The sequence below is a fragment of the Staurois parvus genome, unplaced genomic scaffold (assembly GCF_062004578.1).
Source record: "Staurois parvus isolate SC_StPar_1 unplaced genomic scaffold, SC_StPar_1.0 ptg000879l, whole genome shotgun sequence".
In the NCBI taxonomy this organism is placed as follows: Eukaryota; Metazoa; Chordata; class Amphibia; order Anura; family Ranidae; genus Staurois; species Staurois parvus.
The window spans coordinates 2896348-3040526 of NW_028318675.1; the positions used below are offsets into that span (position 1 = coordinate 2896348).

The 144179-nt window shown below is 48.2% G+C and overlaps 1 protein-coding gene and 1 long non-coding RNA gene across 2 annotated transcripts; both read right to left on the reverse strand.

Annotated features, from left to right (window-relative positions):
* Positions 1-21269: 21269 nt before the first annotated feature.
* LOC149443056 (uncharacterized) lies at positions 21270-68375 on the reverse strand. The gene is made up of 3 exons (XM_089655981.1): positions 68273-68375; positions 62315-63537; positions 21270-22491 (listed from the first exon to the last, which is right to left on the reverse strand). Exons 1-3 carry the CDS (start codon positions 68373-68375, stop codon positions 21397-21399), a joined length of 2421 nt encoding a protein of 806 aa, XP_089512107.1. The 3' UTR covers positions 21270-21396.
* Positions 68376-77525: 9150 nt separating this feature from the next.
* On the reverse strand, positions 77526-86288 carry LOC149443057 (uncharacterized). Its single transcript, XR_016306709.1, has 3 exons — positions 86207-86288; positions 77733-77819; positions 77526-77616 (listed from the first exon to the last, which is right to left on the reverse strand). It is a non-coding gene; the product is annotated as an uncharacterized LOC149443057 (long non-coding RNA).
* Positions 86289-144179: the final 57891 nt, after the last annotated feature.

The following is a 144179-nucleotide window of genomic DNA, read 5'->3' on the forward strand; positions in this document are numbered from 1 at the left end:
AAGGTTGGTGGGATGGAGGATCTAGAAGATCAAGATCTGGACTTGTAAAGATGATGTGTGGATATTTTATGTGACCTTATATTTTACAGATGATATTCTCTCTCATTTCCTTGATTTAGAGTGGAGATCCCATCGATATAGAATTTGAGGTGAAAGCAGAAGAAGAAGAGGCGTATGTGAGGGATGATCAGCAGTCTATGGAGGAGGATGGAATAATGGGGACATTTATAGAGGAGGACACTCCTACAGAGATCAGCACAGGTGGGTCATGAACACTAAATCCATTCCTCCACCCATACTGCTCACTGATTGGTCCAGAGTAGGGCGGGGACTGGGTGATATCAGCCTGTAATCCCCTGGTCACTTTCCTGAGCTGTGTTCCCCGTCCTGTATTCCTGGATTTCTCTCGGATAATCTTCCTTCTCTGTGCTGCAGACACAATTTATGTCTCTAGACTGGATTTATGGAGGTTCTGGGGTTCAGCTGGCAGCAAAATGTTGATTTTTCCTATAAGCATTGCATAATGTAGGCACCCAGGACATGTGACTGGGGTCTCCTGCCTTGTGCCTGACTCCTCCAGGGGACCTTCTCTGTTATCTGCTGGCTGTGCCGGGTGGAGGGATATGTCTGTAGTGTCTCAGACCCAAGTCACTGAGTGCAGTCTCAGGAGATGGGAGGCAGCGGTGTGGGATCTCTGCAACTTGTCTACAGTAAACATTTAATCTTCCACTGATTACTGAATACAATATTATGAGTCCTGACCATTACACTGTATACTCTATGTTGTGCATTACATACACAGAAAAAAAATGGCAGTTGACTAGTGCATGACCGCCTACAAAGTGGTTAATTAAATCCCATGCGGAGTAATATTCACTACAAAAGTTCAATGCAATGTTGTATTTATTAGATCACATGGATCATAGAAAGGTTGACATTAACATGGTGAACATGTTGCAATCATAATAAAATCAGAGAATTAAAATGAAAGAACCGTTCAGCGTCTTCACAAACGGCTGTATGGGCAAGAATAGGTCCATATGAGGCAATGGAGTTTCCTTTCTGTATTCATCAGCAATAAAGTTCCATATATATCATCCTAGTGAAGTAAAGTTCTTCTTGGACTGTTCCTTCGTAAAACACAATGAAACTGGATGAACTCCTAGAGAATAAATCATGGAAAAATGATGAATGCAGAGGAAACAAGGGATAGTCATTTTTCATTCACCTAAAAGGATGCACATGCTCAGATAGCCATGTATAGCTCTCCTTCACCTTCTTATTGGCTGTGCCATCATGAATATGTAATAGATGTGAAACCTTCCTGGATAACCAATAAATATTTAAACTAGTGTAGCGCTAAACATTCACTAAAACAAATCCTATATAATTTATGTGAATAATAGTGATAGAATCCTACATAATACGTACACTCTGTGATTAGTGCTATAAACCTCTCAGTGCTCTTGTGTGCCACTTAATTCATACAAGTATGTTATTATATCCCAGAAAACAACACTATTTTATATTTCATTATTATACATACATTTTGTGAGAGTGCCACTTCCAAATAAACCAATATCATGTGATGGTGCCACATCAACTTAATCCATAGTCCAATGTTCAAAATCCAAATCAATATGCTCCAAGTGATATCACATATACATGCAGTGTGTCTTTATATATACAGTGCCACTCATGTGAACACCCTGAAGAAGTCACGAGACCACGTGACGTAATGCGTAGGCACGCTAAGACGCAATTTCCGGTGTCCGGAGTGACGCACTTCCGGAACGGGACGCCATTTTCCAGGTTATCAGGAAGTAAAACACATGTGTGCAGTTTGCCCATACAGGGGAAAGGAAGATTGCTGTACACCAAATGTGAGTTACTCTTTGCTGTTTTTCAATTAAACTCTGGCATATTGGAAATATTACTCTATGGAGGATCTCTCTTTTTTGACTCACTAATATGTGAGTGAGAGTTTACAGAGAATCGCTGGTGAGGATCCTATAAGGCACCAAGGTGAAGGTGTGGAGGAGGCCAAATAGGAGGAGTATCAGAGAGGTACCAAACCAGGATTCTTGAGGATCCAGGGTGATCCTAAAGGCTTGTAGGCCCCTAGGGGTCACTGGAAGGAGGTGAGGAGGCATTGCAGCCGAAGTGGAAAGGAGGGTGTTCACACGAGTGGCACTGTATGTATAAAGACACACTGCATGTATATGTGATATATACATGAGTGATAGAGGGGGTGGGGACCCTCGTCCTATAATCCCCTCATCACTGTCCCTCCTATAAAAGACAGTTCTGGTTGTTTCCTCACTCTCTGACTAAGGTCCATGAATAAAGAAATGACCTGGTAGGAGATCAGAGGAGCCATTTCCTAGTTCCCTTGAGGGTGGAATTGTAAGCTCCTCAGAGACCAAGCTGCCTGATGTGGGCGGAGTCCTGGTTTGGGGGAACCAATCAGCTCCTGTTTAGTAATCCTCTTTGTCTTTCTATTTTAGTCCATGGCCGGGACATGAGGAAAACCTCCGAGGATTGTCTCACTTTGTCTCCAGACTGGAAAGTAGAAGATGAGGACATCACACAGTATAGTCCAGGAGAAAACCCGGCTCCCTCCAATGTCCATCCGGCACCACCCAGTGTAGATGGACCATCGGATTCCTCGTATCCTGAGGAACCTCAGACTGTGCGGGACCGGGCCGGTCTTCCAACAGAGAAGAGGTTTCCCTGTACTGAGTGTGGGAAGGATTTCTGTTCTAAATACCATCTTAATGTGCATAAAAGATCTCACACTGGGGAGAAGCCGTATTCCTGTCCTGAGTGCGGGAAATGTTTTTCAGTGAAGTTTCGTCTGCACAGACATCAGAGATCTCACACAGGGGAGAAGCCGTATTCCTGTCCTGAATGCGGGAAATGTTTTTCACATAAGACCCATCTTTGCAGACATCAGAGATCTCACATGGGGGAGAAGCCATATTCCTGTCCTGAGTGTGGGAAATGTTTTTCAGAGAAGTCCAGTTTTCACACACATCAGAGGTCTCACAAGAAGCCATATTCCTGTCCTGAGTGCGGGAAATGTTTTTCAGTGAAGTTTCGTCTGCACAGACATCAGAGATCTCACACAGGGGAGAAGCCATATTCCTGTCCTGAGTGCGGGAAAAGTTTTTCAAGGAAGTTCGATCTTTCCACACATCAGAAATCTCACATGGAGGAGAAGCCATATTCCTGTCCTGAGTGTGGGAAATGTTTTTCAGAGAAGTCCAGTTATCACAAACATCAGAGATCTCACAAGAAGCCATATTCCTGTCCTGAGTGTGGGAAATGTTTTTCAGTAAAGTTCCGTTTGTGCAGACATCAGAGATCTCATACAGGGGAGAAGCCGTATTCCTGTCCTGAGTGTGGGAAATGTTTTTTAATGAAGTCCCATCTTTCCACACATCAGAAATCTCACACAGGGGAGAAGCCATATTCCTGTCCTGAGTGCGGGAAATATTTTTCACGGAAGTTCAATCTTGTCAAACATCAGAGATCTCACACGGGGGAGAAGCCACTTTCCTGTCCTGAGTGAGGGAAATGATCCTCACTGAAGTCCTGTCTTCCTGTACATCAGGGGTCCCACACAACCCTGGAGGTGTATTAGTGCCTTGAGTGCGGGAAATGTCTTCTAGATGAATGTTGCTGGACATCCCAGCTCTCATGTGGGGAAGAAGCACCCCCTGATATACACCTCAGATATACTCCATGGCTGATCTTCATCATGGAAGAAACAGTTCATAAGGAGATCAGAGGTCCCCAAAGACATGGATGAAGTGTGGGACCGGCTTGGCCATTGATGGCAGGAGAAGAATAAAAATGGAGTCCTGACCTAGATCACTGGGCTGACTTCTGATTGGGGTGCAGCCTATAAGCTAGAGATGGTTTGCACCTAAATGGAAGGGGGTCTGCTGTGCTGGGGGAGGAGTTTATGGGAAGGCTGGAGGAGTATATAAACTAGGATGGAGGGGGAGGGAAAATTTGATTATAACGGGATAGACAGATCAGACAGGGGTCAGTACTTATTGGGGTGGAATAGGGAAAGATGGGGGAGGGCTATGGCAGATGATAAGAAGGTTCCCATATTACAAACAACCAGTGGAATTGGTACCATTTGGATGAAAATAAAAAATACAGAAAATCCGTGTGAACAAGGTGTCAGTGAATGAAAGTGTTTGTTCACCAATGCCAGAAGTCTGCCCAGCACAATAGGTGAGTTGGAAGGTTTGGTGCATGAAGAGAACTAGGATTGAATTGGTATTGCTGAATCTTGGCTTCATTCCTCACATGACTGGGCCATTCATATTCCTGACTAGGTTCTCTTTTGGAGAGATGGGGAAATAGGAAAGGTGGTGGTGTCTGTCTCTATGTGAGAAGTGATCTCAGAGCGAGTGTGAAAGAGGACCTAGTTGATGGAGAGTGTGATGAGGCTGAAGTATTATGGGGGGCGGTACTACAAAGGTCATCATTGGAGTTTGTTATAGGCCTCCTGGTGTTAATGAGAAGGTGAAGACTCAGCTCCTCCCACAGATGGAAAGTGCTGCAAGGGCTGGGACAGTGATAATAATGGGGGATGGTAACTACCCGGAAACTGACTGGTGTAATGATACTACAGGAACAGTTAAAGGACAAAAATGTATAAACCTACTACAGGACAATTTTATGGTACAGTCATAGAGGCCCCAACTAGGAATGATGCTCTGCTGGACCTGGTCATCTCCAACCATGCAGAGCTTATTACGAATGTCCATATAAAAGAACATCTGGGTAGCAGTGACCATAACATGATTTCATTTATTGTTAGCTGTAAACAGCAAGCACATACGGGAAAAATAAAAATGCTCAATTTTAAGAGAGCTAAATTTCCAAGGCTGAGATTGCTCTCCAAGACTTAGACTGGGAGGGAATATTGGCATCGATGAACACAACACAGAAATGGGAGTTCTTCACAAAGACTGTATGTGACCACACTGCAAAATATATTCCCATGGGCAACAAGTATAAAAGGCTACAAATCCAACCTATGTGGCTTACGGCCAAAGTTACAAAAGCTATAGATAATAAGAAAAGAGCTTTTATTAAATATAACAATGAAGGAACGCGATCATCGTTTACACATTACAAAGAATAGAACAGAATATGCAAAAAGGAAATAAAGGTGCAAAAATTGAAAACGAATGACAGAAAGATATCAGGACGACCCCGAAACATTCCTCCAATATATGAATAGTAGAAAGGTCCGGTCCCAGCATGTAGGCCCTTTACAGAACCATCTAGAGGGGGGGACAAAGAGAAGGACAATGTATGAAATCCCTTCTTCAGCTCTGTGTATACAAAGGAGCATGGGGGGGGCTCTTGTCCATAATGGGCGTGGTACTGACACCCCCCAGATGATCCACATTGGCTCACAATTGATATGATGCAGAAATATTTAGACAGAATAAAGGTGAATAAAGCCCCTGGACCGGATGGCATACACCCACGGGGGCCTTAAAGAATTCAGCTCTGTCATCTCACAGCCATTGTTTCTCATTGTTAGGGACTCTTTAATGACTGGCATAGTACCACTGGATTGGTGTAAGGCCAATGTGGGGCCAATATTTATAAAGGGGTCAAAATCTTTCCCAAGTAATTATAGAGCTGTTAGTGTAACTTCTATAGTTGGGAAGATACTGGAGAGTTTAATAAAAGACCACAGAGAGGAGTTCTTGCTGGAAACAAATATTGTAAGCCACAGACAGCATGGATTCATGAAAGACAGAAGTTGTCACACAAATCTGATTGAGCAAAACATTGGACAGAGGGGTGGATGTGGTATACTTGGACAGAGGGGTGGCGATGGACGTGGTATACTTGGACATAAGGGTGGTGGTGGACGTGGTATAGTTGTGCTAAAAAGTTTACATACCCTTGCAGAAATTGTGAAATTTTGGCATTGATATTGAAAATATGACGGATCGGCCAAAAAATGCTCTTTTAATGAAGGATGATGATCATATGAAGCCAATTATTATCCAATAGTTGTTTGGCTCCTTTTTTAAATCATAATGATAACAGAAATCCCCCAAATGGCCCGGATTAGAAGTCCCCATCCCCGTATCAGAAGTCTCCGCCCCCTGGAATGTTTGGCCTTGGTACAGACACACAAGGTGACAAACACGGGTTAAAATGCTAATTAGAGGTTAATGTCCCACATCTGTGGCTTTTTAAATTGCAATTAGTGTCAGTGTATAAATAGTCAATGAGTTTGTTAGCTCTTACGTGGAAGCACTGAGCAAGCTAGATACTGAGCCATGGGGAGCAGAAAAGAACTATCAAAAGTCCTGCGTAACAAGGTAATGGAACTTTATAAAGAAGGAAAAGGACATAAAAAGATATCCAAAGCCTTGAATATGGAAATCAGTGCTGTTCAATCACCTATTAAGAAGTGGAAAGTTCAGGGATCTCTTGATACCAAGCCAAGGTCAGGTAGACCAAGAAAGATTGCAGCCACAACTGCCAGAAGAATTGTTCAGGATACAAACGGAAACCCATGGACAACCTCAAAACAAATCCAGGCTGCTCTGGAAAAAGACAGTGCGGTTGTTTTGAAGGAGCACAATATAATGACACTTGAACAAAAATGATCTGCATGAGGGGCGTGTCCGAGCTGCACAGGAAGATGGCTGCCTGAGACAGGAGCTCCTCACACACCCTGCTGTAATAGCAACCTGAAATGACATCAGGCATCAGAGATCACCATGACATAAACAGCAACAGACCTCAGATCTGTAACGCTTACCACCCGCGATGACAAAGGGGAAGAAAATCACCAAGGGACCGAAGAATCTCACACAGTTCTCCCAGCCTCACACAGCAGGCAGGCAAGATGGCGCCGCCTCTAACACACAGGAACTGTCAGAGCTGCATCAGGAAGACACATCATTATCCTCATCAGCCTCTGACACAGACATAGCTGATCCTCTGTCACCAGTGAAGGAAAAGAGCAAGAGACCAGCTTCATCTCCTCTCCTATCACCGTGTACAAAGGCTCCTGGAAGTAAAAGAGCAAGAGACCAGCTTCATCTCCTCTCCTATCACCATGTACAAAGGCTCCTGGAAGTAAAAAGAAAAGAGCAAGAGACCAGCTTCATCTCCCCTCCTATCACCGTGTACAAAGGCTCCTGGAAGTAAAAGAGCAAGATACCGGCTTCATCTCCTCTCCTATCACTGTGTACAAAGGCTCCTGAAAGTAAAAAGAAAAGAGCAAGAGACCAGCTTCATCTCCTCTCCTATCACCGTGTACAAAGGCTCCTGGAAGTAAAAAGAAAGGAGCAAGAGACCAGCTTCATCTCCCCTCCTATCACCGTGTACAAAGGCTCCTGGAAGTAAAAGAAAACAATTCACACTTCTGCTGAAACAACAGATCTGACTGAAGCAATACATTTACTGGCAGAGCTGCCAGCTTCAGACTCCCCTGTCACAGCCATTACACTGAAACAGATGCTATTGTCCCTTCATAAAGACATACAATCTGATCTTCAAAAATCTGTACATTTTATTCAAAAACAAGTCACCCAAATTGAAAAACGTACAGATGCAGCAGAAAGGAAAATTCAGGAATGTGTTGTAGCATACAATTCCTTGATAGATGCTTATGAGACACAATCACAAGAAATCATAAAAATGAAAAAAAAAAATGGCTGACATGGAAGACCGCACAAGGAGGAATAACGTTAAAATGAGAGGGATCTCTGAATCAGTCACTCCGCCAGAGTTATCCATCTACCTGGGGAGACTACTGAAAACACTTCTACCAAACATGATAGAGCCCATAGACTGATGAAACCTAAACATCTGCCACATACCGTCCCTAGAGACGTTATTGCCAGAATACATTCTTTTCATGCTAAGGAAGCACTTATGATAGCTATGAGAAAACTTAAAACACTTCCAGCTCCATATGAAAAATGTGCTATATTTTCGGACATATCAGCCTATACCGCACAAAAACGCAAAGAATTCAAACGCATCAAATCAGCTCTAATAACCCATAAAATAAGATATCAGTGGGGATATCCCACAAAAATCTTAGCCAACTTTCAAGGGAAATGAATCCCAATTCTGACCCCTGATGATGGGATAAAAATTCTGGCATCATGGAATATTGCTATACCACCAGAGCCACAATATATGTGTAAAGAAATGCACACCAAATATCCGCAGACTGGGTTTCAATCCCGACAACCTGAACACTGGGACTTTTGGTCTCTTATCTTTTTCCTATTGGGATGTCTCAGTGCCTACTTCTGCATTAGCAGGGTAGAGTTAGCCCCGATACTTCTCAGGTGTACTACACACTCCACTAGATAATGGGTCTGCTATGGGCACTCATACAAGTTTTTGTTTTGTTGATGTTTTCTTATACTTCTTACTCTTTTATATTCTTACTATGCTTATTACATTCTCCTTATCTTCATATTCAGATAACATTTCTATTGATGAATACATCTCAAAAACCAGATACCCTTCAGAGCATGGGGAGGGATGATCAGTGCTGTGTTGGTACCTACAACTTATAACTACAATACTAGCTACTAGAGCAATTATATAAAACTCAAAAATGGTCATCATAACGTCCTTTAATGTTAAAGGACTTAATAGCCCTTACAAACGCACATCTCTATGGAGAGAATCTTTAAAAACCAGATGTGATATACTGTGTGTACAAGAAACACATTTTAAAAAAATTAACCCACCTACATGCAAACATAGGAAATTCACACAATACTTTTTTGCAAATGCTAATGAAAAAAACAAAGGAGTAATGATTGCAATAAAAAACACAATAGCTATACAAATTCAATCAATATTCTCAGACCCACAAGGTAGATATATTATCTTAGTTGCACATATCGACAATTTCTTAATGACACTGGTAAATGTATATGCACCAAACAAAGGACATAAAACCTTCTTCCAAAGCTTATCAAACAAAATTAAACTACTAAGACGAGGAGCTTTAATCATTTGCAGAGATTTTAATGAGGTAATAGATACAAACCTAGACTCCACTAACAAACTACGCAGACAATCACATACTCTAACATCATTTATAGAATCAGAAGATCTATAGGATACATGGAGATGTCTCCATGGTGACGAAAAAGAATATACATACTTTTCTCACTCCCAAAATTCACGGATTGATTTATTTTTAACAGATAAAAGATCTTTACAGCAAATATCTAGAACCGTAATTGGCTCCATCACATGGTCAGACCATGCCCCGCTCACATCAGAAATGTTTACAATACCATACCCCAACAACCTCTCTGTATGGAGACTAAACTCAGCCCTAATTACCAACCAACATTATAAATCTCAAATAGAGAAGGAATTACTCTCCTATTTCCATATCAATAATAATACAGAGGTCGATGATTTTTTTCAGGGGAATGCACACAAGGCATACATGAGAGGAATACTCATCAAATTAGGGGCTTACGAAAAAAAAAGGAAAGCTAAAACAATTACAGACATATCGCAAATTAAACTCCTGGAATCACAACACAAACAAAACCCAGACCAAATAATTTTATCTCAGCTAAGCTCTCTACGAGAGAAACTAAGGCTTCCACTCATGGAGCAATATGACTTTATCATAAAAATTGTTTAATTTATATCATACACACAAACTAATAAAGCAGGACCACATTTAGCAAAACAATTTAAGCGATATCAATCCAAATCAAAAATTGCATATCTAATAGACCCATCTAAGGGAAAACTTATAAATCCACTAGATATAGCGAATGCTTTTGGTAGATACTATGCAACAGTATATAACATAAAAAACTCTCAAGAATTTACACCTCCTACTGATAACCAAATCAATATGTTTCTGGAGTCACTACAACTTCCTAAGATCTCCACAGAACAACTAGACTCCTTATCACAACCCTTCACCACCTCTGAAATTAATAAAATAATTCATGAGCTCCCTTCTCACAAATCACCAGGACCTGACGGTTATACCAATGAATATTACAAAACCTTTGCTCCAACCCTTATCCAATATCTACATAAATTTGTTAATAAATTCACAACATCTGAAAATATCCCAAAAGAAACATTAGAAGCCCTTATTATCACACTGCCAAAACCAGGCAAACCTCCCACATCATCAGCCAACTTTAGACCTATATCACTTTTAAATACAGATACAAAAATTTATGCCAAACTACTAGCCAACCGACTTCAATCATTATTAGCAAAACTAATTAATTCAGATCAGGTTGGATTTTTCAACGGACGTCAAGCACCAGATGGCACACGTAGATTCATAAATTTAGCTGAATGGGCAAATTACACACAAACACCATCTCTGCTCATCTCGTTAGATGCAGAAAAGGCGTTTGACAGAATCTACTGGCCATACCTACAACCGGTACTAGAAAAATTTGGAATAACAGGTTTGTTCAAGAAAGCGATTATGGCTTTATATACATGCCCTAGTGCTAGAGTATGGTCATCTGGTATACTCTCTGACCCATTCCAGATATCGAATGGTACAAGGCAAGGGTGTCCCTTATCACCTTTAATCTTTCCTTTATGCATGGAACCATTGGCAGAAGCGATACGTATACAACCTGACATTGGAGGTATCAAAATAGGTCACGAAACACATAAAATAGGACTATACGCTGATGACATCATAATTGCTATGACTGACCCCATCATCTCAATAATTGCATTGCAAAAGGTTATCTCACAATTTAGCTTATTATCCATGTACAAAGTAAATGAAGCCAAATCCTCCATGTTGCTGATAGCAATCCTACCTAAACTATATAAACAAATTTCATCAATCTCCCCCTTCTCATTGGCCACATCATCACAAATTACATACTTATGAATAAAATTAACGTCTCCCCACGCAAACACATTTAAGATCAACTTTTCCAATCTACTCATTAAAATAACAGAACTATGTGAAGAGTTCTCCAACACCACTATTTCATGGGTTGGGCGAGTTGCTATTGTAAAAATGTTTATCTTACCACACATTTTATATTTCTTTTGAGCCATCCCAATACTATTACTATCTTCATCCATACAAAATACAATCACTATTAAACACTTACATCTGAGAACACATAAAGGCACGAGTCAACAAATTGCCACTATACACTTCTCGATCAAATTTAGGTATGGGAGCCCCCAATCTACAATTATACCATAAAGCAATAGTGTTGGATCAGACACAGCATTGGTGGACACCTCAAAGAGACAAATTATGGGTACAGATAGAACAGTCCCTTATCCATAGTGACACTCAAGCCACATTGGGAGCTCTTACTCTCACCCATAGAGCCCCAAGATACTGCCTAGACACAATCAATGTGACTCTCCACACCTGGGTGTCTATTCTACGAACCTCAAAGGGAAATCACCCTACAATTAATGGCTTCATTCCTCTACTCTCCATATCATCGATGACACCTGATCTAGAACTTAAATCCTGGTCAAAAGCAGGCCTTAAAAATCTTGCCCAACTATATGCCAATGGTACCCTACAAACATTTCAACAACTTTCTGAAACATACAAAATTACGCATAGGACTTTTTCAAATATCTAAGAATTCATCATGCATTACGCAACCTGGAATACCAAGAAGATTCTCTCCTCAGATCTTTGACCAACTTTTATGAAAGAATAGATTCTCACAAACGAAGTATCTCATTCATATATAATATCCTTCTTCAACATCGTCACCAAGGAAAATTACCAACGATGCATAAATGGGAACGAGACATTGGGAAACAATTCAAGATTCAACAATGGCAAACAGCAGGAAACTGGACTAGAAAAACTACCAGATGCATTAACCATTGGGAATCAGCCCAAAAGATATTACACAGATGGTACATAACTCCACAACATTTGGCAGCACGTTCATCCAACCGCTACTCATCATTATGCTGGAGGAACTGTAACCAACAAGGATCCTTGTACCATATATGGTGGGAATGTCCACAAATTACTCCATTCTGGTCAGATATCTTCACGTTTATAATATCAATTACAAACTCCTCTCCAATTCCTGATCCAGCCCTGGCACTTTTGGGAATAGTTATAGACTCCACGCCACCACAGTCCAGAGCTGTACTAATGCGTATTTTGATAGCGGCACGATTGAGTATTGTCAGGCTTTGGAAACAAAATACAATGCCATCCATTCACATAGTAACTGAAATCCTGAACAAAAACACAGCCTTTAAAAAAACCTTTGCTCAAATACACAACTCATCTGCTAAATTCCGGAAACACTGGGACTTATGGGGCAAAGATCATCGATGTACCGTTACATAAGGAACTACAAGATGTACCAATCAAACACCACTAGAGATACAGCTACTCCACTCTATTATTATCACCCTATTATCCAAAAAAGGAAATATGTAATAATTTCAAATCTCATTCTTTATTCTACTTCTCTCTAATCTCTAATCTCCACTTCTCACAACCTTCCTTTCTTCTCTAAACTAATGATTTGCTGAATATTTCAAACAAACAATGTATACTCATCAAAAAAAGAAATGTATTGATGACAGTAATGATTACAAATAGAGATGAGCAAATTTTTCAATTCCAGTATGAAATTCGATTCGATGCGAATTAATTCGCTACGAAGTTAACTTATAAAAAGGGTTTCTAGGCTTCAGAGAGCCTTTAAATTAGTGCAGAACACTGTACCTTTAATTTAAATGCCCTTGGAGATGAGGAAGGAGAAGGATGAGAAGAAGGAGAAGGAGAAGGATGAGAAGAAGGATGAGAAGAAGGATGAGAAGAAGGAGAAGGATGAGGAGAAGGAGAAGGAGGAGAAGAAGGAGAAGGAGGAGAAGAAGGATGAGAAGAAGGACAGTTCTGTGACAGTTTCTGTCTATTTCTGACAGTTCTGTGACATTCACTCCATACAGCGGTTTCAACCGCTGTATGGAGGGAATGTCCCAGAACTGTCAGAAATAGTCTATTTCTGACAGTTCTGGGACATGTATGGAGTGAATGTCCCAGAACTGTCAGAAATAGTCTATTTCTGACAGTTGTGGGACATTCCCTCCATACAGCGGTTTCAACCGCTGTATGGAGGGAATGTCCCAGAACTGTCATAAATAGTCTATTTCTGACAGTTCTGGGACATTCACTCCATACAGCGGTTTCAACCGCTGTATGGGGGGGAATGTCCCAGAACTGTCATAAATAGTCTATTTCTGTCAGGGCTCCCAGGTATGACCAGAGGTGTGTGACTGACGCAGGGAAACGCAGACTTCAGAAATGTGATAAACAATATAATTTATTAACACTAACCATACAAACATAAACGCAGGGCAATACTAAACATAATACAGTGCAAACAAACCCAACCAACCACCCACAGATAACAGTACATACAAGCAAGTGTCGTCAGGCAGGCCGGGTCAATATCAATTGGGCAGGTAGGTAGGTACAGGGGGAGCAAGCAGAGAATGGTCGGGGTCACAGGCCAGGTACAGCAGGTAGCAAGCAGCGAGGTACAGAGGGTCAGACAGAGGGATGGTCAGGAGCGAGCCGAGATCAGAGCAGGAGAAGTCAGCAGCGGTTCAGAAACAGGATGCAGGACAGAAACAGGCTACAGGGCCCAGGACAAACACAACACCAAGGCAGAGTCTGCAAGTCTGGCCATCCCTTAAATACCCCAGCATAATCAGTTCCAGGTGTTAGCTGGCTGCAAAGTTGAGTCTCTGATTGCTGGGAGCATCCGCTGGCCAGCCCTGGTACTGCAGATCAAAAGGCAGGTGAGTCCCACCATTGCTGGCCAGTCAATTCCTGACAGTACCCCCCCCCTCAAGGAGCGGCCTCAGGACGCTCCAAACAGTCCTAGCTGGGAAAAATGTTCCACCGCCCGGGTCTGGTAACTGGCGGGATATCAAAGACTGGCACACCGGGCAGGACTCCGGGCAGCGGTACACCGGGCAGAGGCACACCGGGCAGGACTCCGGGCAGAGGCACACCGGGCAGGACTCCGGGCAGAGGCACACCGGGCAGGACTCCGGGCAGAGGCACACCGGGCAGGACTCCGGGCAGAGGCACACCGGGCAGGACTCCGGGCAGAGGCACACCGGGCAGGACTCCGGGCAGAGGCACATCGGGCTACCAGGCGAAGCAGCAGGCAGCGGGCCACCAGGCGGAGCAGCAGGCACCGGGCCCCCAGGCGGGGCGACAGGCCTCGGGCCCCCAGGCGGGGCGACAGGCCTCAGGCCCCCAGGCGGGGCGACAGGCGCCGGACCCCCAGGCGGGGCGACAGGTCTCGGGCCCTCAGGCGGAGCGGCGGGCGCCGGACCCCCAGATGGAGCGACAGGTCTCGGGCCCTCAGGCGGAGCGGAGGGCGCCGGACCCCCAGATGGAGCGACAGGTCTCGGGCCCTCAGGCGGAGCGGCGGGCGCCGGACCCCCAGATGGAGCGACAGGTCTCGGGCCCTCAGGCGGAGCGGCGGGCGCCGGACCCCCAGATGGAGCGACAGGTCTCGGGCCCTCAGGCGGAGCGGAGGGCGCCGGACCCCCAGATGGAGCGACAGGTCTCGGGCCCTCAGGCGGAGCGGCGGGCGCCGGACCCCCAGATGGAGCGACAGGTCTCGGGCCCTCAGGCGGAGCGGCGGGCGCCGGACCCCCAGATGGAGCGACAGGTCTCGGGCCCTCAGGCGGAGCGGCGGGCGCCGGACCCCCAGATGGAGCGACAGGTCTCGGGCCCTCAGGCGGAGCAACAGGTCTCGGGCCCCCAGACGAAGCGGCGGGCACCGAGTCACCAGGCACGACAGTGGGCACCGAGTCGTCTGGCAAGACTGCGGGCACCGAGTCAACTGGCGGAACTGCGGGCATCGAGTCGTCTGGCAAGACTGCGGGCACCGAGTCGTCTGGCAAGACTGCGGGCACCGAGTCATCTGGCAAGACTGCGGGCACCGAGTCGTCTGGCAAGACTGCGGGCACCGAGTCGTCTGGCAAGACTGCGGGCACCGAGTCATCAGGTATCGGACTGTCTGGCTCGACAGCGGGCATCGGGTCACCAGGTATGACAGCGGGCACTGGGTCACCAGGCATCAGGTCATTTGGCTTGCCAGCGGGCACTGCGTCATCTGGCAAGGCAGTGGGCACCGGGTCACCAGGTATGACAGCGGGCTCTGAGTCAATTGGCACGACAGCGGGCACTGGATCAGGTACCGGATCATCTGGATCAACAGCGGGCATCGAGTCAACTGGCCTAATAGGACCGTCGGGCTGGATCAGTTCATCAGGCTGAGTAGAGGCTTCAGGCTGAGTAGAGGCTTCAGGCTGAGTAGAGGCATCCGGCTGAAGAGAGGCATCCGGCTGAAGAGAGGCATCCGGCTGAAGAGAGGCATCAGGCTGAAGAGAGGCATCAGGCTGAAGAGAGGCATCAGGCTGAAGAGAGGCATCAGGCCGAGTAGAGGCATCAGGCTGAAGAGAGGCTTCAGGCCGAGTAGAGGCTTCAGGCCGAGTACAGGCATCAGGCCGAGGAGAGGCATCAGGCCGAAGAGAGGCATCAGGCCGAAGAGAGGCATCAGGCCGAGTAGAGGCATCAGGCCGAGTAGAGGCATCAGGCCGAGTAGAGGCTTCAGGCCGAGTAGAGGCTTCAGGCTGAGTAGAGGCTTCAGGCTGAACCACGGAAGGCAGGCTCACCGGTTTGGATACTGGCAGGATGGTATTGGTTGGAAAGAATTTTCGCTTTTTTCTGGTTTTAACTACTGGAGCACTGCAAGTAAACGCAGGTCTGCAAACGAATGGAGCAGCTGGAGACAGAGAAGAACTGGAGGATGGAACAGGAGAGGGAGCAGTTGCTACAGAGGGCTTTTTTACAGGGTTAAAGGCAGGATAGGTGCAGCGAGTGGGAACAGGGTACTGACATGCGGTAGATAGCCAAGTATACTGGGCTGTAACTGGAGGAGCTGGTGGGAATACAGGAGAAGAGTTAGAAGCAGGACTGGGTCTTTGTAAGCTGACTGAGGCTGGGTGCAACAAATCTGTCCATGTCTGCAGTATGGGTTGAACAAAGCTGAGCTTACACAAAGCCTGTCTGGTCAATGACTGCACTGCGTTTATACAATCTCTTAGTGTCTGTGGTGAACATGTGGAATAACGCTCCAGAAAGTAACCCACATCATCCTCTAATAACCACACCAGGGACTCTACCTGGTCTGCACTAAATGGTGGCAAAAATTCATCCCTGCATTCGGGGGTACCAGATGAAACCAACTCAGCACAAACCTCAATCAAAGGCTGCACCTCAGAGAACTCTGTGCCCTGATCTACTAGAACATGAGCGATCCGTATACATTCTAGCAGTTCATCCCGGGGATACTCCTTCAGAGTCTGATAAGCATACTCCCTGTCATCAAACACTAGCAGATATAAATACTCAACCTCCTCAAGACCCATCCTTCCCAGCAACAAGCCAAGATGGCTTCCCTGTGCAGCCACTTCTGGTCAGGATTGGCCTTGGTGTAATGTCAGGGCTCCCAGGTATGACCAGAGGTGTGTGACTGAAGCAGGGAAACGCAGACCTCAGATATGTTATAAACAATATAATTTATTAACACTAACAATACAAACATAAACGCAGTGCAATACTAAAACACAATACAGTGCAACCAAACCAAACCAACCACCCACAGATAACAGTACATACAAGCAAGCGTCGTCAGGCAGGCCGGGTCAATATCAATTGGGCAGGTAGGTAGGTACAGGGGGAGCAAGCAGAGAATGGTCGGGGTCACAGGCCAGGTACAGCAGGTAGCAAGCAGCGAGGTACAGAGGGTCAGACAGAGGGATGGTCAGAAGCGAGCCGGGATCAGAGCAGGAGAAGTCAGCAGCGGTTCAGAAACAGGATGCAGGACAGAAACAGGCTACAGGGCCCAGGACAAACACAACACCAAGGCAGAGTCTGTGGGTCTGGCCATCCCTTAAATACCCCAGCATAATCAGTTCCAGGTGTTAGCTGGCTGCAAAGTTGAGTCTCTGATTGCTGGGAGCATCCGCTGGCCAGCCCTGGTACTGCAGATCAAAAGGCAGGTGAGTCCCACCATTGCTGGCCAGTCAATTCCTGACAATTTCTGACAGTTCTGGGACATTCACTCCATACAGCGGTTGAAACATTGTATCTATTTGTTTCCATAAATGACATTCTGCAGATACACTTAGAGGAGCTCTGCAGATACACTTAGAGGAGCTCTGCAGATACACTTTTTGCCGGCTTGGAATTATTCTTATTTTCATCCTACTTCTTCTTCTTCTTCTTCTTCATCCTCATCCTCTTCTTCTTCTGAGGATGAGTATGAAGAAGTAGAAGAAGAAGAAGTAGGATGAAAAGAAGAATAATTCCAAGCCGGCAAAAAGTGTATGTGCAGAGTTCCTCTATTTCTGACAGTTCTCTCACAGCTTCTTCACATGTACAGTGGTTGAAACATCTGTATCCTAAATGGAAACTAATAGATACAATGTTTCAACCGCTAAACATGTGTTCCTTCTGTCAGAGAACTGTCAGAAATAGCGGAGCTCTCTGCAGGGACACTTTTGCCGGCTGATCGGGAAATATTCGATTCGCGCACCCGAAGTAGGCAAAATTTCGGATTCGACGCGAATCGAATATTTCCTGAAATTCAACTCGAATTCCGGTTCGCCTGGTTCGATTCGCTCATCTCTAATTACAAAGTCACATTGTTTATTTTGTAAGATGTTTGAATTTTGTAAGATGTTGAATATGCTCATACTGTTATCTATATCCTTTACAAATCTGTAATACATTATTGCAACAATACTGTTAATTGTTGTAAACAATCAAATGACCAATAAAAAAACAATAGTTAAAAAAAACAAAAAACAAAGGGGCCGGGCTGCACAGTGACTTATCACTGTGATAGCCAGATTCTATCACAGCAATCATGTGACCCAGAATCAGGAGTCCCGGGTCCCGATCGTTAGAACGGGAGCTGGGGCTCTCAGAGACACCATGGTCTTTGTGCTGGGAGTGTGCAGTGCGGCGCGTTCCCAGCACAAAGACAGGTACTCAAATATGCAGCCCCACGGAAAAAGCCCAGGTCTGTGAGGTGTCAAGGGGTTAAGGAGGTCAGAGAAGTAAGCACAGGTGGGGTGGGAGGACCATCAGAGAGCAAGATCCCTTATGAGCCCTGAAGCCCCCTCTTATCTCTGGTCCTTGCAGCCTGACAACCCCCTTAGAGGCCCCCACAGTCCTTCTGCCCCATTAACCTCTCAGAGTTGTTCAGCCCTATTACTTCCAAAGAGGCTCCATACTCCTGACCCCGGCACTCCATCATTGTGTTGGCTGCATAGTGTAATGATTGCCCATTGGCTGCCTGTGTAGTGTCATCATTGCCCTTTGTAGGCCATGTATGGTCAGGATGGTCCTTGTCTTGTCTATTTATTGTCAGTGCTGTTTGTTTAGAGGACCATATTACTAGAATTTATCTCCACAATGAGGAGAATGTTCCGGCCCCGGAAGTGGGGGAATGTTCTGCCCCGGAAGGGGTTAATCTAGAAATAATAAATGTTGGGGCAATGCTTGCACTATGGACAAAATATCTGAATCCTCAACACGATGGTTCCAATAAAACCTTCTGATAACAAAGTGTCAGAAAACTCCTGGGGTAACCTGGCCGCACTTACTCAGAAAACCCCCCACTGTAGATGACTAGGTGTGCTAGGCTCTATAGTCCCACAGAGTTCATGGTGTCTGTGAAGCAATAGACACCTCTGTCTGCAGTCTCTGACCGTCTCCTGTACTATGTCTGCAGTCTCTGACCGTCTCCTGTACTATGTCTGCAGTCTCTGACCCTCTCCTGTACTATGTCTGCAGTCTCTGACCGTCTCCTGTACTATGTCTGCAGTCTTTGACCGTCTCCTGTACTATGTCTGCAGTCTCTGACCGTCTCCTGTACTATGTCTGCAGTCTCTGACCGTCTCCTGTACTATGTCTGCAGTCTTTGACCGTCTCCTGTACTATGTCTGCAGTCTCTGTCCATCTCCTGTAGTATGTCTGCAGTCTCTGACAGTCTCCTGTAGTATGTCTGCAGTCTCTGACCGTCTCCTGTAGTATGTCTGCAGTCTCTGACCATCTCCTGTAGTATGTCTGCAGTCTCTGACCATCTCCTGTAGTATGTCTGCAGTCTCTGACCATCTCCTGCAGTATATCTGCAGTCTCTGACCATCTCCTGTAGTATGTCTGCAGTCTCTGACCGTCTCCTGTAGTATGTCTGCAGTCTCTGACCGTCTCCTGTAGTATGTCTGCAGTCTCTGACCGTCTCCTGTAGTATATCTAGCACTAAATATAAAGCACAACCCTTTGGTGTGTTGGGGGGCAGTTGAGGCCCCCAGTGTCTCATCAGTTGGCCATCACTGGAGTACATGGGAGTCAGAACAAGTCCTTTGTGGATAAAGTGGATCCATCACTATGAAGGCCTCCTTCACCAGTCCTGCAGTCTCTTCCTCCATCTGTAAAGGGATCCATGGTGGCTCTGGGGTGTCTGGATTTCCAGCTGAATGGAGATTTTACATGGAAGTTCTGTGTCACAATGACAAGTCAGGTGATTGGTTGTGGCTGCGGCTCAGTCCCATTGACTTCAATAGACAGGTATGACAGGCGGTGCCACCTGTGAGACTCGGCATGTGAAGGTAACATTGCCGCACTGTGAAGCTAAGCATGGAGGTCACAGCAATGTGTACTCACCCAATCAGCTGCTTTCTTCATTTAGAGGTAGGTGATCAGGGGGCGGGTCTGTGACATCATCCTCTTCTAAGCCCCTCCCATCTGACCGTGCCCATTACTCTCCATGGCATGCCGAGCAGAACTTGGTTTTCATGTGTCTGCGTTGGGCTGATTTGTGGTCACCATGGATTGAATTATTAGGTGTAAACCAGGCAGATGGCTTGTTCTGGGGATTGTCAGTGATCACATGTCCTGTTATATGGATTCAATATCCATCGTCTGACATCCTAACAGGAGTTCTGTCATTTTTCAGGATGTCAGGAAAAACATGTCCTCCGTCAGTAAATGTTCATGTTGTGTCAGTAATAAAAGTCCCGGAGGGTTGGGAACCCTGCAAGGGGGGCAGAGATATGTGACTGCCTAGTCCAGCCTTTCTCAGCCAGGGTTCCTCCAAAGGGTTCTAGGGCTTCCTTGTCACTTCATTGGGCTGTATATGGAAGTGTCACCGACCAGCCGTTTCTGGATACACAGCTTTGTCATCATTGCACACACACACCATTTTGTTTTCATTCAATACATTTTTTATTATAATTTCACTTTTAACAAGATTGCAGAAAAAAAATCAGTAAACAGTAAAGGCAGAAATCTGATTGGTCAGGAAGATCCCTTGTCTGGAATGTGGGGGCGGAGTCATTATTATTGGTGTACAATACAATACACAACGTGTTCCATTATTATAACAAAGTATTGTAGAAAAGATCCCAACATGTGACATGGCTGAATGAATGCTGGTCATATTAGTTCATCTATTCTCTAAGTGGGGCGGTATCTATTGGGCCAATCCCTTTCACAAACCACACATAATATCGCCTTTCAAAGTGAAAACAGAAACGATTTGCACAAAATCAAAGAGTAGAAATATTTTCCGGTGGATCCCCTCTACCCAGACCCCATATGTAGACATAGAACAACAAGCTGTGTTCCCTCTCGTGCCGCACTCCTCCAACCACCCAAACCCACACAGAAGCCAAGGGAAATAATGAGAGGAAAGTTCCCCCCTAGTTTGGGGCGGAGTTCTCCTTCCCTCCTGTTGGGGGATGGGAGAAGGATGGACTGAAGACAGAGAGATGCTTCGGGGTCACCACTGTTCTGTAGAGCCTTGAAATGAAGGACATCAACTTCAGAAGTTCTTGTTGTCTGTGTAAAGTTCCCCGATAACGAGATCTGGGCTCTCCCGGCTTCTAGCTCTGTAACCCGCTACATCATTATCAGGAAACGCAACTCCGACACCCAAGAAGGGCTGAAGTTGTGTCCTTCATTTCCAGGATCTACTGACCACTCTGCACCCCGACATTTACTGCACTTCACCCATGTCTTTGGGGGCCTCTGATCTCCTTATCAACTGTTTCTTCCATGATGAAGATCAGCCATGGAGTATATCTGAGGTGTATATCAGGGGGTGCTTCTTCCCCACATGACAGCTGGGATGTCCAGCAACATTCATCTAGAAGACATTTCCCACACTCAAGGCACTAATACACCTCCAGGGTTGTGTGGGACCCCTGATGTACAGGAAGACAGGACTTCAGTGAGGAACACTTCCCTCACTCAGGACAGGAAAGTGGCTTCTCCCCCATGTGACATCTCTGATGTCTGGAAAGATGGGACTTCCGTGAAAAACATTTTCCACACTCAGGACAGGAATACGGCTTCTCCCCCTTATGAGATCGCTGATGCGCGTGAAGATTGGACTTTGCTGAAAAACATTTCCCACACTCAGGACAGGAATACGGCTTCTCCCCCGTATGAGATCTCTGATGTGTGTGAAGATGGGACTTCAATGAAAAACATTTCCCACACTCAGGACAGGAATACGGCTTCTCCCCTGTGTGAGATCTCTGATGTTTGGAAAGACTGGACTTCTGTGAAAAACATTTCCCACAATCAGAACAGGAATACGGCTTCTCCCCCGTGTGAGATCTCTGATGTGTGGAAAGATAGGACTTGTCTGAAAAACATTTCCAGCACTCAGGACAGGAATACGGCTTCTCCCCTGTGTGAGATCTCTGATGTGTGTAAAGACTGGTCTTACATGAAAAACATTTCCCGCATTCAGAACAGGAATACAGCTTCTCCCCCATGTGAGATCTCTGATGTTTGTATAGATGGGACTTGTCTGAAAAACATTTCCCACACTCTGGACAGGAAAGTGGCTTCTCCCCTGTGTGAGATCTCTGATGTGTGTAAAGATTGGACTTCCTTGAAAAACATTTCCCACACTCAAGACAGGAATACGGCTTCTCCCCCGTGTGAGATCTCTGATGTCTGTAAAGATGGGACTTCACTGAAAAACATTTTCCACACTCCGGACAGGAATATTGATTTTCCTTCCTGTGAGATCTCTGATGTATGTGAAGATTGGACTTTTCTGAAAAACATTTTGCACACTCGGGACAGGAATACAGATTCTTACCCGTGTGAGATCTTTCATGTCTGTAAAGACTGGACATATGTGAAAAACAGTTTCCACACTCAGGACAGGAATACGGCTTCTCCCCCGAGTGAGATCTTTGATGTGTGCAAAGACTGGACTTCACTGAAAAACATTTCCCGCACTCAGAACAGGAATACGGCTTCTCCCCCGTGTGAGATCTTTTATGCACATTAAGACCATGTTTAGAACGGAAACCCTTCCCGCACTCAGTACAGGAGAATCTCTTCCCTGTTGGAAGGCCAGCCTGGTCCCGCACTGTCTGAGCTTTCAACAGGATTACAAAAAAAAAAAATCAGGAAATAGTAAAGGCAGAAATCCGATTGGTCAGGAAGATCCCTTGTCTGGAATGTGGGGGCGGAGTGATTATTATTGGTGTACATTACAATAACATTGCTGGGAGGTCTCTTCATTTCTCTGCTCCATACTTCCCGTCTTTATAGAAACGTCTCCTGACATTTGGGGGTCTATTCATAAAGAATGTGGGGAACCATTCACCTGGTGAAAGTGCATGTCCATTCCTTAGCAGATCCGGAGAGGTAAGTGTGCATGGATGGGGTGTAGGTCAGTCCTTACCCTAGATGAAATCTCTCATACAGACACAATGGGACTCATGGGACTTTATAAAGAGGAACTCCAGAAAAACATCAATAAAGATCTTCCAATGTTTTCTTCCCAATCAGCGTAGAAATCATAAAACCCTCCCAGCAGGTGTACAAGGCCATGAAATCTCTCACAAAGTCCATCAATGGACAATTCCTGGACAACAATCACCGTGGGACAGAATTCTGAGCACCATAAGGAGGATCCAGCAGCGTCATCCATCTCCACGCGTTTCGTGGTGCAGCGCTCACTTCTTCAGGAGAAATGATTCCTGCTGATCAGAGTATACACCAATAATAAAACAAATGGCGGCAGGACCATCACTGGCTGGATGGAAAATGGAGCAGGAAAGTGGCATCAGGTACGTCTTCCCAGGAGTTCTGTGCTGGGCCAGCTCCCTTGTTTATGGCAGCTGGTGGACATGCTGGTGCTCGGGTCTATGACGCTTCCTGCCTACCATGGTAAGACAGCCCCCCTCTGTGTTCTCACTGTATGCCCCCGGGTCTGCCCCTCCCCCTATGTGTACGCAGATTGCACAGAAAACATCGGAAGATTTGATTGATGTGATTTTCTGGCGTTCCTCTTTATAAAGTCACATGACCATTCTGTCTGTATGAGAGATTGTATCTCCTGTCCATTCCTTCTCTGTGAATGGGGCTAAAACACCGATGTCATTAGGAGATTTGCTGAGCCGGGGGAATGTTCTCCATCATTACAGAGCATTTCACACTTCATTTATATTCTTCTCCTGATATCAATGGCCAACCCGGTCCCACACTTCATCCATGTCTTTGGGGACCTCTCATCTCCTTATGAACTGTTCCTTCCATGATGAAGATCAGCCATGGAGTATATCTGAGGTGTATATCAGGGTGTGCTTCTTCCCCACATGAGAGCTGGGATGTCCAGCAACATTCATCTAGAAGACATTTCCCGCACTCAAGGCACTAATACACCTCCAGGGTTGTGTGGGACCCCTGATGAACAGGAAGACAGGACTTCAGTGAGGAACATTTTCCTCACTCAGGACAGAAAAGTGGCTTCTCCCTGTGTGAGATCTCTGATGTCTGGAAATTGAGACTTCACTGTAAAACATTTCCCACACTCAGGACAGGAATATGGCTTCTCCCCCGTGTGAGATCTCTGATGTATAACAAGTCCTGATTTGTATACAAAACATTTACCGCACTCAGAACAGGAAAGTGGCTTTTCCCCAGTGTGAGATCTCTGATGTGCGTCAAGATGAGACTTCCGTGAAAAGCATTCCCCGCACTCAGGACATGAATAAGGTTTCTCTCCTGTGTGACATCTCTGATGTCTGTAAAGATTGGCATTTAATGAAAAACATTTCCCGCACTCAGGACAGGAATACGGCTTGTCCCTTGTGTGAGATTTCTGATGCGTATAAAGATTGCACTTCTGTGAAAAACATTTTCCGCACTCAGAACAGCAATATGGCTTTTCACCCATATGCAGTCTCTGATGTGTGTAAAGACTGGACCTTTCTGAAAAACATTTTCCACACTCAAGACAGGAATACAGCTTTTCCCCCGTGTGGGACCTTTCATGTCTGACAAGTTCAAATTTTTGTACAAAACATTTCCCGCACTCAGGACAGGAATATGGCTTCTCTCCTGTATGAGATCTTTTATGCGTATTAAGATTGTATTTATAACAGAAACCCTTCCCGCACTCAGTACAGGAGAAGCTCTTCTCTGTTGGAAGAACGGCCCGGTCCCGCACAGTCTGAGGTTCCTCAGGATACGAGGAATACGATGGTCCATCTACACTGGGTGGTGCCGGATGGACATTGGAGGGAGCCGGGTTTTCTCCTGGACTATACTGTGTGATGTCCTCATCTTCTACTTTCCAGTCTGGAGACAAAGTGAGACAATCCTCAGAGGTTTTCCTCATATAAAATGTCCAGCTGGTAGGAAATGGGTGTAACAAAAGAGAATCCATATTATGTGTATACAGTGAGGAACAGAAGTATTTGAACCCCCTGCAATTTTGCAAGTTCTCCCACTTAGAAACCATGGAGGGTCTGACATTCACATTGTAGGTGCATTCCCACTGTGAGAGACAGAGTTAAAAAAAAATTCAGGAAATCCCATTGTATGATTTGTAAAGAATGTATTTGTCTCGCACTGCTGAACAGAAGTATTTGAACCCCTGAGAAACAGCAAGAATTCTGGCTCTCAAAGACCTGTTACTGCGCCTTTAAAAAGTCCACCTCTACTCCACTCATTCATCTCACTTAGTAGCACCTGTCTGAGCTCTTTATAGACACCTGTCCACCCCACAGTCAGCCAGATGCCAACTACTACCATGGGCAAGACCAAAGAGCTGTCAAAAGACACCGGAGACAAAATTGTGGACCTCCACAAGGCTGGAAAGGGCTACGGGGCAATTGCCAAGCAGCTTGGTGAAAATAGATCAACTGTTGGAGCAATTGTTAGAAAATGGAAGAGGCTAAAGACGACTGTCAGTCTCCCTCGGACTGGGGCTCCATGCAAGATCTCACCTCGTGGGGTATCACTGATGATAAGAAAGGTGAGGAATCAGCCCAGAACTACAAGGGAGGAGCTGGTCAGTGACATGAAGAGAGCTGGGACCACAGTTTCAAAGGTCACTGTTGGTAGAACACTACGCCGTCATGGTTTCCAATCATGCATTGCACGGAAGGTTCCCCTGCTCCAGTCATCACATGTCCAGGCCCGTGTGAAGGTTGCCAATGACCATCTGGATGATTCAGAGGAGGCATGGGAGAAAGTCATGTGGTCAGATGAGACCAAAGGAGAACTTTTTGGTCTAAACTTCACTCGTGTTTGGAGGAAAAAGAAGGATGAGTTGCATCCCAAGAACACCATCCCTACTGTGAAGCATGGGGGTGGTAACATCATACTTTGGGGGTGCTTTTCTGCAAAGGGGACAGGATGACTGCACTGTATTAAGGAGAGGATGAATGGGGCCATTTATTGTGAGATTTTGAGCAACAACCTCCTTCCCTCAGTCAGAACATTGAAGATGGGTCTTGGCTGCGTCTTCCAACATGACAACGACCCGAAGCACACAGCCAGGAGAACCAAGGAGTGGCTCCGTAAGAAGCATATCAAGGTTCTGGAGTGGCCTAGCCAGTCTCCACACCTAAATCCAATAGAACATCTTTGGAGGGAGCTGAAACTCCGTGTTACTCAGCGACAGTCCTGAAACCTGACAGATCTAGAGGAGATCTGTGTGGAGGAGTCGGCCACAAGCCCTGTTGCAGTACAAACCTGGCCAAGGACTACAGGAAACGTCTGACCTCTGTAATTGCAGACAAAGGCTTCTGTACCAAATATTAACACGGATCTTCTCAGGGGTTCAAATACTTCTGTTCAGCCGTGCAAGACAAATACATTCTTTACAAATCATACAATGGGATTTCCTGAATTCTGTCTCTCAGAGTGGGAATGCACCTACAATGTGAATGTCAGACCCCTCCATGATGGAGAAGTGGGAGAACTTGCAAAATCGCAGCGTGTTCAAATACTTCTGTTCCTCACTGTATATAGCAGTGGGGGGAGGGGGAGAGCAGAAGTCAGGAGTATGTAATGTACAACATAGAGTATAGTGCAGGGGTCAGGAGTATGTAATGTACAACACAGAGTATATAGTGCAGGGGTCAGGAGTATGTAATGTACAACATAGAGTATAGTGCAGGGGTCAGGAGTATGTAATGTACAACACAGAGTATATAGTGCAGGGGTCAGGAGTATGTAATGTACAACACAGAGTATATAGTGCAGGGGTCAGGAGTATGTAATGTACAACACAGAGTATATAGTGCAGGGGTCAGGAGTATGTAATGTACAACATAGAGTATATAGTGCAGGGGTCAGGAGTATGTAATGTACAACATAGAGTATATAGTGCAGGGATCAGGAGTATGTAATGTACAACATAGAGTATATAGTGCAGGGGTCAGGAGTATGTAATGTACAACATGGAGTATATAGTGCAGGGGTCAGGAGGATGTAATGTACAACACAGAGTATATAGTGCAGAGGTCAGGAGTATGTACTGTACAACATAGAGTATATAGTGCAGGAGTCAGGAGTATGTAATGTACAACATAGAGTATATAGTGCAGGGGTCAGGAGTATGTAATGTACAACATAGAGTATATAGTGCAGGGGTCAGGAGTATGTAATGTACAACATAGAGTATATAGTGCAGGGGTCAGGAGGATGTAATGTACAATTTAAATAACACATTGGAAGGGTCAAGACTCATAATATCGGTATTCATTAATGAATGGAAACTTAAATGTTTACTGTAGACAAGTTGCAGAGGTCCCACACCGCTGCCTCCCATCTCCTGAGACTGCACTCAGTGACTTGGGTCTGAGACACTACAGACATATCCCTCCACCCGGCACAGCCAGCAGACCACAGAGCAAGGAACCCTGGGAGAAATGTTCTGTCAGAGATCTTACTATACCCGGGCATGGGGAAGGAGACCATAGACACTTATGTCAGGTGATAAGGTCTTGTAATGCCTGTGCTGAAAATGAACATTTTGCTGCCAGCTGAACCCCAGAACCTCCATAAATCCAGTCTAGATACATAAATTGTGTCTGCAGCACAGAGAAGGAAGATTATCCGAGAGAAATCCAGGAATACAGGACGGGGAACACAGCTCAGGAAAGTGACCAGGGGATTACAGGCTGATATCACCCAGTCCCCGCCCTACTCTGGACCAATCAGTGAGCAGTATGGGTGGAGGAATGGATTTAGTGTTCATGACCCACCTGTGCTGATCTCTGTAGGAGTGTCCTCCTCTATAAATGTCCCCGTTATTCCATCCTCCTCCATAGACTGCTGATCATCCCTCACATACGCCTCTTCTTCTTCTGCTTTCACCTCAAATTCTATATCGATTGGATCTCCACTCTAAATCAAGGAAATGAGAGAGAATATCACATAAAAATATCCAATTATCACCCCTACAAGTCCATGTTCTAGATTCCCCATCCCACCAACCTTGTAATAGTGAGGGATGGTGTGACCTTCCTGTGTAGAATCCCGGGAATACAGAGGACGGGGACATCTCTCTGGTGGGTTCCTGGTATTAGGTGGCTCCATCATATCCTTGTGTCCTTCTGAAAACTCCTCCATCACTCCATACTCCTCATCCTCCTCTTTATACTCTTCTTTAACATCAATATTATCATCCCCGAGGATTCCACTCTGAAAGATATAATAAAACATTCATTGTAACAAACATGCTGTGTATAAATCACAACTACCAATAATTGTCATCATCTACCTGATGATGGTGAGGGATGGTGTGACCTTCCTGTGTGGAATCCCGGGAATACAGAGGACGGGGACATCTCTCTGGTGGGTTCCTGTAGCTGGATGACTCCACCATGGTGTCCTGGTACAGATCTTTGTGTTCTCTTAGAAGCTCTGACTCCTCCATCCCCCCATCCTCATCCTCCTCCTCTTTTATCTCTTCTTTAACCTCAACTTTAGGATCTCTCAGGTTTCCACTCTGAATATATAATAAAAATGCCATCAATGGTAACAATGCAGATAATGTACAGATCCTAATGATACTATCAGTGATTGTTCCTCATCTACCTGATGATGGTGAGGGATGGTGTGACCTTCCTGTGTGGAATCCCGGGAATACAGAGGACGGGGACATCTCTCTGGTGGGTTCCCATGACTGGATCCATCTGTAGGAAACACACACACTGACTGAATCCATTGTTTCTATGTGTTTATCAGATGATGGGGGATCTAGGTGGATCCTCCGTACTGCTCTCTCCTTTACAATAAAGTCTCCTCTTACCCGGTGATGTGAGGGGCGGCTGATTGTCCATCATGACGTCCTTGTAGAGATCCTTGTGTCCTTCTAAATACTCCCACTCCTCCATGGAGAAATAGACAGTGACACCCTGACACCTTATAGGAACCTGACACACACAATGATACAGTCACCATCCAGACACATCCCTTGTCTGTTACTGGAGAATGTCCCAGAATTCCCGGCACCGCTCACCTCTCCTGTCAGCAGCTCAGTGATCTCTCTGGTGACTTCTAGAATCTTCTTCTTCTTTCTCTCTTCTATCAGGGAGGGAGGTGGAGGCAATGTGATGTCATATGATCTCCAGACTTCACAGGAGGAAAACTCTACATCTGAACACAAATAGTCACATCAAATGATATTCCCAGAATCCTCCTCACCTCTCCATTCAGGTCTCCATTTTATTAAAGCCCCACTTCAGGCTGAGGTATAATTCCCCCCCCAGGACCCCCACACTACGCAGGTTATAGGCTTGTTGCAGCATTCTGATGTCATTACATACAACGCAGGACCAACAGTCCCACTTTACATGTGAGGATACCAAGGGGCCCCACATCCTAAGAGCATCAGAAAAAAGTCAGATGGAGGGACATTGGGAGGAGGAGCTGTGAGGTCAGTGTGATGTCATAGGATTCTCTGACTCTGGATGGTGGGACATTGGGGGGAGGAGCTGTGAGGTCAGCGTGATGTCATAGGATTCTCTGACTCTGGATGGAGGGACATTGGGAGGAGGAGCTGTGAGGTCAGCGTGATGTCATAGGATTCTCTGACTCTAGATGGAGGGACATTGGGAGGAGGAGCTATGAGGTCAGTGTGATGTCATAGGATTCTTCATCCCCTGCAACTAACAAAAGTGGTATAATCCATTAGTATAGACTGATGAGGTGAGAAGGTGACACCTCTCCACAATGAGGAGAATGTTCCGGCCCCGGAAGTGGGGGGATGTTCTGCCCCTTATATTGTAAAGTGCTGAGCAAACTGTTGGCGTCATAAATCCTGTATAATAATAATAACAACATCTTATTACCTCCTCTGCTGCCACTTCCACCAATGTCTCCTCTGCTTCCTGCTGCCTCACCTCTCACCCAGAACTTCCTGTGTTTAAAAGTACATCACTTCCTGTCTATCCCAGACATCACTTCCTGTCTGTACATGACATCACTTCCTGTCTTCCATAGATACTTCCTTTCTGGGTAGAAGTGGTAGTGTGACCCCGGCCTTGTGCTGGGTGTGTATGGACTGTAGATCCTTATAGAGGGGTCACCTCCACTCCCACCAAGGGGGACAGAAATATATGACTCCTCGGGGGAGGGGTTTTGGCCCCTTTGATTTTGCAGTAACATTGATTGCAGATTTAGTCCTGTAGAACATCTGGTATATGGATACAAAGCCCCCCAGCTGGGAGTAAAGGGTGGAAATGGCTGGTGACCCCCAGATTTGGGCAATGATGTCATCACTATAAATGGATAAAACCCGCGCTATGTGTAACAACTCCAAACCTACAAAAACCTTCTAGCGGACTGCTGCTGTAACAAAGGGAAGGATTCCCTGTCATCTAGAAGAGCATTATGTGTCACAGCGCTGTCCTATTGTGTGTGCACAGAAATCATCACAAATACACTACAAATATGTGGAGACATTCAGAGATAAAGAGCTCGGGGCTCCAAATCCTATTCTCTGCACATCCACTGCTTCCACTTTACACCCACTTCATTGGTCTTATGGGGTTTATCAATAAATGAAGGAAACTGAACCGTGTGCAAATCCATCCACAACATAAAGTGCTTTGTGCTCAAGATGCTGCTCCCTGCACATCCACTGCTTCCACTTTACACCCACTTCATTCATCTCATCAGATTTGCTGCTATAGGAAATCATTTATAATGTTCATAAAAACAATTCTGCAGCTAATTGGCCACTAGGATTACTTTTACATGAAAGCCGACCTCCAGCTAATAAACCAGCACTAGAATGATGCCTGTAGCTGCAAGCATCCTCCCGGTATAACCACTCCAAGTCCAGCGACGTTCCAGTACATTGCTGGTCCATGTTGGACATATATATACCAGCAGAGAACACGGACATACGATGAATCGGGTCTGCGGACCAATATGACTGCAATTCATTCTTTTCTGTAATGTCCATGTTGGGGGTTCGGCCCAGAAAAGTTTTAATTTCATAAACGGTGATAGAGTTCCATGTGAATTGTGTGACAAGAGCTGAATTTGGGGGGCGGCCATGTATTGTGGTGTATAAATTGCCTTGGCCCACAATTGGTACAAATCTTCTGTGAAGAACAGTGGAGGGGCTGAACACTAGTGCTGGCAGTGACTGGGCCGATCCGGCTAACACTGAGTATTGGGGACACTATACAAAGCCGGCACTAGTATAGTTCTGTTCATGATCAATATATTGATCCGTACAAACACTATACTAGTAATGGCGGCGATCAGCGACCTATAGCGTGAGTGCGACAGTGTGCGGCCAATCTAACGCCAGCTGACCCTGGCTGGGAGGGGCTTACTGACCCTGACACTATGTGATGTCACTAGTGGCAGGAATACAATGATCAGTGAAACATTCTATATACTGACACTGTACTAATGGCACTGGCTGGGTGATAAGGTGTGGTCATGGTTCCCTACCTACACGGGATGGGTGATAAGGTGAGGTCATGGTTCCCTACCTACACGGGATGGGGGATAAGGTGTGGTCATGGTTCCCTACCTACACGGGATGGGTGATAAGGTGTGGTCATGGTTCCCTACCTACACGGGATGGGGAATAAGGTGTGGTCATGGTTCCCTACCTACACGGGATGGGGGATAAGGTGTGGTCATGGTTCCCTACCTACACGGGATGGGGGATAAGGTGTGGTCATGGTTCCCTACCTACACGGGATGGGGGATAAGGTGTGGTCATGGTTCCCTACCTACACGGGATGGGGGATAAGGTGTGGTCATGGTTCCCTACCTACACGGGATGGGGGATAAGGTGTGGTCATGGTTCCCTACCTACACGGGATGGGGGATAAGGTGTGGTCATGGTTCCCTACCTACACGGGATGGGGGATAAGGTGTGGTCATGGTTCCCTACCTACACGGGATGGGGGATAAGGTGTGGTCATGGTTCCCTACCTACACGGGATGGGGGATAAGGTGTGGTCATGGTTCCCTACCTACACGGGATGGGTGATAAGGTGTGGTCATGGTTCCCTACCTACAGGGGATGGGTGATAAGGTGTGGTCATGGCTCCCTACCTACACGGGATGGGTGATAAGGTTTGGTCATGGTTCCCTACCTACACGGGATGGGTGATAAGGTTTGGTCATGGTTCCCTACCTACACGGGATGGGTGATAAGGTGTGGTCATGGTTCCCTACCTACACGGGATGGGGAATAAGGTGTGGTCATGGTTCCCTACCTACACGGGATGGGGGATAAGGTGTGGTCATGGTTCCCTACCTACACGGGATGGGTAATAAGGTGTGGTCATGGTTCCCTACCTACACGGGATGGGTAATAAGGTGTGGTCATGGTTCCCTACCTACACGGGATGGGGAATAAGGTGTGGTCATGGTTCCCTACCTACACGGGATGGGGAATAAGGTGTGGTCATGGTTCCCTACCTACACGGGATGGGGAATAACACTCATGATAAATAATGACACAAACATTATTGATGATATACTGGAGAGAACTCTAAGGACATGGGGCTGCTAAATACTGAGACCAGAGCTATTAGAGAACAGCTGGAGATGCCAGAATTAGCTATGGAAAGCATGAGTGCTGCTCTGACAGGTCTGTGTGAGATGACAGAGGACATCTATCAGTCAGCGATACGCCAGTAGGAGGAGCTCGAGCGGCAGCGCAATGACGTCATACCTGGCGTTGACGCCATCTTGGTGCACCCGGATATATCCACACATGCAGTACACCCATGCTGTAGTGGAACTAATGCTGTGAAAACATCTACAGATGTGAGTAGATCCGTCTTTATATTTTAACAATAAAAGGTTTCACACTATATCGGATTTTCTTACTTCATTGGGGACGAGTTTGGAAGGTCATTGGCCCTGAGAAACAGGAGAGTTCAGGGGAGACCCCGGTACAGAGGAGGAGAGAGTCCCAACATTACTACTAACAAGGAAGCTTTCCTGTGGAACAGCAATACTGCAAGGCTCATTGGCCCTGTGGGGCCGGGGCAGGAAGGTGAGGGGGCACCCCAGCCACTGAGGATTGTCACTGATTGGTTGCACATCTGCATGAAGATCATAATTATTATCATGAATTGATTGTTTCCATTAAGGACACTTTATTATTGTGTTGTGCATGCCACACACTATGAAGGGGTTTATGCACCCATGTAGCATGTATTGAGGGACACAAGGACTATTGCACTTTATAGGCCATCTGGAATATTGGGGTTCTATTTACTTCTATACACTTATGTGTTTCTATCACATCCTTGTAAGAGTTTTCTATATGTGCTCACATCAGTTTATTTGTATTATTCCATTATATTTGTCTATGTGATATTATTGTCTAGCGCTGCACTACCTATATATTCATCTCAGCCCCCCTGACCACATTGTGACCCCTCTGGCTATCACACCTGAGCTGCTAAGCAGCTTCTGACCAACCATTAGGGTGTAGATCCCCCTGGCTGAACTAGGAGGGAGCTACAATGTATAATCTTCTACCTCAAAAGTCCAATTTTACTAGAAATACAAAAAGTATATGTGAGCTAGAAGGAATCACTCTCCTGTGGGAACACTTCAAACATTAGAGCTCCCCCTAGCTGCAGCCTGGTAATGACATTACTAGGAGGTCTGTTCATTTATCTGCTCCATACTTCCCGTCTTTATATAATTTAACATAACATAATACAATACAATAGAATATATTATATCTCCTGACATTTAGGGGTCTATTCATAAAAAACATTTGTATAGCAGTGCGCTCAGTGACAAAGCATGTACATTCCTTCTGTGTGAATGGGGAACAATTTAAAATGAATTTTGACTTAAAATAGAAAATGTTGCCTTTTGTTAGAATTTCTATGAGGAAGATCATATTTTCATCGTTTCCCCGGGGTGAACCATGGGAGTTATTATACCAAATAATAGACAAGGGTCATTTACAGGTCTCAAGACCCGCATGGGACACACTTTTCCCCAACTGAAGTATTTTGTTCTGTGTATAGAGAAGGAATGGAAGCCGGGACCCCTCAGTGCAGGAACAAGGGGGGGGGGGTGATTACAAACACCAAATAATCCCGTGGTGGTCCCCACATCCTCTAGTCTAGCTGAGATGTCATTGTTCTGCCAACGAGAAGGATGAACAAGATGAAGAGACGCGGTATATGGAAGTATTCTCTACGTTTCTGCACACACAGGGACCATTATTCCAAGCTGAGGGATTCTGGGAGAGCTCGGGAATAAATGTCACAATGGAAGAGTTTCTGTACTCCAATGTAATGAGGACAAGAGAAGTCCCACATCATGGATTATACACTGTGTCACGGATAAAATGCATGCCCATGACGACTAGCTAACCAAGGCGTGGTCCGCCCGTGACTTGGGGTAAAGAGGGAATGAGGGGGACTTTGAGCATATAAGACTGGCCAGGATACCCTTTCACAGCCCACACTACCTCTGGCCACCACTAGAGGGAGACTCCACTCCAGCTGGCTGACCACACACAGGCAGATATGAATCTTATATACAATCTGGTGCACGCTAAGGATTGAGGAGCAGTCTAGCAATTGGCACACCCTTCTAGGATTCCTCCAGCTATCCTACAAGCTAGAACCCTGGTGTTAATCACTCTTCCACTGTCCACAGACCCCCACATTAGACACACAACACATGGTAGCTTGCCACCACCCAACAGTTTGTCCACAGACTGTTCTACTGGGCCACCACACACACACAGATCTCCGTCTGGCAGATCTATGTTACAATCTGCAGGCAATCTGCCAACACACAGTACAATTGCATGCAGATTGGCAATGAACTTAGACCGAGCACATAGACTCTACAATACAACAATCTCTCCGGAGCTATGAGCCCGAGCTTAGTACACAGAAGTCACTTATTCATTTTATGATTTAATATCCCAAAAGTGGGCAATGCATTAAATATGTACAAAGAAAAAAAGTTGCCGAAAATACAAAAAGACACACAATTGGCTATTCACAATAAAATAAAAGGGAATAAAAACAGAAATAAAACTTTTACCAAGATTTATCCTGTGACTGGAGCAAGTCAGAGAAAGTCCACGATTCACCAGTCACATGGAACCGGCTCCGTACAAATCACCCCGTCCATATCTCAGGGTCCTCAATTTATTGAAATATGGATGTGGGCTGCACATTAGCCCTTGGCCAATCAACCCTGGGGGGTGTTCCTGTAGCAGCCCATTGGATGTTCTGGGTTCTGAAGTGCCCAGAGCTGAATGGGCCAGGAATAGTTTGGATCACTTGGTCAGCGATAGAATTTCCGACACCAGTGTGTTAGTCCGAACACAACAGAACCACTCGCTGTTCAGCTGTTGCAATCAGGCACCATATAACCATTTCCTGTGTTTCTCTGGAATTCCACAGGGGCTACAAATAGTTTTACATGCAGATGTAGCCTACAGTGTGTCCAAACAGAAGGAAGTATTTTCATCTCTCTGCAACAAATATTTTAGCTTTTATGAGAGATGAAATACATTCCTTTGATTTGTGGATATAAATCAAAGCTGACAGACACTTTCAGAGCCTTCTCCTGGTCTCCTGCTGACTCTTGTAGCCGAAATGACTAGGATTCTTCTTCTAGGTTCAAGAAGGTGGCAAACTCTGGCTACATAGGTGACAACATTGTATTGGCATCCAGGTGACACCTCTAGCCTAGAAGCTGCTCTGTCCTTTCAGATGCTAATTGGTGAACATATGTCTCTGACCGAATACTGAACACTTATCTGTAATAACATGGAATGAAACTAGATTCACAATTACATATTTCTACTGATCACCTCACATCTCAGCTACTCGACCCTTACATTTATGTTACGCACTGCTCCAAAAAATGAAAGGAACACTTTGAAAACCCATCAGATCTCAATGAGGAAAAATCTCCTGCTGGATCTCTATACTGACATGGGCTGGGTAATGTGTTAGGAATGTAAGGATGCCCCATTGTTTTATGGAAATGAAAATGATCGATCTACAGAGAACTGAATTCAAAGACACCCCAAAAATCAAGAAAAAATGATGCAGCAGGCGAGTCCATTTTACCGAAATTTAATTGCAGCAACTCAGAATGGTCCTCAGTAGTTTGTATAGCCCCCACATGCTTGCATGCATGCCTGACTATGTTGGAGTATGCTCCTAATGAGACCACGGATGGTGTCCTGGGGGATTTCATCCCAGATCTGGACCAGGGCATCACTGTGCTCCTGGACAGTCTAAAGTGCAACCTGGCAGCTTGGATGAATCTAAACATGACATCCCAGAGGTGTTCTATTGGATTTAGGTCAGGACAGCATGGGGGGCCATTCAGTGGTATTAATTCCTTCATCCTTCAGAAACTGCCTGCACACTTTTGCCACATGAGGCCGGGTATTGTCGTGCACCAGGAGGAACCAAGGACCCAATGCACCAGGAGGAACCCAGGACCCACTGCACCAGTGTAGGGTCTGAAAATGGGTCCAAAGATTTCATCCCAATACCTAATGGCAGTCAGGGTGCCATTGTCTAGCCCAGGGGTGGGCAAACTTTTTGACTTGAGGGCCGCAATGGGTTCATATATTGGACCCGGGGGCCGGACCAAGAGTAGATGAATGATGTGTATGTGTCATCCATAGTAAGTATAGTAATATTCCCCCATAGTAAGCATAGTAATTAATCCCCCATAGTAATTAATCCCCCATATAGTAATTCATCCCCCATAGTAATTCATCCCCCATATAGTAATTCATCCCCCATAGTAATTCATCCCCCATATAGTAATTCATCCCCCATATAGTAATTCGTCCCCCATATAGTAATTCGTCCCCCATATAGTAATTCATCCCCCATAGTAATTCATCCCCCATATAGTAATTCATCCCCCACATAGTAATTCATCCCCCATATTAATTCATCCCCCATATTAATTCATCCCCCATATAGTAATTCATCCCCCATATAGTAAGTCCCCCATATAGTAATTCATTCCCCATATAGTAAGTCCCCCATATAGTAATTCATTCCCCATATAGTAAGTCCCCCATATAGTAATTCATCCCCCATATAGTAAGTCCCCCATATAGTAATTCATTCCCCATATAGTAAGTCCTCCATATAGTAATTAATTCCCCATATAGTAAGTCCCCCATATAGTAATTCATTCCCCATATAGTAAGTCCTCCATATAGTAATTCATTCCCCATATAGTAAGTCCTCCATATAGTAATTAATTCCCCATATAGTAAGTCCCCCATATAGTAATTCATTCCCCATATAGTAAGTCCCCCATATAGTAATTCATTCCCCATATAGTAAGTCCTCCATATAGTAATTCATTCCCCATATAGTAAGTCCTCCATATAGTAATTAATTCCCCATATAGTAAGTCCTCCATATAGTAATTAATTCCCCATATAGTAAGTCCCCCATATAGTAATTCATCCCCCATATAGTAAGTCCCCCCTGTGTCAATTCACTTACCTTTGGTCCGCGCGTTCCTCTCGTATTCCCGCGCCGTTCTGGTCTTCAGGGAGGACTGTGAGAGGAGTTCGTCACGCTGCCCCGCCTACATCCTGGCTGCCCCGCCTACATCCTGACAGCTGCAGAGTCCTGACGTCCGAGAGGGGGGGCGGCCATCCGAGAGGAGAGGAGGGGAGAGGAGGAGAGGAGGGAGGGGAGAGGAGGAGAGGAGGGAGGGGAGCGGGCGCCCGGCACACAGGAGAGCCGCATCTAAATTTGTAAAGAGCCGCGGCTTGCCGACCACTGGCCTTGCGGGAGCCTAGCTCCGCGGGCCGGATTAAAAGGTCCGCCGGGCCGTATACGGCCCGCGGGCCGTAGTTTGCCCATTGCCGGTCTAGCCTGTAAAGGTCTGTGCGTCCCTGCATGAATATGCCTCCCAAGACCATCACTGACCCACCACCAAAACTTTCATGCTGAATGATGTTAAAAGCAGCAGAACGTTCTCCATGGCTTCTCCAGACCCTTTCATATCTGTCACATGTGCTCAGGGGGAACCTGCTCTCATCTGTGAAAAGCACAGGGCACCAGTGTTGGACCTGCCAATTCTGGGGTTCAATGGCAAATGCCAATCCAGCTCTATGGTGCCAGGTAGTGAGCACAGGGCCCACTAGAGGATGTTGGGTCCTCAGGACACCCTCATGAAGTTCCTCCTTGCACAAAGGAGTAGATACTGTTCTGCTGGTGGGTTAAGAAACTTCTATGACCCTTTCCAGCTCTCCTAGAGTAACTGCCTGTCTCCTGGAATCACCTCCATGCTCTTGTCTCCTGGAATCACCTCCATGCTCTTGTCTCCTGGAATCTCCTCCATGCTCTTGTCTCCTGGAATCTCCTCCATGCTCTTGAGACTGTGCTGGGAGACACAGCAAACCTTCTGGCAATGGCAGGTATTGATGGTCCATCCTGGAGGAGTTGGACTGCCTGTGCAACCTCTCTATGGTCCAGGTATGGCCTCATGCTACCAGTAGTGACACTGACCCTAGCCAAAAGGAAAACTAGTGAAGAACAGTCAGAAAAGATGAGTAGGGAAAAAAATGTCAGTGGCCTCCACCTGTAAATTCCTGTTTCGAGGGTTGACTAATTGTTGCCCATCTAGTGCACCTGATAATTTCATTAACACCAAAGCAGCTGAAACTGATTAACAACCCCCTCTGCGACTTCACTGACCAGATCAATATCTCAGGAGTCTCATTGACTTGATGCTAGACTCTGATTAATAAGTCTTTCTTTCATTTTTTGAGCCGTGTATTATGAATGCTAACTCTACAAAGCTGCAGATCTGTGAGAGTTCTTTTCTGGATTCTTCTGTTTATAGATTACTGAGACCTTTACAGTAAGATGTACATTTCCTCATGTATTGTTCTATTTGTGTGTTTTGTTTTTTATGTTTCCCTTCCCTCCACCCATCAACCAATAAGTTTGGAGACCACTGCTCTAGTGGGACCAGGGAAAAGAAAGAAGAGATGCAGCAGAGCACAGCACTGGATCAAGAATAAACTCAGAGTAAACGGATCCACCTTGCATTAGAGTGGAAAGCCAGCTGTGATGACATTTGCGTGCTGCTGCCCACAATCTCTGGCGAGAAGGGGGAGTACTTTAGTCCACAGACACACTCCCGGGATGGATTACTGCTACCCAGCCTAACCAGAGGGATACCACCTACCAGGAGCTCATAGGGGGACCCCTAGTGGAAGAGGACCATCAGCCTCATACCCAACAGAGGAAGGACCACCCACTATCAGATGACATCGGGATTATTTATACACAAAACCGCATTTATTATGCGCGTCCGGTGAGTGCGCATTGCCTTATCATTACCACACGGGTACCGGATCTCTAAGTCACCTGAGCACTTATATCTTTATATTGATTTGCTGGACTATCTTCTTCGGCTTTTGAACTTTTATTTATATATATTTACAATTTAATAAGGATTTATTTTCTTTTCTTTACACACATTGGTTTTAACATCAAGCGCTGCACTTTATATATACATTGCTATTTCCTAGGGTGATATTGGTACCTTTTTTGTGCATAGCAGCTTGTTACCTATATACTTAGGCGCTTTTACTACTTACTGCATACATTTTTGTTTTTTCTGTTGGTTGGACTGGATGGATTGGTGTCTTTTTTCCATCCAGATGAACTCTGTAACTATGTAACAAGGTGACTCCAGTAACACTGCTGAGACTCATTTAGTTTTGGTGAAAAGGTACAAAAAGAAACCTCCCTGTTTCCATATATTTCAGATTATACGAAAAGACATGATGGGGATAAAATACCAGATTGTCTCATAAGAATGTAGGATGTATATTATGGTATGTTTGCTGATTTGTAATCCCATGATATATATTTAGTGTGTTGGAGTTTATCGGTATTGTTAGGAATATTGTATGCATGCTACCAAAGCCGTAATCAATCAGTAGATCAGAATACAAATTATTCTTTTTATTATCTCTCCTCTGTGTGTACAACTATTATTCTAATTGCTTTATGTAATCCAACCTCCTGATAGTTACAATTCTCCATTTAATCACTGTTACACCAAAACGTAATGATTGTAAATGAGGAATAATATCTACTCTCCAAGGCATTCTATAGATTTCACAAGGGACAATCTGTTATAGTGAAATATTCATTCTTCCCGATCACAGATTAGTTACTTCCATCCCCAAATATACTCAGACCAGACAATTCTTATCCAAGGATGACACCCAGTGGCCATGGGAGGTAATGCTTGAGTAAACATGGGTTGGAGAATCAGATTCCCCAATCACAGAGAAGGTTCCACCTCCTGGCCAGGTTTATTCACATTTGATGAGTGTATAAGTCATAACTAGATAAAACCGGCAGGAACACTCACAGAGGGAGAAAAATCTACACAGCCATCTGGAAGGTAGACATCATCTCAGACTCAGATCATCTAAAGACACTCATCAACTGAAGAAGAGACACCATTTTGTGGAAGCTCAAATCCACCCATTGATCGGCAGCCATCTTTAAGGCTGATCATCAGTTCTCCAAAAAGATGACCTGATACTTGGAGGGTAATTACATATTTTCTGTTGATTTTGCTTGCTTAGACTAGTAAGCCAATTGTCACATTCCTTTGTGTAACCTAATAACTCTCCCCATGATAACATCACTTCAAGTTAAGTCATTTATAAAAATGTTCCTGTTCTTAGGCCATACTGGTGGACAATTCTGCATAGTTTATTCAATCTGCAGGAGACAGATTATTGTCCGTTTTCATTGGTTATGATGTTTACAGGGAGAAACTGATTATTGAATTTAATTCACTCTATTTTAGAGCTTTTACAGAAACATCTTAGTGTCAGTGTAAATCACAATCTGACTATTGTTTATGGTGTTTGTAAGTGACTTATGTAAATAAATATTGATTTTCATACTCTGCAGTCTATACCTACACAGATCTTGTTTGAGTTCTTAAAGAATTTTTCAGATTAAGTTATTTTTATAAATCATTTTTTGTATTGCAGACACTGTGATTAAAACCAAAAATACCTCATTTGGCCTTTAGATGACGCTAAGTATCCTAGCAATTAGCACCATCTAGTGTCCAAAGTGTCAGGGAACACCTGAACAATTGATTTAGTCAGCTAAATCAATTGTTCAGGTGTTCCCTGAGAATTTGGACACTAGATGTGCTAATTGCTAGGATACGTAGTATCATCTAAAGGCCAAATGAGGTATGTTTGGTTTTAAATCAATGGTTGGTTTAATTCTGTGGTTTTATGTAATTTATATCTTCAATGTTTGAAAATGTATGATCTCAGGTATTTGTATGAAATTACCCCTAACATAGTAAATAGAGATGAGCGAATCGAAGTATCCGAAGTGGAATTCGAGTCGAATATCGGAAAAATTTCGATTCGTGCCGAATCCGAAAAACAGCCTAATTCGGACGCGCGAATCGAAATTTTTCCGAAAATGGCGGCTGACATGTGCGGCGACGGAGCGGGGATGTCGGGGAAGGCGCGCAGACAAGGCGCGCTGCCCCATAATGCATTCCTCAACGACATGTGATCGCATCAGCCAATCAGCAGCCAGCCAGCCAGCACTGTGTAATGGTCGAGGTATATATAGCGGCCATTTTGGAAATCTTCATTTGCCTGCAGTCATTGAACAGAGGCAGACCGCTCTGTACTAGGGACAGGGACAGAGTTAGGGCCACAGAAACGAGAATTGGGGACAGAGAGAAGTTACTTAGGGACAGAGAACCATTACTCAGGGACACAGACTTGTTAATGAGGGCCACAGAATCGTTATTTAGGGACAAAGAAACGCTAGTTAGGGCCACAGAATTCATACTCAGGGACAGACAGAATTGTTACTCAGTGCCAGAGAATTGTTACTTAGGGCCACAGAAACGTTATTAGGGCCACAGAATTTTTACTCAGGGACAGACAGAATTGTTACTGAGTGCCAGAGAATTGTTACTCAGGGACAGACAGAATTGTTACTGAGTGCCAGAGAATTCTTACTCAGGGCCACAGAATTCATTCTCAGGGACAGACAGAATTGTTACTCAGGGACAGACAGAATTGTTACTGAGTGCCAGAGAATTGTTACTCAGGGACAGACAGAATTGTTACTGAGTGCCAGAGAATTGTTACTCAGGGACAGACAGAATTGTTACTGAGTGCCAGAGAATTGTTACTCAGGGACAGACAGAATTGTTACTGAGTGCCAGAGAATTGTTACTCTCACAGACACAAAATTGTTACTTGCACAGACACAGAATTGTTACTTGCACAGACACACAATTGTTACTCAGGGCCACAGAATTCATACTCAGGGACAGACAGAATTGTTACTGAGTGCCAGAGAATTCTTACTCAGGGCCACAGAATTCATACTCAGGGACAGACAGAATTGTTACTCAGGGACAGACAGAATTGTTACTGAGTGCCAGAGAATTGTTACTCAGGGACAGACAGAATTGTTACTGAGTGCCAGAGAATTCTTACTCAGGGACAGACAGAATTGTTACTGAGTGCCAGAGAATTGTTACTCTCACAGACACAAAATTGTTACTTGCACAGACACAGAATTGTTACTCGCACAGAGACAGAATTGTTACTCAGGGCCACAGAATTCATACTCAGGGACAGACAGAATTGTTACTGAGTGCCAGAGAATTGTTACTCAGGGACAGACAGAATTGTTACTGAGTGCCAGAGAATTGTTACTCTCACAGACACAAAATTGTTACTTGCACAGACACAGAATTGTTACTTGCACAGACACACAATTGTTACTCAGGGCCACAGAATTCATACTCAGGGACAGACAGAATTGTTACTGAGTGCCAGAGAATTCTTACTCAGGGCCACAGAATTCATACTCAGGGACAGACAGAATTGTTACTCAGGGACAGACAGAATTGTTACTGAGTGCCAGAGAATTGTTACTCAGGGACAGACAGAATTGTTACTGAGTGCCAGAGAATTGTTACTCTCACAGACACAAAATTGTTACTTGCACAGACACAGAATTGTTACTTGCACAGACACACAATTGTTACTCAGGGCCACAGAATTCATACTCAGGGACAGACAGAATTGTTACTGAGTGCCAGAGAATTGTTACTCAGGGACAGACAGAATTGTTACTGAGTGCCAGAGAATTCTTACTCAGGGCCACAGAATTCATTCTCAGGGACAGACAGAATTGTTACTCAGGGACAGACAGAATTGTTACTGAGTGCCAGAGAATTGTTACTCAGGGACAGACAGAATTGTTACTGAGTGCCAGAGAATTGTTACTCAGGGACAGACAGAATTGTTACTGAGTGCCAGAGAATTGTTACTCAGGGACAGACAGAATTGTTACTGAGTGCCAGAGAATTGTTACTCTCACAGACACAAAATTGTTACTTGCACAGACACAGAATTGTTACTTGCACAGACACACAATTGTTACTCAGGGCCACAGAATTCATACTCAGGGACAGACAGAATTGTTACTGAGTGCCAGAGAATTCTTACTCAGGGCCACAGAATTCATACTCAGGGACAGACAGAATTGTTACTCAGGGACAGACAGAATTGTTACTGAGTGCCAGAGAATTGTTACTCAGGGACAGACAGAATTGTTACTGAGTGCCAGAGAATTCTTACTCAGGGACAGACAGAATTGTTACTGAGTGCCAGAGAATTGTTACTCTCACAGACACAAAATTGTTACTTGCACAGACACAGAATTGTTACTCGCACAGAGACAGAATTGTTACTCGCACAGAGACAGAATTGTTACTCAGGGCCACAGAATTCATACTCAGGGACAGACAGAATTGTTACTGAGTGCCAGAGAATTGTTACTCAGGGACAGACAGAATTGTTACTGAGTGCCAGAGAATTGTTACTCTCACAGACACAAAATTGTTACTTGCACAGACACAGAATTGTTACTTGCACAGACACACAATTGTTACTCAGGGCCACAGAATTCATACTCAGGGACAGACAGAATTGTTACTGAGTGCCAGAGAATTCTTACTCAGGGCCACAGAATTCATACTCAGGGACAGACAGAATTGTTACTCAGGGACAGACAGAATTGTTACTGAGTGCCAGAGAATTGTTACTCAGGGACAGACAGAATTGTTACTGAGTGCCAGAGAATTGTTACTCTCACAGACACAAAATTGTTACTTGCACAGACACAGAATTGTTACTTGCACAGACACACAATTGTTACTCAGGGCCACAGAATTCATACTCAGGGACAGACAGAATTGTTACTGAGTGCCAGAGAATTGTTACTCAGGGACAGACAGAATTGTTACTGAGTGCCAGAGAATTGTTACTCTCACAGACACAAAATTGTTACTTGCACAGACACAGAATTGTTACTCGCACAGAGACAGAATTGTTACTCAGGGCCACAGAATTCATACTCAGGGACAGACAGAATTGTTACTGAGTGCCAGAGAATTGTTACTCAGGGAAGACAGAATTGTTACTGAGTGCCAGAGAATTGTTACTCAGGGACAGACAGAATTGTTACTGAGTGCCAGGGAATTGTTACTCTCACAGACACAAAATTGTTACTTGCACAGACACAGAATTGTTACTCGCACAGAGACAGAATTGTTACTCAGGGCCACAGAATTCATACTCAGGGACAGACAGAATTGTTACTGAGTGCCAGAGAATTGTTACTCAGGGACAGACAGAATTGTTACTGAGTGCCAGAGAATTGTTACTCTCACAGACACAAAATTGTTACTTGCACAGACACAGAATTGTTACTTGCACAGACACACAATTGTTACTGAGTGCCAGAGAATTGTTACTCAGGGACAGACAGAATTGTTACTGAGTGCCAGAGAATTGTTACTCAGGGACAGTCAGAATTGTTACTGAGTGCCAGAGAATTGTTACTCAGGGACAGACAGAATTGTTACTGAGTGCCAGAGAATTGTTACTCGCACAGACACAAAATTGTTACTTGCACAGACACAAAATTGTTACTTGCACAGACACAGAATTGTTACTCGCGCAGACACAGAATTGTTACTCAGGGCCACAGAATTCATACTCAGGGACAGACAGAATTGTTACTGAGTGCCAGAGAATTGTTACTCAGGGACAGACAGAATTGTTACTGAGTGCCAGAGAATTGTTACTCAGGGACAGACAGAATTGTTACTGAGTGCCAGAGAATTGTTACTCAGGGACAGACAGAATTGTTACTGAGTGCCAGAGAATTGTTACTCGCACAGACACAAAATTGTTACTTGCACAGACACAGAATTGTTACTCGCACAGACACAGAATTGTTACTCGCACAGACACAGAATTGTTACTCAGGGCCACAGAATTCATACTCAGGGACAGACAGAATTGTTACTGAGTGCCAGAGAATTGTTACTCAGGGACACCTAATCGTTGAATTAAATAGTATGTCAGACAACATGCAGAGGAGTGGCAGAGGAGGCAATGTTTTAGGAGCGAGCAGACGTGGCAGCAGAGGAAGGGGTCGAGGCAGCAGTATTCGCAGCCAGAGGCCAGTGCTCCCGGTGTCATCCAGCGGTCGTGTCTCCACCGACAACCCTGCCGTCATTGATTGGTTGGCTCGGTCGTCTTCCTCTTCCCAGGTCACCTCTGACACCTACAGCCAACGGTCGGTGGGTACGTCAGACACAACCGTTAGTTGGCATGGCCCGGGACCAAGCCCACTGAAATCACGTGTCCTCTACCTGCCCCTGTCCTTTGCTGTTCCCTCACCAAGCGAAGTATCGCATGCTGTGGGCTCAGCCCCACTGTACAGTGAGGAAGAGCTAACAGAGGGCGGTCAGGAACGGGGGGAGACATCGGCCTTTTCAGCAGCCAAGCGAACAAGTACTGGCGAGGAGAGTGGCTCGGTAGCCGGTCTAGAGACAGGTCTGTCTCCTGACCCAGACGCAGCCGAGGGGGCTAGTAGTGAGGCGGAGACCCTACTTGATGATGAGGAGGTTGATCGCACTTGGCAGCCTCGCCGTCATCAGGCAATTTCTTCCGCATCATCAGGAGAAGAGGGTGGCAGCTTGGCAGCGAGCAAAACAGTCGGTGGGTTGCCCAGGAGACAGCAGCAGGGTCGCATCAGTGTCAGTGGAGCCAAACGTCCACGGAGTAGAGCACCAGCTCCACTGCAGCCTACCACCACGGCCAGTAGTGGTGCCGGTGCGCACGGAGGAAGTAGCAGTCAGCCAGTGAAGAGTAGCGGGGGCAAAGTTTCCTACTCGGTGGTGTGGCAATTTTTCCTCAAGCCGCCCGAGGAAGTAAACGTAGCCGTATGTCGACTATGTGGCCAGAAATGCAAGCGTGGCCAGGGGGCCCATGTTGGGACTACAGCGTTGCGTCAGCATATGCAGCGTCACCATTCGGTGGCCTGGGAAAACCGTGATAAACATACGGCGGTTCTGCCTGCCCCAGCCCCCGCTCCATCACCCGCTCCGTTACTTGCTCCGTCACCCGACGTCGTCAATCGCCCTCTATCAGCCAGTCAAGGCTCCAACACCTCTGCTGAGGGGAGTTGTCGCTCATTGGCATCTTCCGCTCGTTCAGATGCTCCTTCTCCTGCTACTCCTCTTCTCGGATTCCGTCAACAGTCTTTCTTGGAATCCGTATCCAAGAGACAACAGTTTGCGAGCACGCACCCGACGGTGCAAAAGCTGAACGTCCTCCTGTCCAAGTTGCTGGTGCTGCAGTCCCTCCCTTTCCAACTGGTGGACTCAGCACCTTTCCGAGAAATGATGGCTTGTGCCGCGCCGCGGTGGAGAGTGCCAAGCCGTCATTTCTTTGCCCAAAAGGCAGTGCCAGCCCTGCATTCACATGTAGAAGAGATGGTGGGCCAGTCTTTGAGCATGTCGGTCTCTGCCAAAGTGCACGGCAGCGCCGACGTGTGGAGCTGTAACTACGGTCAGGGACAGTACATGTCATTTACGGCCCACTGGGTGAACGTGGTGCCGGCACAGCCGCACCAGCAACTTGGACAGGTCACGACGCTTTTGCCTCCACGTTTGCACGTCCTTGGTCCAGCAAGCATGTCCGCCTCTACCACCTCTTTTTCCGCCGTGTCCTCAGCCGCCACCCCCGTGCCAAGTCCCATTACCCGACCGGCATATCACATGTGCAGGGCGCAACGGTGTCACGCTGTGCTGCACCTGGTATGCCTTGGCGAACGTAGTCACACAGGGGAGGAACTGCTGAGTGTAATGAACAGAGAAATCGACAGATGGCTGTCTCCGCGCAAACTAAAAATCGGAACCATGTTGACTGACAACGGAAAGAACATGGTGTCTGCTCTGCGTCAAGGAAGGTTGTGCCATGCGCCATGCATGGCTCACGTGTTCAATCTGGTTGTCAAGCGGTTCCTAAAATCCACCATCCCACTGCAAGACATCCTTAAAATGTCACGTAAACTGTGCATGCATTTCAGCCATTCCTACACCGCAAAGAACACCCTCATTGAGCTGCAGCGGCAGAACGGAATTCCACAGCATCGCCTGATCTGCGACGTTGCAACAAGGTGGAATTCAACCCTACACATGTTAGACCGCCTTTACGAGCAGCGAAAGGCCATCACCGATTTCCTGATGTTACAAGCGGATAAAGGTACTCCCCTGTGTAACTTAGATGTCAGCCATTGGCAGCTCATGCGTGACACCTGCCGCTTGCTCAGGCCCTTTGAGGAGGCCACGCTATTCGTGAGTCGGCAGGACTATGGGATGAACGACGTCATTCCTCTGTTGCACGTCCTGGAACAAATGCTGTTAACAATGGCTGGTCAGGGTGCGGTAGACGTGGCGCACAGATCTCAACGCCACATGACCCCTGTGGGGGCAGGACAGGAAGAAGAGGAGGAGGTAGAGGAGGACATTTGTGCTCAGGAATTATTGAGTGAAATGGGTGGTTTTTCCACTCAGCGGACAGGAGTGGAGGAGCAGGAGCATCTGGTAGAGGAGGAGGAGGAGGAGACAGAGGACCCAGACGCACCGTGGCAGTATGCTGTGGAGATGGAGGCAGGGAGTCCCTCGCATTCCTTGGCACAAATGGCCCATAGCATGCTCGGTTGCTTGCGTAGCGACAGCCGAATAATAACCATCAGACAGAGGGATGACTTTTGGCTGTCCACCTTGTTGGACCCTCGCTACCGGTCCAAAATGGTGGCCTTTTTCACACCTGCTGAGAGGGAGGCCAAAATTACGTACTATAAAAACCACCTATGTAGTCAGTTGGTCTCTGCCTTTGTGCGCCAACGTCCATCCTCAGACACTGTGGGCCCTGTGCGCTCGCGTTCCGCTGGCATGGCAGCAGGGGAGGGGTGGGGTGGTAGGAGCAGTGGCAGCTCCACCAGCAGTGGCTGCCTCAGTCTGCAGTCGATGATGAGTAGCTTTCTTCACCAGCGCAGTGAGGAAACTACTAACCAGCCGCAGCAGCAGCAGCAGCATCAGGTGGACCTGGAGCAGGAGCTCAAACAACAGGCTTGGGCCTACTTGGACAGCACCCTGCCAACCGAGGTAGACAATCCCCTTGACTACTGGGCAACGAAACTTGACCTTTGGCCCCAACTAGCTGAATTTGCCCTTGAAAGGCTGTCATGCCCGGCCAGTAGCGTGGCATCGGAGCGCGTGTTTAGTGCGGCAGGAGGTATTGTAACTCCGCGGAGGACACGACTGTCCACCCAAAGTGTGGAGAGACTCACGTTTGTGAAAATGAATCAGGCGTGGATTAGTCTGGATTTCAAACCACCAGTTCCTGACACAACTGACTAAATCCGCCATGAATCATGCCTCAAACATGTGCCACTTTGAGGTCTCCTCACACACTGCTGGTGTGTTGAATTTTTTGACATAGGGTGCTGGCAGATTATGGGCCTCCTATAGCTGCTGCCAGGCCCCTAATCTGCCATAGGCCCCTATATACCGCTTCCTCATGCTGCTGCCAGGTCCAGAGTCTCTCATGGGTCCCTGTACGGCCTCCCATTGCTGCTGTCTCCATCGCCACACTCTGCCATGTGCCACTTTCAGGTCTCCTCACACACTGCTGGTGTGTAGAATTTTTTGACATAGGGTGCTGGCAGATTATGGGCCTCCCATAGCTGCTGCCAGGCCCCTAATCTGCCATGGGCCCCTATATACCGCCTCCTCATGCTGCTGCCAGGTCCACAGTGTCTCATGCCATGTGCCACTTTCAGGTCTCCTCACACTGCTGGTGTGTTGAATTTTTTGACATAGGGTGCTGGCAGATTATGGGCCTCCTATAGCTGCTGCCAGGCCCCTAATCTGCCATGGGCCCCTATATACCGCCTCCTCATGCTGCTGCCAAGTCCAGAGTCTCTCATGGGTCCCTGTACGGCCTCCCATTGCTGCTGTCTCCATCGCCACACTCTGCTGCCATGTGCCACTTTCAGGTCTCTTCACACTGCTGGTGTGTTAAATTTTTTGACATAGGGTGCAGGCAGATTACGGGCCTCACATAGCTGCTGCCAGGCCCCTAATCTGCCATGGGCCCCTATATACCGCCTCCTCATGCTGCTGCCAAGTCTAGAGTCTGTCATGGGTCCCTGTACGGCCTCCCATTGCTGCTGTCTCCATCGCCACACTCTGCCATGTGCCACTTTCAGGTCTCTTCACACTGCTGGTGTGTTTAATTTTTTGACATAGGGTGCAGGCAGATTACGGCCTCACATAGCTGCTGCCAGGCCCCTAATCTGCCATGGGCCCCTATATACCGCCTCCTCATGCTGCTGCCAAGTCTAGAGTCTGTCATGGGTCCCTGTACGGCCTCCCATTGCTGCTGTCTCCATCGCCACACTCTGCTGCCATGTGCCACTTTCAGGTCTCTTCACACTGCTGGTGTGTTAAATTTTTTGACATAGGGTGCAGGCAGATTACGGGCCTCACATAGCTGCTGCCAGGCCCCTAATCTGCCATGGGCCCCTATATACCGCCTCCTCATGCTGCTGCCAAGTCTAGAGTCTCTCATGGGTCCCTGTACGGCCTCCCATTGCTGCTGTCTCCATCGCCACACTCTGCCATGTGCCACTTTCAGGTCTCTTCACACTGCTGGTGTGTTAAATTTTTTGACATAGGGTGCAGGCAGATTACGGGCCTCACATAGCTGCTGCCAGGCCCCTAATCTGCCATGGGCCCCTATATACCGCCTCCTCATGCTGCTGCCAAGTCTAGAGTCTCTCATGGGTCCCTGTACGGCCTCCCATTGCTGCTGTCTCCATCGCCACACTCTGCTGCCATGTGCCACTTTCAGGTCTCTTCACACTGCTGGTGTGTTAAATTTTTTGACATAGGGTGCAGGCAGATTACGGGCCTCACATAGCTGCTGCCAGGCCCCTAATCTGCCATGGGCCCCTATATACCGCCTCCTCATGCTGCTGCCAAGTCCAGAGTCTCTCATGGGTCCCTGTACGGCCTCCCATTGCTGCTGTCTCCATCGCCACACTCTGCTGCCATGTGCCACTTTCAGGTCTCTTCACACTGCTGGTGTGTTAAATTTTTTGACATAGGGTGCAGGCAGATTACGGGCCTCACATAGCTGCTGCCAGGCCCCTAATCTGCCATGGGCCCCTATATACCGCCTCCTCATGCTGCTGCCAAGTCCAGAGTCTCTCATGGGTCCCTGTACGGCCTCCCATTGCTGCTGTCTCCATCGCCACACTCTGCTGCCATGTGCCACTTTCAGGTCTCTTCACACTGCTGGTGTGTTTAATTTTTTGACATAGGGTGCAGGCAGATTACGGGCCTCACATAGCTGCTGCCAGGCCCCTAATCTGCCATGGGCCCCTATATACCGCCTCCTCATGCTGCTGCCAAGTCTAGAGTCTGTCATGGGTCCCTGTACGGCCTCCCATTGCTGCTGTCTCCATCGCCACACTCTGCTGCCATGTGCCACTTTCAGGTCTCTTCACACTGCTGGTGTGTTAAATTTTTTGACATAGGGTGCAGGCAGATTACGGGCCTCACATAGCTGCTGCCAGGCCCCTAATCTGCCATGGGCCCCTATATACCGCCTCCTCATGCTGCTGCCAAGTCTAGAGTCTCTCATGGGTCCCTGTACGGCCTCCCATTGCTGCTGTCTCCATCGCCACACTCTGCCATGTGCCACTTTCAGGTCTCTTCACACTGCTGGTGTGTTTAATTTTTTGACATAGGGTGCAGGCAGATTACGGGCCTCACATAGCTGCTGCCAGGCCCCTAATCTGCCATGGGCCCCTATATACCGCCTCCTCATGCTGCTGCCAAGTCTAGAGTCTGTCATGGGTCCCTGTACGGCCTCCCATTGCTGCTGTCTCCATCGCCACACTCTGCTGCCATGTGCCACTTTCAGGTCTCTTCACACTGCTGGTGTGTTAAATTTTTTGACATAGGGTGCAGGCAGATTACGGGCCTCACATAGCTGCTGCCAGGCCCCTAATCTGCCATGGGCCCCTATATACCGCCTCCTCATGCTGCTGCCAAGTCCAGAGTCTCTCATGGGTCCCTGTACGGCCTCCCATTGCTGCTGTCTCCATCGCCACACTCTGCTGCCATGTGCCACTTTCAGGTCTCTTCACACTGCTGGTGTGTTAAATTTTTTGACATAGGGTGCAGGCAGATTACGGGCCTCACATAGCTGCTGCCAGGCCCCTAATCTGCCATGGGCCCCTATATACCGCCTCCTCATGCTGCTGCCAAGTCCAGAGTCTCTCATGGGTCCCTGTACGGCCTCCCATTGCTGCTGTCTCCATCGCCACACTCTGCTGCCATGTGCCACTTTCAGGTCTCTTCACACTGCTGGTGTGTTTAATTTTTTGACATAGGGTGCAGGCAGATTACGGGCCTCACATAGCTGCTGCCAGGCCCCTAATCTGCCATGGGCCCCTATATACCGCCTCCTCATGCTGCTGCCAAGTCTAGAGTCTGTCATGGGTCCCTGTACGGCCTCCCATTGCTGCTGTCTCCATCGCCACACTCTGCCATGTGCCACTTTCAGGTCTCTTCACACTGCTGGTGTGTTAAATTTTTTGACATAGGGTGCAGGCAGATTACGGGCCTCACATAGCTGCTGCCAGGCCCCTAATCTGCCATGGGCCCCTATATACCGCCTCCTCATGCTGCTGCCAAGTCTAGAGTCTCTCATGGGTCCCTGTACGGCCTCCCATTGCTGCTGTCTCCATCGCCACACTCTGCCATGTGCCACTTTCAGGTCTCTTCACACTGCTGGTGTGTTAAATTTTTTGACATAGGGTGCAGGCAGATTACGGGCCTCACATAGCTGCTGCCAGGCCCCTAATCTGCCATGGGCCCCTATATACCGCCTCCTCATGCTGCTGCCAAGTCCAGAGTCTGTCATGGTCCCTGTACGGCCTCCCATTGCTGCTGTCTCCATCGCCACACTCTGCTGCCATGTGCCACTTTCAGGTCTCTTCACACTGCTGGTGTGTTAAATTTTTTGACATAGGGTGCAGGCAGATTACGGGCCTCACATAGCTGCTGCCAGGCCCCTAATCTGCCATGGGCCCCTATATACCGCCTCCTCATGCTGCTGCCAAGTCCAGAGTCTGTCATGGTCCCTGTACGGCCTCCCATTGCTGCTGTCTCCATCGCCACACTCTGCTGCCATGTGCCACTTTCAGGTCTCTTCACACTGCTGGTGTGTTAAATTTTTTGACATAGGGTGCAGGCAGATTACGGGCCTCACATAGCTGCTGCCAGGCCCCTAATCTGCCATGGGCCCCTATATACCACCTCCTCCTGCTGCTGCCAGGTCCAGAGTCTCTCATGGGTCCCTGTACGGCCTCCCATTGCTGCTGTCTCCATCGCCACACTCTGCTGCCATGTGCCACTTTCAGGTCTCTTCACACTGCTGGTGTGTTAAATTTTTTGACATAGGGTGCAGGCAGATTACGGGCCTCACATAGCTGCTGCCAGGCCCCTAATCTGCCATGGGCCCCTATATACCGCCTCCTCATGCTGCTGCCAAGTCCAGAGTCTCTCATGGGTCCCTGTACGGCCTCCCATTGCTGCTGTCTCCATCGCCACACTCTGCTGCCATGTGCCACTTTCAGGTCTCTTCACACTGCTGGTGTGTTTAATTTTTTGACATAGGGTGCAGGCAGATTACGGGCCTCACATAGCTGCTGCCAGGCCCCTAATCTGCCATGGGCCCCTATATACCGCCTCCTCATGCTGCTGCCAAGTCTAGAGTCTGTCATGGGTCCCTGTACGGCCTCCCATTGCTGCTGTCTCCATCGCCACACTCTGCTGCCATGTGCCACTTTCAGGTCTCTTCACACTGCTGGTGTGTTAAATTTTTTGACATAGGGTGCAGGCAGATTACGGGCCTCACATAGCTGCTGCCAGGCCCCTAATCTGCCATGGGCCCCTATATACCGCCTCCTCATGCTGCTGCCAAGTCTAGAGTCTCTCATGGGTCCCTGTACGGCCTCCCATTGCTGCTGTCTCCATCGCCACACTCTGCCATGTGCCACTTTCAGGTCTCTTCACACTGCTGGTGTGTTTAATTTTTTGACATAGGGTGCAGGCAGATTACGGGCCTCACATAGCTGCTGCCAGGCCCCTAATCTGCCATGGGCCCCTATATACCGCCTCCTCATGCTGCTGCCAAGTCTAGAGTCTGTCATGGGTCCCTGTACGGCCTCCCATTGCTGCTGTCTCCATCGCCACACTCTGCTGCCATGTGCCACTTTCAGGTCTCTTCACACTGCTGGTGTGTTAAATTTTTTGACATAGGGTGCAGGCAGATTACGGGCCTCACATAGCTGCTGCCAGGCCCCTAATCTGCCATGGGCCCCTATATACCGCCTCCTCATGCTGCTGCCAAGTCCAGAGTCTCTCATGGGTCCCTGTACGGCCTCCCATTGCTGCTGTCTCCATCGCCACACTCTGCTGCCATGTGCCACTTTCAGGTCTCTTCACACTGCTGGTGTGTTAAATTTTTTGACATAGGGTGCAGGCAGATTACGGGCCTCACATAGCTGCTGCCAGGCCCCTAATCTGCCATGGGCCCCTATATACCGCCTCCTCATGCTGCTGCCAAGTCCAGAGTCTCTCATGGGTCCCTGTACGGCCTCCCATTGCTGCTGTCTCCATCGCCACACTCTGCTGCCATGTGCCACTTTCAGGTCTCTTCACACTGCTGGTGTGTTTAATTTTTTGACATAGGGTGCAGGCAGATTACGGGCCTCACATAGCTGCTGCCAGGCCCCTAATCTGCCATGGGCCCCTATATACCGCCTCCTCATGCTGCTGCCAAGTCTAGAGTCTGTCATGGGTCCCTGTACGGCCTCCCATTGCTGCTGTCTCCATCGCCACACTCTGCCATGTGCCACTTTCAGGTCTCTTCACACTGCTGGTGTGTTAAATTTTTTGACATAGGGTGCAGGCAGATTACGGGCCTCACATAGCTGCTGCCAGGCCCCTAATCTGCCATGGGCCCCTATATACCGCCTCCTCATGCTGCTGCCAAGTCTAGAGTCTCTCATGGGTCCCTGTACGGCCTCCCATTGCTGCTGTCTCCATCGCCACACTCTGCCATGTGCCACTTTCAGGTCTCTTCACACTGCTGGTGTGTTAAATTTTTTGACATAGGGTGCAGGCAGATTACGGGCCTCACATAGCTGCTGCCAGGCCCCTAATCTGCCATGGGCCCCTATATACCGCCTCCTCATGCTGCTGCCAAGTCCAGAGTCTGTCATGGTCCCTGTACGGCCTCCCATTGCTGCTGTCTCCATCGCCACACTCTGCTGCCATGTGCCACTTTCAGGTCTCTTCACACTGCTGGTGTGTTAAATTTTTTGACATAGGGTGCAGGCAGATTACGGGCCTCACATAGCTGCTGCCAGGCCCCTAATCTGCCATGGGCCCCTATATACCGCCTCCTCATGCTGCTGCCAAGTCCAGAGTCTGTCATGGTCCCTGTACGGCCTCCCATTGCTGCTGTCTCCATCGCCACACTCTGCTGCCATGTGCCACTTTCAGGTCTCTTCACACTGCTGGTGTGTTAAATTTTTTGACATAGGGTGCAGGCAGATTACGGGCCTCACATAGCTGCTGCCAGGCCCCTAATCTGCCATGGGCCCCTATATACCACCTCCTCCTGCTGCTGCCAGGTCCAGAGTCTCTCATGGGTCCCTGTACGGCCTCCCATTGCTGCTGTCTCCATCGCCACACTCTGCTGCCATGTGCCACTTTCAGGTCTCTTCACACTGCTGGTGTGTTAAATTTTTTGACATAGGGTGCTGCAAGATAACGGGCCTCACATAGCTGCTGCCAGGCCCCTAATCAGCCATGGGCCCCTATACCGCCTCCTCCTGCTGCTGCCAGGTCCAGAGTCTCTCATGCCATGTGCCACTTTCAGGTCTCTTCACACTGCTGGTGTGTTTAATTTTTTGACATAGGGTGCAGGCAGATTACGGGCCTCACATAGCTGCTGCCAGGCCCCTAATCTGCCATGGGCCCCTATATACCGCCTCCTCATGCTGCTGCCAAGTCCAGAGTCTGTCATGGTCCCTGTACGGCCTCCCATTGCTGCTGTCTCCATCGCCACACTCTGCTGCCATGTGCCACTTTCAGGTCTCTTCACACTGCTGGTGTGTTAAATTTTTTGACATAGGGTGCAGGCAGATTACGGGCCTCACATAGCTGCTGCCAGGCCCCTAATCTGCCATGGGCCCCTATATACCGCCTCCTCATGCTGCTGCCAAGTCCAGAGTCTGTCATGGTCCCTGTACGGCCTCCCATTGCTGCTGTCTCCATCGCCACACTCTGCTGCCATGTGCCACTTTCAGGTCTCTTCACACTGCTGGTGTGTTAAATTTTTTGACATAGGGTGCAGGCAGATTACGGGCCTCACATAGCTGCTGCCAGGCCCCTAATCTGCCATGGGCCCCTATATACCACCTCCTCCTGCTGCTGCCAGGTCCAGAGTCTCTCATGGGTCCCTGTACGGCCTCCCATTGCTGCTGTCTCCATCGCCACACTCTGCTGCCATGTGCCACTTTCAGGTCTCTTCACACTGCTGGTGTGTTAAATTTTTTGACATAGGGTGCTGCAAGATAACGGGCCTCACATAGCTGCTGCCAGGCCCCTAATCAGCCATGGGCCCCTATACCGCCTCCTCCTGCTGCTGCCAGGTCCAGAGTCTCTCATGCCATGTGCCACTTTCAGGTCTCTTCACACTGCTGGTGTGTTTAATTTTTTGACATAGGGTGCAGGCAGATTACGGGCCTCACATAGCTGCTGCCAGGCCCCTAATCTGCCATGGGCCCCTATATACCGCCTCCTCATGCTGCTGCCAAGTCCAGAGTCTGTCATGGTCCCTGTACGGCCTCCCATTGCTGCTGTCTCCATCGCCACACTCTGCTGCCATGTGCCACTTTCAGGTCTCTTCACACTGCTGGTGTGTTAAATTTTTTGACATAGGGTGCAGGCAGATTACGGGCCTCACATAGCTGCTGCCAGGCCCCTAATCTGCCATAGGCCCCTATATACCGCCTCCTCATGCTGCTGCCAAGTCCAGAGTCTGTCATGGTCCCTGTACGGCCTCCCATTGCTGCTGTCTCCATCGCCACACTCTGCTGCCATGTGCCACTTTCAGGTCTCTTCACACTGCTGGTGTGTTAAATTTTTTGACATAGGGTGCAGGCAGATTACGGGCCTCACATAGCTGCTGCCAGGCCCCTAATCTGCCATGGGCCCCTATATACCACCTCCTCCTGCTGCTGCCAGGTCCAGAGTCTCTCATGGGTCCCTGTACGGCCTCCCATTGCTGCTGTCTCCATCGCCACACTCTGCTGCCATGTGCCACTTTCAGGTATCTTCACACTGCTGGTGTGTTAAATTTTTTGACATAGGGTGCTGCAAGATAACGGGCCTCACATAGCTGCTGCCAGGCCCCTAATCAGCCATGGGCCCCTATACCGCCTCCTCCTGCTGCTGCCAGGTCCAGAGTCTCTCATGCCATGTGCCACTTTCAGGTCTCTTCACACTGCTGGTGTGTTTAATTTTTTGACATAGGGTGCAGGCAGATTACGGGCCTCACATAGCTGCTGCCAGGCCCCTAATCTGCCATGGGCCCCTATATACCGCCTCCTCATGCTGCTGCCAGGTCCAGAGTCTCTCATGGGTCCCTGTACGGCCTCCCATTGCTGCTTTCTCCATCGCCACACTCTGCCATGTGCCACTTTCAGGTCTCCTCACACACTGCTGGTGTGTTGAATTTTTTGACATAGGGTGCTGGCAGATTACGGGCCTCCCATAGCTGCTGCCAGGCCCCTAATCTGCCATGGGCCCCTATATACCGCCTCCTCATGCTGCTGCCAAGTCCAGAGTCTGTCATGGGTCCCTGTACGGCCTCCCATTGCTGCTGTCTCCATCGCCACACTCTGCCATGTGCCACTTTCAGGTCTCCTCACACACTGCTGGTGTGTAGAATTTTTTGACATAGGGTGCTGGCAGATTACGGGCCTCCCATAGCTGCTGCCAGGCCCCTAATCTGCCATGGGCCCCTATATACCGCCTCCTCATGCTGCTGCCAAGTCCAGAGTCTGTCATGGGTCCCTGTACGGCCTCCCATTGCTGCTGTCTCCATCGCCACACTCTGCCATGTGCCACTTTCAGGTCTCCTCACACTGCTGGTGTGTTGAATTTTTTGACATAGGGTGCTGGCAGATTACGGGCCTCCTATAGCTGCTGCCAGGCCCCTAATCTGCCATGGGCCCCTATATACCGCCTCCTCATGCTGCTGCCAAGTTCAGAGTCTGTCATGGGTCCCTGTACGGCCTCCCATTGCTGCTGTCTCCATCGCCACACTCTGCCATGTGCCACTTTCAGGTCTCCTCACACTGCTGGTGTGTTGAATTTTTTGACATAGGGTGCTGGCAGATTACGGGCCTCCTATAGCTGCTGCCAGGCCCCTAATCTGCCATAAGCCCCTATATACCGCCTCCTCATGCTGCTGCCAAGTCCAGAGTCTGTCATGGGTCCCTGTACGGCCTCCCATTGCTGCTGTCTCCATCGCCACACTCTGCCATGTGCCACTTTCAGGTCTCCTCACACACTGCTGGTGTGTTGAATTTTTTGACATAGGGTGCTGGCAGATTACGGGCCTCCTATAGCTGCTGCCAGGCCCCTAATCTGCCGTAGGCCCCTATATACCGCCTCCTCATGCTGCTGCCAGGTCCAGAGTCTCTCATGGGTCCCTGTACGGCCTCCCATTGCTGCTGTCTCCATCGCCACACTCTGCCATGTGCCACTTTCAGGTCTCCTCACACTGCTGGTGTGTTCCATTTTTTGTCATAGGGTGCTGGCAGATTATGGGCCTCCCATAACTGCTGCCAGGCCCCTAATCTGCCATGGGCCCCTATACCGACTCCTCATGCTGTGACGTTGCAACAAGGTGGAATTCAACCCTACATATGTTAGACCGCCTTTACGAACAGCAAAAGGCCATCACAGATTTCCTGATGTTAAAAGCAGATAAAGGTACTCCCTGTGTAACTTAGATGTCAGCCATTGGCAGCTCATGCGTGACACCTGCGCTTGCTCAGGCCCTTTGAGGAGGCCACGCTATTCGTGAGTCGGCAGGACTATGGGATGAACGACGTCATTCCTCTGTTGCACGTCCTGGAACAAATGCTGTTAACAATGGCTGGTCAGGGTGCGGTAGACGTGGCGCACAGATCTCAACGCCACATGGCCCCTGTGGGGGCAGGACTGGAAGAAGAGGAGGAGGTAGAGGAGGACATTGGTGCTCAGGAATTATTGAGTGAAATGGGTGGTTTTTCCACTCAGCGGACAGGAGTGGAGGAGCAGGAGCATCTGGTAGAGGAGGAGGAAGAGGAGACAGAGGACCTAGACGCACCGTGGCAGTATGCTGTGGAGATGGAGGCAGGGAGTCCCTCGCATTCCTTGGCACAAATGGCCCATAGCATGCTCGGTTGCTTGCGTAGCGACAGCCGAATAATAACCATCAGACAGAGGGATGACTTTTGGCTGTCCACCTTGTTGGACCCTCGCTACCGTTCAAAAATGGTGGCCTTTTTCACACCTGCTGAGAGGGAGGCCAAAATAACGTACTATAAAAAACACCTATGTAGTCAGCTGGTCTCTGCCTGTCTGCGCCAACGTCCATCCTCAGACACTGTGGGCCCTGTGCGCTCGTGTTCCGCTGCCATGGCAGCAGGGGAGGGGTGGGGTGGTAGGAGCAGTGGCAGCTCCACCAGCAGCGGCTGCCTCAGTCTGCAGTCGATGATGAGTAGCTTTCTTCACCAGCGCAGTGAGGAAACTACTAACCAGCCGCAGCAGCAGCAGCAGCATCAGGTGGACCTGGAGCAGGACCTCAAACAACAGGCTTAGGCCTACTTGGACAGCACCCTGCCAACCGAGGTAGACAATCCCCTTGACTACTGGGCAACGAAACTTGACCTTTGGCCCCAACTAGCTGAATTTGCCCTTGAAAGGCTGTCATGCCCGGCCAGTAGCGTGGCATCGGAGCGCGTGTTTAGTGCGGCAGGAGGTATTGCAACTCCGCGGAGGACACGACTGTCCACCCAAAGTGTGGAGAGACTCACGTTTGTGAAAATGAATCAGGCGTGGATTAGTCTGGATTTCAAACCACCAGTTCCTGACACAACTGACTAAATCCGCCATGAATCATGCCCCAAACATGTGCCACTTTCAGGTCTCCTCACACTGCTGGTGTGTTCCATTTTTTGTCATAGGGTGCTGGCAGATTACGGGCCTCCCATAGCTGCTGCCAGGCCCCTAATCTGCCATGGGCCCCTATACCGCCTCCTCATGCTGCTGCCAAGTCCAGAGTCTCTCATGGGTCCCTGTACGGCCTCCCATTGCTGCTGCCTCCATCGCCACACTCTGCCATGTGCCACTTTCAGGTCTCCTCACACTGCTGGTGTGTTCCATTTTTTGTCATAGGGTGCTGGCAGATTACGGGCCTCCCATAGCTGCTGCCAGGCCCCTAATCTGCCATGGGCCCCTATACCGCCTCCTCATGCTGCTGCCAGGTCCAGAGTCTCTCATGGGTCCCTGTACGGCCTCCCATTGCTGCTGTCTCCATCGCCACACTCTGCCATGTGCCACTTTCAGGTCTCCTCACACTGCTGGTGGGTTCCATTTTTTGTCATAGGGTGCTGGCAGATTACGGGCCTCCCATAGCTGCTGCCAGGCCCGTAATCTGCCATGGGCCCCCGTACCGACTCCTCATGCTGCTGCCAGGCCCGTAATCTGTCATGGGCCACTGTTGTCGCTTGTTGGCATATTCCGCTCGTTCAGATGCTCCTTCTCCTGCTACTCCTCTTCACGGATTCCGTCAGCAGTCTTTCTTGGAATCCGTTTCCAAGAGACAACAGTTTGCGAGCACGCACCCGACGGTGCAGAAGCTGAACGTCCTCCTGTCCAAGTTGCTGCTGCCAGGCTCGTAATCTGTCATGCGCCCCTGTACCGCCTCCTCATGCTGCTGCCAGGTCCAGAGTGTGTCATGGGCCCCCGTACCGACTCCTCATGCTGCTGCCAGGCCCGTAATCTGTCATGGGCCCCTGTACCGCCTCCCCATGCTGCTGCCAGGTCCAGAGTGTGTCATGGGTCCCTGTACGGCCTCCCATTGCTGCTGCCAGGCCCGTAATCTGCCATGGGCCCCTGTACCGACTCCTCATGCTGCTGCCAGGCCCGTAATCTGTCATGGGCCCCTGTACCGCCTCCTCATGCTGCTGCCAGGTCCAGAGTGTGTCATGGGTCCCTGTACGGCCTCCCATTGCTGCTGTCTCTATCGCCACACTCTGCCATGTGCCACTTTCAGGTCTCCTCACACTGCTGGTGGTTTCCATTTTTGTCATAGGGTGCTGTATGGCCTCCCATTGCTGCTGCCTCCACCGCCACACTGTGGCTCCACACTCTGGTTTTGGCCCCGTGACTGCCCAAATGAGTGAAGTGTGCGGTGATTCTAAGATCGACGGCACTCATCTGCATGTCATACTGACTGACAGTATTATTTCTCTTCCCCAGCAGACTCCAAGGGCATTTAAATTAAAGGTACAGTGTTCTGCACTAATATTAAGTCTCTCTGAAGCCTAGAAACACCCTTTTTTAAGTTAAATTCACAGCGAATTTATTCGACTCGAATCGAATATTGTCCACGAATTCGCCAAATCAGTCGAATCGAATTTTTCATTTCTTCGCTCATCTCTAATAGTAAACTAAGGGGTCTATGCAAAAAATATATTGGGGGAGTGTGACAAGCATGTGTCCAGCTGTGACAAATTCTGGCCATATTTTAATAAATTCAGTGACTTCCTATAATCATCAGCTCCCTCTAGTGGCCATAATGATGTATTACTTCCAAAATACCTCACTCAGGAAAAACAGTTTAATACCACATTATGGCCACTAGATGGAGCCAATGATCATAGGAAATCCCTGTATGAAAAGATCCCAACATGTGACATGGCTGAATGAATGCTGGTCATATTAGTTCATCTATTCTCTAAGTGGGGCGGTATCTATTGGGCCAATCCCTTTTACAAACCACACATAATATCGCCCTTCAAAGTGAAAACAGAAACGATTTGCACAAAATCAAAGAGTAGAAATATTTTCCGGTGGATCCCATCTACCCAGACCCCATATGTAGACATAGAACAACAAGCTGTGTTCCCTCTCGTGCCGCACTCCTCCAACCACCCAAACCCACACAGAAGCCAAGGGAAATAATGAGAAGAATGTTCCCTCCTAGTTTGGGGCGGAGTTCTCCTTCCCTCCTGTTGGGGGATGGGAGAAGGATGGACTGAAGACAGAGAGATGCTTCGGGGTCACCACTGTTCTGTAGAGCCTTGAAATGAAGGACATCAACTTCAGAAGTTCTTGTTGTCTGTGTAAAGTTCCCCGATAACAAGATCTGGGCTCTCCCGGCTTCTAGCTCTGTAACCCGCTATATCATTATCAGGAAACGCAACTCCGACACCCAAGAAGGGCTGAAGTTGTGTCCTTCATTTCCAGGATCTACTGACCACTCTGCACCCCGACATTTACTCCACTTCATCCATGTCTTTGGGGGCCTCTCATCTCCTTATCAACTGTTTCTTCCATGATGAAGATCAGCCATGGAGTATATCTGAGGTGTATATCAGGGTGTGCTTCTTCCCCACATGAGAGCTGGGATGTCCAGCAACATTCATCTAGAAGACATTTCCCGCATGCAAGGCACTAATACACCTCCAGGGTTGTGTGGGACCCCTGATGTACAGGAAGACAGGACTTCAGCGAGGAACATTTCCCTCACTCAGGACAGGAAAGTGGCTTCTGCCCCGTGTGAGATCTCTGATGTTTGGAAAGATGGAACTTCCGTGAAAAACATTTTCCACACTCAGGACAGGAATATGGCTTCTCCCCTGTGTGAGATCTCTGATGTGTGTAAAGATTGGACTTCCGTGAAAAACATTTCCCACACTCAGGACAGGAATACGGCTTCTCCCCTGTATGAGACCTTTGATGTCTGTAAAGACTGGACTTATCTGAAAAACATTTCCCACATTCAGGACAGGAATATGGCTTCTCCCCCGTGTGAAATCTCTGATGTCTGTAAAGATGGGACTTCTCTGAAAAACATTTCCTGCATTCAGGACAGGAATATGGCTTCTCCCCCGTGTGAGATCTCTGATGTTTGTAAAGACTGGACTTCTCTGAAAAACATTTCCCGCATTCAGGACAGGAATGTGGCTTCACCCCCGTGTGAGATCTCTGATGTGTGTAAAGACTGGACTTCCCTGAAAAACATTTCCCGCATTCAGGACAGGAATGTGGCTTCTCCCCCGTGTGAGATCTCTGATGTTTGGAAAGATAGGACTTAGTTGAAAAACATTTCCAGCACTCAGGACATGAATAAGGCTTCTCCCCCGTGTGAGATCTCTGATGTATGGAAAGATAGGACTTAGTTGAAAAACATTTCCCACACTCAGGACAGGAATACGGCTTCTCTCCCGTGTGAGATCTCTGATGTGAGTAAAGATGGTTCTTAGTTGAAAAACATTTCCCACACTCAGGACAGGAATACGGCTTCTCCCCCCTGTGAGATCTCTGATGTATGGAAAGATAGGACTTAGTTGAAAAACATTTCCCGCACTCAATACAGGAATACGGTTTCTCCCCCGTGTGAGATCTCTGATGTATGTAAAGATAGTACTTAGCTGAAAAACATTTTCCGCACTCAAGACAGGAATACGGCTTCTCGCCCGTGTGAGATCTCTGATGTGTGTAAAGATAGTACTTAGTTGAAAAACATTTCCCGCACTCAGTACAGGAGAAGCTCTTCTCTGTTGGAAGGCCGGCCCGGTCCCGCACAGTCTGAGGTTCCTCAGGATACGAGGAATCCGATGGTCCATCTACACTGGGTGGTGCCGGATGGACATTGGAGGGAGCCGGGTTTTCTCCTGGACTATACTGTGTGATGTCCTCATCTTCTACTTTCCAGTCTGGAGACAAAGTGAGACAATCCTCGGAGGTTTTCCTCATCTCCCGGCCATGGACTAAAATACAAAGACAAAGAGGATTACTAGACAGGAGCTGATTGGTTCCCCCAAACCAGGACTCCGCCCACATCAGGCAGCTTGGTCTCTGAGGAGCTTACAATTCCACCCTCAAGGGAACTAGGAAATGGCTCCTCTGATCTCCTACCAGGTCATTTCTTTATTCATGGACCTTAGTCAGAGAGTGAGGAAACAACCAGAACTGTCTTTTATAGGAGGGACAGTGATGAGGGGATTATAGGACGAGGGGCCCCACCCCCTCTATCACTCATCGCCATCTTCCCAACACAAGAAGTACTGCACTTCCTTATTTACTCCATGATTTAGTCATGAAGAACAGCGGGGCTGAGCCCCACCAGAGGTCAGAGAGTGAGGATGGGGGGAGAACAACCAAGATGAAGACTGGACTGATCCTGAAGACCACCATCATTGGGGTATTGACTCCTCCCTCATTATCACTTTCTGTTTAAGGGTCCAAAGTTGGAGGATGTTATCACATTATTATCACCATGTAAAATCTGTGCTCCAATCATATCATCCAATATAAAATGTTCAGCTGGGATGAAATGGGGAGAACAAAAGAGAATCCATATTATGTGTATATATAGCAGTGGGGGGAGGGGGAGAGCAGAAGTCAGGAGTATATAATGTACAGCATAGAGTATATAGTGCAGGGGTCAGGAGTATGTAATGTACAACATGGAGTATATAGTGCAGGGGTCAGGAGTATGTAATGTACAACATGGAGTATATAGTGCAGGGGTCAGGAGTATGTAATGTACAACATGGAGTATATAGTGCAGGGGTCAGGTGTATGTAATGTACAACAGAGTATATAGTGCAGGGGTCAGGTGTATGTAATGTACAACATAGAGTATATAGTGCAGGGGTCAGGACTATGTAATGTACAACATAGAGTATATAGTGCAGGGGTCAGGAGTATGTAATGTACAACATAGAGTATATAGTGCAGGGGTCAGGAGTATGTAATGTACAACATAGAGTATATAGTGCAGGGGTCAGGAGCATGTAATGTACAACAGAGTATAATGCAGGGGTCAGGAGTATGTAATGTACAAGTTATATAGTATAAGGGTCAGGACTCACAGTATTAGTATTCTGTAATCAGTGGAAGTTTAAATGTTTACTGTAGACAACATGTAGAGGTGAGCTGGGATTAAACTATCATGAAACAGGTTAGATTGGAGGTGAGCAAATCCTTGGACAGAGGGGTGGCGGGGGACGTGGTACACTTGGACAGAGGGGTGGCGGGGGACGTGGTACACTTGGACAGAGGGGTGGCGGGGGACGTGGTACACTTGGACAGAGGGGTTGGCGGTGGACGTGGTACACTTGGACAGAGGGGTTGGCGGTGGACGTGGTACACTTGGACAGAGGGGTTGGCGGTGGACGTGGTACACTTGGACAGAGGGGTTGGCGGTGGACGTGGTACACTTGGACAGAGGGGTTGGCGGTGGACGTGGTACACTTGGACAGAGGGGTTGGCGGTGGACGTGGTACACTTGGACAGAGGGGTTGGCGGTGGACGTGGTACACTTGGACAGAGGGGTTGGCGGTGGACGTGGTATACTTGGACACAGTTCCCCCAATGGCTAATGTGTAAGGTAAAGTCTATGGGATGGAAAAATCTGAATGCAAATGGACGTGGTACACTTGGACAGAGGGGTGGCTGCGGATGTGGTACACTTGGACAGAAGGGTGGCTGTGGACTTGGTATACTTGGACAGAAGGGTGGTGGTGGGGGTTGTATACTAGGACGGGGGGGGGGGCGGTGGACGACGTGGTATACTTGGACAGTGGGGTGGCGGTGGACGTGGTATACTTGGACAGAGGGGTGCTGGTGGACGTGGTATACTTGGACACAGTTCCGCACACACGGCTAATGTGTAAGGTAAAGTCTACGGGATGGAAAAATCTGAATGTAAATGGATAGAAAACTGGCTAACAGATTGTATTCAGAGAGTAGTGGTTAATGATTCATACTGTGAATGGTCTGGGGGTGTCAGTGGGGTACCCCAAGGTTCAGTGTTATTCGTGGGGTACCCCAAGGTTCAGTGTTATTCGTGGGGGCCCCCAAGGTTCAGTGTTATTCGTGAGGTTCCCCAAGGTTCAGGGTTATTCGTGGGGTTCCCCAAGGTTCAGGGTTATTCGTGAGGTTCCCCAAGGTTCAGGGTTATTCGTGGGGTTCCCCAAGGTTCAGGGTTATTCGTGGGGTACCCGAAAGTTCAGTGTTATTAGTGGGGTACCCCAAGGTTCAGTGTTATTAGTGGGGTACCCCAAGGTTCAGCATTAGTGGGGTACCCCAAGGTTCAGTGTTATTAGTGGGGTACCCCAGGGTTCAGTGTTATTAGTGGGGTACCCCAAGGTTCAGTGTTATTAGTGGGGTACCCCAGGGTTCAGTGTTATTAGTGGGGTACCCCAGGGTTCAGTGTTGGGACCCTTACTTATTAATATATATAAACAATATGGGGTGTGAGATTATAAATCCCATTCCAGTCTTTGCAGATGACACCAAGCTGTGCCGGGGAATAACGTCCTTACAGGATGTCTCCAACTTACAAGCCGACCTCAATGCTCTGTGTAATTGGGGGACTATGGGGCCAATGAGGGATAATGGTGATAAATGTAAGGTTCTGCACTTGGGGGCTAAGAATATGCATCATACATACTAGGGGGGTACAACTGGGGGTGCAATGGTGGAGAAGGATCTGGGCAGTCAATGGTGATGGATCTGAAGGGGTCAATGGTGGAGAAGGATCTAGGAGACAATGCTGGAGAAGGATCTTTGGGGGGACAATGCTGGAGAAGGATCTGTGGGGGGACAATGCTGGAGAAGGATCTGTGGGGGGACAATGTTGGAGAAGGATCTGGAGAAGTCAATTGTGGAGAAGGATCTTTGGGGGGACAATGTTGGAGAAGGATCTGTGGGGGGCCAATGGTGGAGAAGGATCTGTGGGGGGCCAATGGTGGAGAAGGATCTGTGGGGGGCCAATGGGGGAGAAGGATCTGTGGGGGGCCAATGGGGGAGAAGGATCTGTGGGGGGCCAATGGGGGAGAAGGATCTGTGGGGGGCCAATGGGGGAGAAGGATCTGGAGAAGTCAATGGTGGAGAAGGATCTGGAGAAGTCAATTGTGGAAAAGGATCTAGGAGACAATGCTGGAGAAGGATCTTTGGGGGATCAATGCTGGAGAAGAATCTGTGGGGGGGTCAATGGTGGAGAAGGATCTGTGGGGGGCCAATGGGGGAGAAGGATCTGTGGGAGTCAATGGTGGAGAAGGATATGTGGGGGGTCAATGGTGGAGAAGGATATGTGGGGGGTCAATGGTGGAGAAGGATCTGTGGGGGGTCAATGGTGGAGAAGGATCTGTGGGGGGTCAATGGGGGAGAAGGATCTGTGGGGGGGTCAATAGGGGAGAAGGATCTGGAGGAGTCAATGGTGGAGAAGGATCTGTTGGGGGTCAATGGTGGAAAAGGATATGAGGGACTGTCAGGGATCGCGGCGGCAAGCTGGTCTGCGCAAGCGCAGAACGCCGATTCATTCTAGCCGGCGGGCACTAGGACCTGGGCGGCCGCACATGTGCACTCCCGATCGAGGATGCTCGCCTGGCACCAATGACAGGGCGCACTATTTAAACCTGCCCAGCACAGACTCTCATTGCCGTATGGTCTTGTATCCTGTGTATCTGCTGATTAACTTGTTACCGACCCTGCCTGATCCTGACCTCTGCTGACTTCTCCTGCCCTGACCTCTGCTGACTTCTCCTGATCCTGACCTCTGCCGACTTCTCCTGATCCTGACCTCTGCCGACTTCTCCTGATCCTGACCTCTGCCGACTTCTCCTGATCCTGACCTCTGCCGACTTCTCCTGATCCTGACCTCTGCCGACTTCTCCTGATCCTGACCTCTGCCGACTTCTCCTGATCCTGACCTCTGCCGACTTCTCCTGATCCTGACCTCTGCCGACTTCTCCTGATCCTGACCTCTGCCGACTTCTCCTGATCCTGACCTCTGCCGACTTCTCCTGATCCTGACCTCTGCCGACTTCTCCTGATCCTGACCTCTGCCGACTTCTCCTGATCCTGACCTCTGCCGACTTCTCCTGATCCTGACCTCTGCCGACTTCTCCTGATCCTGACCTCTGCCGACTTCTCCTGACCTCTGCTGACTTCTCCTGCTCTGACCCCTGGCTCATTTGACTTCTCTCCTGGATACTCCTACTGATCTTAACTCCTGTTACTGAACCCGGTGAGTGACCCGATTACTCTTCGCCTGCTGCCTTGTACTACGCTGACCCCACTGTTACCGATCCGGCCCATCTGACCACGCTCACTACTCTGCCATCCATCCATCCTGCACAGATCCAGTCATCACGGCTCCAGCCTTCCAACCTCTTCACGTCAGGCTCTCTACCTGCATATACCTCTGGCGGATCCCTCTACCACGGTGTACTCAGGGGCCGCAACCTGGTCACTGTCTGCTCCAAGTCCATCCCCACCATCAGGGGCCCTGGTGAACAAGCAGACTGGGACTTAGACTCCACGCTCCTGGGAATCCTGTCCTGTGGACTGCTAGAGGTACTGCCAGGCGGTGTCTGACAGAACCATACGGCCATGACTGAGCCTGGAAGAGGGCCATCCCCACTGGAGAACATATGTCAGCATCTGGCGGCACTAACTCAAGCCATCAAAATGCTGCAGGAGGGTTACACACACCTCGAGAACCGGATTCAGATGTTAGCCGCACCAGCTGCTCCATCCCAGAGCACGAGTTCTCCTTCTGCAGCCATAGAGCCTTCAGAACCTCCTGCCCGATCATTAGTCACGTTGCCTCCACCGGAACCCCGCGTACCATTGCTGGAACGTATCAGCGGGGACCGAGCTAAATTCAGGGCCTTCCGGATCAGGAGAAGTCAGCTGTATTTCAGCCTGCAGCCACGGACATTTCCTTCTGAATCGGTGAAGGTGGGGTTCATCGTCTCTTTACTCCAGGGCGAGCCCCAGGCCTGGGCTCACTGACTAATGGAGACCCACGATCCCCATCTGGAGACCGTGACAGACTTCTTCAATGCGATGGCAGTCCTATATGACGATCCGCAGCAGGCAGCATCCGCAGAGACGGCCCTGTACTCCCACAGACAGGGCCGCCGGGCAGCGGAAGAGTACGCATCTGAGTTCAGACGCTGGATGGGGGACACCCGGTGGAATGATGCCGCACTACATCACCAGTTTTGCATGGGCTTGTCCGAGTCCCTTAAGGACGAGTTAGCCAGGGTGGGCCTACCTGACTCTTTGGAAGATCTCATCACCCTGGCCATACAGATTGACCGCAGACTGCGGGAACGCAGGTTAGAGAGGTCCAACTCAGGGCAGAGACCCACGTGGGTACTTCCCCGTGCTGCAGTCCAATCCCTGCCAGGAGGAAGCCGGAACTTGGAGTCTGAGGAGATGCCAGAACCTATGCAGCTCGGATTGGCACGACCATCGTTGTCAGTGGAGGAACGCCAGAGGCGCCGGGTGAACAACCTCTGTCTTTACTGCGGGGAAGCAGGTCATGTGGTGCGTTCTTTCCCAGCAAAACTGGGCAAGTGTGCTTCTGTTTTTTCCAACGTATCCTCCAAATGTTCTAACCATTCCAATTACTTAGCCATACCCATTTCTTTTCAGCTTCCAGGAAGAACCGTGTCAGCAACAGCAATTATTGACTCCGGGGCATGTAGTTGCTTTGCCGATTTAGATTTTGCCAACCGACAGAGGATCCCCCTCCAGATCAAGGAATGTGGGCTTAATATCTTTTTGGCTGATGGGTCACGCATTAAGTCAGGATTAGTAGACCGCGAGACCCCACCTATCTGTACTACGGTGGCTAACCATCATCGAGAGTTCCTCCGTCTAGATGCCATTGCATCCCCTCTGTTCCCAGTTATCCTAGTACTCCCTTGGTTGTGGGCACAATCCCCAGATTGATTGGAAAACTGGGTCTATCCAGTTCCTATCACCTTATTGCCAGGAACATTGTCACGCCCCGACCTCCTTGACTCCCCAGTCTCTCCTATGTATTCATGGGGACGCCAAGCTCATTTCCCCGGCCTACCACGACTATCTAGATATGTTTAGTAAACGGAGGCAGACATTCTTCCTCCACACCGAACCTACGACTGTCCCATCGACCTCCTACCCGGATCTGAGATTCCTTTCAGACGGATATTCCCCCTATCGGAGCGGGAATTGGGGATACTCAAGGAATACATTGATGATAACCTCCAGAAAGGGTTTATCTGCCCCTCCACATCACCAGCCGGAGCAGGAATCTTTTTTTTTTATCAAGAAAAAGGACAAATCCCTAAGGCCCTGTATCGATTATCGTGACTTAAATAAGATTACGATAAAGAATCATCATCCCCTTCCCTTGGTTCCAGAACTATTCCAAAGGTTAAAGACAGCAGCCGTGTTTACTAAATTAGATTTGTGGGGCGCGTATAACCTGGTCCGCATACGGGAGGGGGACAAGTGGAAGACCACATTTCGCACTAGATTTGGGCACTTTGAGTACCTTGTCATGCCCTTCAGACTTTGCAATGCCCCAGCTACATTCCAACATTTCATTAAGGACGTATTTAGAGACTAACTGGACATTTTTGTGGTCGTTTACTTGGACGATATTTTGATCTTCTCCTCTTCTTTGGAAACCCATAGGGGTCATGTCAAACGGGTGTTGGAACATTTACGCCAACACGGGTTGTATGCCAAAGCTGATAAATGCAGCTTCGAGCAGAACAGCATTGCATTCTTGGGGCTGATCATCTCCACCACGGGGGTTGCGATGGATCCCCAAAAGGTCTTGGCAATTTTAGAATGGCCAGTACCCACGGACAAGAAGGGCGTGCAACGCTTCATAGGGTTTGCAAACTTTTACAGAAAGTTCATCAAGAACCAAGCAGGGGGCCCGTTTCTGGTGGACACCTGAGGCTCAAGCAGCATTTGAGACATTGAAGGAGCTGTTCACTACTGCCCCCATCCTTAGTCACCCTGATTCCTCTCTGCCATAGATTCTGGAAGATGATGCTTCTGAGAACGCAGTGGGGGACATTCTGTCCCAGAGAACTCATGCACCCAGTGGCATTCTTCTCAAGAAAACTCACATCAGCAGAAAGGAATTATGACATTGGAGACCGGGAACTCCTGGCTATCAAAAACGGCACTGGAAGAGTGGAGGTATCTGCTGGAGGGGTCCACACATCCAATCTTGATTTTCACAGACCACAAGAATCTGGAGTACTTGAGGACAGCCAAATGCCTGAGACCACACCAAGCAAGATGGGTACTTTTCTTCTCCCGATTTGTGTTCCACATTACATATAGACCCAGGTCCAAGAATACAAAGCCCGATGCTCTCTCTACAGAGCAAGGAAGGTCTCTTTTGGAAAGAAGGGCAAATTGTGGTACCCGAGGAGGTCCAAACCTTAGTTCTGGGGCACTGCCATCACCATACACTGGCAGGCCATTTTGGAATTGCAAAGATCCTAGAGTTACTCTAGCATACGTTCTGGTGGCCAAGCATGGCTAAAGATTGTGCCTATACCTGACTGGCCATGGCAGATGATCTCCATGGATTTTATAGTGGAGCTTCCACCATCTCAAGACCATTCAGCGATTTTCGTAATTGTGGATCGCTTGTCAAAGATGGCCCATTTCCTGCCGCTAAAGAACCCACCCTCGGCTCTGGAAACGGCACAAATCTTTGTGAAAGAAGTGGTAAGGCTCCATGGAATTCCAGAAGATATTGTCTCAGACCGAGTGGTCCAGTTTACATCTAAAGTCTGGAAAGCATTATGCGAGGTTTTGGGAATCAAACTGTCCTTCTCGTCTGCCTACCACCACAGACAAATGGGCAGACGGAAAGGACGAACCAGACGTTGGAACAGTACCTGAGATGCTACACATCTTTCCTCCAGGATGACTGGCTGGCGCTCTTGCCATTGGCTGAATTTGCGTACAATAACACAAATCATTCTGCTATAGGGCAATCCCCATTTTTTGCCAATTACGGGTTTCACCCCACGTTTTTACCTGACCCGATTCCTGAAAGCCCAGTCCCCGCTACGCAAAATATGCTGTTTTTTTTTCTGCCAATAACAAGGTGCTTCAAGAAGCTGTTGCAAAGGCCCAGGAGGACAGCAAAAGGGCTTTCGACAGAAGAAGAGCTGAACTAAGCCTGCAATCGGGGGACCAGGTCTCGCTAGACTCTACCAATATGAGGATGTCTTCTCCTTTGAAAAAACTGGGGCCGAAATTTAAGGGTCCATTCCGGGTGAAGCGGAAAATCAATGTAGTGGCGTATGAACTGGCACTTCCAGGAACTTTTAAGATTCACCCAGTTTTCCATGTGTTGCTACTGAAGCCAGCAGTGCCAGATCCCTTCCCGGACCGAAGGTCCAGACCTCCGGAGGCCATAACCATTAATGAACAAGAAGAATTTGAGGTTGAAGCAATCATAGATTGCAGGAAAAGAGGCGGCCAGACACAGTTCCTGATTAAGTGGAAGGACTATGGTCCTGAGGAGAATTCGTGGGAGCCGGCCCAGAATGTTCACGCCCCTAGAATTGTCCGGGAGTTCTATCGTAGCCACCCATGGAGGAGAGATTGGTTGGGCATCCGGAGGATGCCCGTGGGGGGGAGCAATGTCAGGGATTGCGGCAGCATGCGGGTGTGCGCATGTGCAGAACGCCGATTCATTCTATCCGGCGGGCACTAGGACCTGGGCAGTGGTGGCCGCGCATGTACACTCGCGATCGCGGATGCTCGCCTGGCACCAATGACAGGGCACAGTATTTAAACCTGCCCTGCACAGACTCTCATTGCCGTATGGTCTTATATCCTGTGTTCCTGTGTATCTGCTGATTGACTTGTTACCAACCCTGCCTGATCTTGACCTCTGCTGACTTCTCCTGATCCTGACCTCTGCTGACTTCTCCTGATCCTGACCTCTGCTGACTTCTCCTGATCCTGACCTCTGCTGACTTCTCCTGCTCTGACCTCTGGCTCATTTGACTTCTCTCCTGGATATCCCTATTTGATCTGACCTCCTGTTACTGAACCCGGCGAGTGACCCGACAACTCTTTGCCTGCTGCCTTGTACTACGTTGACCCCACTGTTACCGATCTGGCCCATCTGACCACGCTCACTACTTCTGCCATCCATCCTGCACAGATCCAGTCATCACGGCTCCAGCCTTCCGCCTCTTCGCGTCAGGCTCTCTACCTGCATATACCTCTGGCAGATCCCTCTACCATGGGCAGGTGTACTCAGGGGCCGCAACCTAGTCACTGTCTGCTCCAAGTCCATCCCCACCATCAGGGGCCCTGGTGAACAAGCAGACTGGGACTTAGACTCCACGCTCCTGGGAATCCTGTCCTGTGGATTGCTAGAAATACCGCCAGGAGGTGTTTGACAGGGACAGTGGTGGAGAAGAATCTGATGAGGGTCAATGGTGGAGAAGAATCTGTGAGGAATCAATGGTGGAGAAGGATCTGTGAGGAATCAATGGTGGTGAAGGATCAGGGGGGGGTCAATGGTGGAGAAGGATCTGGGGGGGTAAATGGTGGAGAAGGATCTGGGGGGGGGGGGTCAATGGTGGAGAAGGATCGGGGGGGGGGGGTCAATGGTGGAGAAGGATCGGGGGGGGGGGGTCAATGGTGGAGAAGGATAGGGGGGGGGGGTCAATGGTGGAGAAGGATCGGGGGGGGTCAATGGTGGAGAAGGATCGGGGGGGGTCAATGGTGGAGAAGGATCGGGGGGGGTCAATGGTGGAGAAGGATCGGGGGGGGGGGGGTCAATATTGGAGAAGGATCGGGGGGGGGGTCAATGGTGGAGAAGGATCGGGGGGGGGGTCAATGGTGGAGAAGGATCTGGGGGAATCAATGGTGAAGGATCTGGGAGGATCAATGGTGGAGAATCGGGGGGGTTCTGGTAGATTACATGCAATGCAAAGCTACGGGTTCTAAAGCAAGCAAAATCCTCTCTTGTATTAGGAGAGGTATAGACTCCAGAGAGAGAGATATCACCCCCTCCCCCCCGGTACAAATCATTAGTAAGACCTCATCTGGAATATGCAGTTCAGTTTTGGGCTCCAATTCACAAAAAGAACATTGGGGAACTAGAGAAGGTACAGAGAAGGGCAACCAAACTGATACGAGGCATGGAGGAGATCAGCTATGAGGAGAGATTAGAGGAACTGAATGTATTCTCTACTGAGAAGAGGAGATTAAGGGGGGATATGATCTCCACGTATAATACATAAGGGGGGGGATATGATCTCCATGTATAATACATAAGGGGGGGATATGATCTCCATGTATAATACATAAGGGGGGATATGATCTCCATGTATAATACATAAGGGGGGGATATGATCTCCATGTATAATACATAAGGGGGGATATGATCTCCATGTATAATACATAAGGGGGGATATGATCTCCATGTATAATACATAAGGAGGATATGATCTCCATGTATAATACATAAGGGGGGGATATGATCTCCATGTATAATACATAAGGGGGGGATATGATCTCCATGTATAATACATAAGGGGGGGATATGATCTCCATGTATAATACATAAGGGGGATATGATCTCCATGTATAATGCATAAGGGGGATATGATCTCCATGTATAATACATAAGGGGTGATATGATCACCATGTATAATACATAAGGGGGATATGATCTCCATGTATAATACATAAGGGGGGATATGATCTCCATGTATAATACATAAGGGGGATATGATCTCCATGTATAATACATAAGGGGGGATATGATCTCCATGTATAATACATAAGGGGGGATATGATCTCCATGTATAATACATAAGGGGGGGATATGATCTCCATGTATAATACATAAGGGGGGATATGATCTCCATGTATAATACATAAGGAGGATATGATCTCCATGTATAATACATAAGGGGGGGATATGATCTCCATGTATAATACATAAGGGGGGGATATGATCTCCATGTATAATACATAAGGGGGGGATATGATCTCCATGTATAATACATAAGGGGGGGATATGATCTCCATGTATAATACATAAGGGGGGGATATGATCTCCATGTATAATACATAAGGGGGATATGATCTCCATGTATAATACATAAGGGGGATATGATCTCCATGTATAATACATAAGGGGGGATATGATCTCCATGTATAATACATAAGGGGGGATATGATCTCCATGTATAATACATAAGGGGGGATATGATCTCCATGTATAATACATAAGGGGGGGTATGATCTCCATGTATAATACATAAGGGGGGGTATGATCTCCATGTATAATACATAAGGGGGGGGGTATGATCTCCATGTATAATACATAAGGGGGATATGATCTCCATGTATAATACATAAGGGGGGATATGATCTCCATGTATAATACATAAGGGGGGGGTATGATCTCCATGTATAATACATAAGGGGGGATATGATCTCCATGTATAATACATAAGGGGGGGATATGATCTCCATGTATAATACATAAGGGGGATATGATCTCCACGTATAATACATAAGGGGGATATGATCTCCACGTATAATACATAAGGGGGGGGGTATGATCTCCACGTATAATACATAAGGGGGGGATATGATCTCCACGTATAATACATAAGGGGGGATATGATCTCCACGTATAATACATAAGGGGGATATGATCTCCACGTATAATACATAAGGGGGGTATGATCTCCACGTATAATACATAAGGGGGGGATATGATCTCCATGTATAATACATAAGGGGGGGATATGATCTCCATGTATAATACATAAGGGGGGATATGATCTCCATGTATAATACATAAGGGGGATATGATCTCCATGTATAATACATAAGGGGGGGATATGATCTCCATGTATAATACATAAGGGGGGATATGATCTCCATGTATAATACATAAGGGGGATATGATCTCCATGTATAATACATAAGGGGGATATGATCTCCATGTATAATACATAAGGGGGGGATATGATCACCATGTATAATACATAAGGGGGGGATATGATCTCCATGTATAATACATAAGGGGGATATGATCTCCATGTATAATACATAAGGGGGGATATGATCACCATGTATAATACATAAGGGGGGATGTGATCTCCATGTATAATACATAAGGGGGATATGATCTCCATGTATAATACATAAGGGGGGATATGATCTCCATGTATAATACATAAGGGGGATATGATCTCCATGTATAATACATAAGGGGGATATGATCTCCATGTATAATACATAAGGGGGGATATGATCTCCATGTATAATACATAAGGGGGGGATATGCTCTCCATGTATAATACATAAGGGGGGATATGATCTCCATGTATAATACATAAGGGGGGGTATGCTCTCCATGTATAATACATAAGGGGGGATATGATCTCCATGTATAATACATAAGGGGGGATATGATCTCCATGTATAATACATAAGGAGGATATGATCTCCATGTATAATACATAAGGGGGGATATGATCTCCATGTATAATACATAAGGGGGGATATGATCTCCATGTATAATACATAAGGGGGGATATGATCTCCATGTATAATACATAAGGGGGGATATGATCTCCATGTATAATACATAAGGGGGGATATGATCTCCATGTATAATACAAAAGGGGGGGGATATGATCTCCATGTATAATACCTAAGGGGGGGTTGCTGTAGGAAAGTCCTGGATTCTTTCTTGGATACACAGAATATAACTGGATATAACATTTATAGGGAAAGTTGATCCAGGGAATATCCGATTGCCTCTCGGGGGGTCAGGAAGGAATGTTTTCCCCTGCAGGAGCAGATTGGATCGTGCTTTGCTGGGATTTTGCCTTCTGGTGGATCAGCTGTCGGTGTCGGATTATAACTTTTATTTTTAATGGTACAACTAGATGGACTGTCTTTTTTCAGCCAGACTAACTATGTAACTATGTAGGTCCCACACCGCTGCCTCCCATCTCCTGAGACTGCACTCAGTGACTTGGGGCTGAGACACTACAGACATATCCCTCCACCCGGCACAGGTGACAAATACTGGGAGAATTGCTATGTCACCACCATGAGGAATAAGATCAAAAGCACATGTCCAGGTGCCTAGGTCTAGTAATGTCTATGGTGAAAATGAACATTTTGCTGCCAGCTGAACCCCAGAACCTCCATAAATCCAGTCTAGATACATAAATTGTGTCTGCAGCACAGAGAAGGAAGATTATCCGAGAGAAATCCAGGAATACAGGACGGGGAACACAGCTCAGGAAAGTGACCAGGGGATTACAGGCTGATATCACCCAGTCCCCGCCCTACTCTGGACCAATCAGTGAGCAGTATGGGTGGAGGAATGGATTTAGTGTTCATGACCCACCTGTGCTGATCTCTGTAGGAGTGTCCTCCTCTATAAATGTCCCCGTTATTCCATCCTCCTCCATAGACTGCTGATCATCCCTCACATACGCCTCTTCTTCTTCTGCTTTCACCTCAAATTCTATATCGATTGGATCTCCACTCTAAATCAAGGAAATGAGAGAAAATATCACCTAAAAAATCCACACATCATCTCTACAAGTCCATGTTCTAGATGCTCCGCCCCACCAACCTTGTAATACTGAGGGATGGTGTGACCTTCCTGTGTGGAATCCCGGGAATACAGAGGACGGGGACATCTCTCTGGTGGGTTCCTGGTATTAGGTGGCTCCATCATATCCTTGTGTCCTTCTGAAAACTCCTCCATCACTCCATACTCCTCATCCTCCTCTTTATACTCTTCTTTAACATCAATATTATCATCCCCGAGGATTCCACTCTAAACATTCAAAAACAAATTCAATGTAACAAACACCCTTGAGGAACAATCACTAATAGTTATGATTTATACACATCTACCTGATGATGTTCTGCATAGTTGTGATCTTCCTGTGTGGAATTTCAGGAATACAGAGGACGGGGACATCTCTCTGGTGGGTTCCCATGACTGGATCCATCTGTAGGAAACACACACACTGACTGAATCCATTGTTTCTATGTGTTTATCAGATGATGGGGGATCTAGGTGGATCCTCCGTACTGCTCTCTCCTTTACAATAAAGTCTCCTCTTACCCGGTGATGTGAGGGGCGGCTGATTGTCCATCATGACGTCCTTGTAGAGGTCCTTGTGTCCTTCTAAATATTGAGTATCATCATCTGCTGGAGATAAAAGACGTCACAGTGACCATGGAGGAAGAGGACGGACATGACTATGGAGGCAGAGGATGGAGAGGACTATGGAGGAAGAGGACGGACATGATGGGGGGTTACTGGGTGTAAATAGAACATAACATCTTATTACTGTTTTATGACTGTAGCCTGTGTCTGGTCTGTTTGAGAATCATCCCCCATATTCATCTGATCCTTATCAGTTCCTAATTGGGGAGGAGATGAGTGCTCATTTGGCCATCTCCCTATAAATTTAAATCAGCTGTTGGGGGAGATCACGGATGGGGGGGCACAGTCACTGATGGGGGGAGATCACTGATGGGGGGGGGGGCACAGTCACTGATGGGGGTGCTGCTTTTCAGTGAGTGCTGCGTTGATGGAGTGCTAAGAAGCAGTTGAACTAAAGCAGGAGAACTCAAGCAGAAGGAAGATACAAGTAACTCTCCTGCATGCTGGACAGACTGCAAGCAAACACCCCAGAAAACATCTCTTACAAGTCTGAGTCCCACTCCGTGTACCTTTCATATGTCCCCTCTACTCCTCCTTTTCATATTACTTTCCTGCATTCCCAAAATTTCACTTCTTAACCCCTCTGCTCCACCCCAAAACATGTACATCTCCCCCACACTGGCATGAGGGAAGGGACTGATGATTGTGTTATTGATCTTGATGGAGAAGTCGGGGGGGGGCATGGGCTGGAGGGAATACTAAGAGCTCAGTTTTGGAAAGATTGAGTTTGAGGAAGTGGAGTGACATCCATGCCGATATGTCACTTAGTAGGTTAGTAATGTGAGAGGAGACTGAAGGGGTGAGGTGAGGAGAAGACTGAAGGGTTGAGGTGAGGAGGAGACTGAAGGGGTGAGGTGAGGAGGAGACTGAAGGGGTGAGGTGAGGAGGAGACTGAAGGGGTGAGGTGAGGAGGAGACTGAAGGGGTGAGGTGAGGAGGAGACTGAAGGGGTGAGGTGAGGAGGAGACTGAAGGGGTGAGGTGAGGAGGAGACTGAAGGGGTGAGGTGAGGAGGAGACTGAAGGGGTGAGGTGAGGGGTAGAAAGATAGATTTGTGTGTCATCAGCATAGAGATGTTACTTAAAGCCATGGGAGTTTATCAAGTGACCAAGGGAGGAGGTGTAGATGGAGGATAGGGTCCAAGGACAGAACCTTGAGAGACCCCTACAGAGAGAGGGAGTAAAGAGGAGGAGGCAGAGTTATAGGTAACACTGAAGGAGCGCTGCGATAGGAAGGAGGAGAACTAGGAGAGAGCAGAGTCTAGGAGGCCAAGAGAGTGGAGTTTTTTAAGGAGGAGGGGGTGGTCAACCGTATCAAAAGCCGTAGAGAGGTCAAGTAGTAAGAGTACAGAGTGGTGGCCCTTGGCTGGGATGAGTACGGAGTGGTGGCCCTTGGCTGGGATGAGTACGGAGTGGTGGCCCTTGGCTGGGATGAGTACGGAGTGGTGGCCCTTGGCTGGGATGAGTACGGAGTGGTGGCCCTGGGCTGGGATGAGTACGGAGTGGTGGCCCTGGGCTGGGATGAGTACGGAGTGGTGGCCCTGGGCTGGGATGAGTACGGAGTGGTGGCCCTGGGCTGGGATGAGTACGGAGTGGTGGCCCTTGGCTGGGATGAGTACGGAGTGGTGGCCCTTGGCTGGGATGAGTACGGAGTGGTGGCCCTTGGCTGGGATGAGTACGGAGTGGTGGCCCTTGGCTGGGATGAGTACGGAGTGGTGGCCATTGGCTGGGATGAGTACGGAGTGGTGGCCATTGGCTGGGATGAGTACGGAGTGGTGGCCATTGGCTGGGATGAGTACGGAGTGGTGGCCATTGGCTGGGATGAGTACGGAGTGGTGGCCATTGGCTGGGATGAGTACGGAGTGGTGGCCATTGGCTGGGATGAGTACGGAGTGGTGGCCATTGGCTGGGATGAGTACGGAGTGGTGGCCCTTGGCTGGGATGAGTACGGAGTGGTGGCCCTTGGCTGGGATGAGTACGGAGTGGTGGCCCTTGGCTGGGATGAGTACGGAGTGGTGGCCCTTGGCTGGGATGAGTACGGAGTGGTGGCCCTTGGCTGGGATGAGTACGGAGTGGTGGCCCTTGGCTGGGATGAGTACGGAGTGGTGGCCCTTGGCTGGGATGAGTACGGAGTGGTGGCCCTTGGCTGGGATGAGTACGGAGTGGTGGCCCTTGGCTGGGATGAGTACGGAGTGGTGGCCCTTGGCTGGGATGAGTACGGAGTGGTGGCCCTTGGCTGGGATGAGTACGGAGTGGTGGCCCTTGGCTGGGATGAGTACGGAGTGGTGGCCCTTGGCTGGGATGAGTACGGAGTGGTGGCCCTTGGCTGGGATGAGTACGGAGTGGTGGCCCTTGGCTGGGATGAGTACGGAGTGGTGGCCCTTGGCTGGGATGAGTACGGAGTGGTGGCCCTGGGCTGGGGTGAGTACGGAGTGGTGGCCATTGGTTGGGGTGAGTCCAGAGTAGTGGCCATTGGTTGGGGTGAGTCCAGAGTAGTGGCCATTGGTTGGGGTGAGTCCAGAGTAGTGGCCATTGGTTGGGGTGAGTCCAGAGTAGTGGCCATTGGTTGGGGTGAGTCCAGAGTAGTGGCCATTGGTTGGGGTGAGTCCAGAGTAGTGGCCATTGGTTGGGGTGAGTCCAGAGTAGTGGCCATTGGTTGGGGTGAGTCCAGAGTAGTGGCCATTGGTTGGGGTGAGTCCAGAGTAGTGGCCATTGGTTGGGGTGAGTCCAGAGTAGTGGCCATTGGTTGGGGTGAGTCCGGAGTAGTGGCCATTGGTTGGGGTGAGTCCGGAGTAGTGGCCATTGGTTGGGGTGAGTCCGGAGTAGTGGCCATTGGTTGGGGTGAGTCCGGAGTAGTGGCCATTGGTTGGGGTGAGTCCGGAGTAGTGGCCATTGGTTGGGGTGAGTCCGGAGTAGTGGCCATTGGTTGGGGTGAGTCCGGAGTAGTGGCCATTGGTTGGGGTGAGTCCGGAGTAGTGGCCATTGGTTGGGGTGAGTCCGGAGTAGTGGTCATTGGTTGGGATTGGTGCGGAGTAGTGGCCATTGGTTTTAGCAGTTAGTAGATCATTAGTGAGTTTTAGGAGGGCGGTGTTAGTGGAGTGTAATGAGTGAAATCCAGACTGTAAAGGGTGAAGAAGGTTGTTGTCGGTGAGGTGGGAGGAGCTCAGGCGATTGTAGACTAAGCGTTCTAGGAGTTTAGAGGTAAATGGCAGCAGGGAGATGGGTCTTAAGTTGTTCAGGTTGGTGGGGTCCAGGGAGGGCTTGTTAAGTATGGGAGTGATGTGCGCATGCTTTAGAGGGGAGGGGAAGGCACCAGTAGAGAGGGAGAGATTGAAGATGTGAGTGAGGGAGCATAGGATGGAAGAAGAGGGTGACCATAGTAGTTGTGAGGGGACAGGATCCAGGGGGCAGGTAGTGAGATGGACTTCTGAGAAGACCTTAGTGACCTCTTCAGTAGTAGCGAGGTCAGAAGAGGAAAGTGTTGAGGGAGGTTTAGTATAAGGTATGCTAAGTGGGATGGATGTCTGTGCAGTGGAGATGTCCCTACAAATTGCATCAATCTTGTTTTTGAAATATTTTGCAATCTCATAAGCAGTGAGTGAGGTACTGGGTGGAGGTGGAGAAAGTAGAGAGTTAAAAGCAGAGAAGAGATGATAAGGACTGGATGACAAGGTATTGATGAGAGTGACAAAGTCGTCTTGTTTGGCAGCATGGAGGGAGGAATTGTATGTGAAGAAAGCAGATTTATATCAGGTGAATACTTGCTGAGATTTGGATTTACACCACAATCGCTCCAGCGCACGACTGTCTCTTAAGATGTCTGGTGTGGTCAGTCTACCAGGGATGTAATGGTCGGGGCCTGATGCTTCGTGTTGTTAGGGGAGCAAGGGAGTCTAATGTTGATGACAGTGAACTGTTGTAGACAGCAGAGGGCAGGTCAGGGCAGGACAGGGGAGAGATTCTGTCATAGAGTTGGTCAGTTGCAGAGTGGAAAGGAGCCGGGTTCAAGTTGTGAAGGTTTCTGCAGGTAATTGTTTGCTGCTTGGAGGGATAGGTGTTTGAAGACGAGGAGACTGTGGAGGTGAAGAGATTGTAATCAGAGAGAGGAAAGGGGGTGTTTGTGAGGTTGTAGGGAGTGCAAAGATGGGAGAAAACAAGGTCTAATGTATTCCCATCAGAGTGAGTGGAGGACGGTATACATTGTGCTAATGCAAAAGATGAGGTTATGTTGAAGAGTTGGGATGTAGCCGGGTTGTTCACATTAATGGGGATGGTAAAATCTCCGAGAATGATAGCGGGTAGTTCAGAGGAGAGAAAGTAGGGTAGCCAGGAGGAGAAATCATCAAGAAAGCGGGACACGGGTCCAGGAGGCCGATAGATCACTGCAATCCTCAGAGAGATCGGAGAGAACAGCCGGATGCAGTGAGTCTGGAAAGAAGAGAAGGATAGAGAGGGAGGGTTAGGGAGGACTTGAAAGGTGCTCAGTGGGGATAGAAGCAAACCAACCCCACCACCTTTCTGACCACTGGGTCTGGGTGAGTGGGTCCAGGGGAGGCCTCCATAGGGAAGTGCTGCGGGAGAAGCAGAATCTGCTGCTTGGAGTCAGGTTCCTATAATTGCTAGTAGAAGAGGTTAGGAGAAGGAGGGTGCCTGGTGTGGGGGTGAGATAGTGGAGGACCAGGGTTTGGGGAGATATCCCCAGAGGTTAGGAGAAGAAGGAGGGGGCTTGGTGCGGGGGTGAGATAGTGGAGGACCAGGGTTTAGGGAGATATCCCCAGAGGTTAGGAGGAGGAGGGTGAGGAAAGTAAGATGGGAGCAGGATGTACATGAGTGCACATGCCTTCCAGTGCTGGTGTTTGGGTCAGCAGGAGAGTGAAGTATCAGCAGGAGGCGGCCTCCACTCAGTATCCTCCACCCCTCTCTGCCAATCCCTCCAATCAGTGTCCTCCACCCACCTCTGACAATCCCTCCACTGGCCTCCACTCAGTATCCTCCACCCCTCTCAACCAATCCCTCCACTGGCCTCCAATCAGTGTCCTCCACCCCTCTCTGTCAATCCCTCCACCGACCTCCATTCAGTATCCTCCACCCCTCTCTGCCAATCCCTCCACTGGCCTCCATTCAGTGTCCTCCACCCCTCTCTACCAATCCCTCCACTGGCCTCCATTCAGTGTCCTCCACTGGCCTCCACCCCTCTCTGTCAATCCCTCCACCGACCTCCATTCAGTATCCTCCACCCCTCTCTGCCAATCCATCCACTGGCCTCCACTCAGTATCCTCCACCCCTCTCTACCAATCCCTCCACTGGCCTCCATTCAGTGTCCTCCACTGGCCTCCACCCCTCTCTGCCAATCCCTCCACTGGCCTCCAATCAGTGTCCTCCACCCCTCTCTACCAATCCCTCCACTGGCCTCAATTCAGTGTCCTCCGCCCCTCTGCCAATCCCTCCACTGGCCTCCATTCAGTGTCCTCCACCCCTCTCTGCCAATCCCTCCACTGGCCTCCACCCCTCTCTGCCAATCCCTCCACTGGCCTCAATTCAGTGTCCTCCACCCCTCTACCAACCCCCCCACTGGCCTCCATTCAGTGTCCTCCATCCCTCTCTGTCAATCCCTCTACTCAGTGTCCTCCACCCCTCTGTGTCAATCCCTCCACCGGCCTCCATTCAGTGTCCTCCACCCCTCTCTGCCAATCCCTCCAATGGCCTCCAATCAGTGTCCTCCACCCCTCTACTGGCCTCAATTCAGTGTCCTCCACCCCTCTCTGCCAATCCCTCCACTGGCCTCCATTCAGTGTCCTCCACCCCTCTCTGCCAATCCCTCCACTGGCCTCCATTCAGTGTCCTCCTCCCCTCTGCCAATCCCTCCACTGGCCTCCATTCAGTGTCCTCCTCCCCTCTCTGCCAATCCCTCCACTGGCCTCCACCCCTCTCTGCCAATCCCTCCACTGGCCTCCACCCCTCTCTGCCAATCCCTCCACTGGCCTTTACCCCTCTCTACCAATTCCTCCACTGGCTTCCATTCAGTGTCCTCCACTGGCCTCCACTCAGTATCCTCCACCCCTCTCTGCCAATCCGTCCACTGGCCTCCAATCAGTGTCCTCCACCCCTCTCTGCCAATCCCTCCACTGGTCTCCACCCCTCTCTGGAAATCCCTCCACTGGCCTCCACCCCTCTCTGGAAATCCCTCCACCCCCCTCTGCCAATCCCTATACTGGCCTCCATTCAGTGTCCTCCACGCCTCTCTGCCAATCCCTCCACTGGCCTCCATTCAGTGTCCTCCTCCCCTCTGCCAATCCCTCCACTGGCCTCCATTCAGTGTCCTCCTCCCCTCTCTGCCAATCCCTCCACTGGCCTCCACCCCTCTCTGCCAATCCCTCCACTGGCCTCCACCCCTCTCTGCCAATCCCTCCACTGGCCTCCACCCCTCTCTGCCAATCCCTCCACTGGCCTCCACCCCTCTCTGCCAATCTCTTCACCGCTCTCTGCCAATCCCTCCACTGGCCTCCACCCCTCTCTGCCAATCCCTCCACTGGCCTCAATTCAGTGTCCTCCACCCCTCTACCAACCCCCCCACTGGCCTCCATCCCTCTCTGTCAATCCCTCTACTCAGTGTCCTCCACCCCTCTGTGTCAATCCCTCCACCGGCCTCCATTCAGTGTCCTCCACCCCTCTCTGACAATCCCTCCACTGGCCTCCACCCCTCTCTACCAATCCCTCCACTGGCCTCCATTCAGTGTCCTCCACTGGCTTCCACTCAGTTTCCTCCACCCCTCTCTGCCAATCCCCCCACTGGCCTCCAATCAGTGTCCTCCACCCCTCTACTGGCCTCAATTCAGTGTCCTCCACCCCTCTCTGCCAATCCCTCCACTGGCCTCCATTCAGTGTCCTCCACCCCTCTCTGCCAATCCCTCCACTGGCCTCCATTCAGTGTCCTCCTCCCCTCTGCCAATCCCTCCACTGGCCTCCATTCAGTGTCCTCCTCCCCTCTCTGCCAATCCCTCCACTGGCCTCCACCCCTCTCTGCCAATCCCTCCACTGGCCTCCACCCCTCTCTGCCAATCCCTCCACTGGCCTCCACCCCTCTCTGCCAATCCCTCCACCCCCCTCTGCCAATCCCTCCACTGGCCTTTACCCCTCTCTACCAATCCCTCCACTGGCTTCCATTCAGTGTCCTCCACTGGCCTCCACTCAGTATCCTCCACCCGTCTCTGCCAATCCGTCCACTGGCCTCCAATCAGTGTCCTCCACCCCTCTCTGCCAATCCCTCCACTGGCCTCCACCCCTCTCTGGAAATCCCTCCACTGGCCTCCACCCCTCTCTGGAAATCCCTCCACCCCCCTCTGCCAATCCCTATACTGGCCTCCATTCAGTGTCCTCCACCCCTCTCTGTCAATCCCTCCACCGGCCTCCATTCAGTGTCCTCCACCCCTCTCTGCCAATCCCTCCAGCGGCCTCCATTCAGTGTCCTCCACCCCTCTCTGCCAATCCCTCCACCCCTCTACCAATCCCTCCACTGGCCTCCATTCAGTGTCCTCCACCCCTCTCTGCCAATCCATCCACTGACCTCCATTCAGTGTCCTCCTCCCCTCTGCCAATCCCTCCACTGGCCTCCACCCCTCTCTGCCAATCCCTCCACTGGCCCCCACCCCTCTCTGCCAATCCCTCCACTGGCCCCCACCCCTCTCTGCCAATCCCTCCACTGGCCTCCACCCCTCTCTGCCAATCCCTCCACTGGCCTCCACCCCTCTCTGCCAATCCCTCCACTGGCCTCCACCCCTCTCTGCCAATCTCTTCACCCCTCTCTGCCAATCCCTCCACTGGCCTCCACCCCTCTCTGCCAATCCCTCCACTGGCTTCCCGTTGCTCAACGGATAAAATTTAAAACTCTGACTTATAAAGCCATTTATAAATCCGCCCCAAATTACATCACCGATCTTGTCTCTAAATATCACCCAAACCGTCCTCTCCGCTCCTCGCAAGACCTCCTACTCTCTAGCTCCCTTGTCTCCTCCTCCCATGCTCGTCTCCAGGACTTCTCCAGAGCTTCCCATCCTATGGAACTCTCTACCCCAATTTATCAGACTATCGCCTACTCTGCTCACTTTTAGGCGATCTCTGAAAACCTCTCTCTTCAGGGAAGCCTATCCTGCCCTCCGCTAATAATGGAATATTCTATTCTTCCAACCAGTCCATCCCCCACAGTTACAATGTTTGGTACCACTAGCCCCTCCCTCCGAGATTGTAAGCTCCCAGGATCAGGGCCCTCCTATCCCTCTTGTATTGATCTGTATTGTTGCTGTATTGTCTCCCGTTATATTGTAAAGTGCTGAGCAAACTGTTGGCGCCATAAATCCTGTATAATAATAATTACCTCCTCTACTGCCATGTCCAGCAACCTCTCCGATCTCCTTCAGACCGCATGCAACTTTGTGTCTTTATTCCATATCACTTCCTGTTTGTACCTGACATCACTTCCTGTCTGTCCTCTCTGTATTCCATAGAGAAGTCCTGTCTGGGTAGTACAAATGAGATCACCATCTTGTGGAGTTCAGAGGAACTGCAGCCCCGAGAAATGTCCCCTAATAACCATTCCTGCATTGTATCTACCTTACAGGGATATCAGTAAAGTGCCAAAATAACTAAAAAAAAGTAAGAAACAATAAACCTAACTCTTATGCAACCAACTGTTTAAATAAGATATTTTACTACAGATAGAAAAGTCCTAAAGACACAGAACACAAGATAAAAACAAAGGTATACATAATAAAACAGCGACCCCAAAATCAGATACACTACCCAGAATGTCCCGTCCTCCATATCAGAGACCGAGACAGACTACCCATAATGTCCCGTCCTTCATATCAGAGACCGAGACAGACTACCCAGAATGTCCCGTCCTTCATATCAGAGAGAGACAGACTACCCAGAATGTCCCGTCCTTCATATCAGAGAGAGACAGACTACCCAGAATGTCCCGTCCTTCATATCAGAGAGAGACAGACTACCCAGAATGTCCCGTCCTTCATATCAGAGAGAGAAAGACTACCCAGAATGTCCCGTCCTTCATATCAGAGAGAGACAAACTACCCAGAATGTCCCGTCCTTCATATCAGAGAGAGAGACAGACTACCCATAATGTCCCGTCCTTCATATCAGAGACCGAGACAGACTACCCAGAATCTCCCGTCCTTCATGTCAGAGAGACAGACTACCCAGCTTATCCCATCCTTCATATCAGAGAGAATGACGGACTACCCAGTATGTCCCGTCCTTCATATCAGAGAGACAGACTACCCAGAATGTCCTGTCCTTCATATCAGAGAGAGAGACAGACTACCCAGAATGTCCCGTCCTTCATATCAGAGACCGAGACAGACTACCCAGAATGTCCCATCCTTCATATCAGAGAGAGACAGACTACCCAGAATGTCCCATCCTTCATATCAGAGACCGAGACAGACTACCCAGAATGTCCCATCCTTCATATCAGAGAGAGAGACAGACTACCCAGAATGTCCCGTCCTTCATATCAGAGAGAGAGACAGACTACCCAGAATGTCCCATCCTTCATATCAGAGAGAGACAGACTACCCAGAATGTCCCATCCTTCATATCAGAGAGAGAGACAGACTGCCCAGAATGTCCTGTCCTTCATATCAAAGAGAGAGACTACCCAGAATGTCCCGTCCTTCATATCAGAGACCGAGACAGACTACCCAGAATGTCCCATCCTTAATATCAGAGAGAGAGAGACAGACTACCCAGAATGTCCCATCCTTCATATCAGAGAGAGACAGACTACCCAGAATGTCCCGTCCTTCATATCAGAGAGAGACAGACTATCCAGAATGTCCCGTCGTTCATATCAGAGAGAGACAGACTACCCAGAATGTCCCGTCCTTCATATCAGAGAGAGACAGACTACCCAGAATGTACCATCCTTCATATCAGAGACCAAGACAGACTACCCAGAATGTCTCGTCCTTCATATTAGAAACCGAGACAGACTACCCAGAATGTCCCATCCTTCATATCAGAGACTGAGACAGACTACCCAGAATGTCCCGTCCTTCATATCAGAAACAGAGACAGACTACCCATAAAGTCCCGTCCTTCATATCAGAGAGAGACAGACTACCCAGAATGTCCCGTCCTTCATATCAGAGAGAGACAGACTACCCAGAATGTCCCGTCCTTCATATCAGAAACAGAGACAGACTACCCAGAAAGTCCCGTCCTTCATATCAAAGAGAGAGACAGACTACCCAGAATGTCCCGTCCTTCATATCAGAGACAGACAGACTACCCAGAATGTCCCGTCCTTCATATCAGAAACAGAGACAGACTACCCAGAATGTCCTGTCCTTCATATCAAAGAGAGACAGACAGACTACCCAGAATGTCCCGTCCTTCATATCAGAGACCGAGACAGACTACCCAGAATGTCCCGTCCTTCATATCAGAGAGAGACAGACTACCCAGAATGTCCCGTCCTTCATATCAGAGAGAGAGAGACTACCCAGAATGTCCCGTCCTTCATATCAGAGAGAGACAGACTACCCAGAATGTCCCGTCCTTCATATCAGAGAGAGACAGACTACCCAGAATGTCCCGTCCTTCATATCAGAGAGAGACAGACGACCCAGAATGTCCCGTCCTTCATATCAGAGAGAGACAGACTACCCAGAATGTCCCGTCCTTCATATCAGAGACCGAGACACACTACTCAGAATGTCCCGTCCTTCATATCAGAGAGAGACAGACTACCCAGAATGTCCCGTCCTTCATATCAGAGAGAGAAAGACTACCCAGAATGTCCCGTCCTTCATATCAGAGAGAGACAGACTACCCAGAATGTCCCGTCCTTCATATCAGAGAGAGAGACAGACTACCCATAATGTCCCGTCCTTCATATCAGAGACCGAGACAGACTACCCAGAATGTCCCATCCTTCATATCAGAGACCGAGACAGACTACCCAGAATCTCCCGTCCTTCATATCAGAGAGACAGACTACCCAGCTTATCCCATCCTTCATATCAGAGAGAATGACGGACTACCCAGCATGTCCCGTCCTTCATATCAGAGAGACAGACTACCCAGAATGTCCCGTCCTTCATATCAGAGAGAGAGACAGACTACCCAGAATGTCCCGTCCTTCATATCAGAGACCGAGACAGACTACCCAGAATGTCCCATCCTTCATATCAGAGAGAGACAGACTACCCAGAATGTCCCATCCTTCATATCAGAGACCGAGACAGACTACCCAGAATGTCCCATCCTTCATATCAGAGAGAGAGACAGACTACCCAGAATGTCCCGTCCTTCATATCAGAGAGAGAGACAGACTACCCAGAATGTCCCATCCTTCATATCAGAGAGAGACAGACTACCCAGAATGTCCCGTCCTTCATATCAGAGAGAGAGACAGACTGCCCAGAATGTCCTGTCCTTCATATCAAAGAGAGAGACTACCCAGAATGTCCCGTCCTTCATATCAGAGACCGAGACAGACTACCCAGAATGTCCCATCCTTAATATCAGAGAGAGAGAGACAGACTACCCAGAATGTCCCATCCTTCATATCAGAGAGAGACAGACTACCCAGAATGTCCCGTCCTTCATATCAGAGAGAGACAGACTACCCAGAATGTCCCGTCCTTCATATCAGAGAGAGACAGACTATCCAGAATGTCCCATCCTTCATATCAGAGACCAAGACAGACTACCCAGAATGTCCCATCCTTCATATCAGAGACCGAGACAGACTACCCAGAATCTCCCGTCCTTCATATCAGAGAGACAGACTACCCAGCTTATCCCATCCTTCATATCAGAGAGAATGACGGACTACCCAGCATGTCCCGTCCTTCATATCAGAGAGACAGACTACCCAGAATGTCCTGTCCTTCATATCAGAGAGAGAGACAGACTACCCAGAATGTCCCGTCCTTCATATCAGAGACCGAGACAGACTACCCAGAATGTCCCATCCTTCATATCAGAGAGAGACAGACTACCCAGAATGTCCCATCCTTCATATCAGAGACCGAGACAGACTACCCAGAATGTCCCATCCTTCATATCAGAGAGAGAGACAGACTACCCAGAATGTCCCGTCCTTCATATCAGAGAGAGAGACAGACTACCCAGAATGTCCCATCCTTCATATCAGAGAGAGACAGACTACCCAGAATGTCCCGTCCTTCATATCAGAGAGAGAGACAGACTGCCCAGAATGTCCTGTCCTTCATATCAAAGAGAGAGACTACCCAGAATGTCCCGTCCTTCATATCAGAGACCAAGACAGACTACCCAGAATGTCCCATCCTTAATATCAGAGAGAGAGAGACAGACTACCCAGAATGTCCCATCCTTCATATCAGAGAGAGACAGACTACCCAGAATGTCCCGTCCTTCATATCAGAGAGAGACAGACTACCCAGAATGTCCCGTCCTTCATATCAGAGAGAGACAGACTACCCAGAATGTCCCGTCCTTCATATCAGAGAGAGTCAGACTACCCAGAATGTCCCGTCCTTCATATCAGAGAGAGACAGACTACCCAGAATGTCCCGTCCTTCATATCAGAGAGAGACAGACTACCCATAAAGTCCCGTCCTTCATATCAGAGAGAGACAGACTACCCAGAATGTCCCGTCCTTCATATCAGAGAGAGACAGACTACCCAGAATGTCCCGTCCTTCATATCAGAAACAGAGACAGACTACCCAGAAAGTCCCGTCCTTCATATCAAAGAGAGAGACAGACTACCCAGAATGTCCCGTCCTTCATATCAGAGACAGACAGACTACCCAGAATGTCCCGTCCTTCATATCAGAAACAGAGACAGACTACCCAGAATGTCCTGTCCTTCATATCAAAGAGAGACAGACTACCCAGAATGTCCCATCCTTCATATCAGAGACCGAGACAGACTACCCAGAATGTCCCGTCCTTCATATCAAAGAGAAAGACTACCCAGAATGTCCCGTCCTTCATATCAGAGACCGAGACAGACTACCCAGAATGTCCCGTCCTTCATATCAGAGAGAGAGACAGACTGCCCAGAATGTCCTGTCCTTCATATCAAAGAGAGAGACTACCCAGAATGTCCCGTCCTTCATATCAGAGACCGAGACAGACTACCCAGAATGTCCTGTCCTTCATATCAGAGAGAGACAGACTACCCAGAATGTCCCGTCCTTCCTATCAGAGAGAGACAGACTACCCAGAATGTCCCGTCCTTCATATCAGAGAGAGACAGACTACCCAGAATGTCCCGTCCTTCATATCAGAGACCGAGACAGACTACCCAGAATGTCTTATTCTTCATATTAGAAAGACAGACTACTCAGAATTTCCCATCCTTCATATCAGAGAGAGACAGACTACCCAGAATGTCCCATCCTTCATATCAGAGAACAAGACAGACTACCCAGAATGCCCCGTCCTTCGTATCAGAGAGAGAGACAGACTACCCAGAATGTCTCGTCATTCATATTAGAAACAGAGACAGACTACCCAGAATGTCCCATCCTTCATATCAGAGACCGAGACAGACTACCCAAAATGTCCCGTCCTTCATATCAGAGAGAGACAGACTACCCAGAATGTCCCGTCCTTCATATCAGAGGCAGAGAGACAGACTACCCAGAATGTCCCGTCCTTCATATCAAAGACCAAAACAGACTACCCAGAATGTCTCGTCCTTCATATTAGAAACCGAGACAGACTACCCAGAATGTCCCATCCTTCCTATCAGAGAGAGACAGACTACCCAGAATGTCCCGTCCTTCATATCAGAGAGAGACAGACTACCCAGAATGTCCCGTCCTTCATATCAGAGAACAAGACAGACTACCCAGAATGCCCCGTCCTTCGTATCAGAGAGAGAGACAGACTACCCAGAATGTCTCGTCATTCATATTAGAAACAGAGACAGACTACCCAGAATGTCCCATCCTTCATATCAGAGACCAAGACAGACTACCCAGAATGTCCCATCCTTCATATCAGAGACCAAGACAGACTACCCAGAATGTCCCATCCTTCATATCAGAGACCGAGACAGACTACCCAGAATGTCCCGTCCTTCATATTAGAGAGAGACAGACTACTCAGAATTTCCCATCCTTCATATCAGAAACCGTATTCATATCTGTCCATATTTTAATAAACTCAGTGACTTCCTATAATCATCAGCTCCCTCTAGTGGCCATAATGAGGTATTACTTCCAAAATACCTCAGTCAGGAAAAACAGTTCAATACCACATTATGGCCACTAGTTGGAACCAATGATCATAGGAAATCTCTGTATGAAAAGACCAACATGTGACATGGCTGAATGAATGCTGGTCATATTAGTTCATCTATTCTCTAAGTGGGGTGGTAACTATTGGGCCAATCCCTTTTACAAACCACACATAATATCGCCCTTCAAAGTGAAGACAGAAACGATTTGCACAAAATCAAAGAGTAGAAATATTTTCCGGTGGATCCCCTCTACCCAGACCCCATATGTAGACATAGAACAACAAGCTGTGTTCCCTCTCGTGCCGCACTCCTCCAACCACCCAAACCCACACAGAAGCAAAGGGAAATAATGAGAGGAAAGTTCCCCCCTAGTTTGGGGCAGAGTTCTCATTCCCTCCTGTTGGGGGATGGGAGAAGGATGGACTGAAGACAGAGAGACGCTTCGGGCTCACCACTGTTCTGTAGAGCCTTGAAATGAAGGACATCAACTTCAGAAGTTCTTTTTGTCTGTGTAAAGTTCCCCGATAACGAGATCTGGGCTCTCCCGGCTTCTAGCTCTGTAACCCGCTATATCATTATCAGGAAACGCAACTCCGACACCCAAGAAGGGCTGAAGTTGTGTCCTTCATTTCCAGGATATACTGACCACTCTGCACCCCGACATTTACTGCACTTCATCCATGTCTTTGGGGGCCTCTCATCTCCTTATCAACTGTTTCTGCCAGGATGGAGATCAGCCATGGAGTATATCTGAGGTGTATATCAGTGTGTGCTTCTTCCCCACATGAGAGCTGGGATGTCCAGCAACATTCATCTAGAAGACATTTCCCACACTCAAGGCACTAATACACCTCCAGGGTTGTGTGGGACCCCTGATGTACAGGAAGGCCGGACTTCAGAGAGGAACATTTCCCTCACTCAGGACAGGAAAGTGGCTTCTTCTCCATGTGAGATCTCTGATGTCTGTAAAAACTTGACTTCCATAAAAAACATTTCCCGCACTCAGGATAGGAATACGCCTTCTCCCCTGTGTGAGATCTCTGATGTATGTAAAGATATGACTTATTAGAAAAAGATTTACCGCACTCAAGATAGGAATACGGCCTCTTCCTCGTGTGACATGTCTGATGTGTGTAAAGAATGAACTTCTCTGAAAAACATTTCCCACACTCAGGACAGGAATACGGCCTCTCCCCGTGTGAAAACTCTGATTTATCTGCCAACCGTCATGTCTGGAGGAAAGCAGGCACCGCTCATCACCTGGCCAATACCATCTGTGAGGGTAAGCAGGACAGAACACACAAGGCAGACGGCAATCACTTAAAGCTTTATTAAAACAGAGAACAGTCACTCAATGGGGAGTAGTGCAGGGAGAGAGTCCACAATACTTGTAGTCCAGCCCCAAGGGAAAGTTAAAGTCTCTACAGCATTTTTTAATCCAACAGGGGGGTGGTGTGAGTCTCTGTAGTAGTTGTAATCCAACAGGGGGGTGGTGTGAGTCTCTGTAGTAGTTGTAATCCAACAGGGAGGTGGAGTGGGAGTACAAGAACAGTTCAGGGAAAACAGGAGAGCATAAACTCACGGGTCTGACAGGGATGTCCTGGTTCACAGCGGACGGCAACAGCGGCGACCCTGCTCAGCACACAGCAACAGCGGGTAGTTCTAGCACACAGCCGAGGGGCAGTTGAGGCAAAGAGAGCCCGGGCACAGCAGAGGGCAATTCAGGCAGGCAAGGTAAGCAGGGCCCACAGCAGAAGGTAGCTCTGGCAGGAGGGAGGTCCAGGCACAGCAGAGGGCAATTCAGGCAGGCAGGAGAAGGCCCACAGCAGAAGGTAGCTCTGGCAGGAGGGAGGTCCAGGCACAGCAGAGGGCAATTCAGGCAGGCAGGAGAGGGCCCACAGCAGAAGGTAGCTCTGGCAGGAGGGAGGTCCAGGCACAGCAGAGGGCAATTCAGGCAGGCAAGGTAATCAGGGCCCACAGCAGAAGGTAGCTCTGGCAGGAAGGAGGTCTGGGCACAGCAGAGGGCAATTCAGGCAGGCAGGAGAGGGCACTCAGCAGAAGGTAGCTCTGGCAGGAAGGAGGTCCGGGCACAGCAGAGGGCAATTCAGGCAGGCAGGAGAGGGCACTCAGCAGAAGGTAGCTCTGGCAGGAAGGAGGTCCGGGCACAGCAGAGGGCAATTCAGGCAGGCAAGGTAATCAGGGCACTCAGCAGAAGGTAGCTCTGGCAGGAAGGAGGTCCAGGCACAGCAGAGGGCAATTCAGGCAGGCAGGAGAGGGCAATCAGCAGAAGGTAGCTCTGGCAGGAAGGAGGTCCGGGCACAGCAGAGGGCAATTCAGGCAGGCAGGAGAGGGCACTCAGCAGAAGGTAGCTCTGGCAGGAAGGAGGTCCGGGCACAGCAGAGGGCAATTCAGGCAGGCAAGGTAAGAAGGGCCCACAGCAGAAGATAGCTCTGGCAGGAAGGAGGTCCAGGCACAGCAGAGGGCAATTCAGGCAGGCAAGGTAAGCAGGGCCCACAGCAGAAGGTAGCTCTGGCAGGAAGGAGGTCCGTGCACTCAGCAGAGGGCAGGTCACAGGGTAGCCATCCAGGGACTCACCAGCCAGCAGTGTACATAGCAAAGTACAGTTACAAGCATCTCCTAGTTAAGGCTCAGGCAGGAGTAGCCCTGTCCATCATGACTCCAGCTCTCCCAACAACGAGTCCACATGGTCCTGCAATTGTCCCCACCCCCAACTTCCGGCTAAGAAGTGGCCTGGACTTCCCCAGCCACACAGAGCCATGCTGCCTTTGTTCTATATGGAGATACATCCCATTTCCCCTCCCCCTCTGAGACCCAGGAACTTCAGACAACACACAAAAAAAGAATATTTCTGCTGTTCGTCACACCATCCCTACAGTGAAGCATGGTGGTGGCAGCATCATGCTGTGGAGATGGAACAGGGAGACTAGTCAGGATGGAAGGAAAGATGAATGCAGAAATATACAGACACATCCTTGATGAAAACCTGTTCCAGAGCGCTCTGGACCTCAGACTGGGGAGACGGTTCATCAAAAACAGGACAACGACCCTCAGCACACGGCCCACATAACAAAGGAGTGGCTGCGGGCCAATGATGGGAATGTCCTGGAGTGGCCCAGCCAGAGCCCAGACTTGAACCCGATTGAACATCTCTGGAGAGATCTGAAAATGGCTGTGCACCGACACCCCCCATCCAATCTGATGGAGCTGGAGAGGTCCTGCAAAGAAGAATGGGAGAAATCGCCCCAAAATGGGTGTCCAGGTCCAGGCTTGTAGCATCATACTCCAAACTACTCGAGGCCAGAATGGGGGCTAAAGGGGCTTCAACAAAGGATTGGGCGGGGGCTGGGAATACTTATGTACATGGGGGGGCTAGGAATACTTATGTACATGAGGGGGCTGGGAATACTTATGTAGATAGGGGGGCTGGGAATACTTATGTACATGGGGGGGCTGAGAATACTTATGTACATGGGGGGCTGGGAATACTTATGTACATGGAGGGGCTGGGAATACTTATGTACATGGGGGTCTGGGAATACTTATGTATATGGGGGGGCTGGGAATACTTATGTACATGGGGGGGCTGGGAATACTTTCTGGATGCTCTGTGTGTGTGTTATAGTGTAGCCATACCCAATGAGCAGTGTAGCCAGCTGCCGGATATGTCATTAAGCAATACCGGGACACTTACAGATGGGATTATGATGACACCTTTGCCCCCTAGTGCCCAGTGGTGGGAGGGCTACCTCACTTCCTGTTAGTAGAGTGGATCCAATTCTCCTACAGCAGAGGATCTTGGGACCTGTAGTCCTATAGACAATACATATTGTATTCCTGAGTGCTGACTGAACTACAACTACCAGAGAGCAGGCAAACCAGAAGGATTCTGGGAGAGCAGATCTATTCTACTGCAAGTTCCAGGCTGGCTTTCTTGGTACGGGAGTCAGAGCTGGACACACAGAGACTGCCCTTCTCAGGAAGAAAAGGATTGTGGGTCTGTGGACGTGGGACTCTGGGTAGCTGTTCTGCATAGCTGTGACTCCGACTACCACCCCGGGATTGTATCAGTCTTTGTCTGCAGCGGGGCTGTTACTGTCCAGCCACCACACAGACATCACTGTTCGCTGTGCCAGCAGGCTGTCAGGCAGTCACTCCACACATCCCTGTAGACAGTCAGGAGCCGATTCTATGACTCTTTGTTCCTAGGAGGCCGTGCTATCCATAGGGTTCAGGAGATGGAGAATGCCTGACCTCTCTGTCATCACCCTAGAGACCCTGGCCCTGATTTACTAATGTACATAGACGGCGTCTAGACACATTTCCGCCCCGAGAAATGTATTATAATAACCATTCCTTTGGCTACTACGAAAGATCGAAGAAATTTAAAAAAAGTTAGAAAAAATAAATGTAGCTTTTATGTAACCATTTAATATAAATGATGTATTACATATAGAAAAGTCTTGAAGACATAGGACACATGTTACAAACAAAGGTATACCTAATAAAACCGATAACCCCTTAAATTTATCTTTTTGGTGAAGAAAATCCCAAATGAATCCTAAAGCATAAAAGTATCTAAATATCCGGAGGCGCATGCGCAAGGCCCTCTGGACCAGACATGTCTACATGAGGCTCCGCACCGCTCAGTGATCACTCAGCCACTCACATCTACTGCTTGTCTTGGCACAGCTCACCAGCTGCCTCCTCACACCCCAGAGCTGGTGTCAGACAATCCAGGATGGTGTACGCCACCTTCACACAGAAACCCAAGCTGAAATCCATCTGGGAGGTTCTCACAAAGATCTATGCCAAGAGTCTGATACTGATCTGGGAACCTCTCCCCTGGCTTTTCAATCAGATCCCACTCACCCTGACTTGCTTAAGAAACTTGTGCAGATGGTCACAAAGGCTCTGAAGGCAACCTCAGACCACATTACAGACTGGCTATCCTTGGAAATCAGAGAGCTAGGACAGGACACAGCTGAACTCCAGATATGGGTTGATGATCTGGACACCCTTGTTCACAGCCATACAGATGAGCTTGAGGCCCTCAGAGAGGAAAATCTCATCTTACAGTGTTGCTTGGAGGACTTAGAGAATAGGGCCTGGTGCTCTAACCTTCTCATCCACAGGATGTAGAGACCATCATGGATCTGGGCACCCTTTGTTCACAACCATACAGATGAGCTTGAGGCCCTCAGAGAGGAAAATATCATCCTACAGTGTTGCTTGGAGGACTTCAAGAATAAGTCCCGATGCTATAACCTCCTCATCCACAGGATGCTAGAGACCATCACAGACGTACAGTCCAAGGTAGCTGCTCCTTTTCAAGATCTGGCACCCTCCATCCCAACCGAGCATCTGGAAATGGACAGGGTCCACAGGGACCCGGCTCCTCATCAATGGTCCCCCCTTGGGACATAATTGCCAAACAGCACTATTACAATTCTAAAGAACAGCTCCTTTCCGCCTCACGTGGCAAGGAATCCCTTGTGGCTCCATCCCAGTACAACCACTTGAAGTCAAGTGATCTACCTGTACACCGCTTGTCAGCAAATGGTTAAAGGAGCTTCATTCCAGTTCCATCTATTTTTTGCACATAAGGGCCAAGTTGGTGTTGTAGGATCTGGAGTATTGAGGAGGGGAGGGGGGTAAAGGAAGGGATCTTAGTCAAGGAGGGGGAATAGGAAGGGATGGGAGGGGGAGGGAGGTTCTCCACAAATGGGGGTATTCATTTGAGGTGTAACCACACAGCACAGAGTGGGTGGGGAGGCCCCAAGAGACCGGGGATAGAAGAAGATACACACAGGATGGACAAACAATACATGAAAGTGACTTTTACATCATTAACCTTTCCAAAGTGATCCTCTCTGCTGCTCAGATTCTTCTTCTTTCTAAGGGTTTGAGGATTCCTCTGTTATGAAAGGTTCGAGCTTTGCAGCAGTTAAAGATTCCTATGTATTTGCCTGTACACGGGTCCTGAAAGCATTACATTCTACAAACAATAGATAAGATGATCCTTTTCATGGACTGATTAACCCCTCCCCCTCCAGAGGATTTACCCCCTTAATGACCACGCCTCTTTTTGCTACTCGGCGCTGCACTAATTTAACTAATAATTGCGCGGTCATGCAACGCTGCACCCAAATTAAATTTACGTCCTTTTTTTCACACAAATAGAACTTTCTTTCGGTGGTATTTCATCACCTTTGCACTTTTTATTTTTCGCACTATAAACAAAAAAAGACCAAAGATTTTGAAGAAAAACAATATTTTTTACTTTTGACTCTAAAAAATATATAGTAAACTCAAAGTTAGTTATAAATTTAGGGCAAAATGTATTCTGCTCCATGTTTTTGGTAAAAAAATCCCAATAAGTGTATATTGATTGCTTTGTGTGAAAGTTATAGCGTCTACAAACTATGGGAGAGATCATGGAATTTACGCCATTTCTTTGCTATACAGCGCTGCACTAGTTTAACTGACAATTGTGCGGTCATGCAATACGGTACATAAATTAAATTTATGTCCTTTTTTCACACAAATAGAGCTTTCTTTTGGTGGTATTTGATCACCTGTGCGCTTTTTATTTTTGGCGCTATAAAAAGAAAGTTTTGAGAAAAAAAATATTTTTTTTGCAAAAAACGATTTTTTCTCATTTCTGTCATAAAAAATATCCAAAAAACTAAAATTTCTTCATGAATTTAGGCCAAAAGGTATTCTGCTCCATGTTTTTGGTAAAAAAAAATCCCAATAAGTGTATATTGATTGCTTTGTGTGAAAGTTATAGCATCTACAATCTATGGGAGAGATAATGGAATTCATAGCTTTTACTTTCTGACTGCTCACCACATTTCTTGAGGTGCTAAAATACAAAAATAGTACAAGCACCCCCAAATGACTCCTTTTCGGAAAGTAGACACCCTAAGCTATCTGCTGAGAGGCATATTGAGTCCATGGAAGATTTATTTTTTTTCCACAAGTTTCTGGAAAATTACAAAAACCTTTTTTTTTTTTACACAAAGTTGTCATTTAAATGATAAATTTCTTGCACAAGTCATGGGTATATGTGGAATTACACCCCAAAATACATTCTGATACTTCTACTGAGTATGGGGGTACCACGTGTGTGAGACTTTTTGGGAGCCTAGCCACATACAGGAGCATGAAATCCAATGACCGCTTTGAAAGCCTGAAGGTGCGTAACTTCCTCATTACACTTCCTCACTACCTATCACAGTTTCGGAGGCCCTGAAATGCCAGGATAGCACCAAACCCCCCCAAATGACCCCTTTCTGGAAAGTAGACACTCCAAGGAATTTAAAAAAAGGCATGGTGAGTATCTTGCACATCTCATTTTTTTCTTATAAGGTTTTAAAATATATAAAAAGAAAAAAAAAGTTTTTGTTTACTTTCTTCATTTTCCAAAAACTTGTGGCAACAGACGAGATCTGTAAAATACTTACCGTGCTTCTTATTAAATTCCATGGTGTCTACTTTCCAAAAAGGGGGGGGGGGGGGTTGGTGCTATCCTGGCATTTCAGGGCCCCCGCATCTGTGATAGGTAGTGACAATTTTGTGTAAAAAAAAAATTTGTTTGTCAATCACCCTAGTGAATAAAATGGCGGGTGCTGCAATTTTTATGTCACATAGTACTTGAGCAGAGATTTTTCAAACGCAATTTAAAAAAAAAAAAATACACTTTTTTACTTTTAATGCACAAAAACACAATATATTGTCCAATTATTTGGTAAAATATAAAAGATGATATGCCGAGTAAATAGATACCAAACCTGACATGCTTTAAAACTGTGCATGCCCCGTGCAATGGCGACAAACTGCATACGTTTTTAATATCCATAGGCAGCACTTTAAAAACCATTACAAGCTACCATTTTAGATTTACAGAGGAGGTCTAGTGTTACTAATAGAATACTAGAATTACTGCCCTTCATCTGATATTTGTGGTGATACCTCACATGTATGGTGCAACCGCTGTGTCAGGGCTCCCGGGTATGACCAGAGGTGTGTGACTGACGCAGGGAATCGCAGACTTCAGGTATGTTATAAACAATATAATTTATTAACACTAACATTAACACTAACAATACAAACATAAACGCAGTGCAATACTAAAACATAACACAGTGCAAACAAACCAAACCAACCACCCACAGATAACAGTACATACAAGCAAGTGTCGTCAGGCAGGCCGGGTCAATATCAATCGGGCAGGTAGGTACAGGGGGAGCAAGCGGAGAATGGTCGGGATCACAAGCCAGGGTCAGCAGGTAGCGGGCAGCGTGGTACAGAGGGTCAGGCAGAGGGATGGTCAGGAACGAGCCGGGGTCAGAGCAGGAGAAGTCAGCAGAGGTACAGATCAGGCCGGGTCAGCAACAAGACAAGAATAGGAACAGAAACAGGAAGCAGGAACAGGATACAGGGCCCAGGAAAAACACACACCAAGGCAGAGCCTGCAGGTCTGGCCATCCCTTAAATACACCAGTATAAGCAGTTTCAGGTGTTTGGCTGGCTGCAAGATTGAGTCTCTGATTGCTGGGAGCACCCGCTGGCCAGCCCTGGTACTGCAGTCCATAAGGCAGGTGAGTCCCACCATTGCTGGCCAGTCCATTCCTGACAGTACCCCCCCCTCAAGGAGCGGCCTCAGGACGCTCCAAACAGTCCTAGTTGGGCAAAATGTTCCACCGCCCGGGTCTGGTAACTGGCGGGATATCAAAGACTGGCACACCGGGCAGGACTCTGGGCAGGACTCCGGGCAGAGGCACACCGGGCAGAGGCACATCGGGCTGGACTCCGGGCAGAGGCACATCGAGCTGGACTCCGGGCAGAGGCACATCGGGCTGGACTCCGGGCAGAGGCACATCGGGCTGAACTCCGGGCAGAGGCACATCGGGCTGGACTCCGGGCAGAGGAACATCGAGCTGGACTCCGGGCAGAGGCACATCGAGCTGGACTCCGGGCAGAGGCACATCGAGCTGGACTCCGGGCAGAGGCACATCGGGCTGGACTCCGGGCAGAGGCACATCGGGCTGGACTCCGGGCAGAGGCACATCGGGCTGGACTCCGGGCAGAGGCACATCGGGCTGGACTCCGGGCAGAGGCACATCGGGCTGGACTCCGGGCAGAGGCACATCGGGCTGGACTCCGGGCAGAGGCACATCGGGCTGGACTCCGGGCAGAGGCACATCGGATCACCAGGTGAAGCAGCAGGCAGCGAGCCACCAGGCGGAGCAGCAGGCCACCAGGCGGAGCAGCAGGCAGCGGGCCACCAGGCGGAGCAGCAGGCACCGGGCCCCCGGGCGGAGCAGCAGGCACCGGGCCCCCGGGGGGAGCAGCAGGCGGTAGGGCGTCAGGCATCGGGCCCCCAGGCGGGGCGACAGGCATCGGGCCCCCAGGCAGAGCGGCAGGCATCGTGCCCCCAGGCGGGGCGACAGGCATCGGGCCCCCAGGCGGGGCGACAGGCATCGGGCCCCCAGGCGGGGCGACAGGCATCGGGCCCCCAGGCAGAGCGGCGGGTGCCGGGCCCCCAGGAGGGGCGACAGGCATCGGGCCCCCAGGCGGGGCGACAGGCACCGGGCCCCCAGGCGGAGCGGCAGGCGCCGGACCCCCAGGCGGAGCGACAGGTCTCGGGCCCTCAGGCGGAGCGGCGGGCGCCGGACCCCCAGGCGGAGCGACAGGTCTCGGGCCCTCAGGCGGAGCGGCGGGCGCCGGACCCCCAGACGGAGCGACAGGTCTCGGGCCCTCAGGCGGAGCGGCGGGCGCCGGACCCCCAGGCGGAGCGACAGGTCTCGGGCCCTCAGGCGGATCGGCGGGCGCCGGACCCCCAGGCGGAGCGACAGGTCTCGGGCCCTCAGGCAGAGCGGCGGGTGCCGGACCCCCAGGCGGAGCGACAGGTACCAAGTCACCAGGCACGACAGTGGGCTCCGAGTCAACTGGCATGACCGCTGGCACTGGGTCAGACATTGGATCGTCTGGCTGGACAGCGGGCATCGGGTCACCAGGCATCAGGTCACTTGGCTCGACAGCGGGCACCGCGTCATCTGGCAAGGCAGTGGGCTCCGAGTCAACTGGCATGACCGCGGTGTCAGGGCAGGGGCCGAGGAAAGGACAGGCAGGCCTAACAATGTAACGCACTGGCTGACGACAACCACCACCCACAGACCGAAGTCCCTCAGGGCGCGGAGTCTAAGTCCCAGGCTGCCCTTCACCAGGGCCCCTGATAGTGGGGATGGACTTGACGCAGCCAGGAACCAGGTCGCGGCCCCCGAGACACCTCAGCTGCGGTAATGGCCGCCGCCAATGGCGTGTAGCTGGTGGAAGAGACAAAAGAGTAGTCAGACAAGCCGGGTCAATAACAACAGGACAAAACAGTACAGGACAGCAGACGAGAATCACAGGTCACGAGCCGGGTTCAGCAACAGAGGGTCAGATCAAAGGAGAATACAAAGAATAGTCAAGTCACAAGCCGAATCAGATACCAGGAGAGTCACGAGAGTCAGAACAGAGTAATAGCAACACAAAGACACAAGACACAAGTGCAAAGAGCATGTGCGGGCCACAGGCTTATATGTCATCAGCCACACCCCTCTGGGGGATGGACCACAGAGACCTGAAGGCATAAAAGGATTCCCATCATGCACAGCAGAATCCAAGATGGACGCCAGCACATGGAGTAACATAACCGCAGGGAAAATGTAGGACCTTGACACGCGGGCACTGGGTCAGACATTGGATCGTCTGGCTGGACAGCGGGCATCGGGTCACCAGGCATCAGGTCACTTGGCTCAACAGCGGGCACCGCGTCATCTGGCAAGGCAGTGGGTACCAAGTCACCAGGCATGACAGTGGGCTCTGAGTCAATTGGCATGACAGCGGGCACCGGGTCATTAGGTACCGGATTGTCTGGCTAGACAGCGGGCATCGGGTCACCAAGTATGACAGCGGGCACTGGGTCACCAGGCATCAGGTCATTTGGCTTGCCAGCGGGCACCGCGTCATCTGGCAAGGCAGTGGGCACCGGGTCACCAGGCATTGGATCGTCTGGCTCGACAGCGGGCATCGGGTCACCAGGTATGACAGTGGGCACTGGGTCACCAGGCATCAGGTCATTTGGCTTGCCAGCGGGCACCGCGTCATCTGGCAAGGCAGTGGGCACCGGGTCACCAGGCATTGGATCGTTTGGCTAGACAGCGGGCATCGGGTCAACTGGCCTAATAGGATCATCAGGCTGGATCAGTTCATCAGGCTGAGTAGAGGCATCAGGCTGAGTAGAGGCATCAGGCTGCGTAGAGGCATCAGGCTGCGTAGAGGCATCAGGCTGGGTAGAGGCATCAGGCTGGGTACAGGCATCAGGCTGGGTACAGGCATCAGGCTGAAGTGCGGGTGCCGAGGCACCAGGCTGAACAACGGAAGGCAGCTTCTCAGACGGCAGGCTCACCGGTTTGGATACTGGCAGGATGGTACTGGTTGGAAAGAATTTTCGCTTTTTTTCTGGTTTTAACTACTGGAGCACTGCAAGTAAACGCAGGTCTGCAAATGAATGGAGCAGCTGGAGACAGAGAAGAGCTGGAGGATGGAACAGGGGAGGGAACAGTTGCTACAGAGGACTTCTTTACAGGGTTAAAGGCAGGATAGGTGCAGCGAGTGGGAACAGGGTACTGACATGCGGTAGGTAGCAGGGTATACTGGGCTGTAACTGAAGGTGCTGTTGGGAATGCAGGAATAGAGCTTTGAGGAAATGGATTAGAAGCAGGACTGGGTCTTTGTAAGCTGACTGAGGCTGGGTGTAACAAGTCTGACCATGTCTGCAGTATGGGTTGAACAAAGCTGAGCTTACACAAAGCCTGTCTGGTCAATGACTGCACTGCGTTTATACAATCTCTTAGTATCTGTGGTGAACATGTGGAATAACGCTCCAGAAAGTAACCCACATCATCCTCTAATAACCACACCAGGGACTCTACCTGGTCTGCACTAAATGGGGGCAAAAATTCATCCCTGCATTCGGGGGTACCAGATGAAACCAACTCTGCACAAACCTCAATCAAAGGCTGCACCTCAGAGAACTCTGTGCCCTGATCTACTAGAACATGAGCGATCCGTATACATTCTAGCAGTTCATCCCGGGGATACTCCTTCAGAGTCTGATAAGCATACTCCCTGTCATCAAACATGTCATGGAAATTTTGTATTATTGGTCGAACTTTAAATGTGTCATATATTCGTGTTATTCATATGTCTCTCGTGTGGCTTAATTAAAGCTCTGAAGGCTGCAATTGGGCCATGCGCATGTACAATGTATGTATTACAGTACTCAGCTTGGTAATGGATGAGATGGCAGATCTGCGCTTATAGACCGGCGTGTATACCACCACGGCATTCCATGCGAATGCTGCTGTCAGTAGACCGTGGGCCTGTATCCGCATATCAGCAGCATGGTACCACGTGGGCTTCATAACGCAATGCGCAAGCGGTGTGAACTCCACGTGTAGGCTTATGCATATCTTACAACCCATTACAAATCTGAACTGTATCCGGATGGATGTGTTTTAATAAAGATCGTATCGGGCCCATCCAGGTACAGACTGATATTTTTAGGGAGATGCTTGTGCAGAGAATTTTGCATACCAATAGAAGCTAGTAGGACAGGAAATATGACCTCAGATGGCTCATAGGGGGGAAGGGGAGGAAGTCTGCTGACCTCAGAAGACTCATGGGGGAGGACCAGTGATAGATAATAGCAAAGGCTATGCTCCAATTGGAATGTACATCCTCTGTATAGGCAATCCCCATTGCATTGTTCGGTGGGAGGGATTGACTTTATTCATGTGGGGGGCATGTGTGTATTTTTAATAAAACAGAGAGCTGAGCCTAAAGCCGGCCCTTATGTGAGTTGCAACAGATCCTGAGTGTCGTTTGATCATTCTAGGGTAACGGAGCTCCAATCACCCACAAATTCAACAGAACCAAAGTATTTGGATGGGCAGGAATCGTGTAGTTTGGCTGCAGTCGTGGTAAGCGAGATTCGCACAGCTTTATGGGGGATTTCTGCGCATCCAACTGCGAGTACTCACGGTAAGGAGAAATTCGTTAAAGCGAATTTCCAAGACAGTTTGGCGAGCCTGGTGGATACTAACGCGTATTATTGCATAGCTAACAAAGAACGGGGGGGAAATGAACTATCATGAACTAGCAAAAAGTATGCCGGCACATTTCAGGTCTCTCTGCCATTAAGAGGATCGCTTTTTGCGTGTTCGTGTGGCTGATTTCGCTCTCTGTTAGCTAACAAGAAATACCGCTTAACAAGGACCTCGTTTTTTGTCCTAAACTCTTGATTTCTGGGTGAAAGACGAGGGTTTGTCTCTGCTGAGAGCAGCAGAGGGGGGGGTTTTGGTTGGCTGGATTTGGTCAAGTTTAAAAAATCTTCCAACCAAAAATTAAACGGGTATATGTTTTAGTGGGTAAAAGTTGTTGCATAGTGTTAGGTAAGTATTTGTGGGCTGTAGGTACTGTGGTGATTGCTTTACCCCCCTCCACGTGAGGTAATTATTACAGTGCTGAAAGGTTTAGGTTAATTGTTAACTGTTGTAAGATCTCTGTGTGTATGTGATCTGTACAATGTTTTGTGGTACTACTGCTCCCAGCAAGCATGCAGCAGGGGGTCCTTTCTGTTACATGTGCATGTTAGTGTGATATGTTGGTGTTTTATGTCCGTTCTGTGATTGTGCCCAAATTGTGTTGTATGTGTACTTCATATTGTTGTGTAATTGTCCAGTGTATGTTCTGTCTAAAAGTCTGTTTTATGTAAGAGGCAATTTTGAGGCTAGAGTGTTACCATGTGCTTCACTGTGGGGGGTCATTTTCTTGACTAAACCACATGGACTCCTTTTGTTTGGTGGCCATTTTGTTGGCTACCAAATGTGCAGTAATCTCTATGCAATGTGCATGAAGTTTCCTATATGCATTTGACCCATATTGTGTTTTTAATCCAAATTTTTTACAGTTACATTTGTTTGCTTTTAGCTTTAAATTTGCGTATTGCCAGCCAATTTAAAGTGTATTAAGCGAGTTTTCCCTTCACGTGTTCCACATTTAATGAGCGCGGTGTAGTCTGGGTTTTTGCACATAGATTTCTTGTATAGTGATTATGTTTTTCTTGTGTTTTTCCTGTTAAAAGTAGTTCCTTATTGTAAAGCGGGTTTGTTTTAAGCTGCTGTGTCGCGTGTTTCACGTCCAGCAGACTTTTTGTGTAAACGGTTCTAGGTGGTTGCAGTAAAGATTGCGTGTATAACGTGGATCGTTTAGCGGTGCTGATAGGAGTGATTTTTGCGTCAGCAACAAGGTTACTTTTGGCGCAGTTTTTCGGTTTACCTCTGTGTAATTGTTTTACTGTGAAACGTCCCGTGTTTTTCATAAGGATCCACTTTGTCCTTTTTAACAGTTTTTCAGGTTGAAAAAGGGTTTTTCTGTGTGTATTAGGAAAGTTTTTTTCTTTACACAAATTTCCTAAAGGTCAGTTAGTAGGTTTCTGCCCAACCAGTGACCCCTAAGTAACATCCAAGAACCCCTCTTTTTGTTTTGACTTGTGTTAGCTACTGTGTGCAGGGAGAGAAAAGCCACTTTCATCATTGTGCGGTGTGGCCTGCCAAACACAGTGGGTGATGAGAACCACATAAATTACGCTGTGTGAGTGGGCGGTCCAGGGAAGTCCTGGTTACCACAAACACTTCGGGTGGTCAGGATCACACAAATTGCGCTGTGGGAGTGGGAGGTGTGCTCTCAGTCTGACCGCCACTTGATGCGCTTCGGGTGATCGATAAGTATCACATAAATTACGCTGTGCTGGGAAAGTGGTGGAATCAGGCCTCTCGGTAGGATCCCACCGAGTGCTCCAGGGGGTAAACAGGTACCCGGACGCGGGATATATACCAGTGACTAGTCACGATGGGCAGTAGTCAGTCCATGAAGAGAGAGGGGGAACCAGCCCTCTTCAGGGTAAGGACAGCTGCACAACTGATGAAGGTGAGTTTGGGGGGGAAGTCTACAGAACCCCTCAAAAGGTGGAATAAATGGTCGAAGGGTACCAGATGGGAAATTCCCCGGGAAGGTACATTTGACGCATGGAGGTGGGAAAAATTCATCTCTGAATTTGAACCACGGATGCAGGCGTCAGAACTAGAGATCGCACAGCTATGGCTTCACAGGTCAATCCGATTAGGGAAGCAGGGCATACATAAACTGGTGTCTGTCCGGAAGAACCAGGTGATGTATACCTGGCCTCCAGAGGGAATAAAACAGGAAGATCCGGTGTCAGAGGTGGAGGAAGCTCTTTCAGGGCTGACTCTACTAAGGCAGGCAGGATCAGGGTCTGCTGGGGTCCCCCAACAACCAACAGTGGCTGAGATAAGTATAACTGCACCTGTCTCTTCTGTTAGTGACGTCACTCTTGACATACCTTCTGTGTCTTCTGTCTCTATGCCTCAGCCTCAGCCTCTACCTCTCCCTTCTCCCTGCTTCACCCCAGCTCCTTCTGTTTCCAACTATGAAGCCTACTCAACAACCGATTTGCAGACTATCTGTGAATCAAGGGGAATAGACACCCGGTTAAAAAACAGGGCGGATTGCATCAAAGCGCTACGAACCACTGATCAGACCCCTGCCCCCCAGCTATACCCTGATCTGAGGGACCTCAAACCTGAAGGTGCAGTAAGCGAGGTGGTTAATCTAAGCCCACCGATGATGCTGGGTCAGCCCTTGCACTCTTCCCGGACCGAGGCCTATCCAGTCAGGGTGCAGCAATTTGAAGGTCCTCCCAATGCACGGGGGGAACGGACTTTAGGGGAACGGGTAGTTTGGCATGTCCCCTTCACCCCGGCAGAGATCCGCACTATTCTGGCTGAGCTCCCGGACTATCGAGTCAATCCGAGAGGATTTGCTCGAATGTTTGGACAAAACCAGTTCAGCTATGGTATGAGCGGGTCAGATTGTGCACAGATCCTACGGGCAAAGGTGGGCATGGAAGTGGCCAGTACAGTGATTGCAGGGTGCTCTATAACCACGCATGAGGAGATGACTTCAGGGGGCAAAGAGTTCTGTACACAGCTAAAGGCAAAGCTTCCAGAAATGTATGGTGCTACCTCTACTACGGACATGATGAAGCTCACCCAGGGTCCTAATGAGGAAAGCGCCTGCTTCTGGCGCCGTCTCAAGCAGACGGCACTGGATGCGGATCTGGAAGTTGGACCTGATGCTCCAACTGAAGGGGTAAAGGTGACCGCGACGCACATTCTGTTGCGGGCCAAATTTTTGGAAGGCATCGATACTAAAATTCGGGAAAGGCTGGTTCTGGCCCGACCCGAATATAATGAGATGTCTATCCCTGCTATCCTTTCCACTCTTGCGGCAATAGAGAGGGAAATGGATAGAAGAAAACAAGACAAGGCCAAAGTTCTTATGTCCCAGACCCCACACGAAAAACCAAGGGATCTGGGTCACAGGAAGGATAGGCCCCCACCCAGGTGCTTCCAGTGCCACCAAACGGGGCACATGAGGAGGAGCTGTCCCCAATTACCTAAAGGTCGGTGGCAGTTCATTCCTGATGAGTCCTCCGCCCCTATGACCACCATGGTAAGTAACTCCTATGAATTCTCATAGGAAGTTGACAAATCGGTGTCGGCCCAGATCCATCTTTTTCTAGAGGAATTAAAATATCCCCTCCCTTGCCTCACTGACACCGGTGCAGCAAGAACGGTCCTGCGAAAACAGGACATCCAAGGCAAGGTACCCCTCTCAGGGGAAAGCCCTCCTAACCCCTACTAACCTCACTATCAAACGATGCACTATTCTTAACCCAGCTTCTCTTCTTCCTGTGTCGGAAGATGAGAAGGGGGGGGAGGACAGCAATGACAGTGCTGAATTTTGCAACACGACTAACAATACTAACACCTCTTCTGCTAACATGTCTTCTTTGTCCACTACTAATCTCTCTTCCAAAGGACACGACTGCATTTCTTTGGTGGAACTGGAGTCAGCGGCGACACACCCCATATCACCCCGAGAGTAGCGGTAAGGTTGAACGTCTTCCGATACCCAAAAACCTTGGCCTGAGTGTCTCCCCATTGCCCCCTATTCCATCCGGAATGCCCCTCGGCAACCACATGGGCTGTCACCCTACGAGGTGTTGTTTGGGGGACCTCCCAAAACAGGGTTGTACTTTCCTCAACAGTTGTTGTCTTTGCATTCACAGCTTACAGGTTATGTGCAATCTCTGCAACGGGAGCTGCAGAAGATACACCATCGGGTTCGCGAATCGCTCCCCGATCCAAATACAATAACAGGTGTTCTTTCTATTGAGCCAGGTGATTGGGTCGTCCTAAAGAAACATCAAAGAACCGGACTCGAGCCACGGTTCACCGGACCATACCAAGTCCAGCTGACGACACCTACCTCACTCAAGCTCGAGGGACGAGACAACTGGGTGCACGCAAGCCACTGCAAGAAGCTTCTCAGCTACACCAGAGAATGAGGGGTGTCATTTTCCTTTTTCTTTTTGTTTGTATGTCTTACATGTGTGTGAACGGAGGAAAAGATGGCAGATACCCCAACCTTTTATTTAAAATGCACCTACGTTTAGCCAGAACCGCCAACAAAACCAACTGTTGGGTATGCTCTAAGCCCCCACCCAGTCATCACATGTCCGCAATGGCCGCTGTTCATGCCCTATATGACATCCGCGTCGGCATGAAAAAGCAAGGGACCCCTGGTCAGCCCCCACGTAGACATTTATCGGTAGAACTTAATGACACATTTTTAGCAGGTAACATCAGTTTCAGCACCAATATTAGCTCTAGCTCCTGTAGGGCCCTCACCAGTCCATTATGGGTAACTGGGCAGCTAGGCAGCCCTCAGGTGTGCTTTAACATCAGCTTTGGCACAGGTAACAAGTTTGTTGGGACTACCACCTGTGAGGGAGGTATAACTGTCAATCTGACTAACCAGACTTCCCTTCTGAGTAACCACACTGACCGACCAGACCACGTGTGTTGGAAGGACGGATGTGATGTGCAGACTGAGGGAGCAATCCCCCAGTCTGTGCAACTGTTGCTCAGTGCCAGAGGCCGAACGAGGAACTCCTCCTGTTCTGCTCTGACAGGTCCATACTATTTTCTGTGTGGTTCGGCAGCCTATAGAACATTCCCCCAGAACGCGAAAGGTTCGTGTGCCCTCATAAAGCTAGTCCCCGCATCCTATGTAGTGATGGACCATGAAGAGTTGATGGTCCACAAGAAGGTAAGGATGGCAGGGAGAGTTCGCAGGGAGCTGTTCTCTGAGGGCGACCAGGCATGGGCTTGGTTCCCCTCATGGACAGGATGGGGAATAGAACTTATGAAGCGCCTGAACAATTTTTCTGTCATCGTGGATAGTATGTTTAACGAGACCGTAGAGGCTGTCAGAGAAATTGCCCAAGAACAACGGCAGATGGGAATTTTAGTGCTTCAGGAGAAGATGGCCCTTGATTATCTTTTAGCCGCCAAAGGGGGGTTCTGTGAGTTCATCGGAGAGGATTGTTGTACTTGGATAGAAGACACCGATGACAAGGTCCAGGCCCATATGGACAAAGTTAGTGAACTACAGGGAAAAGCTAGAGCTATAGCTAGTGAGGGTTGGAATCCGTTCAAGGGTTTGGGAGGATTGGGAGATTTCCTGTTCTCCATCGGATCTTGGTTGAAGGAAGTGGGAGTGTATATCCTGATGCTTCTCTTTTTCATCTGCCTTTTATATGCCGCGGTGAGATGTTCCTGTTGCCTCATCGACCGTGTAAGCCAAGCTCGGGCAGACGACCACATCTCCATGCCCGCTCCGGGGATCCCACTCCAACCACTGATCGGGGGAAGACCTCACCAACCAACCACCTTCTCTACAGATTACGTCCTGGCTTCCCTCTAATTTATCTCTCTGAAGACCACATTCTCCAAGACCTTCAAGCAAGCTTCAAGCCTCATCATTGTTTGTGTCTGCGATTTGGAAAACTGTCTGGGTCGAGACCAGCCTTGTGTGGCCCCGTCTGCAGGGGCAATTTGAGAATCTATTGCTGGATCTCCCCAGACCACCGTGGGATCACAAGCTTTATTCATACCACAAGTCTGTTTGTGGTTTTTGCAAGAGCCTTCCTGTAGTGAAGGTTCCAACGCTCTTGAGGATCATCGCTTCAATCAAGCCTGTTTGCGTCGAGTCTGCGTCGGGTCTTGTTGTTTCAGGTACCCCGTGGAGCTTTATTCTCAGGGACAACTACAGGAACTCTTTGAAGTTTGAGACTACACCCATCAAGCTGAAGAAGATCAAGAAGGGACACGAGGAGAATATGATAAAACAGGAGGGAATGTCATGGAAATTTTGTATTATTGGTCGAACTTTAAATGTGTCATATATTCGTGTTATTCATATGTCTCTCGTGTGGCTTAATTAAAGCTCTGAAGGCTGCAATTGGGCCATGCGCATGTACAATGTATGTATTACAGTACTCAGCTTGGTAATGGATGAGATGGCAGATCTGCGCTTATAGACCGGCGTGTATACCACCACGGCATTCCATGCGAATGCTGCTGTCAGTAGACCGTGGGCCTGTATCCGCATATCAGCAGCATGGTACCACGTGGGCTTCATAACGCAATGCGCAAGCGGTGTGAACTCCACGTGTAGGCTTATGCATATCTTACAACCCATTACAAATCTGAACTGTATCCGGATGGATGTGTTTTAATAAAGATCGTATCGGGCCCATCCAGGTACAGACTGATATTTTTAGGGAGATGCTTGTGCAGAGAATTTTGCATACCAATAGAAGCTAGTAGGACAGGAAATATGACCTCAGATGGCTCATAGGGGGGAAGGGGAGGAAGTCTGCTGACCTCAGAAGACTCATGGGGGAGGACCAGTGATAGATAATAGCAAAGGCTATGCTCCAATTGGAATGTACATCCTCTGTATAGGCAATCCCCATTGCATTGTTCGGTGGGAGGGATTGACTTTATTCATGTGGGGGGCATGTGTGTATTTTTAATAAAACAGAGAGCTGAGCCTAAAGCCGGCCCTTATGTGAGTTGCAACAGATCCTGAGTGTCGTTTGATCATTCTAGGGTAACGGAGCTCCAATCACCCACAAATTCAACAGAACCAAAGTATTTGGATGGGCAGGAATCGTGTAGTTTGGCTGCAGTCGTGGTAAGCGAGATTCGCACAGCTTTATGGGGGATTTCTGCGCATCCAACTGCGAGTACTCACGGTAAGGAGAAATTCGTTAAAGCGAATTTCCAAGACAAACACTAGCAGAGATAAATACACAACCTCATCCAGATCCATCCTTCCCATCAACAAGCCAAGATGGCTTCCCTGTGCAGCCACTTCTGGTCAGGATTGGCCTTGGTGTAATGTCAGGGCTCCCGGGTATGACCAGAGGTGTGTGACTGACGCAGGGAAACGCAGGCTTCAGATATGTTATAAACAATATAATTTATTAACACTAACAATACAAACATAAACGCAGTGCAATGCTAACATAATACAGTGCAAACAAACCAAACCAACCACCCACAGATAACAGTACATACAATGCAAGCGTCGTCAGGCAGGCCGGGTCAATATCAATCGGGCAGGTAGGTACAGGGGGAGCAAGCGGAGAATGGTTGGGGTCACAAGCCAGGGTCAGCAGGTAGCGGGCAGCGTGGTACAGAGGGTCAGGCAGAGGGATGGTCAGGAACGAGCCGGGGTCAGAGCAGGAGAAGTCAGCAGAGGTACAGATCAGGCCGGGTCAGCAACAAGACAGGAACAGGAATAGGAACAGAAACAGGAAGCAGGAAGCAGGATACAGGGCCCAGGAAAAACACACACCAAGGCCGAGTCTGCAGGTCTGGCCATCCCTTAAATACACCAGTATAAGCAGTTTCAGGTGTTTGGCTGGCTGCAAGATTGAGTCTCTGATTGCTGGGAGCACCCGCTGGCCAGCCCTGGTTTTTTTTTTTAAATATTTTGATTTTTTTTATTATTTTTACACTGTCCCTTTCATTTTTTTTATCACTTTTAATACAATCACAGGGAATACAAATATCCCCTATAACTTCAATGGACATTGTCATATATTCTTTTTTGAGAAATCTGGGGTCTATCAGACTCTGGATATCTCCTCTGCCCTTACATTATCTAATCAAACCAACATCGGTGATCAGATGCTTTCCCAATTTACAAATGGCGCTGTTTCTATCCTGCGAAACTGAAGTGATGAAATGCTTGTAGCTTCCGAATTCTTAGACTATAGAGATGATTGGCACCACTCTGGTCTCCAATGCTGTAGGCATCATCCTGGTATTACCATTCAAAGTCCAGTGATGTAGGGGCGCATGCGCAGTGGCTCCGGCGATGGACGCTCAGGGAAGAGAGCTCCGTCCACCTGCCAGTACGATCGTGGCACACTACGACACCAGGGAGTCATTAACAGCTCGTTAGAGCCATTAACCCCTCGCCATCCATTCTTATTATTATACAGTATTTATATAGCGGCAGAAGGTTTGCTCCGCGCTGTACATTCTAGTGGGGACAGAACATGAGACAATACAGTAACAATACAATACATGAGGGGTGTGAGGGCCCTGATCCTGGGAGCTTACAATCTAGGAGGGAGGGGATAGTGGTACAGGAGGAAGTGGCTGTGGGGGATGGAGAGGTAGGAGGAGTGGAGGAGATTGGTTGTTAGGTGAGGGTGGGGTAGGCTTCCCTGAAGAGATGGGTTTTCAGGGTGCAACTAAAGGTGAGGAGGGTAGGTGACAGTCTTATGGATTGGGGTAGTGAGTTCCAGAGGATGGGGGAAGTCCTGGAGAAGTCCTGCAAATGGGCGTGGTAGGTGGAGACCAGGGAGCTAGAAAGTAGGAGGTCTTGTGAGGAGCGAAGATTATGGGTTGGGTGGTATTTGGGTATCAGATCGGTGAGGTAGTTTGGGGCAGCATTATGTGAAAGGATCTAGATAACTTCCATTGTGTTGATGTACGCCATTTTAAGTATTAAGTTAGCTTTTTCCAGATATATTAGAAGTTTAATGAAACTGTTTTAGTTGTTGAAGGTTGTATCAACAGAAGCTAACATGACCCTGACAATGTCTTTATCTGGTTGTTTTTCAGAAAGTTAGCCAAAATAACTTATACCAAGAAATGTATATGTCATGTTTCATGTAGTCAGCTCATGATGGATATTTACAATTACAGTTTTAGAACTCGCTCCCCCCCCCTTATTATTATCTGTAGTCTATATAATCTTATTAATGTCTAATAAACTTTCAACATCTCTGAACATAAGCTGTTATTTCCGTGTTCAAGGGGTGTTCCCAGAATTCTGCTGATAAACCAGGAATCTCTCCACAGACCGGGGGTCTCTGAGGGGATAAAGAAAATCATCCTTTCAGCTGGGGGCTCGTCCGGGATGACCACCCACCTCACTTGGTAAGTAAACCATTTGTCTTTTTATGACTAAAAGCTCTTTCTTGCCCTGTGTTGAGGGAAGGTCTTGAATCATTCTGTATTGTCTATATAGACCCGTGATAACCTGTAGCTGCTTTTGGTAAAGCAGACGTAACTCTTTGGTAAAGTTACAATATAGTGCACTATAAAAAAAAAGAGTCTTTTTGGTAAAACACAGATTGTTCTCTGGTAGAACATAAAAGAAATTGTTCTTTGGTAGAACACACTGTCCTTTGGTAAAACAGTGAAGAGATAACTTTTGGGAAGTTATCAAAAGGTTAATAAGTCTGTGGAGCAGATTCTGGTTTGTCTGTCTTTTGCTTTTTCTTTCTGTCGCGTAGAAGTATAAGATAATTTGTTGTGTGGAACAAAATAAGATTTGAAGGTAAAATTGTCTTATCCACTGTCTAAATATGGGTCAAGGAGGTAGTTACCCACCAGGTCCCCCAGAAAAGGGAGAAAATTGTAGGGATTATGTTGCTAGAGTTTGTGGAACGGACTATTATTTAATAAATCCCTGGGTGGATTGTATGGCAGGCTGGACAGAAGCCATGGGAAGTACAGACCCATTCCCAAGAAAGGGGGCAAATGATCCTTTTCATACAGACATGGTTAAGGGATTATGTTTGGGGGACAAACAAGCCTTTCCTTGGTATGAGGGGGACCCACAATGGGACCAAGTTTATATGAAGAAAGGGGGAGAAAACTGGTTGAAATGGTCACCGTATTGGGTTGATAATAGCAAAGGAAAGTTAAATTTGATTTTCTCTTTAAAACAAAAGAGGAAGTTGAAATTGGATACATTAAAAATATGACAGGAAAAGCATCAATCTGAAAAGACATGCAGACCCAAGATTGGACTGAAAACAGTTCAGACACCAATCCCACCCCCTCCGTATAATATATATCCTTCATTAAGTTGTTTTAAAAATGCTGCTGATGATGATTTTTTGATTAGTTTGGGGATGATTACTCCCCAGCCTAATGCCCCTCCAGCCCCTGCTCCTGTCTCTGCAGCTCCAGCCCCTGCTCCTGCCCCTGCCCCTCCAGTCCCTGCCCCTGTCCCTGCGCCATTTCCCGTCCCGGATCTACAACCAATTTTTAAAACAACTTAATACAGCCAGGCCCCTCCACTTGACCCAAACAGATCATTAGTATAAAATCACCAGACAAAGAGGGTAGCCAAGTTCAAGGCATCCTTACGGAAAATAATGACAACGAAGGAGAGTTGGAATACGAAGAACAGGGACAGGTAAATATAATAAAATTACAGAAAAAGGATGGTCAATGGAGAAGAAGTGACACCAGTCATAGAAAGGGCAGAGATGTGGAGGAATTTAGAATGCAGCTTAGATCCATGGATAAGAAACAAGAGGGAAAAAGAGAAGATGAGGGGGCCGTAGGAGGAAAGGAGGTGGCTATATTGACACTACCTTTTCTCACAGCAGGAGAACTAATTCTAAAAAACCCCATAGAATTAGAAGATATTAGTAAGATTGTTAAACATTGTCCCAAGCCTACAGTATCTCCTGGAGGTACACTTGCTTAAAAAAGACATGTTTGGGAAGAAATTACACGCAGGAAGATATGAGATTGATCTTTGATGGTATTCTGGGAAATAATCCAGCTTGGGATTGGATAAATGTAAAAAGCATTAGTCACATAGAACCAAGTAATACACAGGCTACTGCCTATAAACTAAACACCACAGAAGGGAGAGAAACTATGTGGGGGGAGCTTGACACAGAACTAAAAAGGGTTTTCAAGAATAAGGCTTCCCTCCCTATTGCTACAGCATGTAAACAGAAGGCAGGAGAAACTGTATTAGAATTCTGGAAAAGGTTGAAGGATGTCTGGACACAAGAAGCAGGACTGGCTCTAACTGGAGAGTTAAGTCCATTGATGATTCAGACATAACAGGTCTTAAGCCAGAAGCAGGATTAGCCGTGAAGCAGCAGGTCTCTGACTGGGCAACTAAAACTGTTGTTGAGTTTCAGACCTCCCTTCACGAGAAGGAGGCAGCGGGATGTTTAGATATTGTAAGAAAAGAGAAGGTTAATAGTAGTAATTTCCAAAGTGACCCCCAACAGGGAAATCAAGGGCAAGGACAAAGAGGAAGAGGGTGGTATAGAGGTAGAGGAAAAGGAGGATTTGGCAGGGGAAGAAGTAACTCTGAACCTCACCAAATCCCCAGAAGAACTGGATGTTTCAACTGTGGAGGACAGGATCACTGGAGACATAACTGTCCATATGAACCTTCCTCCTCCCAGGGACAGCCACAACAGCGCAGAGATACCAACCACCTAATGCCACTACCAACCCCCAAACACCACAGGCACAACCCCAAGATATTAAATATCCAATTCAGTGGGGGCCACAGCAGAACCAGAGACAATAGGGATGCCCGGAAGGTGGTGTCCCGGCATTTCCCTTGGTTTCTTCATCATACAGGCAGCAGCCCCTCATTTCTTTACAAGTAGGGGGGCTGAAGTTCCATTTTTAATTGACTCAGGTGCGACATGCAGCAGTCTGAGTGAGGAAATGTATCATGGAGAAACTACAAATGCCGAACCTTCTATGGGAATAAATGGGATACTAACAAAAACCCTCAAAACTCCCCCTTTGCCCGTTTCAGCCCTCACATGGGATGAGGCCATCACTTGTCACAGTTTCAGAATCATTCCAAATTGCCCTGTAAATTTGTTGGGAAGAGATCTTAAGCGAATTTTATGGATTTCTCTGAAAGTAACATCAGAAGGAGGTATTGTTGCCAGATCCTCCAAAGTACCCATTATACCCACCTATTTCAATGATGAGAGTCATCCCTCACACATTACACCCCCTCCTGATACACATCCAGTTTGGGCCACAAATTCTATGGATGTAGGATTGATTTCATGTACACCGTACACAGTCACACTCAAGGAAGGGGCATTGCCCTACAAACAGAGGCAATACAAATTGACGCCAGAGAAGGAGGAAGGGATTGCTCCTCTAGTGGAAAGATTTTTAGAGACGGGTATTTTAGAAGAAACGGTTTCTCCTTACAACACACCTATCAATCCTGTTAAGAAGCCGGATGGCTCTTACAGGTTTGTACAAGATCTGAGGGCCATAAATAATTTGGTGGTTCCATTAGCCCCAATAGTGCCTGATGTGCCATCACTCCTCACCTCCATTCCGTCCGATGCAGAATATTTTACAGTGATTGATTTAACAAATGCATTTTTTTTGGTTCCTGTAGACCACCAGACGAGGGCGCTATTTGTATTTATATTCCGAAATTGCCAGATGACCTGGTGTAGATTGCCCCAGGGCTATGTAGATTCGCCTGCAGTCTACTCACTTGCCCTCCAGACCACACTGAGGTCCTGGACCCCTCCCAATGGTTCGGTCCTCATTATATATGTGGATGACCTATTGATTTGTAGTCCAAGTCAGGCGGCCAGTCAGGAGGATAGTTGGTCTCTGTTGGAATGGTTGTCAGGGAATGGTCACAAAGCATCTAAAAAGAAACTGCAATGGTGCCATAAACAGGTTGAATACCTTGGTTTTACTCTAAGTCATGGTGAGAGGAATGTCAGTCACAAAAGAGCTGCGGCTCTCGTGGGTCTGCCCCGCCCACAAACAAAAAAGGACATGCTAACTTTTCTTGGTATGATTGGTTACTGCCACCAATGGATACCTGATTGTTCATTCTATGATCACACTCTGAGGTCTGCCACACTTTCAGAATCACCTGACATTCTCACATGGTCAAATGAAATGGTTGATGCCTTTGTGTACCTGAAGAATGCTATGGTAACGGCCCCTGGTCTTGGACTACCTGGCTATAAGAAAATGTTTCATCTGTATGCGGGGGAAAATTGTACAACCATGGCGGGGGTCCTGGCTCAGGAACATGGAGGCAAGCTCCGCCTTGTAGCTTTTTTTCCAAAGTAGTGCCAACTCAGGTTCAGGGCATGCCTGCTTGTCTGAGAGCTGTTGCATTCTGCGTAATGGTGGTGGAGATGGCTATTTCTTTCACATTGGGACATGAAACTACCCTACACACCACACATCAAGTGTCCTTACTACTGAAAAACATACACACTCAACACATGTCAGCACAAAGGCTGAGTGGATATGAAGTGATTCTTCTATCTGATCCCAACTTGATTATTAAATATTCTTCAGCAAATTCAGGTCCTGCTCCAATTTTGAATGCCCTATTGGGGCTAAAGGGGGAACAGGATGAAGTGGCACCAGAACACAATTGTATAACCCACATACAGCAAGACACTTCCCCTAGGTCCCACATGTCAGCTGTGGCTCTTGATGGGGCCCCAGATGTGTTTGTTGATGGCTCATGTTCTAGGCCAAATGATAATACTTACCATGCAGGATATGCCATTGTGCAACTTCCTGACAAAATACCCGAGGCAAAGCCAATCCCATATCAGTCAGCCCAAGCAGCCCAACTGATTGCACTTACAAGAGCATGTCAATTATTTGCAGGACAGGATGTCAACATTTACACAGACTCCAAGTACCCCCATGGTGCTGTACATGATTTTGGGGTCATTTGGGAGAGAAGAGGATTCATTGCTGCTGATGGCAAAACCATATCCCACTCTTCCTTGATATCTGATCTACTCAAAGCCATACAGTTACCAAAAACATTAGCCATTCTACATTGCAGGACACATACAAATCGCAGATATCATATTGCCAAAGGAAATGCATTAGCAGATAAGGTAGCAAAGGAAGCCGCATTACAACAGGTGGCCAGTGAACAGATGTCTATGCCCACTTCAGGCGTCACAACCACCCCACATGACCAGATGTATGCAGATTTACAAACATTTGCTACAAAAGTCGATCTAGCAGACTGGAATGGTTCTGGAGCACAACTAGATCCAGCTTCTGGTCTAGTGTGCTTAGAGGGGAAACCATGCATTCCCATGTCAAGTGCCCCATTGTTCATTGCACAGTACCACGGTCTAGGACATAGAGGATGGAAAACGACATGTGAAACATTATTGCAGGATTTTTACATTACAGGTTTATCTAGGTTGGTGAAAGAATATGTTTCCAGGTGCATTACATGTATAAGGAACAATCCACAGAACCCAAAGAAATCACAACACCAACATCTAGTGTACCCAACTACACCTTTCACCCATTTACAAATAGATTTTACCCACATGCCAAAAACAGGACAGAGGCAAGAGTTTTTGTTGGTAATGGTGGATATGTTCAGCAGATGGGTGGAAGCATTTGTCACTAATAAAGAAGATGCACAGACTGTAGTCAGAATTCTTACACAGGAGATAATACCTAGATGGGGATGTCCGCTGCAGATAAATTCTGATAACGGACCAGCCTTTGTGGCCAAGGTATGCCAAGACCTGGTAAAAGTACTTAGATTGGAAGTTTCATATTCCCTATCATCCTCAAAGTTGGGGTATAGTAGAAAGGATGAACAGGACAATTAAGGATGAGTTGAGGAAGGCCACTGGAGGAACCTACACCCACTGGAAGAAGATGTTACCTGCAATTCTAGCAGAGGTAAGAATGACACCTAATAAGACTACAGGGTTATCTCCTTTTGAAATATTAATGGGAAGACCGTTCCCCACTCCTTGGGCTAGACAGCCACTTATGTTAGAAAGAGGGGACCTTGACCTGGTACAACAAGAATATGTGAGAAAACTGATTCAGACTTTAGATCAGATTGAAAGAAATGTTGCTCGCACCTCTCCTTTATCTTTTCAGGAACCAACACACCTTTTCCAAGTGGGAGATGTCGTAGTGGTCCGCCAACTCGCTAAAGACAAGAAGCAAGGCTACCCCTTTGGACCACCTACTACGGTGATAGCGGTTACCAGAACGGCTGTTCTGGTGGAGAATTCCAAGTCCTGGATCCATGCTAGTCGAGTGAAGAAGGTGAACCAAACACTTGAGAAACACAAGACGGAAAAAGGAGGTGAAGTATGAGAGGAAAATCCTCAAAGAGCGGGTGAAGTAAGTGAAAAAGACCCTGAAGATGACATTCCTTACTGCCCCTCATGGTGCTTTGAAGATCTGGGTCCTATTGATCACACTGACTGCTCTTTTTCCTGCCAGTATGGATCCTAACTAACTGTATTTATCACCCTGAGGACTTGGGCCTAATAAAAGGTATCTGTGGTCAAGGACTAGATTTAAATGAGACCCAGATAACCAAAAGTGAAAGAAAATAAAAAAGAAGTTTTGAAGAGAACAATCCTTTTTCAGGAAAATGTTGATGATGCAGTTTAAATCTGCTTATGCTCAAAAGTCAGGTTCTGATAAATGTTGGATCTGTAGTAAGTTACATCCGAGCACATAGGAAATTCCTCTTCTGGCCGCTCCAGTCAAAATATTTTTGTTAATAAAAGGGAATGTAAGTATTGGTTTGACCAATATTACTTCTAATGCCACCATATCTTTTCCAACTCTGGGAGTCACTCAGCTCCCCGATTGGTGTTTTAGACTGGGGAATACTTCCCACAAGGGAAAGGGAATGTGCTCTCAGTCCATATTAAACATATCTGATCCTGGAAGGAGGGATGGAACTTCTTCTGTGAAACTCTGGCAAGTAAATGGTAAAACCCTGAATGAAAGTTTAGAAGGGATACAAGATAATGTGGGGAAAACTATGTTTGGAAAACTTCTTTTTTATTTTACACTTATTGTCACCCCTGAATTTCGCTCTGCAATACAAAAATTGCTGATCTCCTTGGGAAACAATACCTATATCTGTTGTGGTAAGATCTGTTACCCTTGGATACCGAGTAATGTCCAGGGCTGGTGCTATGTAGCCCAATTAGTGCCAATCATGGCAGCTATAGACCAGAAGGAACACCAGGTAAAAGCCAGTACATACCCAAAACACCAACTAACTCTGAGACAGAGAAGGGAAACCAAACAAGAAAAGGTAGATCTATTCTCTACAGGTGATAAGGTTTGGTCATGGTTCCCTACCTACACGGGATGGGGAATAACACTTATGAACAAAATAAATAATTACACAAACATTATTGATGATATACTGGAGAGGAACTCTAAGGACATGGGGTTGCTAAATACTGAGACCAGAGCTATTAGAGAACAGCTGGAGATGCAAGAATTAGCTATTGAAAGTATGAGTGCTGCTCTGACAGGTCTGTGTGAGATGACAGAGGATTCTGAATGTTGTACTTGGATATATAATACCACAATGACTGTTCCAGATTATTATGAAATAATAAAGCAACACAGGGAACAGGTAGATGGTTTAATGGAAGAAGCTAGAGCTATAGGAAAAGATGGATGGACTCCTTTTGATTGGCTAGGATCAGGATTTGGTTCCGTCTTTTCATGGATGAAAGGTATCGCTGTAAGCATAGTCATGATATTGTTTTTTGTTTTATTTTTATATCCATGTTTTAAATGCTTATTATATTGCATTGCTAGAGCTACCAAGCCGCAAAATACAAATGAAGGTTATCTGGCTATGTACAAAAAGATGAATGAGGTAAAGAATTGAGATCATGTTCATGATCTAAGAGGGGATTGAAAGGATCTAGAGAACCTCCATTGTGTTGATGTACGCCATTTTAAGTATTAAGTTAGCTTTTTGCAGATGTATTAGAAGTTTAATGGAACTGTTTTAGTTTGCTGAAGGATGTACCAACAAAAGATAACATGACCCTGAAGTTTTCTTTGCTCGGCTATTTCTCAGAAAGCTAGCAAAAACAGTTTATACCAAGAAATGTATATGTCATGTTTCATGTAGTCAGCTCATGATGGAAACTTACAAGTTACAGTTTTAGAACTCGCTCCCCCCTCCCTTATTATTTCTGTATCCTATATAATCTTAGTAATGTCTAATAAACTTTGAACATCTCTGAACATAAGCTGCCGTTATTTCCGTGTTCAAGGGGTGTTCCCAGAATTCTGCTGATAAACCAGGAATCTCTCCACAGACCGGGGATCTCTGAGGGGATAAGAAAATCAGTCCTTTCACTTACCTGACCTAAATCCAACAGAACACCTCTAGGATATCATGTTTTGGTCCATCCGACGCCACCAGGTTGCAACCAAACCGGATATCGTATGTACTCTCCAGCGCCTCAGGATATGCACAGCCAAAAGGGAAGCCAAGGGAACCAGGACAGCGACAACCAAAGGAAATGCTTCAGGGGTGCAGCCCTCCTCAGACGGGGAGATCAGCCACTATTATTATTATTATTATTATTATACAGTATTTATAAAGCGCCAATAGTTCGCTCAGCGCTGTACATTACAGAGGGGGACAGAACATGTGACAGAACAATACCAATACAATGCAAAACATGAGGGGATCGAGGGCCCTGCTCTTTCGAGCTTACAATCTAGGAGGGAGGGGGTGGTGGCACAGGAGGAGATACCTGTGGGGGATGGAGTGGCAGGAAGAGTGGAGGAGGTCGGCAAGTTAGCAGGGGGTGGGGTAGGCTTCCCTGAAGAGATGGGTTTTCAGGGTGCGCCTAAAGGAGAGGAGAGTAGGTGATAATCTGATGGATTGGGGCAGGGAGTTCCAGAGGATGGGTGACACCCTGGAGAAGTCCTGGAGGCGGGCATGGGAGGAGGAGACCAGGGAACTAGAGAGAAGGAGGTCTTGTGAGGAGCGGAGTGTGCGTGTTGGGTGGTACTTGGATATTAGGTCAGTGATGTAGTTCGGAGCAGTATGGTGGACGGCTTTGTACGTCAGTGTTAGGATTTTGAATTTGATCCGTTGCGCAATCGGAAGCCAGTGGAGGGATTGGCAGAGGGGGGTGGCGGAGACAGAGCGGTTGGAAAGGTGAATGAGTCTGGCAGCCGTGTTCAGGATGGACTGAAGCGGGGATAGCCAGCGGCGAGGCAGGCCAGTGAGGAGGGAGTTGCAGTAGTCGAGTCGTGATATGATGAGGGAGTGGATGAGCTGTTTAGTGGTTTCTGGGGTTAGGAACGTGCGGATTTTGGCGATGTTGCGGAGGTGGAGTCTGCATGTTGCGGAGGTGGAGTCTGCATGTTGCGGAGGTGGAGTCTGCACGAGTTTGTTAAAGATTGGACTTGGGGCTGGAAGGATAGGTTGGAGTCCAGAATGACACCCAGTACTCTGGCCTGCAGGGCGGGTTTGATGGTAGCGTTGTTGGATGTGACGGAGAAGTCAATGGGGGGTGGTGTCTGGGCTGGGGGGAAGACAAGAAACTCGGTTTTGGAGAGGTTCAATTTAAGGAAGTGGAGCGACATCCAGTCTGATATGTCGCTCAGTAGGTGTGTGATTCGGGCTGAGACCAAGGGGGTGAGGTGGGGGGTTGAGAGATAGATTTGTGTGTCGTCGGCATAGAGGTGGTAGTTGAAGCCGTGAGAGTGTATGAGTTGGCCAAGGGAGGAGGTATAGATGGAGAAGAGAAGGGGCCCGAGGACAGAGCCTTGAGGGACCCCAACAGAGAGGGGGAGTGAGGGGGAGGTGATAGCATTATAGGTAACGCAGAAAGAGCGTTGTGACAGGTAGGATGAGAGCCAGGAGAGAGCAGAATCTCTGAGGCCGAGGGAGTGTAGTTTTTTGAGGAGGAGGGGGTGGTCGACTGTGTCGAAGGCCGCAGAGAGGTCAAGGAGTAGGAGCACTGAATAGTGGCCATTAGCTTTGGCGGTTAGCAGGTCGTTGGAGAGTTTGAGTAAGGCAGTTTCGGTGGAGTGTAGGGGAAGGAAGCCGGACTGTAGGGGATCGAGGAGGTTGTTGTCGTTGACTAGATAGAGAATAAACAGGTGCGCACACACCTTGTGCATTATCCAAGGATTATTGGAAGGAGTGAAAAATAAAACCAGACTCACAGGTGAAGCATGTATCTAAAAAGCATTTGCATAATGACGATGGCCACAACGGCAAGCAAGGTGTTCCAAGTGTCAGTGCGGTCAAATGGCTGACGCGTTTCGGGGATGAATCCCTTTAATCAGAGATCCTGACCAGCCTCTGATGCAGATGTGTAGTGGATGGATGATGGGAGTCTTGCTGGTGATATCTTATTAGGACCCTCCCCCGACGTTGTCAGGCATGAATACAAGCACATGGGGACCATACAGACTACTGAGGACCATTCTGAGTTGCTGCAATGACATTTCAGCACAATGGTATGACAGGCGGTGCCACTTGTGAGACTCGGCATGTGAAGGTAAAATTGCCGCACTGTGAAGCTAAGCATGGAGGTCACAGCAATGTGTACTCACCCAATCAGCTGCTTTCTTCATTTAGAGGTAGGTGATCAGGGGGCGGGTCTGTGACATCATCCTCTTCTAAGCCCCTCCCATCTGACCGTGCCCATTACTCTCCATGGCATGCCGAGCAGAACTTGGTTTTCATGTGTCTACGTTGGGCTGATTTGTGGTCACCATGGATTGAATTATTAGGTGTAAACCAGGCAGATGGCTTGTTCTGGGGACTGTCAGTGATCACATGTCCTGTTATATGGATTCAATATCCATCGTCTGACATCCTAACAGGAGTTCTGTCATTTTTCAGGATGTCAGTAAAACATGTCCTCCATCAGTAAATGTTCATGTTGTGTCAGTAATAAAAGTCACGGAGGGTTGGGAACCCTGCAAGGGGGGCAGAGATATGTGACTGCCTAGTCCAGCCTTTCTCAGCCAGGGGTCCTCCAAAGGGTTCTAGGGCTTCCTTGTCACTTCATTGGGCTGTATATGGAAGTGTCACCGACCAGCCGTTTCTGGATACACAACGTAGTCATCATTGCACACACACCATTTTGTTTTCATTCAATACATTTTTTATTATAATTTCACTTTTAACAAGATTGCAGAAAAAAATCAGTAAACGGTAAAAGAAGGAATCTGATTGGTCAGGAAGATCCCTTGTCTGGAATGTGGGGGCGGAGTCATTATTATTGGTGTACAATACAATACACAATGGGTTCCATTATTATAACAAAGTATTGTAGAAAAGATCCCAACATGTGACATGGCTGAATGAATGCTGGTCATATTAGTCCATCTATTCTCTAAGTGGGGTGGTATCTATTGGGCCAATCCCTTTTACAAACCACACATAATATCGCCCTTCAAAGTGAAAACAGAAACGATTTGCACAAAATCAAAGAGTAGAAATATTTTCCGGTGGATCCCCTCTACCCAGACCCCATATGTAGACATAGAACAACAAGCTGTGTTCCCTCTCGTGCCGCACTCCTCCAACCACCCAAACCCACACAGAAGCCAAGGGAAATAATGAGAGGAAAGTTCCCCCCTAGTTTGGGGCGGAGTTCTCCTTCCCTCCTCTTGGGGGATGGGAGAAGGATGGACTGAAGACAGAGAGACGCTTCGGGGTCACCACTGTTCTGTAGAGCCTTGAAATGAAGGACATCAACTTCAGAAGTTCTTGTTGTCTGTGTAAAGTTCCCCGATAACGAGATCTGGGCTCTCCCGGCTTCTAGCTCTGTAACCCGCTATATCATTATCAGGAAACGCAACTCCGACACCCAAGAAGGGCTGAAGTTGTGTCCTTCATTTCCAGGATATACTGACCACTCTGCACCCCGACATTTACTGCACTTCATCCATGTCTTTGGGGGCCTCTCATCTCCTTATCAACTGTTTCTTCCATGATGAAGATCAGCCATGGAGTATATCTGAGGTGTATATCAGGGGGTGCTTCTTCCCCACATGAGAGCTGAGATGTCCAGCAACATTCATCTAGAAGACATTTCCCGCACTCAAGGCACTAATACACCTCCAGGGTTGTGTGGGACCCCTGATGTACAGGAAGACAGGACCTCAGTGAGGAACATTTCCCTCACTCAGGACAGGAAAGTGGCTTCTTCACCGTGTGAGATCTCTGATGTGTGTAAAGACTGGACTTCCATGAAAAACATTTCCCGCACTCAGGACAGGAATATGCCTTTTCCCCCGTGTGAGAACTCTGATGTGTGTATAGATGGGACTTCGTTGAAAAACATTTCCCGCACTCAGGACAGGAATACGGCTTCTCACCTGTGTGAGATCTCTGATGTGTGTAAAGACTGGACTTCGTTGAAAAACATTTCCTGCACTCAAAACAGGAATACGGCTTCTCACCTGTGTGAGATCTCTGATGTGTGTAAAGACTGGACTTCCATGAAAAACATTTCCCGCACTCAGGACAGGAATATGGCTTCTCCCCCGTGTGAGATCTCTGATGGGTGTAAAGACTGCACTTCACTGAAAAACATTTCCTGCACTCAGAACAGGAATATGGCTTCTCCCCCGTATGAGATCGCTGATGTGTGGATAGATGGGACTTCGATAAAAAACATTTCTCGCACTCAGAACAGGAATACGGCTTCTCCCCTGTGTGAGATCTCTGGTGTGTGTAAAGACTAGACTTCTGTGAAAAACATTTCCCACACTCAGGACAGGAATACGGCTTCTCCCCTGTGTGAGATCTCTGGTGTGTGTAAAGTTTGGACTTCGTTAAAAAACATTTCCCGCACTCAGGACAGGAATATGCCTTATCCCCTGTGTGAGATCTCTGATGTGTGTAAAGACTGGACTTCACTGAAAAACATTTCCCGCACTCAGGACAGGAATACGGCTTCTCCCCTGTGTGAGATCTCTGATGTGTGCACAGATGGGTCTTCAGTGAAAAACATTTCCCGCACTCAGAACAGGAATACGGCTTCTCCCCCGTGTGAGATCTCTGATGTATGTATAGATGGGACTTCATTGAAAAACATTTCCCGCACTCAGAACAGGAATACGGCTTCTCATCTGTGTGAGATCTCTGATGTGTGTAAAGACGGGACTTCTCTGAAAAACATTTCCCGCACTCAGGACAGGAATACGGCTTCTCCACTGTGTGAGATCTCTGGTGTTTGTAAAGATTGGACTTACTTGTAAAACATTTCCAGCACTCAGGACAGGAATACGGCTTCTCCCCTGTGTGAGATCTCTGATGTATGTGAAGATTGGACTTCTTTGAAAAACATTTCCCGCACTCAGGACAGGAATAAGGCTTCTCCCCCGTGTGAGATCTTTTATGCCTATTAAGTTGGTATGTAGAAAGGAAACCCTTCCCGCACTCAGTACAGGAGAATCTCTTCCCTGTTGGAAGGCCGGCCGGGTCCCGCACAGTCTGAGGTTCCTCAGGATACGAGGAATCCGATGGTCCATCTACACTGGGTGGTGCCGGATGGACATTGGAGGGAGCCGGGTTTTCTCCTGGACTATACTGTGTGATGTCCTCATCCTCTACTTTCCAGTCTGGAGACAAAGTGAGACAATTCTCAGAGGTTTTCCTCATCTCCCGGCCATGGACTAAAATACAAAGACAAAGAGGATTACTAGACAGGAGCTGATTGGTTCCCCCAAACCAGGACTCCGCCCACATCAGGCAGCTTGGTCTCTGAGGAGCTTACAATTCCACCCTCAAGGGAACAAGGAAATGGCTCCTCTGATCTCCTACCAGGTCATTTCTTTATTCATGGACCTTAGTCAGAGAGTGAGGAAATAACCAGAACTGTCTTTTATAGGAGGGACAGTGATGAGGGGATTATAGGACGAGGGTCCCCACCCCCTCTATCACTCATCGCCATCTTCCCAACACAAGAAGTACTGCACTTCCTTATTTAGTCCATGATTTAGTCATGAAGAACAGCGGGGCTGAGCCCCACCAGAGGTCAGAGAGTGAGGATGGGGGGAGAACAACCAAGATGAAGACTGGACTGATCCTGAAGACCACCATCATTGGGGTATTGACTCCTCCCTCATTATCACTTTCTGTTTAAGGGTCCAAAGTTGGAGGATGTTATCACATTATTATCACCATGTAAAAGTCTGTGCTCCAATCACATCATCCGATATAAAATGTCCAGCTGGGAGGAAATGGGGGGAACAAAAGAGACTCCATATTATGTGTATATATAGCAGTGGGGGGAGGGGGGAGAGCAGAAGTTAGGAGTATGTAATGTACAACATAAGGTATATAGTGCAGAGGTCAGGAGTATGTAATGTACAACATAGAGTATATAGTGCAGGGGTCAGGAGTATGTAATGTACAACATAGAGTATATAGTGCAGGGGTCAGGAGTATGTAATGTACAACATAGAGTATATAGTGCAGGGGTCAGGAGTATGTAATGTACAACATAGAGTATATAGTGCAGGGGTCAGGAGTATGTAATGTACAACATAGAGTATATAGTGCAGGGGTCAGGAGTATGTAATGTACAGCATAGAGTATATAGTGCAGGGGTCAGGAGTATGTAATGTACAACATAGAGTATATAGTGCAGGGGTCAGGAGTATGTAATGTACAGCATAGAGTATATAGTGCAGGGGTCAGGAGTGTGGAATGTACAACAGAGTATATAGTGCAGGGGTCAGGAGTATGTAATGTACAACATAGAGTATATAGTGCAGGGGTCAGGAGTATGTAATGTACAACATAGAGTATATAGTGCAGGGGTCAGGAGTATGTAATGTACAACATAGAGTATATAGTGCAGGGGTCAGGAGGATGTAATGTACAACATAGAGTATATAGTGCAGGGGTCAGGAGTATGTAATGTACAACATAGAGTATATAGTGCAGGGGTCAGGAGTATGTAATGTACAACAGAGTATATAGTGCAGGGGTCAGGAGTATGTAATGTACAACATAGAGTATATAGTGCAGGGGTCAGGAGTATGTAATGTACAACATAGAGTATATAGTGCAGGGGTCAGGAGGATGTAATGTACAACATAGAGTATATAGTGCAGGGGTCAGGAGTATGTAATGTACAACACAGAGTATATAGTGCAGGGGTCAGGAGTATGTAATGTACAACACAGAGTATATAGTGCAGGGGTCAGGAGTATGTAATGTACAGCATAGAGTATATAGTGCAGGGGTCAGGAGTATGTAATGTACAGCATAGAGTATATAGTGCAGGGGTCAGGAGTATGTAATGTACAACATAGAGTATATAGTGCAGGGGTCAGGAGTATGTAATGTACAGCATAGAGTATATAGTGCAGGGGTCAGGAGTGTGGAATGTACAACAGAGTATATAGTGCAGGGGTCAGGAGTATGTAATGTACAACATAGAGTATATAGTGCAGGGGTCAGGAGTATGTAATGTACAACATAGAGTATATAGTGCAGGGGTCAGGAGTATGTAATGTACAACATAGAGTATATAGTGCAGGGGTCAGGAGGATGTAATGTACAACATAGAGTATATAGTGCAGGGGTCAGGAGTATGTAATGTACAACATAGAGTATATAGTGCAGGGGTCAGGAGGATGTAATGTACAACATAGAGTATATAGTGCAGGGGTCAGGAGTATGTAATGTACAACATAGAGTATATAGTGTAAAGGTCAGGCCTCATAATTACCATTCAGTAATCAACTGTAATCTAAATGTTTACTGTAGACAAGTTGCAGAGATCCCACACCGCTGCCTCCCATCTCCTGAGACTGCACTCAGTGACTTGGGTCTGAGACACTACAGACATATCCCTCCACCCGGCACAGCCAGCAGACCACAGAGCAAGGAACCCTGAGAGAAATGTTCTGTCAGAGATCTTACTGACCTGGACATGGGAGAGAAGACCGAAGACACACACACCCCAGGTGCCTAGGTCTAGTAACACTTATGGTGAAAACGAACATTTTTCTGCCAGCTGAACCCCAGAACCTCCATAAATCCAGTCTAGATACATAAATTGTGTCTGCAGCACAGAGAAGGAAGATTATCCGAGAGAAATCCAGGAATACAGGACGGGGAACACAGCTCAGGAAAGTGACCAGGGGATTACAGGCTGATATCACCCAGTCCCCGCCCTACTCTGGACCAATCAGTGAGCAGTATGGGTGGAGGAATGGATTTAGTGTTCATGACCCACCTGTGCTGATCTCTGTAGGAGTGTCCTCCTCTATAAATGTCCCCGTTATTCCATCCTCCTCCATAGACTGCTGATCATCCCTCACATACGCCTCTTCTTCTTCTGCTTTCACCTCAAATTCTATATCGATTGGATCTCCACTCTAAATCAAGGAAATGAGAGAGAATATCATCTGTAAAATGTAAGGTCACATAAACATCCACACATTGTCTCCACAAGTCCATGTTCTAGATGCTCCATCCTACCAACCTTGTAATAGTGAGGGATGGTGTGACCTCCCTGTGTGGAATCCCGGGAATACAGAGGACGGGGACATCTCTCTGGTGGGTTCCTGGTATTAGGTGGCTCCATCATATCCTTGTGTCCTTCTGAAAACTCCTCCATCACTCCATACTCCTCATCCTCCTCTTTATACTCTTCTTTACCATCAATATTATCATCCCCGAGGATTCCACTCTGAAAGATATAATAAAACATTCATTGTAACAAACATGCTGTGTATAAATCACAACTACCAATAATTGTCATCATCTACCTGATGATGGTGAGGGATGGTGTGACCTTCCTGTGTGGAATCCCGGGAATACAGAGGACGGGGACATCTCTCTGGTGGGTTCCCATGACTGGATCCATCTGTAGGAAACACACACACTGACTGAATCCATTGTTTCTATGTGTTTATCAGATGATGGGGGATCTAGGTGGATCCTCCGTACTGCTCTCTCCTTTACAATAAAGTCTCCTCTTACCCGGTGATGTGAGGGGCGGCTGATTGTCCATCATGACGTCCTTGTAGAGATCCTTGTGTCCTTCTAAATATTGATGCGTATCATCAACATGTGTGTATCATCATCTGCTGGAGATAAAAGACATCACAGTGACTATGGAGGAAGAGGACAGACATGACTATGGAGGAAGAGGACAGATATGACTATGGAGGACGAGGACAGACATGACCATGGAGGACGAGGACAGACATGACCATGGAGGAAGAGGACAGACATGACTATGGAGGAAGAGGACGGATATGACTATGGAGGAAGAGGACAGACATGATGGGGGGTTACTGGGTTCAAATAGAACATAACATCTTATTACCGTTTTATGACTGTAGTCTGTGTCTGGTCTGTGTTTGAAAATCACCCCCCCTATTCATGTGATCCTTATCGGTTCCTAATTGGGGCGGAGATGAGTGCTCATTGGGCCATCTCCCTAAAAAATTTAAATCAGCTGATGGGGGGAGATCACTGATGGGGGGCACAGTCACTGATAGGGTGCTGCTTTTGAGTGAGTGCTGCGTTGATGGAGTGCTAAAAAGCAATTGAACTAAAGCAGCAGGAAGATACAACAAGAAACTCTACTGCATGATGGACAGACTGCGAGCAAACACCCCGGGAAACATCTCTTACAAGTCTGAGTCCCACTCCGTGTACCTTTGATATGTCCCCTCTACTCCTCCTTTTCATATTACTTTCCTGCGTTCCCAAAATCTCACTTCTTTACCCCTCTGCTCCACCCCAGAACTTGTACATCTCCCCCTCACTGCTACCATCTCCCTACTACTGCTCTCATCACCTCCTGCTGACCCAAACACCAGGACTGGAAGGCATGTGCGCTCGTGTACAACCTGCTCCCATCTTATTTTCCTCAACCTCCTTCTCCTAACCTCTGGGGATATCTCCCCAAACCCTGGACCTCCACTATCTCACCCCCACACCAAGCACCCTCCTTCTCATAACCTCTGGGGATATCTCCCCAAACCCTGGTCCTCCACTATCTGACCCCCACATCAGGCACCCTCCTTATCCTAACCTCTGGGGATATCTCCCCAAACCCTGGTCCTCCACTATCTCACCCCCGCACCAGGCACCCTCCTTCTTCTCCTAACCTCTGCAGATATCTCCCCAAACCCTGGTCCTCCACTATCTCACCCCCACACCAGGCACCCTCTTTCTTCCAGGAATAGCCGCAATCCCCTCAATTTAATAGGAGTCCCCGTGCTCCCAAAAACCACCCTCCCTTTTTCTTGTGTGCTCTGGAATGCCCGCTCTGTCTGTAATAATCTCACCTCTGTCCATGACCTTTTTGTCTCCCGCTCCCTTAACCTACTAACAATTACAGAAACCTGGCTCCAAGCAGCAGATTCTGCTTCCCCTGCAGCACTTTCCTATGGAGGCCTCCTCTGGACCCACTCACCCAGACCCAGTGGTCAGAAAGGAGGTGGGGTTGGTTTGCTTCTATCCCCACTGAGCACCTTTCAAGTCCTCCCTAACCCTCCCTCTCTATACTTCTCTTCTTTCCAGACTCACTGCATCCGGCTGTTTTCTCCGATCTCTCTGAGGATTGCAGTGATCTATCGGCCTCCTGGACCCGTGTCCCGCTTTCTTGATGATTTCTCCTCCTGGCTACCCTACTTTCTCTCCTCTGAACTACCCGCTATCATTCTTGGAGATTTTACCATTCCTATTAATGTCAACAACCCGGCTACATCCCAACTCTTCAACATAACCTCATCTTTTGCATTAGCACAATGTATACCGTCCTCCACTCACTCTGATGGGAATACATTAGACCTTGTTTTCTCCCATCTTTGCACTCCCTACAACCTCACAAACACCCCCTTTCCTCTCTCTGATCACAATCTCATCACCTTCACAGTCTCCTCGTCTTCAAACACCTATCCCTCCAAGCAGCCAACAATTACCCGCAGAAACCTTCACAACTTGAACCCGGCTCCTTTCCACTCTGCAACTGACCAACTCTATTACAGAATCTCTCCCCTGTCCTGCCATGGCCACTGCTTTCTATAACAGTTCGCTTTCATCAACATTAGACTCACTTGCTCCTCTAACAACACGAAGCATCAGCCCCGACCATTACAACCTTGGCAGACTGACCACACCAGAAATCTTAAGTGACATAGTCGTGTGCTGGAGTGATTTTGGCGTAAAACCAAATCTCAGCAAGCATTCACCCGATATAAATCTGCTTTCTTCACATACAATTCCTCCCTCCATGCTGCCAAACAAAACGACTTCGTCACTCTCATCAATACTTTGTCATCCAGTCCTCACTGTCTCTTCTCTACTTTTAACTCTCTACTTTCTCCACCTCCCCCCAGTACCTCACTCACTGTTCATGAGATTGCAAATCATTTCAAAAACAAGATTGCTGCAATTCATAGCGGCATCACCACTGCACAGACATCCATCCCACTTAGCATACCTTATACTAAACCTTCCTCAACACTTTCCTCTTCTGACCTTCTACTACTGAAGAGGTCACTAAGGTTTTCTCAGAAGCCCGTCTCACCACCTGCCCCCTGGATCCTGTCCCCTCACAACTACTACGGTCACCCTCTTCTTCCATCCTATGCTCCCTCACTCACATCTTCAATCTTTCCCTCTCTACTGGTGCCTTCCCCTCCCCTCTAAAGCATGCGCACATCACTCCCATACTTAACAAGCCCTCCCTGGACCCCACCAACCTGAACAACTTAAGACTCATCTCCCTGCTGCCATTTACCTCTAAACTCCTAGAACGCTTAGTCTACAATCACCTGAGCTCCCACCTCACCGACAACAACCTTCTTCACCCTTTACAGTCTGGCTTTCACTCACTACACTCCACTGAAACTGCCCTACTAAACCTCACTAATGATCTACCAACTGCTAAAACCAATGGGCACTACTCCATACTCATCCCAACCAATGACCACTACTCCGTACTCATCCCAACCAATGGCCACTACTCCGTACTCATCCCAACCAATGGCCACTACTCCGTACTCATCCCAACCAATGGCCACTACTCCGTACTCATCCCAACCAATGGCCACTACTCCGTACTCATCCCAACCAATGGCCGCTACTCTGTACAAATCCCAACCAATGGCCGCTACTCCATACTAATCCCAGCCAATGGCCACTACTCCATACTCCTCCCAACCAATGGCCACTACTCCGTACTCATCCCAACCAATGGCCACTACTACGTACTCATCCCAACCAATGGCCACTACTCCGTACTCATCCCAACCAATGGCCACTACTCCGTACTCATCCCAACCAATGGCCACTACTCCGTACTCATCCCAACCAATGGCCACTACTCCGTACTCATCCCAGCCAATAGCCACTACTTTATACTCTTACTACTTGACCCCCTCCTCCTAAAAAAACTACACTCTCTTGGCCTCCGAGACTCTGCTCTCTCCTGGTTCTCCTCCTACCTATCGCAGCGCTCCTTCAGTGTTACCGATAACCCTGCCTCCTCCTCTTCACGCCCTCTTTCTGTAGGGGTTCCTCAAGGCTCTGTCCTTGGACCCCTTCTCTTCTCCATCTACACCTCCTCCCTTGGTCACTTGATAAACTCCCACGGCTTTAAGTACCATCTCTATGCCGATGACACACAAATCTATCTTTCTACCCCTTACCTCGCCCCTTCAGTCTCCTCCTCACCTCACCCCTTCAGTCTCCTCCTCAGCTCTTCAGTCTCTTCTCGCATTACTAACCTACTAAGTGACATATCGGCATGGATGTCACTCCACTTCCTCAAACTCAATCTTTCCAAAACTGAGCTCTTAGTATTCCCTCCAGCCTGTGCCCCCTCCCCTAACTTCTCCATCAAGATCAATAATACAACCATCAGTCCCTTCCCTCATGCCAGGGTACTAGGTGTAATCCTAGACTCCCATTTTTCCTTTCACTCCCAAATCCAATAACTGTCCAAATCTTGTAGACTTCACCTCCGCAACATCTCCAAGATACGCCCGTTTCTAACCTCGGAAACCACTAAGCAACTTATTCACTCCCTTGTTATATCTCGCCTTGACTATTGTAACTCCCTCCTCATTGGCTGACCTCATCGCAGGCTATCCCCTCTTCAGTCTATCATGAATACTGCTGCCAGACTCATCCACCTTACTAACCACTCCATATCTGCCATCCCTCTCTGTCAATCCCTCCACTGGCCTCCATTCAGTGTCCTTCACCCCTCTCTGCCAATCCCTCCACTCAGTGTCCTTCACCCCTCTCTGCCAATCCCTCCACTGGTCTCCATTCAGTGTCCTCCACCCCTCTCTGCCAATCCCTCCACTGGCTTCCCATTTCCCAATGGATAAAATTCAAAACACTAACAATAACATACGAAGCTATGTATAACTCTGCTCCAAATAACATCACCGATCTTGTCTCTAAATATCACCCAAACCGTCCTCTCCGCTCCTCGCAAGACCTCCTACTATCTAGCTCCCTTGTCTCCTCCTCCCATGCTCGTTTCCAGGACTTCTCCAGAGCTTCCCTATACTCTGGAACTCTCTACCCCAATTTATCAGACTATCACCTACTCTGTTCACTTTTAGGTGATCTCTGAAAACCTATCTATTCAGGGAAGCCTATCCTGCCTTCAGCTAATACTGGAATCTTCTACTCTTCCAACCAGTCCATCCCCCACAGTTACTACCTTTTGTACCACTAGCCCCTCCCTCTTAGATTATAAGTTTCCAGGATCAGGCCCTCCTATCCCTCTTGTATTGATCTGTATTGTTGCTGTATTGTCTCTCGTTATATTGTAAAGCGCTGAGCAAACTGTTGGCGCCATAAATCCTGTATAATAATAATTACCTCCTCTACTGCCATGTCCAGCAACCTCTCCGATCTCCTTCAGACCAAAGGGAACGTCTTATCTTTATTCCAGATCACTTCCTGTCTGTTCCTGACATCACTTCCTGTCCTTATTCCATAGAGAAGTCCTGTCTGGGTAGTAGAAATGAGATCACCATCTTGTGGAGTTCAGAGGAACTGCAGCCCCGAGAAATGTCCCCTAATAACCATTCCTGTATTGTATCTACCTTACAGAGATACCAGGGAAGTTCAAAAACAACTAAAAAATGTAAGAAACAATAAACCTAACTCTCATGCAACCAACTGTTTAAAAAAGATATTTTACTACAGATAGAAAAGTCTTAAAGACACAGAACACAAGATAAAAACAAAATGCATAATAAAACAGATACCTCTAAAATCTGACACACTACCCATAATGTCCCTCCTTCATATCAGAGAGAGACAGACTACCCAGAATGTCCCGTCCTTCATATCAGAGAGAGACAGACTACCCAGAATGTCCCATCCTTCATATCAGAGAGAAAGACTACCCAGAATATTGCATCCTCCATATCAGAGAGAGACAGACTACCCAGAATGTCCCGTCCTTCATATCAGAGAGAGACAGACTACCCAGAATGTCCCGTCCTTCATATCAGAGAGAGACAGACTACCCAGAATGTTCAATCCTTCATATCAGAGAGAGACAGACTACCCAGAATGTCCCGTCCTTCCTATCAGAGAGAGACAGACTACCCAGAATGTCCCGTCCTCCATATCAGAGAGAGACAGACTACCCAGAATGTTCAATCCTTCATATCAGAGACCGAGACAGACTACCCAGAATGTCCCGTCCTTCATATCAGAGAGAAAGACTACCCAGAATATTGCATCCTCCATATCAGAGAGAGACAGACTACCCAGAATGTCCCGTCCTTCATATCAGAGAGAGACAGACTACCCAGAATGTTCGTCCTTCATATCAGAGAGAGACAAACTACCCAGAATGTTCCATCCTTCATATCAGAGAGAGACAGACTACCCAGAATGTCCCGTCCTTCATATCAGAGAGAGACAGACTACCCAGAATGTCCCGTCCTCCATATCAGAGAGAGACAGACTACCCAGAATGTTCAATCCTTCATATCAGAGACCGAGACAGACTACCCAGAATGTCCCGTCCTTCATATCAGAGAGAGACAAACTACCCAGAATGTCCCGTCCTTCATATCAAAGACTGAGACAGACTACCCAGAATGTCCCGTCCTTCATATCAGAGAGAGACAGACTACCCAGAATGTCCCGTCCTTCTCATCAGAGAGACAGACTACCCAGAATGTAACATCCTTCATATCAAAGACCGAGACAGACTACCCAGCATGTCCCATCCTTCATATCAGAGAACGAGACAGACTACCCAGAATGTCCCGTCCTTCATATCAGAGACTGAGACAGACTACCCAGAATGTCCCATCCTTCATATGAGAGACTGAGACAGACTACCCAGAATATCCCGTCTTTCATATCAGAGACTGAGACAGACTACCCAGAATATCCCGTCCTTCATATCAGAGAGAGAAAGACTTCCCAGTATGTCCCGTCCTTCATATCAGAGACTGAGACAGACTACCAAGAAATGTTGCAGTCGTGCACTGGAGAGACTGTGGCGCAAAACCAGGTCCCCTCATACATTCTCCCTCTACAAATCTGCATTTCTCACCTACACCTCCTCCCTCCACGCCGCCAAGCAGGCCTACTTTGTTAACCTGATCAACACCCTCTCCTCCTGCCCCCGCTGACTCTTCTCCACCTTCAACTCCCTGCTCTCTCCCCCCCCTCCTCCACTCAGTACCTCTCTCACCGCCCACGAGATTGCCACCCATTTCCACAACAAGATTGGCGCTATCCGCTAAGGACATCGACAACTTGCAATCTACCTCCCCACCTAGCCTCCCCACCCCCATCACCCCTTCATCTCCCCCCTCCTCTGCCCTCACAACCGCACTGCCCCCCACCTCTCCCAAGGCCCCGCCCACCATAACCCCCCCTGCACTGCACTCCCTCAGCCCTGTCACTACTGAGGAAGTCGCCAAAGTCCTCTCAGAAGCCTGCCTCACTACCTTCCCCCTGGACCCTATCCCCTCTCAACTCCTCCGGTCACCCCCCGCCTCCCTCATCCGCTCCCTCACCCACATCTTCAATCTCTCCCTCTCTACTGGCGCATTCCCCTCCCCCCTAAAGCACGCGCATATCACCCCCATCCTCAAAAATCCCTCCCTGGATCCCGTGGACCCCAACAACCTCAGACCCATCTCCCTGCTGCCACTCACCTCCAAGCTCCTTGAGCGCATAGTCTACGATCGCCTAAGCTCCCACCTTACAGACAATAACCTCCTTGACCCATTACAGTCCGGCTTCCGTCCCCTACACTCCACTGAAACTGCCCTACTCAAAATCACTAACGACCTACTAAACGCCAAAGCCAACTACTCTGTCCTCCTTCTCCTGGACCTCTCTGCGGCCTTCGACACAGTTGACCACCCCCTCCTCTTTAATAAACTACTCTCCCTTGGCATCAGAGATACCGCTCTCTCTTGGTTCTCATCCTACCTATCCCGACGCTCCTTCAGTGTCACCTACAATGGTGCCACCTCCCCCTCCCTCCCCCTCTCTGTTGGGGTCCCCCAAGGCTCTGTCCTCGGGCCCCTTCTCTTCTCCATCTACACCTGCTCCCTGGGCAAACTCATACAATCCCACGGCTTCAACTATCACCTCTACGCTGACGACACCCAAATCTACCTCTCCACCCCTCTCCTCACCCCCACTATCTCCGCCTGCATCACTCACCTCCTAAATGACATCTCAGACTGGATGTCGCTACATTTCCTCAAGCTCAACCCCTCCAAAACTGAGCTCCTCTCTTTCCCCCTGCCCACACCCCCCCATCCTATCCATCATCACCAACAACTCCACTATCACTCCCGCCCCACAAGCCAAAGTCCTTGGCGTCATTCTTGACTCGAACCTCTCCTTCCAACCGCATGTCAAATCACTCACAAACACATGCAGGCTCCACCTCCGCAACATTGCCAAGATACGTACCTTCCTCACCCTTGACACCACCAAACTTCTAGTACACTCCCTCATCATCTCACGCCTTGACTACTGTAATTCTCTTCTCACTGGCCTACCCAAGTGCAGGCTCTCCCCGCTCCAGACCATCCTGAACTCAGCGGCTAGACTCATCCACCTCACCACCCGCTCCACCTCTGCCACCCCCCTCTGCCTCTCCCTCCACTGGCTCCCGATTGCCCAACGCATCAAATTTAAACTTCTAACCCTGACCTACAAAGCCGTTCACAACACTGCCCCTGACTACCTCACCAACCTGATCCCCAAGTACCGCCCTACCCGTACCCTTCGCTCCTCACTGGACCTCCTTCTATCCTGATCCCTGGTCTCCTCCTCCCATGCACGACTGCAGGACTTCTCCAGGTCCTCCCCCATCCTCTGGAACTCACTGCCCCAATCCATCAGACTGTCGCCTTCCCTCTTCACATTCAGGCGCTCCCTCAAAACCCATCTCTTCAGGGAAGCCTACCCCACCCTCACCTAACGGCCATTCTCCCTCTTTCCTCCCACCCCTCATTCCCCTCAGCCACTTCCTACTGTACCTTTACCCCCTCCCTCCTAGATTGTAAGCTCGAAAGAGTAGGGCCCTCTTACCCCTCGTACGTTGTTTGTTGTTGTTGTACTGTGCCATGTATTGTCCCCCCTCTATTGTACAGCGCTGAGCAAACCCTTTGGCGCTATATAAACTCGAAGTAATAATAATAATAATAATAATCTCCCTTCCTTCATATCAGAGACCGAGACAGACTACCCAGAATGTCTGGTCCTTCATATCAGAGAGAGACAGACTACCCAGAATGTCCCGTCCTTCATATCAGAGACTGAGACAGACTACCAAGAATCTCCCTTCCTTCATATCAGAGAGAGACAGACTACCCAGAATGTCCCGTCCTTCATATCAGAGACTGAGACAGACTACCAAGAATCTCCCTTCCTTCATATCAGAGACCGAGACAGACTACCCAGAATTTCCCTTTTTTCTTATCAGAGAGACATACTACCCAGAATGTAACATCCTTCATATCAAAGACTGAGACAGACTACCCATAATGTCCCATCCTTCATATCAGAGACTGAGACAGACTACCCAGAATGTCCCGTCTTTCATATCAGAGACTGAGACAGACTACCCAGAATGTCCCATCCTTCATATCAGAGAGAGACAGACTTCCCAGAATGTCCCGTCCTTCATATCAGAGACTGAGACAGACTACCAAGAATCCCCCTTCCTTCATATCAGGGACTGAGACAGACTACCCAGAATGTCCCGTCCTTCATATCAGAGAGAGACAGACTACCCAGAATGTCCCATTCTTGATATCAGAGACCGAGACAGACTACCCAGAATGTCCCATCCTTCATATCAGAGAGAGAGACAGACTACCCAGAATGTCCTGTCCTTCCTATCAGAGACTGAGGCAGACTACCCAGAATGTCCCGTCCTTCATATCAGAGACCGAGGCAGACTACCCAGAATCTTCCATCTTTCCTGTCAGAGAGAGACAGACTACCCAGAATGTCCCATCCTTCATATCAGACAGCCAGCCAGCTCTTGAAGGCTGGTAGGAAAGAACCCTAAGAGTACCTAAGGGCTTGACTAGAAGAGGAAAAAATGCCAAGACACCTCCACAGGAATAAGCAGTGAGAAGAAATATGGCGCAACCCATATGGTGCACAAAACACCAGCAGGTCATAAGGATGCACAGGGACCTATGTGCCTAAACACCCATCATTGCCTCTAAGCAAAACTGCCGACGTCTAATCATGGAGCATGGTCCAACAAAGCATCTTCAGCTGAGGAGAGGGGAAATGGGAGGGGATCCTAGATTGTCTACCTGATTAGGAACAGGAGCAAGGGAAGGAGTCTGGAGGAACTGCACATCGGTCATCAAATGAGAACTTAAGCTCCAGTGACCAGGTCCCACAAAGGTCTCCAGGCAGACCCCTTACCTGCTGGGGGAACTAGCAGCAGGACCCAAGCATGATCTTCTTGCTGACAATGTGGAGAGCACAGGGCCATCCAGCAATTAAATCTTCCTGCCAGGTGGGAAATCAACAGCTTTCAGGTACTGAATTAGAAGAGAACCAGATGGCAAATTCCATGTCCATCCATATCAGCGCAGGAGGTACTATATATTATTTTATTGACTTTTACATAACAGCAATTGGCTCTTGTCTGAAGCGAAGTAATACTCCTATGAGATTGTTGTTCAGATTAGACCCAGTGAGAAGATTGTCATTGAGGGAGACACCTTCATGATGAGCACTTGAGTCAATGACCACCCTAATGTGATCAGGCTTGCGAGGATGGTAGACACCAAAGCATGGTAGATACCAACATTGTTCTCCTTCCTTAAGGGGAGGTGCAGGCTCAGCATGATCTCTCTCAAACACCCTCTGCATAAAGTCCTCAAAGTGCTTTTTCATCTCAGGCTTCTGGTTCAAACTGTGATTTAAAGAAACAAACTAAGATTCTGCATGTACCCAGTTGTTTGGTAGTCTCTTTCTTGGGCTACGAAATGATAGAGGTGCCACCCAACTGTTGGAATCATCTTGGTAGAACTCTTTACTCATGGTTTTCAAGAATTCTTTGTCTTCTGTGGTAGCTGCTAACTCATTGTCTTTAGTGGTTACCTCGAACACTGTGTTGCCGATGTTATCATCCCAGACATTAAGAGCTTTCTTATTGTCTTGTATGATGTGCTGTTGTGCACCTTTTTTAAACAGTCTTTCTTTCACAATATATTTATGTGGTCGTTGTTCCAATCAAGTTGTTCGTCCATTTGACAGGACATGTGTTTTAAAGGAAGCGACTGAGTAGGACCTATTGTCCTTATCTAGGCAGGCATTGCCTATGATGACCCATCCTAGATCCAGACGCTGAGCATATGGTGCATTGTGTGGACCGTTGATTTGATAACAAACTTTGTGCACCCTTAGGATGTCTTGACCAGATAACAGCAGGATATCAGCACTTTCATCGAGGGCTGGTATTTGGTTGGCTATGTGCTTTAAGTGAGAATGGTGAAAAGCAGCTTCAGGAGTAGGGATCTCCTCTTTGATGCTTGGAATCTGGTTGCGCTCAGTGATAGTGGGCAAAGATATTTCCACATTGTCATTCAGAGGAGCAACTACAAGACCACTGGCTCTCCTACCTAAGACTTCTGTAGTGCCGGAACATGTGCTTAGAGTATAAGGCAGAGCATCTCCAGTTATGTTCAACAGTTCAAAAAACTGTGTTCTTGCAGGAGATCTGTTACTCTGATCATCCAGAATAGTACACAGTCTTATGGCCTTTTCAGGTTGACCTTTGGGGTATACACGGACCAAGCATATCTTTGCACAGGAGTTGTCACAGAATCCTTCTCTGCAGACCTCTGTACATGTAGAGAACACTGGGATGGAAGGTGCTGCTTGATCTGGGCGCTCCCCGCCTTGCCTTGTCTCAGGAAGATTGTTTGTGAGCGTAGTAGAGTTGTGCGAATATTGATGAAGATCTTGCACATGGTCATCACTGTCATACACACTCTATACATTTGATGATCGCTTTACAGTCCTTTGCAAAGTGTTCTGTGGAGGCGCAGCATTTGTAGCAAACCCCAAATTTCTTCAAAAGTTCCTTATGTTCTTGGAGGGATTTCTTTCTGAAGCCGATACATTTCTTAAGTGGATGTGGTTTGTTATGTATTGGACATTGGCGATTTGGGTCCTCAATTCTCTTGCTTTGATCAGTCTTTTCAAGAACTGTAGCAGGTGCAGGTAGAACATTAGTCCATATGGTAGCTTTAGAACAATAGATTTGATGCCATGAGAGGTGTCAAGGTAACTGAGACCAGGTAAGTTGGTGTCAAGGTAACTGAGACCAGGTAAGTTGGTGTCAAGGTAACTGAGACCAGGTAAGTTGATGTCAGCCTTAACAAGTTGAAGCTCTAATAGAACATTGCTGATTTCTTGAAACTTTAGATTGTCGTTAGCAGCAATCCTTGGGAAGCTTTGCAACCTTTTGAATAAAGCATCTTCAATGGTCTCTGGGCTGCCAAAGGTAGGTTCAAGTCTGCCCCAAGCAGCATTAAGGCCTGCAGCAGGGTTGTCAATATGAACTGCTTTGAGTCTCTTGATGCGTTCAGTGGACTGGGGACCTAGCCATCTGATGAGTAGATCTAATTCCTCTGTGGCATTGATGTCTAGGTCACTCATTGTGGCCTTAAAAGTGGATTTCCAGCCTCTGTAATTCTCAGGCTTGTCATTAAACTTGGTGAGGCCTGTCTTAACAAGCCCTCTGCAGAGCATGTATGTAGCAAGCTGTGACATATCCGTGTTTTCAGATTTTGGGTGCATGACTGCAGGTGGAACAGAGTTGGTTGTGACGGTTGGTGGACTTACGTGAAGTGACTTGGGAACATATGTTGCTGCGAAGGCATTCAATGCCAGAGCTGGCTTAGAGTCCATTGGCATGTTAGTTTGTAGAGTGGTGCGTTTGCTGGGAAGTCAAAGTATGATGGACGGTCTGTTAAATACACACCAGTGTCTGCGGCTGGCTGAGATGCTGCAGTCTGATGTATTGGAGGATACAGTATAAGGGAAATCATCCTGAGGTACAGGAGGTGCAGAGAAGACACTTTGATGGAGTACTTTGGCTGCTGTGACAGGAAGTTGACGTTCTGGAGAGATGTGTGAAGAATCTGAGACATAAGATACAACTGAGTGTCTGGAACTGTTGTCTCTTGTTTTTACTAGCGGCTTGTTCTAAGACCCAGAACCTTGCCATGGCTGTGGCTGCTCACATTGTTTTTCCAAAACTTCAATTTCTGCCTTTTGGTGGGTGGCTTTAGTGTCTTTCTCTGCAGCCTGAGCCTCCATTCCTGCTTTCGTATGTGCGGCCTGAGCCTCCATTCCTGCTTTCGTGTGTGCGGCC

Excerpts from the sequence above, each read along its gene's own strand:
- LOC149443056 (XM_089655981.1), bottom strand. The coding sequence starts at position 68,375 with ATGATCGGGCAGGAGGTTCTGAAGGCTCTATGGCTGCAGAAGGAGAAC. Across the intron at positions 63,538-68,272 it reads ATCTGAATCCGGTTCTCGAG|TCCATGGCCGGGAGATGAGG; the intron begins GTGTGTGTAACC and ends TTTGTATTTTAG. Across the intron at positions 22,492-62,314 it reads AGAGATCTCACACGGGGCAG|TGCGGGAAGGGTTTCCGTTC; the intron begins AAGCCACTTTCC and ends TCCTGTACTGAG.